Genomic DNA, 140,890 nt, shown 5'->3' with positions numbered 1-140,890 from the left:
CTCTCCCCCACGCATCGCATTGCGAGCAACTACCTCGCGCTGGACTGGCGGCAGTGCGGGAACGAGCGGCGGCGCGGAAGGGCAAGATCTAGCTTGTTGGTGCGGCGAGGAATCGGGGATCGACGGCCGACCGTTCGTCGGCAGCGGCGGAGCTTCAAGGTAAAATCACCCGTCGTCATTTGCTTGGGCTATCGAATCCTAGAGCGCCTCCCCCTCTCACTGTATTGTAGGTTGAGTGCATGAACTAGATGGATCTGGCCTCTACCTGTGCTCTCCCACTATTTCTGGATCTATGTTCTTTGGATCGACGGTTATTTCGATTTCATGTAGTTTTTTTTTCTTCGGGAACATCGTTCTAGATCTGGCAAGTCACGATTCCAACTCATTTTTAGACCCACGTAAGTATTGCTCAGCAATATGTGCTCATTGCAAATGAGCAGCTTCGAGATGACCAAGCATCTTTGACTAGTGCGATGAGAGTTAATGTCATTTTATTAGTAGTACGTACCAAAACAAGCAGCTCTATAAACTGTTTGTTTTAGAATGCAATGGACCAAATATTGTATTGTATTTGCACTGAATCTATATATGTATGCAGCTATGGTATGGTTGTGGTTCATGAATGACAACGTATATTCATTATATGTCTATGTGTGGGCAAGTACTGTTATATGATCTCTGTTAATTATGCCATTTTTCTCCTTCACTAGGATGGACATCAATGCCACAGGTTCAGCAAGCGCAAGGCAGGGGCACCACAACCAAGAAGGCGATCCAATTGAGCATCACTTCGATCCACAAGGCTATCAGTTTATGTATCCAAACGATCAGTGGCAGTTCATGGTCCATGATAATGTTCATAACTCTGCGACAAATGAGGTAAATTGACATGCAATTCCTAAACTTGGCAGTCCTTCTTATAGCGACATGTTAGTTGATATGCCTAATTGCATTCATATGACATTGATACAGAACCTAGTTGGGGTGGGACAAAGTCAAGAACCAAATGGCCATGCAGATGCTGAGACCCAGATTACAACAGAAGACAATCCTGTAAAAACAAAATCTAAGAAACAAGCAAAGTGCAAGAAGGTTGCCAGAAGGGAGTCAGGCTTCTCAAAGGACGAGGACAAGGTCATATGCTCTGCCTTTTTAAACATCAGCAAAGACCCAATCATAGGAGTGAACCAGAGCAGTGGAAGGTATTACAAAAGGATTCATGAGTATTACAAAGAGCACAAGCCAGAGGGATCTGATAGGAGCCAAATTGCTATTCAACATCGTTGGATTACCATCCAGAAAGGTGTGAACAAATTTTATGGCTGGAAATTGTAGGGGGGGCTGGTGTGAGCAAATTCCATAAAGTCCATGGGAGGGGCCCCCCCGTGTGGATCCGCCACTGCCAACAGCCATTTTGCCTACTCCGTTTTTTGCCTACCCAACAGCACCTGACCCATCCACCGGCCACGAGACCTATACAGCCAAATGGGTCTCTGTTTTTTGCCTATTCGGTTGGAGAAAGCCTTAAGCAGGACTTATCCACCCGCATGCAGGTTTTGACTCTAACCTATGTGCTGAGATCTGCCAGCATGCAGCGCTCCTTCTATAAATACCACGCAAGGCCTTCCCTCCCCCCACCAGCCGAAAGATCCATCCACAAAGATTTTTCTTCTCTGTCCCTCTCCGTCTCTCCCCCTCCTCACAACCCTCTCCCCCTCTCCTCTCCCAGCGACCAACATATAAAGCAGGCACACACACACACACAGCGCATCGAGCAAGAACCAAGACAGGCAGCAGGGCCATCAGTCTGCGGGCAATCGCAGCTGATCTGCTTCTCAGCAAGATCAGTTGGTTGGATGGCCATCTTCTTCGTCCTCGTGTGCAGCCTCATCTTCGTAGCCATCGCCTCGTACGTCCACTACGCTCGCCGGCGGCAGGGTGAGGGCCAAGGCGGCGGCTACGGCGGCGGCCATGCCAAGGCGGCTTCCCCGAAGCTGCCCCCTGGGTCCATGGGCTGGCCTTACCTCGGCGAGACCCTGCAGCTCTACTCCCAGGACCCCAACGTCTTCTTCGCCTCCAGGCAGAAGCGGTACGGCGAGATATTCAAGACGCACCTCCTGGGGTGCCCGTGCGTGATGCTGGCGAGCCCGGAGGCGGCGCGGTTCGTGCTGGTGACGCACGCGCACCTGTTCAAGCCGACGTACCCGCGGAGCAAGGAGCGCATGATCGGGCCGTCGGCGCTCTTCTTCCACCAGGGCGAGTACCACCTCCGCCTCCGCAGGCTCGTGCAGGGCGCGCTCGGCCCCGACGCGCTGCGGGCGCTCGTGCCGGAGGTCGACGCCGCCGTGCGCTCCACGCTCGCCGCCTGGGACGGCCGCGTCATGAGCACGTTCCACGCCATGAAGAGGGTAAGCATCATGTGCCATGCGTGGTAATTAATTAACCCCCCATCGATGCCGGTAATAATGTCGTCGGATTTGGATGCTGATCGAGAATTAATGGAAATCGCTTCTCGCTCTTACGTACGTTTATTTCAGCTGTCGTTCGATGTGGGCATCGTGACGATCTTCGGCGGCCGGCTCGACGAACGGCGCAAGGCGGAGCTGAGGAGGAACTACTCCGTCGTGGAGAAGGGCTACAACTGCTTCCCCAACAGCCTCCCGGGGACGCTGTACCACAAGGCGATGCAGGTACGCGACGGCATTCAATCACAGCTGCTCTATCTATCTAGTACCTTCCGGGCGTTCCCTGCTGTCTCGATCGGCCGGCAGAAAATAAACAGCAGTACGTGACATGCGAAACTGTGTGGTCGGCAGGCGCGGCGGCGGCTGCACGGCGCGCTGAGCGACATCATGCGCGAGCGGCGGGAGCGGGGCGAGCCGGGGTCCGACCTGCTGGGTTGCCTGATGCAGTCCCGGGGCGACGACGGCGCGCCCCTCCTCACCGACGAGCAGGTCGCCGACAACATCATCGGCGTGCTGTTCGCGGCGCAGGACACGACGGCCAGCGTGCTCACCTGGATCATCAAGTTCCTCCGCGACCACCCCAAGCTCCTGGAGGCCGTCCGGGCGGAGCAGGCGGCGGTGCGCGAGGCCACCGGCGGCGGGAGGCGGCCGCTGACGTGGGCGCACGCCAGGAGCATGGCGCTGACGCACAGGGTACGTGTGTTTTGTTCCGGTTACTGATGGCGCGCGCCGTCATCCTCCGCTTATTGTTCCCAACCATCTCGTTCGATTCCCATCCGGTTGTTCAGGTGATTTTGGAGAGCTTAAGGATGGCGAGCATCATCTCCTTCACATTCCGGGAGGCCGTGGCTGACGTGGAGTACAAAGGTACGCACGTGCCCGGCCTGCTGCGGTCGACGTGGAGCTAGCTACGTCACCGAGTGGCACTCCTTTTTTTTTTTCTCTCGAGCCTGCGCGTAGCAGGAGAGCTAGCGGCTTAATTCTGAGGCCGCTCGGATTCCTTGTTTTCCCTTGGCGTGTAGGGTTCCTTATCCCCAAGGGGTGGAAGGTGATGCCGCTCTTCAGGAACATCCATCACAACCCGGACTACTTCCAGGATCCACACAAGTTCGACCCTTGTAGATTCCAGGTACATACGGGTCTCTTCTCCTCAGTCCTCACTACTGTATACTGTTGGTGTGGATGCCAAGAAACAACGGGAAATTGTAGTACAATTTGCTGACGAAACCAACCCCTCTCTCCTCTGGTTGTTTGTGACTTGCAGGTGGCGCCGCGGCCGAACACCTTCCTGCCATTTGGGAGCGGCGTGCACGCCTGCCCGGGGAACGAGCTGGCCAAGCTCGAGATGCTGGTCCTCATCCACCACCTGGTCACCGGCTACAGGTGCGCGCCCCTCCTCGCAGATCTTCCATATATTCCCCCGTGTCCTTGTGGACCAGAACGCCGAGCGCGCCCCCCATGGCTAGCTTGCTTGGTGCCACTCCATTGGCCCCGCACAAAATGGCACAACTCCGCGCACCACGCATGCTCCAAAAACCCCCAATACGCGAGTGCATCGACCATACCATAAAACTGTGGGTCCGTCCGGTGTTGTCACGAGCTCGCGCTATCTGCTTGCACAGCTGACTGACAACTACCCCCGGGCTGCTTGTCTCGTGTGCATGCTCGATTTGCAGGTGGGAGATTGTTGGATCCAGTGACGAGGTCGAGTACAGCCCATTCCCCGTGCCCAAGCATGGCCTGCCTGTCAGGTTATGGAGAGAGAACAGGACCGCGGACCGGAAGGGTGGTTCTGAGAGCGATGATGTTGAGGACATGATAGTTTCACATTCAAATTAGGCATTAATTTAACCTAGCTAGCTAGAGAGTTTTTTTGTTTCTTTCTCGTTTCCTTTTCCTTTTCTTTGCTTGCCCTTCTCCTGATCAAATTAAGTTGGAGGAGAAGAAACGGCAGCTTTCTCTTTCTCTTTTTCTTTACTTGTTCCTGATAATGATGAAAAAGTAAGCTAATGTAGTAAGCTATGTGGATATCAATCTTTCAGTATCGTTGATACATTCACCCATACTAGGGGGCAGTATTTCCCCTTTGTTCCTACAATTTTAGGTTGTCATCTTTCACTATTTTGAACTAAAGAACTTCCTGACATGCTGAAAATAATTTGTGATGCGCAAAACCCACAGCTAAACCCTAGCTAGAAAATGAACTTAAATCAAAACACTATCTGCGCAGCTATCACATTTCTTAAAGATATAAGTTATGCTAGTGAACCAGGGAAGCTCAATTGGTAAGGTATTTGTAGTGGATATCCTTTGGATTCTCGAGTCCTCGACTAGACACTAATACTTGCATTTTTCAGAGAACACTGGCCCTATTTAGTTTGTGCAACGCTAGTAACTGTAGCAATTTTGACCATTAATTAAAGGTATTAAATAAAGGCAGTTTGCAAAACTAACTCCACGACCCCTGTGTTAGGAACTCTGAAGAATCTAATGAAGCCTTTGACCGCATAATTAGAGGATGGTTACTACAGCATCACTGTAGCCGATCATTGATTAATTGCCGTCATTAGATTCGTCGCAAAAAATTGCACCTGTCCGTGAAGAGATTTTGCAAATAGACTTCATTTAGTTGTCCATGCATGGATATTAGCACGAATCATTGTTCATTAGCACAAGTAACCAAACGGGGCCACTATGTGCTATCCACATGGTTGTTGTCAACAGTGTTATTCTTCGCACCATGACTCTTCTTGGGAGTTGACGAATCTAATAACACCAATCATATGTTAACTCTTTTTTGGCGGAAATCACTCATATGTTACTAATAATATACGTACCATTTAATTTATTGATGATTAAAACTGTAAAAGTTTGGTTTAGAATAAAACTAGATTGACTTAAATATTTTTGGAACCGAGAAAGTACCCTTTTGGGCCATTTCCCCTAGGCAGCTTACCCACGTTGCTGCTTGCCTATTGCAAAGGACTACCATACCTACAAGAAATTTGTGATTCTATATATGAAAAAATAACTTTGACAAAAAAAAAATTAGATTATTGTTTCTTCGTTGTGTTGTTATTCACTTTATGCACTAGCTAACTCTAAACTTTCTTGGAAGCTTTTCTTCCACGTTATTGCTACTGAAGCAAAGCCGATGACGAGTGTCCCTAGACCAGTGATAAATGTACTTCGCCTCCAATAAGAAATACAAGTTTCTTTGGACATCAATATGGTCTCTCTAATATCACGCTTTAACTAACAATGCCTATAAAACTGTAGTACGGAGTATTATCTTAAATGAAAAGAGATTTATGTTATCAAAGCATTTCATAATGAATCATGTAATGCCAGTATTGTACAGCCAATCTCTACAAAATCTTACATATGCATGATCAAAGGTAAAAGGATCTCGATTTAGTATAAACCTAAATGAACCTAGCTACATTTCTGATCCGAGAAAGTAATGCTTAATTTGGTGTCAGGCAACAGAAACCAATAAAGTAATAATTCTGAACTTCCGTGAACTAACTGTTTCTACCAAAATAATTTATGAAAACATTTGGGGAAGAAACACCTCACAAAAGATAAACGCCCCACATTAACTATTTCTTACCGCAATCTGATCTATACTCACTCTTTCTCTCATATAGTTCCACATATCTCTCTCCAAAAAAAAAATCATGTCCCATCACCCCACCGCCTCCGGTTGCTATGCCAAACCAAACAAGAGAGAACAGCTTAACCGAACAACACTACAGGAGCCTAATCATCATTTGGTCCACCCCCACCCTCACCGTCACCGCCCCGGCGATGGCAGGCGTGTGAGAGCCCCAGCACCGGCACGCCGTACATGCTGCTGCTGATGAAACCGAATCGACGACGAGCAAATCATGACGGAACCACCGTGCCGAGCTGCCTGATCAGTGCGTGATCACTGATTCACTGGCACCAAACCCCACCTCCGGCCGCCGCTGGAGCCCCTGTCCGGACGGCGCCCGTCGGGTGAGTTGGCGCCCACCGGCCCCCTCGCCGTCTCGCGACAAGAGGCCCGTCGATTGGAGTCCAGCTCACGCTGACAGGGCAGCGGCCGGTACGGTACAGAGGCGCCACAGTGCCCCCCGCCCCTCCCTCCACCGCACACGTCGCCGGGTGCGCCGGAGCGGAGCGGCCGGTTGGTTCGGCGGCCCCTCCCTTTTCAGCCACGCTCCGCGTCGCGACTGGCCGCGCACAAGCAAGCAGGGCTCCCCGGCGGCCCCGGCCGCGCGTGCAGTTCGGCGATTCGATCGTTTTCGGTGGTCGCGGAGGACGGACCCCGGCCGTGCCGGCGCCGCGCTGGGCTCCATGGCCAGCTAGCGAGGACGACGGTGCGCATGATGGGGGCCCAAGCGATCTCCGGCGCACCAGCCGGTCTGCCCGCCACCTGTCTTGCGGCCCTGTAGCGAGCTGATTGGGTACCCCGGGGGGAGGAAGAGGAAATGCTGATGCGCAGCGCCATTCGGACGCGTCTCGTGGTCCGGAACCAGAATTCAGATGGCATGTCACCCGAGCTCATGCGAGTCATGGATCGCGCCTGAGCGCAGGTAGCGTCTGTAGCAAAGTGCCCAGCGGGAAACCATAATGATCCTGTATTTTCCGTATCTGTCAATAAGGTTGAATATTTTTAGGCGACTCCAACGTTTATGCTAAGAAGGTACGAGAATGGGAGACAAGAAGGGAGAAGATTTACCAAAACGATGTATCTGCCATTTGGAACTGAGGACGTAGCTTTTAGGATAAGTTTTAATAATATGTTTCTTGGGCTTAAAAGTTGTAGGCACAGTAAGTGAAGTAGACGGAATAATAGATGAGACCAGGGTTTTGAATTTCGTTTGTCAAAAAATTTCGGGCATGGCCGAAATCACCGAATTTCGCGAAATTTCGGCCGAAATTTATTTTTAGACTATTTTTAAAAATATTTTTAAATATATTTAAATTATTATTTTTGAAATTTTCAAATTTCGGATGGGGCGAAATCACCGAATTTCGCGAAATTTCGCCAAAATTTAATTTTGAACAATGGATGAGACATGCCAACTGTAATGATGAAGAAGGACAGGTGGATGCATGGTATTAGGGGGGCAAATTGGTGACACCCTAGTCGCGGGGTCAGCATATCAAGGGGAGAAATGCAGGAGGTTGGTCGGTGGCACGCGACTGAAGACATCTGGGTGAAATCAGGTGGAAAATGGATGGTGATTTTTTTTACTGGAGTTAATTCCTTCTTTTTACCGTATATCACTATCACCAATATTTTACCTTGTACAAATGACCAAATGAGGAACGATATTGTTCTCACAGAACATACATCATATTAATATTATTCGAACAATGCAAATGCAAATTTGGGACTGTGCGGCGGCTGCATGAAGACACATGGGAACGCTATCCTGTCAGGGTGCCCACTACTGCTACAGTTTTGGTCGTACGAGAGGCTAGCCGTTGGTCGGCCCATAGTCAGCCACGAGCCTTACCACGGGGGCATGTACGGCGACGAGGAGGACGAGAGGCCCACTATGGGAACTATCTGGATCTGGCGTCAGGTACATTAGCAACAAATCTAATTTTGTTATTCATTGTTACATGATGTATTAGCGTACTTTTAATTTTACTTATTCGGAATGCAGAGGTCCTGGGCGCATGCGCAGGTTAGACGCGCATATCCTGAGTTTGTTTCGAAGCTCGACATGCTAACGCCCGAGGACGTTGTCTGGGAGCCTTACAGCCCAGAGAATGTGGCTACCCGTGCACCAGCAGGCCTGTCTTCGCACTGCTCCGCGAATGCGAGCCTGTGGCTTACTACCGCCGTCCTGGTTTATGACATCGCGGTTGAGGCATATTGCCCCTGGAGAGTTAGGAGACAGTTTGGGCAGCGCCAGGAGTTTCCGGTGCCCACCGCGTTGGAGCGTGTCAGTCGCCAGGACCACAGGTAATTATGAATGAACTTGGCTCATACATTCGTGTCGAATATAACGATTCTTCGTGGTCCACTTTTGTAGGTTGTCAAGGAGTGGCTTGCCGTGCTCTGATGATTGGCTCACCAAGATGCAGCCGTGGGTGGACCAATGGGAACAGGCAGACGAGTACTTGGTCCATCCAACAGGACCACACACAGACAGCTCCTTTAGGGCTTACCTCACCTGGTACTTACCCCGGACTCGGGCTCGTCTGTTTTATGTTGACACTCACCCGCAGCCACACCAGGCGAGGCCTCAGGATGGCTATGCCCGGCACCACGTGGAGGCACTAGCTGGCGCGGTGAGTCTCTTGATCATATATATATATATATATATATACATATATATATACATATATATATACATATATATATATACATATATATATACATATATATACATACATATATATATACATACATACATATATACATACATATATATATACATACATATACATACATATATAGATACATACATATATATATATACATACATATATATATATATATACATACATATATATATATACATATTCATATTCGTAAGATAATTCATGTGTTTCTAACTGTACCTTTACTGAATGGATGCAGTTTCGCCTTTGCAATATGATGGAGACTGACTGCTCGACTTACCTGACGAGGGTATGTGCCGGATCCCCAATGACCCAGTTTGAGCAGACAGAGGCATGGTCGAGGCAGCGTGATCAGTTGCGTCAGGTAGTGCACAACTTGGGAAGCCGTGTGCAGTATGAAGACAGCCACGGGTCGTCCCAGGCCTCGTCGTCGTTCTCGTGTCCGTCGACCGTGCACGGGCCGACATCGCAGTTCTTCCCAAGTGCAGGTAACGTACATATCTCTTTAAAATTAGATCAAGTGTTCCTACATATTTACTAATATCACATACAGGATACGATCCAGCTACTGCGTTCGGTCATACTGGAATGTTTAGAGGGACAGCACCAGTTGGCGGACCGTATCCAGGGATGGTACCGGGGCCACAGATACCGGTCTACACATGTTAGTTTATGTTTCGTATTTCGGTTTCTACATGTCATTACGAAATATACGAGCATACGCTAACATCCACATTTTTTGCGTAGGATTCTACCCCGATGCGGGCGCCGGACCTTCTTCTTCCTCCTTTCGACCAGATAACGAGACCTTCACCTTAGACGACTTCGACAGCTTGACTCCAGAAGAGCCTGCCGCGCAAGGTGACCCCGATGTCTTGGGGTATTCACAGCTAGGAGGAGCACCACTTGGGATCTCTCAGCAGCAGACACCGCAGCCCCTTGCGCGTCCTGAGCGACAGGTGAGGTCTCCGGATGTTCTCACCTACTCCGAGGGCCATGTCCGTGCCCAGCAAAGGGCTAAGAGGGTCCGACGCCCTATGGGTGGTTAGATATATCTGATGTTTGTATCTCTGATGTTTATTTATAATGAGATAGCTGTGGACCGCTTATTTATATCCGATGTTTATGATTGTGCTAGTTTACTTGTCCTTTGTTTCTATAGATACTATTGATGTGAACTTGTTATGTTTGTGGGTTCCATAATGCTCGTGAAATAAGGGAAGTTCTTGCGATTTTTTCCCGTGATTTAATGAAGGACAAGTTAGGTGCGGTAGGAGTTAGCGGCCGAGATCCTACCGATGATGATGACGACTACACGCTCGAATAGCTCAAAATAGGAACCATAGTGTATCTAGCTGCGAGTACGAGATCACAGGTTGCCACTGCTCAGCACGGCGATCACGGGTTTCCCAAATGTCGCATTCTTTGCCCAGACATACGTGACATGTTTAGCAGTGCCCTTCCACCATTTCAAAAAGATGTGACAACACGGCAACCACTGCAGCTCACCTTCAAAGCAGTCTCTCTGCCGAGGACGACGAACCTATCATTCTACAGCGCAGGTCTGTGGCGTGTAGTGGGGAAGGCGGCATCTTGGCGTGATCGACCGAGCTGCATCAATGCAGCGCTATGAGTCTGCATGCACAGAGATGCATCGAGTAGTCATTTCGAGAATCGAATCTAGCCTTTTCTGTGTTAGGTCAGCTAGCCTCTGCACTGTGTTGTCATGTAGGCTTTTTAGGTGCATTTATACTCCACACTCCGGGTATCAGACATTTGTGCGCCTATAAATACTTCGAAGTTTGTGAACTCCCAGCAGCACTTAAACACCAAAGCTCATTGTATGCCCAATGTCTGGAGGTGGGTCTAGCGGGAAGAATTACTACGGTTTTGGGAAAGGAAAAGGTGGAAGAAAGGGAGACCCCATAATATGGGAGGGGCCTCTTGGACCTGATTCCTTTCCGGAAGTAGTGTTTGAGTTTCCGCCACAGCACAAGAGTGAATTTACCAATGAAACTCCTCTTCGACAATACGATAACCGTAGAGAACCGTGGCCAAAATGCAGACATGGTGAGGACTGCTTAGTGCAGATGTGCACCGACGGGATGGATGGCGGTCGGCGTTTCTTTAAATGTCCACACGCATGGGTAATACTCGGTTCTTTCATTTCTTTATCTTCAATGAGACACCTTACATGAAATTAATTTTGCAGTCTTCCGATGCTCCAGAAAACTGTGGTTTTACTAGGTGGGTCGATCCTGCACCAATTGATTCTGTTCAGGAGTTCATCGAGTACCTCCAGATAAAGATCTTTGATCTGGAATACAAGGTGAACCATTATGAGGAAGTGAGCGAGGGTAACAAAGACGACGAAGTTGATGATACCAGCAATGCTGCCGGTTTGCAGGATGAACCATGCACTATTCCTTACTGCAACTGCCCTTGTCACAAGAAGAAGGGCCCTGCGCCTCCGGCACCACCGCCTGCACCACCTGCAATGGGTGGATACTGCGGAGAAGACTCAACGCAGTTTGCTACGTGGGGGTACGGCTACTAGGACTACCCTAGTGGTAGTGACATGCTGCATCGTTGTGTTTGTTCTGTTTTTTTTTTTAAATTTACCTAAGGCATGTTAGGTTAGTCCGGAATATGTTTACCGTAAATTGCAACGGGTTCTTCCATGCCACTGCATGTGTGATGTGTGTTTCATTATCGTTGTATTATGATGTAAAATTTGATGGTTCACATTATGTAATGCATTTCTTAATTCTTATTTCTTATCGTTATATTAATTAAATATGTGCTTTTTAGTATTCTAGTGACATGTTTATACTTCGATGCTCCATTACGACTAAGTATGATTCAAACTCGACATTATGTACATGTCCAGTGAATGCAAGTTAGGTACAAGACATACATACAAGCATAATACAACATTAACAATATTAAATGCGAATACATCTTAAACCGATGAACATCATATGTTATAGATCATGGCATGAAATCATCTAGGTCGTCATCCCAGTTGACAGATGGTGGTGCTGCAGGTGGTGTAGTATGCCTCGACGAACCTCTTGGCTTTCTCTTTCTCTCTTTTCTGGATCTACGTTCATGTACAGGGGGGAGGAACATCATGTGTTGGAGGCCATGGTTTGGGGGGCATGGAGTCATCCCAGTTAACACATGTTTGTGCTGCAGGTGGTGCAACATGACTTGACGAACCTCTTGCCTTTCCCTTTGCCTCCTTTCTGATTCTAGGTTCATGTACAGGGGGAGGAACATCATGTGTTGAAGGCCATGGTTTGGGGGCATGAAGTCATCCATGTCGTCATCCCAGTTAACACAAGTTGGTGGTTGAGGTGCTGAAGCATGACTCGACGAACCTCCGGGCATCTGTTCTTGCGTAGGCCAAGCACTATCACCTGAAGATTTTATCCGCCTCCTTCGTCTAGTTTGCGGCATAAGTCCACCGAAGATATATACCAATTTACGGAAATTTGGTATCGTTTTGTTAATCAACTCCGTGTCCTCGGGGTAATCCTAGCATATAATTAAAAAAAACAATGTTACTGTTTTATAAATATGGATTTGAAATGACGGACGAGATTACAACTAAATGAGAGTTACCTTAATGTGCATCTTATACACCTCTGACCGCATCCATATCTTACAAGAACTTTATAAGAATCCAATGATATTAGGATGATTCGCTAGTTCACATACTCTCATGTATATCTTCCGACGTTCTAGCGGGTGTCCCTTTACATCTTGCGTCGTAATACCTCGAAATAATGTGAAATCTTTAAACTCTACTACTTTGGACAACACCATCTCTATCGTACCATCCGCTAACGGATCCAACTTCTTACTGATAACAAGATGGGTCATGATATCAAGTATTATACTAGATTTTTCTTCGGTCCATGAAAATCCTCCACAATTGGAGGCAGCCATTGCCTTATGCTGCAATATCAATAAGGTACTTTCATAATTCTATTCTAATTCATAATTAATTTAAAAACAAGTCTGTAATAGTACTGAAATTGTAATACTAAACGAGTGTTCTAAAGCACAAAATCTAATTCAACTAATCCGCTAATTAAATTAAATTTTTATACAATATCAATGGATTCATACGGAAGTTACCGGTAGATCACAAGTACGCAATTAGGCAGAGTTTCGCCGCTTTTCTTCTCCTCACCCCTCTCTTTTTTTCTGAATTTTTAGGCTCAAATGACAAAGGGGATGGTGGCATATGACGGCCAAGGCTTATATAGGGCAAAGGGGACCCTGTCGCCCCCCCAACGGGCGACAGACCCCTGTTGCCCCTGAGGTGGGCGACAGGCCCCTGTCGCCCGTTGGGGGGGGGCGACAGGCCCCTGTCGCCCGTGGGGGGGGCGACATGCCCTTTTTTTTGTCAGGGACCTCGTTGCGAATTTGAAGAAAAAAATTACACTTAGGGCCTATCGCCCTATGGGGGCGACCGTGGGATATTTTTGAAATATTTCAAAACAGACATATATTTTTGAAATTTTTATTTTTTAAAAATATAAAAAAGAAAAAAGCGCGTTGATTTGGGTCTCCTTCGAAGAGATGCGCGCGCGAGATATAGCTTGTGGGCCTTTTCTCCCTTTCAGCAACTCTTTTTTTTTATATCTCTCTTTCAGCAACTCTGTGGCGGATGTAGTAGGATTTTGTTATTTTGGGTGGGCTTACCGCCCAACCCGGGTCTTCTCTCTCTAGTACTGCTTAGCGAGTCCAGGTTTATCACAAGCACCGGCTCTGTTCGCTTCTCTTTTTCCGGCTTATTTCGACTTATTTTGGCTTATTTCTTCTTACATGGTACTATTAAATCAGCCAAAATCAGCCGGCTTTTAAATCAGCCGAACAGCCCCACCATCTTGTTATGAGTTTGACATGTATGATTTCCAATTCCACTGATATATTCTCAAAAGATAGCATGGTCTAAATACAGCTACTTAAATTGTACCTTGCAATACCACTAACATTTTGTTCGACAAACCAGAAAAATTATGGGAGCAACTATACCGATAAATTAGAGATGCTAATTGAACAAATCAGTAATATGTACTACTCGAGAAGGTCTAGATGTAACATTTTTTTGGAACTTATTTGAACATGTAGGTGAATAGTTGACGGGACTGGTATTTACAATTTCTTCTCCTATCGTGGTCTTGCAAATCCTCGCACACCGCATGAGGTCTTTTGAAACTGTTGTACTACGTCTTATAAATGTTGTTTATAAACAGGTCTTTAATTTGGAGTTGTTTTAGTAGAACTTATGAAATGCTGTTGAAGTCTTTCAAAATAAAATAGAAGGATTAGGAAGGAAATACAAAGTCAAAAGTTTCCTTTCAACCATGATTTGTGCAGTGATGCTGTTGTAAAATTAAATCCGGATATATATATATACTTGAAAAAGGTTCCATTATTTCTCAGATAAGGCTAGTTCAGTTTCTAAAAACCATGCGATTATTTCATCTCGGAATAAAACTTGCTTCATAAAACCTAATACGTTTCAGATGTAATCCGTCTCGTTTTCAATTCTACTCCTACCCTATGTGTGGAGTAGCATTTTTGAAAGTTAGAGGGTGCAGCTATAAGAATCAACCAAACCACTATTAAGTTGTAAACAAGAAATAATGGGTTTCATATAGTTGGAGGAAATGATAATGTACCATTCTGAGCACACGGGGCTCCTTGGTAGCCCTTTTACTCTTTCTATACTACCTTCAATAATCTTCCTACCCCTAATAATAAAGCATTCCATGATTAATTCTTAACACGCGTTATGCGAGTCTCCGGTGTCTTGTGTTCTGCATTTACAGTTTTACCACAGCACTGGCTTTTGTTACTTGGTTCATCGATGGAATTACCCTTACCATCAACCTCAGCTTGCACGATACTTCGCTGTAAAGCTGGCAATGTGACGGCGGCCATGGCGCGCATCAGTTCCAGACGGGCCAGACTTTTAGTTCTCACCGCCGAACCGGCCCGGGCCCGACGACGGCACGCCGACCCACGGCTCACCGACCCTGATCATCTTGATGGGCCGCTCGCTGGCCGCCGCCTCCTCGCACCGGCCCCTCTTCCTCGCGGCGTCCTTGAGGAGCACGCCGAAGAGCTTCACGCTCTTCCCCTCCTCGCCGCCGCGCTCCAGCGGGTCGGCCGCGGCGCGGCGCTGCTGCTGCTGCTGCTGCTGGTGCGCGTCCCCGGCCGCCGCCCGGACGTCCTCCTGCATGAGCAGCCCGAGGTCGAGCTGGCGGACGTCGAGGAACCGGGAGAGGAAGCCCAGCAGCTCCTCGCACTGCCGGCGCGCCTGCGCCAGCTCGGTCGCCAGCGTGCGGTTGTCCTTCTTGAGCTGCTCGTTCTCGCTGGTGAGGTCGGCCCGCGGCGGCGACGACGCCGAGGAGGAGCTGCGCTCGTTGCCGCCGCCGGACGTGATGCCCGACGCGGGGGGCATCGGCGGCGGGAACGCGACGTTCACGCCGGCGCTGCCGCCGGACTTGGAGGGCTGCGGCGTGGTGGACTTGCGGCGACGGATGCCGGACAGGAGGCCTTGCTCGCCGCGCCGGAAGTTGTCGTTGGCGAACTCCCACCGGTCCGGCACCACCTTCCGGAAACCCTGCACGGATGGCCACCATCGATCGTGAGTATCCGATATCAGATCGATGCAGAGTAGGGGGTATGGGGTGATGGATCTCAATGATGTCTGCATCAGTGTCGTCTCGTGCATGCAGACTGAGTATCAGCGAACTAATTAAAACGACCTCACCATTCATCAAGGCTCTCTTGACTGTTCTCTAGCATGTCAATTTCATCGGTATAATAATCCATCGCCTGAAACTCTGTCAGACTACAAGATCCAATATGAGCCATCAGATCCCCCCTCCTCAAACTAACCTCTCTGCAAACTATGAAAACTTCAATTTGAGTTATTGGATCAACATCTAAGGAGTATGGTCCAGATTGAAGTTTCCATAGTTTGCACGGAGAGATTGGTTTGCACCTGATATGTTCCCAATTTTTATTCTATATCTTTAGAGAGACAACTACATCCTAACTCCAAAGACAGTTCAAAATAGGAGTCGCCACTTACTCTGAGCGACTCTAAAATATCCCCAACCACATGACATACGTACGTGTGCTGGTCTACGTTCCCCGCTTTGTTAAACTCTTCTTGTTTGCTAGAGAAATTCTCTTTGTTCAACTCTGACGGCCAAGCTGGTCATATCATCATGCATGGAAGATCAAAAGTGAAGAGAGAGAACCGAGCGCACCAGGAAGCACCAACGGAGAACATTTCTTCTCAGATGTCAAACCAGAAGCATTATCATCACCGTCGCTGCCAGCTGATCGCACCAAACGTGCCGGCTACGGACACCTTTTTTCTTCATAGGACGTAGTAAAATTCCAATCAAACACAAGACGAGGCGCGGAGCGGAAAGTCTCCGAACGGTATGTTCCGCGCTGGCTGGATAAGTTCCGCGCTACTTCACGCCAGGCCCCTATCTACTTTCAGCGCAGCAAACGAAACGTTGCTCGGATGGTCAGAGGTAGAGGTGGCGCCGCCTAGCCTTTCACACTCGCACAAGGATATGGAGCTACCCCTCGGGCCGATCTCATCAGAATAGCTTTTTCAAGGTATGGGTGAGAAGAAACACGCGCCGTCAGTGTGAAGCTTTGACTGTGTTTAAATTAGTGGGCAAGTCATCGGCCCTGTTTGTTTCCGATTATAATCAACTTATCGGTGGAAATAAACGATAATCCCACCAAACGCCTCGATTATTTTTGCTTCTCTGGTAATCCACTTCAAAGATTTGAACTACGAGAAGCGAGAATCGAGAAGCGAGAAAATCTTCGCTTCTCTCGGCCACGCTTAGATTATAAGCTAAGCGAAAACAAACAGGGCCATCATCATCTCTCTCGCGCACCAAAATTCTTGCGATATTATCTAACACAAGAATACAATCAATCAACCACCACCCCCAAAATGTCAAGGCAAATCTCTCCGCACGCGCATGTTCGGTTTCAGTTTACTCAGAAAAAAAATCCCAATCTAACACTAACGTTCAAAAAAAAATTGAGAGAGATTTCCGAGATCAACAACCAAAAATGAAAGGCAGCAGAATTTAGTATGTTTGTTAGGTGGTTTCTGGAACGAATGATTGTTAATTTGTTTGCTGAGTTTAATTGCGTATATATGCACCCAGAGCTAGCCCAGTTGCTCGCTAAATTAGCCTTGTGGTAGGTGGCCACGGAACGGAAGGGCCCAGGATTGAAAAGCTCATCCATCCGAAGCTTCCTTAAGATTCCTACGCCACATAGGTAATGGGCCCGGTAAACGATAACCGCAAGGCGGGCCCGGCCGGGGCGCACTAGCTAGAATACCCACCCGTGTGGCGTGTCAAGCGACCTGATCAAGACATGTGTAGCAGTATGCCTTTGCTTTCTTGGAAGAACAGCATGCCCGCTCCCAAGTCCCAACTCGTTGCTTGTGGCTGCGTGTCTTGCGGGTGTGGTTATTTTACGGTCAACCGTATGGAGGAGTTTCGTACGGTCGATTTTCCGACCGTTCGTTTTTTTTCCTATTTTAATAAGTTTTTTGTCGTTTTCTGATTTCAAGAAATTTTTTCAGCGAAATTTTTTTTGAGAAAAAAAACAGAAAATTTGAGAAAAAAATTTAATATGGAAAATCAAAGAAAAAAATTGGAGAGCAGAAAATTTTTTGAAAAAAAATTAGGAAACAGGGAACCTTCAAAAGAAAAAAATCGGGAAAAAATTGTATGAACTAATTAAAAAATTTCAAAAGAAAAAATTTTCCATAAAAAATGTTTTGAATAAAAAAAGAAAAAAGAAAAAAAAGAAAAAACAAAAAAATACCCTACCGATCGGCGGCGGACCTCCCCGCCGCCCCACCGCCGCGCCACCCGGCCGCCCCGCCGCCGCGTCGTTGTGCCTCCCCGCCCTGTGTGCCGCACAGACATGCGCGGTGGCTCCAAGCCACCTGGGGCTTGCTCTACCTGACGCCCCTGCCCGTGCGGCGGCCGGCCCCGAGGAGGAGGAGCAGAGGACCGAGGGGCGGAGGGCAGCAGATGGCAGGCGGCGGCAGCTGACCCCAAGCAGGACGGGTGGAGGGACGTACACAGTGCCGGAGCGGGGGAGGCCGGAGCGACGAGATCTAATTTGAAAAAAAAAATTGGAGAGCTCCTAGGAGGTGGATCCAGAGAAGAAAAGAGAAGAGGAAGAGGATAAGGCGGAAAGGAAACGGATGGACAGAGCAGGTCGGGGAGAAGAGGAGATAAAATCACGTGGTGTGGGATCCACCACGTTGGTTGGTCGACCGGGACTTGAGCTGGGTGCGGTCAACCATAGACTCATCATTCCGGTGTCTTGCGAGGCCAAATGAAGCAACCACCCCCTAACTAGTCACCAGCTGGCAACCGGAATACTATACCACAGCACAGAAAAGCAAGGGAAAAAAAAGGGTGGATAGACAACCTCAACGAATGTCAGATATCTTCGGCTAGCTCTGAATTCTGCAAGGTATTCTTTGAACGAGACCCATCACACCATCAACAACCAAGAGTTCTAGAAAAAGGGACACAAGAAAAATGAGGCGACCATCAGCAGGAGGTTCGGCCACCACCCTTTTCTTGTTTTCCCTCTTAAGCATCGATCTTTTCCCTGTTTGTCTCTCTCCCTTTTCCCCTTTTATCATTTTCATATAGTGCTAGATAAAGCAAATTCCTGGCGCCCCGTCATTAATTGATTTAATAGATTTGGAACCGAGATAAGCATGCGTGCTTTGCGTGTGCAAAGGGAATTAAAAAGAGGCCGGGGTTGAGGTAGAGGTTGACTTCCGCACGCACGCACGGCACATACTCCGACCGTCCCCATCGACGACGACACGTAATCTGGTTGACGGCCTGTACTCTCTCGAAGCTCAGGCCAGGTCAGGTCAGGGGAGGGCAGGCCACAACGTGCTGCTGCTGCGTGTACACACACGGCCACACGGGCAAGGGGCTATACGACGACGCTCCTGCGGGCTACGGCCGCGCAACGCGACAAGGAAACGCTAGCTCTTTGCTCGGCTCCAATGAATACGTTTCTCCGATCCGCTGCCTTGCCAGTCGACCGATAGCCCCTGTGTTGCAGGTGGGCGAGATCCCGTCGAGTGTCGATCCCGTTGTCGAGACGCTTCTCCGCTCGTCGATCGGTTCACTCGCTCAGAAAAGCAGCTGCCCCCACGGCCTGAGCAGTTCTGGCTACAGCGAAACATGTGCGGCGGCCGGGAGGAGATCCGACAGGTGGATATGGATGGGTCGCCTAGATTCTAGTACTAGAAACAACGGGAGCTGAGCTGCCGGATCACTAGGCAAGCGGCGGACTTTCCGCAATCCCACCCAGGCATCAAGCAATAGCCGCCGCTCGACCAAGGTCGATCGAACACAGACAAAGACAAGGTGCTAGCTAGAGATCAGAACCAGAAGTAGCCTGGCCGCGACAACGATGGCGCGCCGGCCCAGAGTTAGCTAGCTGGGCAAGAGTAATTATCAGAGTGTATAGCTAACCTAATACACGGAAAAAGGAATACCTAGCTAGTCGAAGAAAATTAACAAGTAACATGCTACGATGATGCAACACATACAGTAGATGGATGGATGGGAATGTAAACTGTGAAAACTCACGTAGGTGTTGAGCTGGCGGACGAAGGAGGAGAAGTTGCAGTGCTTGAAGTGGAGCGGGAGGAGGTCGCGCGCCAGCTCCACGGGCTTCCACACCACGAAGGATCGCCCCTGCTCCGCCCACGAGATCACCTCGTCCGTCGACGCCTCCTCCACCATCTGGTGCGTCTTGGTCAGGAACGGCGCGGGCCCGCCGGCCGCCCTCGTCGGCTTCGACGACGCCGGCGGCTGCCCCGCCGCCGCCACGGCCTCCGCTTCCAGTTCCATCCCTGCTTGCTGCTGCTGGTGGTCACGCGAATCTCGCTCGGCTATATTTGTATTGTATCCTCCCCCTGCTGCCTGCTGCTAACTAGTAACCGATCACTACTTGTGTGCACGGTTTGCCTATCTATGGAAAGAAGAAGCTAAAGGTTGCTGGTGGCCGGGAGCTGCTGGCGCGCTCTAGCAGGAGGAGGCGGCGGCGGCGGCGGCCGAGAAGAGCAGGAGGGCGGTGAGGAACTCCCAGCCCCAGACGTAGAACCCGGTGACGACCGCCCTCCGCCCGCACCCGCCCGCCTCTACTCCCATGTAAGCGCCTCCTGCGCCGCCGCCTGCCGCCGGCGTACGGTCCTGTGTGGTTCCCTCTCCCTCTCTCTCCGGCCCCGGCGTCGCTCGTCTGGGGGGGGGGGGGGGGACGGCCGTGCTTCGCCTGGGGCGGTTTTAAAGGACGGGCCAAGACACGGGAGGACGGGGCTTTGTGCGCGGGTGGTCGTCACGCCGTCGCGCGCGCGCGGTTGCTTTCGGCGACGGGGCTCCTTCGCTTTCCTGGGAACTGGACGGACGGGCCTGGCCGCGCTACCAGCGTGCGCCGCGCCGATCTGTTCCAGCCGGTCCAAATAAGAAGCTTCCTCCGCGCTGTCCGGAGCCGTGGGCGCCGCGCTCTCCCACCGTGTCCCCGCTCCCGTCCCGTGCGCCCCTCCCACCGTGCACCGGGTCAAACCCGTCGCGCCAGACCGGGGCCCTGTGCCGTGCCGCCCGAGGGAGGCTCCGCCTCCCACCGCAGTGGAAGTGTGGAACGGGTGCAGGAGGCAGAAGGACGGGAAGGACGGAGCATCCGGCGGTCGGCGCGGCCCGAGGGCCGAGGACACGAACGGGATGTCCTTTTGGTTGGTCCGTTCCAGAAACCCCACGACCGGAATTCCTCGTCACCCTCACCTGTCTGCTGCTGGCTGCGCGTGGAAAAGCAAGCGCGGACTTGTGGCCGTGCCGATGGCTTGCGCGCTCGCTCCGCTCCCAACTCCACGCCCACGCGATTCGTCCACATCTCGCTTCCACGGACGTCACACCCCAACTTGGGCACCACCGCCCCCCACCCCAACCCCCCCCCCCCTCGCGGTGCGTGCCAGACGCCCGTTTAGACTCTGGTGCTTGGATCCGAACCTGATTACGAGCACCTGAGGTAAGAACAGGAAACTGGCTTTGGTTGACTGGCCGAGCGCCCCCGGGCGCGGTTGGTTTTTTCTTGAAACCACCGACAGTACCGGGGAATCATGTAAGAACTCAATTGAGCATCCTCATTAACCACACACTCAATGCAGATGGGCTGCCGGGAAGTACGAGAATACGTCTGCTGGGGCTTACACACGCGCACACACCACACACCTATACATGCACACACACGCACGCACTCCAATACCCCTCTGAGAATAAATCCCGATGCGACACCAGCGTCCGCACCCGACAGGAGTCGAACGTGGATGGGTAGCGCTCCACCCGAGCGTTCTACCATTGAGCCATCTGCTCGTTCGCTGATATAGCGCGGTTGGTTTCACAGACGCTGATCACTTCTCCGTGAAAAAAAATCTCCGGAAGGTAGGTGCGAAACAAGGTGTCTTGCTCGATCATTAAAAGCTCGGACGTTTCATATCGTGTGCCACGAATCGGCGCGCGCGCGAGAGAGGTGCAATGGGAGGGCGGACGACGGACGGAGCCAGCAGCGATCGTTATGGGCGCGCAAGCAAAAAACCTGACGTGGACGTGCGGCAGCCGAGCCAGCGGTGCCGCATAGTGAGGTCATGTTTAGCGCTTTTGATGAAGTCCTACCCAACGGGTGAAAAGAAAATAGATCCACGGAAGAAATCCCTACCAAACTCTAAACAGCTTACGCTAAAACGGTGGAACTTGAAAAAATTGGCTCCACCAGCCTCTTCTCCCTCCCAAATATTAATTTTCTATAAAATTACCTAATTTTCCACTGAGTAATCATTTTGCCAAACCTTATGAGAAATAGCTTTAGCTCCACCGAAAAAGCTACTTCATCGAGATGAAGCTATTTTAGAAGGAGGTGGAACTCTAACAAACAAGCTCTGATACGAATCGTAGGCAATAATATTTTATAGTCGTCTAGTCGAACCTAATCGTCATGGCACCGATAAGGTGATTAGTCGAGATTAGTCGTCGATCAGGCCAATTAGTCGAGCCTAGTCGTCTGTATAGTCGTCCTATCATACCAGGACCAATATGATATGTGTTCTATACATTATATAGTATATAGCAAGCATGGACACCACAAGGATCAGGTCAGAACCCAAATTTCCATCCAAGGTCAGAAGATCTTGCTTTCCTCTTAGGATCTCGAGCCATCTATGTAAGATCTGGTAGCAGTTCAACAATAGTCTTCTCTACGCCTATGAATACATACCTAAAATCTAATGGGCCTAAGGCCAGCCCAATAGCCTACCGCACAGTGACCGTGACCTATTAATACAAATTTGATCGTTTTTCTATCTAGTTGGACGACTAATCGCGGTTAATCGATGACTAATCGAATGACTAGAATTCTAGTCGTCCAGACCTAATTGCTGCTCCTTATCGGTGCTAAGGGAATGATAAGCAAAACATTAGGTGGACTGACGCTGGATGCATAGTGCTTCCCTCCTCGCTGTGCTAGCTAGTTAACAAGATACTCCTGCTCAAAATCACCTTACTCGTGGTGTCACGGAAAATTGGTCGAGAATAACGGCTCAGGAATAAACGGAATTGAAAAGAACCCTAGTAATCCGCCGGAGTCTCATGGATGTCTGCTCGCCCCCATCATTTTTTGGTTTTGAAAACAAAGTTCGCCCCCATCATTGTCGTCGTCGTAGTACCTTGTCTTTACTCTTCAGTCAGGGTGTGTTTAGTTCGCGAAAAAGTTTGCGAAAAAGTTGTTGTAGCACGTTTTGGTTTTATTTGGCAACTATTGTCCAACTATGGAGTAATTAGTCTCAAAAGATTCGTCTCGTCATTTACAACCAAACTGTACAATTAGTTATATTTTTTTAACTATATTTAATACTTCATATATGTATCGTAAAATTCGATGTGATGTACGTCAGTGAAAAAATTTAAAAACTTTTCACGGAACTAAACACAGCCGGTACAACAAGGACTATTCCACCAACCCCCGCACCCCAACTGTTCCCGTCGATCTTCGACACAGACTCTGCAGCCTCGTTTTCCCAGCTGATCCGTTCCAAAATCGGGTCTCCTGGGGTGGGTCCCGCCCGGCCATGCTGCCCAGCTGGCTTTGGCTCCAAACCGCGAAAGGCAGGCAGGCCGGCAGGCAGAAACACATGACGCGGGTAGCTTGGACAACGGGCATGGCTAGCGTGCGGTGCAGCAGGGGCCGAGGGGTTGGTTTGGTTTGGTTGCTTGTCCAACTCGGTGATCCCCCAAGTAAACGCCTCACCAACCGGAGACAAAGGCTTTGTTTGATTTGCAATAGAGTTCTTAGTGCACACAAATCGAGAAAGAAATCTCACATGTATAGAGTGCTAAATGAAGTCTATGTGCAAAATTTTTTTAGAGACGAATATAACTTTTCGCGACGAATCTAATGACGATAATTAATCGATGATTGGCTACGGTGATGCTACAGTAACCATTCTATATTTACGCGGTCAAAGGTCTCATTAGATTTTTCAGAGTTCCTAGCGTAGGGTTTTTGAAGTTGGTTTTGTAAATTAGTTTTATCAAAGTTTTCTAGTGGCCAAAAGCGGGGGGCGGAGAAAACGAGCGCCGGCCCCGGGAAAAGCTGCCCTGCTCTCCCTCTCTCGCTGACTGATGACGCGCGACGAGATGCTGACTTTTTTGGGCCAGCCGCGCGCGCGCGCGCCCATCCGATCCGCTTCCCTTCACATGACATCATCTGGCCATGCCGGTTCCAGAGGCTGGTGGCGGCCGGACGGACCCGGGCCAGGAAAAGCCTGCCGAGCAAGCACTCTTGGCTCCTGCTGATCTCACGCCGAGGTGCTACTGCTGGCTAACCGCTGCAGAAGGTTCTGCTAGGAGTTTCGTTTGACTGCAAACATGTGTCTTGAATATCACGGTCATTTTAGCTTCCACTGATCTGTTCAAAAAATTTAGCTTTCCGCTGAACCTGAACGGTTCAAAACGGCGACTTTCCGGAGGTCCAGTCCAGGGTCCGGAATTCTCTTGGGACTGTCGCGAATTCCAGCGGTGCTGTCCTTTTCCTGTTTTCTTCCTCGTATATCCATCCATCGGGCTGTATCTTCGTTACAGCTTTCCAGGATAAGGTACACACACAGCCATAGAGCGAGTGGCCTGGGGGAAAATGTCGTCAGAATTCCAGGGTTCGCTACAGTGTGTGAACTGAACAAGCAGTATCAGGCAAAGAAACAGAACCCGGCCATTAGCTTGTACTAAACAGGCTAACAGCGGGAAACGCCCAGGCCAAAGCCCACGACAGTACTCTCCCGCCCGGGCCGGGCCGCAGGCCCTAAAAGTTCCAAGGAAACAGGCCGAAAGGAAGTAGTGCTTCATTTGCAGCCCATTTATTTTTTTTACGGCAGGTATTGGAATCAGGCTTGTAAAAAGCTAGGCCCAATCACTTGTATTGGAATCAGGCCCAATTACTTCGTTTGCGAGAAAATTGCGCTAACGTGTTAGATTTTTACGTTTCTTCTTTATTTGCTTCCGCGAGAAGCTAGCTAAATGACGATGAGTCGCAGGTGGTACGGAGTTTTGCAGCTTGCATACGACTCGCTCGCAACAAAAATAGAAAAAGAAACTCTACAGTGATGTAGTACGCAATGGCTCGTCCGTGGGGAGTGCGGAGACGTGACTCTTGGACTCCCAACTTTCAACCCCAGACCACCCGTACAAAACGAGGCCCCGCCTAACACGCACATGATCGCACGTGCGCGGTCCACCTGCCCGGGTTGACGAACTCACCCGCACGAACCAGGAGTCGAGTCAGTCGCCTCGCCGGCAAAGTCTATTTATCGCGCGCTACCAGTGCCATGCCATCGCAGAAGCTTGTTGTCTCGTGCGACCTGTGCCTTTTGTATTCCGTTTCTTTTTTTAGGCCCACTAAATCTTTTTCCGGCCCATATTAAGACTGCCCTCTCATCTTCCATTGTTTCTTCGCCGCCGACTCCATTCCCCGTTGTCGGATTTCTTCATCGCCTCGCTTTAATGCTGTTTGCTGATTCCTTCCTAGCATCTTCGAAAGTTTCTTTTCCTCTTATCTCAGTTGTTTTTCCTTCTCATAGTTCTTTTCTGTCAGCTGTTTATTCATTTTCTTTTTTTCTCTCTCTGTCCCCTCGTGTCGAGGTGAATGGTTAGATAGGATTATTCAAAATATAGTACGGAGTATGCATGAATTAGTTTCACTTTTTTGTCCTATGTCTTTAATGAACTCTACTCATTTTCACGGAATCTCATTAGATTGTTTGCCGTGGATGTTAATTCTACAAGATTGGTTGATTAGCATGTCTGTGTTCATCTCGATGGCTTTATAGTTTTCTTGTGCTAAATTAGCAACAGTTAGATAGTTTCTTAAACTTTATTCATTTAATTAATATTTTAATCACTCAAAACATTATGAAATGTTTTGAACTTTTCAAAATGTTCTAATGTTCCAGTAGAAATCTGAAATATTTGCCCAAACATATCTGAAATGTTTTGGAACAAATTGAAATATTTTCCAAACAAACCTCAATCAGAACATTCTAAAGTGTTCAATAGCATTTTTTGGGAACTTTTCATGAACATTTTTCCAGCACAATTTGAGTTGTTCCCAAAACTAATCTAAATGTTTTTGGAACACTTTGAAATGTTCCCAAACTAACCTAATTTTTTTAATCATTTCAAAATTTATTTAGAAATTTTTGAAATGTTCTAATGTTCCAGTACAATTCTGATTTTTTTTCTAAACATGTCCGAAATGTTTTGGAACAATCTGAAATGTTTCCAAATAAACCTAAAATATTTTTAATCGTTCAGAACATTATGAAGTGTTTAACAACATTTATTGGAAACTTTTCATATAAACATTTTTCCAGCACACTCTGAGATGTTCCCAAACTAATCTAATTGTTTCCAAACACTCAAAATGTTTCTGAACAAACCTGAATTCTTTTTAATCATTAAGAACATCATGAAGTGTTCATAACTTTTCTGGTGTTCATTTTTTACTTCAGATTACCTATTCTATATTCTTAACTTTATTGCTTATATAGAATGTAGGGTTCTTCTAGAATCGGCGGATGTCAACAAGCAAATCTACATCAGCAATAATGGTCGGAACATTTACAATGTTCCAAAACATTTGTCAAAAATATTTAAAAATGTTCCATTCATATAAAACAAATTTGACAATTCTTTGGTCGGAACATTTAGAAATGTTCCATTGTTTCCACACAACTAGTAACGTTTCAAACATACAAAAAAGAATATACAAAAATCATTCTAAAGTGTCGCAATAATGGTGGAACGTTCAAAAAAGAATATATATAAAAAAGAATAGTCAAATTCGCAATTATAGGCCTACAATGGGGCCAGTACTTCTTCCGCAACAAAAACATTCTGAAGTGTTGAGCCCCAGCCTCCGCGTCCGCTTCCCACGCGTGCGTTGCGCGGGCGCGCCCGTCTGCTGATGCTTCTGCGATGTAATCGGGTGAAGTCGCTTAGAGCGACAAATAGATGCCCCGCCTCGCCGGCCGCACATGCGGGTGAGACTCGGCGATCCCCGACCCCGAGTCTCCATCCTCCTTCCCCTCTCCCGTTTTCACCTACCCTTTTTACCGCAAAATTGCAAGCGTCGGGTATGGCCACATGGGTTAGGCTCGAGCCCTCGACTGCTGCCAGTTGCAGGACTCGCTTGGTACTGCATGTCTGCATGCTCGGTAGGTGCGCGTGCAACAGCTGCAAACTTGCAGCGAAGGCTGCAGCATTTTTTCTGAGAAGATAGCAGCGCGGCCCGCCGGCGATTTTTTAGTGCTGGAAGGCTGCTGGCTTTGGTTCACAAGCGTTGATTAAAATAGCGGGCTATAGCGCTAATTTAACGGCGCTATAGCGTTTTGGATGGGATAACGCTACGATATAGCACTTACTGCTGATATTGAAGCTAAAGCCGATATCTCGAAATTTAGCGCCGCTAAATTGCATATCGATCTGTAGTGCTTAGCGCCGCTATGGCCGGATGGGTAGCTGCAGACCAAAATACCAAGTTGAGTAAATTTCTAGCCCATCTTCAGCCCAATACCAGACCAAAACAACTACTAGAAGCGTATGTCGTTCCCTGCTACCCTAACCCACGGATATTGGCCTTGTTCGGCTGGTCACTTGTTGGCTGAAATAGGCTGAATGTGTACAGTACCAGATTTCAGCCAACAGTGCACGGCTTGCACATTTGAATTCTGGGCAGATGGTGGCTTCAGCCAATTGTGCACCTCTTGCACATTTCAAATCAGGGACGTCTTATTCAAATAAAAAATGGCAGAACCGCAAGGATTTATACTTTTCAAACTCAAACCGCACAAATAATCAAATGAGCCACTAAGCACAGCAATTCCATCTAATCATAACCACTTATGGCCCCATCCTTAATGTCTCCACAGTTCGGTACATTCTACTTATAGGTGGACATCTATAAAATTTGTAGTCGTCATGAGTCACTAATGACACAGCTACAAGTCTCACAGTTGCATCCATCTCCTAACATATCAGCCATTGCATTAGTCAATAAATTCACCTAATCAACTAATCTGAAGTAGTACACATAGTAAGCCTGCAAATTCATCAAACTCCAAAAGCCATATGCAACCCTCTCCTCATCCAGCCACTCTCTCATCCCCATGCTCGCAGCCCCTTCCATACCTCATTCATCAAAATCCTCATCCTCCATATCCTCCCAGTAACTGCATGTTACAAATGCTTCATTAGTACCAACTTTGGTAGTCAACTAAATATTGATAATTGAAGACATGTATCTCAACTAATCAACAAGTTGCACATACTTGTTCACAAGGAGTCTAAGTCCTAGCGTAATCCACTCTCGGACTTCTTGTATAGGTGCATCAGGCCCCAAAGCCACAGAGGCTAGTTGACTCAATTGGCCAAGTCCAGCACCTACCCTACGCCTCCGTGGATGTGTCGGTCCCTCCAGCTCATGCACAAAGTTGTGAAGTGACAACCCAGCCATTATAAGTTGGGATTGCTTTATTAGCGGATAGTGAGGTACGCCATCCAACATTTGCCACTTCATTTTTGCTGCTCCGAAACTCCGTTCAATAACATTTCGCAACCTCGAATGGTGCTTGTTGAACACCTCCTCTGCATTTTGAGGCTTCCTTTTCTTGAACTCCTTCACATGGTACCTCCTTCCTGGATGTGGCGGCATGTAACCCTCTTGACAAGTATACCCAGAGTCCACCAAATATTAGCGTCCTGCAAACAAATACACACATTTTCATGACATGATACCTACTTAACAGGCTGCCACCATAAATTGTACCTGCAGCAGGGTTTTATGTTGCAAACAAACCTTTTGGTGGGCGCGGGGACTTGCTATCCATGAGAGCCCTCTACTTCAACACCCGCATGTCATGCGCTGAACCCTCCGTGCCAACGCCGACATATGTGAACATCATATTGAAGTTACAAACACAAATGACATTTTGGCTTCTCCACCCATGCCTATTAGTGAAGTCAGCTTGAACTCTTTCAAGAACACTCACCTCAATTAGCGTCCCATCAATGGCTCCTATGCAGCCATCAAACAGAGGTGAGTACTCCACCAACTCCTGAGGCAATTTTGCATAACTGTTGTCTTTCGGCCTAAGCACCGCATCTGCAAAGGGCATCATGGCCGTGAGCACATGTTGAATCAGCATGCTGCAAGTTCCCAGTCCCCTCCGCATTCTCTCATGCATTTGCCTCATTGACTGCTTAGTGCCCATAACCCACAGGAACAAGCCTAAGGCTTCTTCTGTTGACATGTCCCTAGTTCGTTGTAGCCCATAGTAGGTTGTTAAGATGTGATGCAACTTGTAGAAGTTCTCAGACTGCATACGAAAGTTGAGCAAACATCTATTTCGATTACTCATCACGTTGTGAACCCACTGTCGGCCGGTGAGGTCCGGCACAAGGACATGTTTGAATGTTGATGGTACCGGGGCCATCATCCCAGAAATTGCATAACCTACCGCCAGAGCAGCATTTGCCAGTTCATTGAAACTATTCTCACTAGAATTGTCACTATCTTCATCATAAATGTGATTGGTATGGTGTTCCATGATTGTACTGCCTTCACAAAATGTACTTATGATTTTAATTGTACTATACAGGAGAAGTGATGCATCAGACAAAAGCAATTTAATTGTAGTAGACAGGAGAGAATACTCTATTATTGTAATCAAGACAAATTCGTTTTCAGTCCAAATAACAGAACATCACAACCAAACAGCATTTATTCTTCAGAAAAATGTTAAAAAGTATGCATATGCTCAGGTTCTGGATGTAGCAAAATGATACAAAATACGCAATGACAAGTGCAAATGCCAAAATGATACAGAATATCCCATCATCCGCAGTCACTGCTATATACTGTTATGAGATTGAAAGGTAACTTAATATAAAATGATAGTGTCATTAACAAATTAAACATTACCTTTACTTAAATAGATTTCATTGGTATGCAGCAGTTGACTACAAAGAAATGCAAGACCCACAGCTACCAATCTGAATCCTTAGTTCATCCTGAGCACCTACAAGGAAAAAAAATGGAACACTGATCAGCTCCTATTTTGTAAAGATGCATCAATATTCCTGTGCACCACCAATATGCATTGTTACATATATGAAAACATGCTCATGTAATAAGGCAACATAGCAGCACGATTATGTACCAGAACCGCCTAAATTAAACCGGCGTAAGTGCACTATTATTTTAAGTATTAAACAAGCCACCGCGCACTTAAAACGGTGTAATCCGGCAGCCTACTGGGTTAAGGATTGAAAACACCGGAAGTCTCACCCGAAGGCGAGCACAGATGATTACAAGCAGACAAAAATTCTCAAATTTAATTCCTAGAAAACTTAATGCACAATACGTAAATAATAACATTGAATACTGAAAATATAGGTTATGCTCCGGGGCTTGCCTGGGTTTGACACAAAGCCAGTTAGTTAGCTTGTAGTCTTGCACTGGCTTGACATCATCCCAGTCCAAGCATGCACTCCAGTCGGTCCTTCCATCTTCTGGGTCGGTTCATCAATACACCATCTTCTGGATCGACTCCAACATCACCCTTCAGTTCCACGCGTCACACATCTAGCATACCTAAATGAGATGCAACAATGCGGATGTCTGAATGCATGGACAATGCATAGAAAAGGGCAAGTAAGACAAGCACAAGGTCGCTATTGCATGGGCATGAGCATCTAAAGAAGTGAAGGTTAATAAAACATCACACAAGTCTACCGTAGAGATAGCAAGTACAACAAGCATGGTATACAACTAGCAGATGATATAAATAAAGTGTTTCGCTTCCAAAAAGCATTACATAAACTTATTTTGGAAAAGCTAAAACACAGAGTCAAGCAGGAAAGGTTAGACTAGAACTTCATTAACTAGCAAGCAAGTATGAGCAAGAGAACACACTAAGGTTTTCATTTAGCTTAACCAGCCAACATAAGCAAGATGGAAATAACTAGGGACTTCTATTCAACTAAAAAGCACATAGAACCAAGCGATATGAAAGCAACCCATATTCTGATTCTAAACGCAACCACCTGAAATGTAAACTGAACCAAGCCATATAAAGCAAACCACATATGATCTCAAATGAGTTAACACGCAACAAAGCATTTCCTAGTAACCGCATACAAGGAAAACTAACACTAGGAACCAAACAAAAAGTAAAAAATTAACTTGCAATCTTAAACTGGTAACCAAATTTTACCAGCATGATAAGCTACTAAGAAGAAGTGTAAAAACAATTAACCAACATTTATTGATAACATAAAGCATTTATTTTATCCTCAACAAGACAAACTAAACCAAAAATAGATTTACACACATTGACATAGCTTCTGGTTCTGAATTTTTTACAGTGAACTAAACATGCAAAGATTAAGCTATTGGATAAATTTCGTAATTTTTCGACTTTTTGAATCGTAGATATTAAGTAAACAAGCTAAAACAAGAATTACTCATGGTTAAATCAACTGGTTTTACATTTTTACATTTTTCTACTATTTACTATACATTTTCAAAGCTTGCAACCACTTAAACTAACATTTAAACTAGAGCAAAAGCTATTTAGAAACTGAAGTTCGACCTGTAAGGAAATTTGTAGATCTTAGAACAAGGAATCCAACAATTTTTAGTTTGCATTTTTCTGATTTTTCTACAATTTACTATGATTTTTCAAAGTTTGCAGCTAATATTTCAAAAAGGTACAGCGCGACACTATTTATCTGAGTCACAGACTTCGCAGAAAACCCCCTGGAATTGTCCCTATTGCTGCCTGGGGTCCCTAGTTGCGAAAAACAGGGGAGGGGCGGCGCTTGCCGGCCGGATTCCGGTGAGCTCGCTCACCGGCGGTGAGGGCCAGGTGGGGAAGGAGCAAGAGGGGACTCGTGCGCACCTACTGGTGGTCTCAGTTGGGCCAGAGGTGGTCTGTGGCAGGCTGGCCACGGACGCCGCCGGCGGCCCTATGCCGCGGCAGTAGTGCTTCGGCGGCTCTGAGCGGCGGCGAGCAGGCCGGGAAGCTTCACGAGAGCGACGGGAAACCGTTCCCGGTGCTGGTTGGAGTCGAGGAAGGGTGGAAGGGGGTCCTCCACGGCGAGCTGCGGGCGGCGGCGCCGGCCATGGCGTGCGGCGGCGCAGCTGCCCTTACGGAGGCTGGGCTAGGGGCGTCGTGGCGGGGTGACGCAACGGCCAGCGGGGCGGGCTGATCCGACGCGCGCGGTGGTGTGGCGCGGGTGGCTAACGGCGCGCGCGGCGAGCGAGGTGGCCCGCGGCGTGCACGCGGCAGGGGTACGGCGAGCACGCGGCGGCGGCGTTAGCGCGCGAGCAGGGGAGGCCGGCATGGTCTGGACGGCAGCGATGGGCTCAGCTCGTGGCCGCAGCGACCACGGCTCATAGCTCGCGCACGCGAGAAGATAGAGACGAGGAAGCGAGTGAGGGACAGACGGCGCCGTGCACGACTTGGACACGGGAGCGTCCCGAAGCTTCGAGAGAGGAATGGTGAGGAGGATGACAGGTGGAGCCCAGGTGTCAACTCTAAATTTGGATAAAATTTGTTAAAATGTTTGTGAATTTGCAATTCCTTTTGGAATTTGAAAATCATTTCAAAACCAAAATAAATATTTCAAGCTTTTGTTCACTTTTACCAATTCAAAGGAAATTTTTTTAAACCAAACCAAACTTTAGACCTCTATACTTTGAAATTTGAAAAACAAAAATTAAATAACTTCCAATTGCTTGAAAATGTAAAAAACCCCTACATATGAAAAGAAAATTAAGTTTGACCAAATTTTAAACAAATTGGAACTCGTCATTTCATGTATTTAAAAAATGCTAACAATTTTCGTTAGTGGTTTTATTCCTGCATAATTAGTGCTAATGATTACGATAAACACAAGATTAACCCTAATTAGAGACAAGTAACACCTGGGGTGTTACAAATTATTACAATCCAAGTCTGTTAACACAGTCAACATTATTACACACGTAGTTTTGCACAGTACATAACAGAGGCGTAGAAACCAATACGGTCGAACTAAACGATAGCCGAAACAAAGCGCTTGTACTCCAAAGACAGCCGCAAGGACTACTTCTGGTTCTGTTGCATGAGCCAGTTCAGCCAAGGAATACGGACTTCTGGGCCATCCATGTTGAGGAACTCTCTACGGAGCACGGAGCTTTCGAACGACTTCGATGTTGTGAAGTATAGGTCTCAAAGGATTGGCACACCATCGTCTCGTAAGAGTTGCATTGCTGCATCAACCTCTTCCTACTCACGGTTCTGGGCACGATCCCGAGATGAACTCCGCGCAGCAATGCTGTCCGATATCTTCCCCAATATGTCCCCAACTTCTCAGCACTTCTTATGTGGGCTCTGAACCTCTTGGTTACCACAGGCCCTTTTGGATCCAGAGTGATAACTGACAGGGCCACTGTGATCGTGCTGACTCATAACATGAGGAGGTGTTGACGAACCAATGCCACCTCCCGATATGTACGTGCCAGAGTTGGTGACCCGGTCGCCAAAGAGGGCATGCATTTCATTCAAGAAAGCCGGTGGGTGGGCACGATCTGCAGCAGCATTACTTGTTTCCTGCAGTTAACATATATGTTAGTCTGTGCGGGAAATTATGAATCTTAACATAACAGTAGAGAACTGAGTGGTAGCAGTATCAGTACTAGTCAACTTACAACGGGCTGCGTACAGTCATTGGGATCATTAGGCAAGCCGTACTGGGTCTGCCAGTACTCTGGTTCAGCGGCTATGCCCCCTGTGGCCGTGTCCCGTCTGAGACCGGAGCCTGATTGCGTGTCCTTCCATTGTTTGTACTTTTGTTTCAGATAGTCAAATTTGTTGGTGACCTGCTTGTGTGTGTATTGGGAGAAGTGTGGATAAATATTGCGCCAGCCATCCTTAGTCAGACCAAACTGGTTCCAATTGTACTTCTGCTTCTCCTCAATGGCAAGTTTCAGCAGAAGAGCTGTCTCTGAGGGCTCCCAATGTGCCTGATCTCTTGGCATATGAGGGAACGTGTAATGGCTAACTTGGATTATGTTGTTCCGATACAGTAGAGAGGGAAAATAGGAAATGGTACAACGTCGTAACTACAAGAGCAACGAGAATACGAGTTGAGAAACAGATACTTGCTTTGGTTTCCCGCTTCGCTCGTTTGGCACACGAGATGTACAGACTAGCTTCCGGCGGTGACCACGAAGCTGATGACGAAGGTGCCAGTGTAGAGCTGTCAAATACTTGCTTCTAGAATAACAGGATTCATCGCTGATAGATAGTAGAGCACAAAAATTTGCACAATATAGAACTAGAAGCACCATTGCAACCTTAGCCTTTAATGATTAAAGCTATGCAACCACAATCAGTGACCAATATTTTTAGTAAAAAAATGTTGCGGGAACAAAACCTGGATCTTAGTTGTGGGAGTGGAAGTAGGGATGGTGGCGGCGACGGCTGGGGAGGCGGCCGCTTGTCTCATCTAGGTCGCCGGATGGTCTGATGGAGGAACTTGGGAGGGACCCGCGGAGATGTCGAACCTTGTTGGCGTCACTCCAGACGGCCGCCGCCTGTACGCCGGCGACACACTGTGCCGCCTCCCTGGATCTACCGCAGGAGGCCGACCCCGGGTACTCTGGGGGAGGGAACGCCGGTGGTGGTCGTTGGGCGTGTTGGGGCTCCAAGGGACGAGCGCCGGCTACGAACAGCCCTCCCCTACATGGATCTGCAACAGGGGGCCAACAGAGACGACGAGGGACGGCGACACCAGAAAGGAGGTGGAGGGAACGACGGCGATGGTGGGACGGCGCGTGCGTGAGGGAGAGAGGCGACTCTTTTTTTCGTCGGTAAGATGCGGTGGGGGATGCGGCTGATGGAGAGGATATGCGAGGGGAGGGGGCGCTACGTCAGCCAGCCGAATGGCTGGGCTGATAAGCCCATCGGCATTCAGCCCATATCTGCCCAGATGTGACCAGCCGAACAAGGCCATTGCCCTCATCCCTATTAAAAAATATGGTCTAAATACACATAATATCTTATCTTTTTGCAATTCGCCAAATGGGTTTGCGCCGCTAAAGCGGATGCTATAGCACCCATAGCGCTTTTGAAGGGTCTCCGCTAAGTTGTATAGCCCGCAATTTAAAACATTGTTCACAAGTGACAAAAGCTGGTGATCCTGAAGCAACTGCGGTAAAAATTGCCTGTGTACTCGTACACGGGCGCATGGTCTCACCGTCTCCTTGTCTGCACTCAAGAGAGAGTCGCAGTATTGCGTTGCAGCATCTATTAGGCATCATTAAGCAACGTGCCGCAGTGAACAAGAGGCTTTTTTTTTCCTCAAAAAAGAGGCTCTTCTGCCCCAGTGTTTTTTTAATAAGAACGCCACTACTGTTTTTCTGCCAAGAGGACCGAGCCTGCATGCAGTTTTCACTTCCACATGAAATTAGTAGTGGACGCCTGTCTCTCAAGACTAACGATGGGGGTGGGGCGGATCGACCCGTCGGGTCGCCGAACCAGCCCACCAAACTAAACCTAATGGGCCCCTTATAGAAACCATCAAACTGATATGGGTTGGTGGATCGGACTTACTCGCACCCTAGGGTCGAGCGGTTCGACCCACCCTGCAGCCGCCGCCACCGCGGGGGCACAACTGAGCATGCACCGTTGCGCGACATTCGGGCCCAGCGGGAGAAAGTGGAGCGCAGGCGAGCTCACGAGAGAGAGGCTGACGAGGAGGCAGGGGAACACCGGCCGGAGCAGAGACGACGCGGCCTGCCAAGCCGTGTTTTGTGGCCGGGCGAGCGGCCAGCCGGTCGCGTGCTGAGGCGGCACAGACCACAGGGCGCAGGTTCACAGGCGGATGCAGGAGAACAGCAGCCGGCCGGAGCAGAGGCGGCGGCGAGCTGTGTTTGGTGGCTGGGCGAGCGGCTGGCCGGCTGCGTGCAGAGGCGGCGTAGGGCGCAGGCCGGCAAGCCACGGGCGGAGGCAAGGGAGCGGCGGTGGGCGGAGGCAGGCTACGTGCGGAGCCAGCGCAGGCCGCAGGCCGGCGAGCCACGACGGAGGCCAGGTGAGCTGCGGGCGGAGGCCGGACGAGCGGCGGCACTTGCTCACCCGTCGCTAGCCGAGGATGGAGTCGTCGAAATCCGGGGAGACGGCCGTGCGGATGGCGGGGAGCGGCTAGCTCTTGGACGGGGAGCGGGCCAAGCAGAGATGCAGAGGATGAGGTCGAGGATGGTTTGACCCACGTGACCCTTTGGATCACAGGTCCTATTCTTGCCAAACTGAACGGATCGATCCATTAACCTGCAAAACACGATTGGATCGCTGTGGATCGAGCCGGAGCCCCTTAGGTGCATCCACGCCCATGCATACTCAAGACGGTACTTCTGGCTTCAATTTGTCTGTGGATTAGACCAAGGTTTCGTGCGGCATGTCGCTATTACTAGGTCGCTCGGCCTAGACGCTAGCTGCTCATTCCCTAGCGAAATGAGAGGGAGACTTCACCTCCATCACTGAGAAAGCCCGACGAGTCTCTCCTGTGACCCAGGGGAAAAAAAAGCAGTGTGTGCTTACGTGCGTGTGCGGCCATTATAAGGGGGAAAAAACATGATTGTTATCAGGACGCTGATTTTTCTTGCTAGCGTTTATCACTCAGCTTTGTCGTAATCACTCCAACGTAACCCCCCGACAGCGACGACAGACCACGCGACAAGAAGAACGAGAACAAATGGTAGCTCGGAGATTGCCCAATAGTCCAAGACAGCAATCCGTTCCAATAATAGTTTCTAAACCCAATCGCAGCAAGTAATCCCCATACCATTCGCCCAGAAATGCCAGCAGCCCCCGATCACTCACCAGTCACCGGCGCACCGCACCGGTACTGTCTCTCTACTGTGAGTCAGTGAGTCTGTGACAGCGGCCAGACGGCGGCCGTCGGAAAATCAGGCGGCGGCACCAGATCCCCGGATCACGTCGACTTTACACGGCCGATCGAGAGATTACTTGGCCCCCCTCCACCGCGTCAGGATGCCAAAGACGACTTGCGACGGGGAGCTGTGACAAGGCTGCGGATAGATACGGACAATCCCCGGCCTGTCTCATCTCGGAACGGCCGCGATGCAACTTCCCGGCAGCCTGCAGGCGTGCGGTGAGCCGGTGAACGGAGACGATGATGATGATGCCCGGCGTCGCTTTGGTGGCTTGATGGATGAGGTGACCGCGGCAGGTGAGCCAGCAATGGCATCCCGATCCCGTCCACGCCAAGCCAGCAGCACCGGCGCCCCAGCGGCCTGCCTGTCATCCAGGCTCCAGAGTCCAGAGCGCGGCGCCGCCTCGTCTCCGTGTCAGCACCAGCGTTCCGCGTCTATACGATGCACACAACGCGGTCTAGATAGAGAAGAGAGAAAAACCGCGAGCACCAACTCGCCGCGCGAGGTTTGTCAGAAGTCAGATCACGGCACGCGAGCCCGCCCGTACGCCGGGTACCGGACGGAAGGAGGCCGGATGGTGCGGCGCGGCACGCCGGGACCTACTCCTCGTCGGAGGACCTATGGAGGGGTGCACGGTTCCCGGGGGACCGAAATCATGGCCGCCCGGTGGGTTTTCTGTTTCTCCGACGGGCATTATTGGGGTTGCATGATGAGAGATGAGCAGCGCGGCCAACTAAGCAAGCATCCCCCCCTTCGCTTCCCCCTGGGGGCTGGGGGGACATCTGATCCGAGTGCTCCCAAGCGAGTCATGGCCTCGAGCTCTGGCAAGGGAGATGATGCCCTATCCACATGTACTTGTGCTTCCCGGGGTTATGATTTAATTATGAAAACAGGTGTCCTTGGCCCATCCGGGCACCGAATAATGGCCCGCATATCATTCCGTAGGCTGTAGCTCGACAGCTGCTGCGTTTGATTTGAGCATTTCTGGTGTTTATACAGTTTTTTTTTTCTGAATGAACAAGAGGAGCAAGCTCCCGCTAAGCTAATATAGTATATCAACAAGATAGAAGGTCCAAAAGATGTATCACTATCACAAGAAAAGAGGAAGTAAATAAAAGGCCAATAAAAAAAATCAAGATTACAAAGATGTATCGGTGAGAAGTACTATCACCCCCATCGCAGAATCATGCTTGAAGTGTAATTTTAGACACCGTTAAATCAAAACTTTTCTGTCGAAGCATAAGTTCATTTGTTTTCATCCCATATGCATGAAAAAAAGGGTACAGCTAAGCTTGTCACGATGTTTTTTCAGTGTTTGAAATCGGTACTGATCTGGTTCCTGCAAGTTAATTTAATTACAATCTTTGGTGGAGGAGCAAGATGCAGAAACAGAGCTTATGCCATTTCATTTGTCTGGTTGGAGCACAGGACACAGTAGTGGTAGGAAGAAGATCCATGTTCTTTCACCATAAGAGGTGTTTATGCTGTATTGCCAGTTTGCCGGCCACTGCTAAAAAGAACAAATACTTTTCTCTCTTCATTTCAACTAGCAATAATTAAGCACGCGTGGCGCACATGCAAAAGCTTTAATGGGGGGAAGGAAACACCGCTTAGAAATAAAAAAGTTTCCCCCGTGTATTTAATTGTATGAAATTAATTGTCTTAAAAAATGATTGTTTAAATCTTGATTAATTGTCTTACAAATCAAGCGTATGGTTTCTAAATATAACGCACCGACCTCTAAAAAAACCGTGGGACGTTTCATTAGTTTGTGGATACCTGAGATCAAAAGTATCTTACAAAAAAACACTCTCCACATGCCTTTATACTTCATAGTAGAGGTATACTAGTATAGAGAAAGGAATATTGTACACCATTGATCATCTTAAACCGTAAGCGTTAGCGATTCGCCCTAGTAACTGACGCGAAAGTCGTCTCGTACCATACGTGATGCAAGTACATCGGTTTATTGCTGCCTCACCCGGCCGTTCATCAGGACCCGAGAGCTTTGCGTTTCCACAAGCTGCTGATGTTTACGTCCCCGCGCGACGGCATCGCTTTCTCGCCCCACGCTCAGCCCAGATCTCCGCAGGGCCCGCTGCCCACGGCCGTAGGCCCCACCCTTGTCTTACGCCCGACTCCCCCCTATATAACCCGTCCCCATCTCATCTCCTCCCGCATCGAGATCGAGATCGAGCAAACCGTTTTCCTCGGCATCTCAAGGACACTCCCCCGGCATCCGGAGGAGGCATTCAAGGCAGCCAGCCCAGGAGGAAGCTCGCGCACCAGTTGAGGAATATGGTGGACGTGGACCACCGGATGGCCGGGCTGGCCCCGGCGGCGGCGGCGCACGCGGCGGGGCTCCGCCGCCTGTCCACGCGCGCCGCCGCGTCGGCGTCCGCGTCGCCGCGCCACGGGCTGCACTCCTTCCACGCCGTGGCGGCGGGGGTGCTCGCCCACCTCCGCGCGGCCGGGGTGGCCGTCCTCCCGGGCCTCACCGACGCGGAGCTCGCCCGCGCGGAGGCCGAGTTCGGCTTCGCGTTCCCGCCCGACCTCCGCGCCGTCCTCGCCCTCGGCGTGCCCTCGGGCCCCGGGTTCCCGGACTGGCGGGGCCGCGCGGGCCTCCGCGCCGCGTTCGACCTCCCCGCCGCCGCGGCGTCGCTGCAGACCGCGCGGGGCGCGCTGTGGCCGCGCTGCTGGGGCCGGCGGCCCGCCGACCCGGACCGCGCCCTGCGCCTCGCGCGCGCCGCCATCCGCCGCGCGCCGCCGCTCGTGCCGCTCTTCGACCGCTGCTACCTGCCCTGCCGCCCCGGCCTCGCCGGGAACCCGGTCTTCTTCGTCGCCGACGACCGCGTGATCTGCTGCGGCCTCGACCTGCTCCACTTCTTCACCCAAGACCACGAGTCGTCGTTCCAGCCGATGACGGATCACGTCGCCGCCTCCCCGCTGGCATCCCCGCTCTCCGCCGGCGCGAGCACGGCGTCGTGCACGCGCCGGAGCCTCGACGCCGTCCAGGCCCCGCGCTGGATCGAGTTCTGGAGCGACGCCGCGTCGGACCGCCGCCGCCGCGACTCCTCGTCCTCGGAAGCCTCCACCGCCTCGTCATCCTCCTCGTCGTCCTCGTCCGGCTGCCCGTCGCCGCCCCGGCGGTCGACCCCGCGGTGGGTCGACAACTACCTCGACGAGCTCGGGTCGATGCTGAAGAAGGGCGGCTGGAGGGACAGGGAAGTGGACGAGATGGTCGAGGTCACCGCCTCCGGCCTCTTCGACGGCGAGGAGGCTCCCGCGCCGGACACCGAGGCCGTCCTCGACGCGCTGGTCCTGAAGACGGACCGGTGCTCGGACTCGCTCCGGCGCGCCGGGTGGACCTCCGAGGACGTGTCGGACGCGCTGGGCCTCGACTCCCGGCGCGGCAAGGGCCGCTCCCGGGCGGCCGTGCGCATCCCGCCGGAGATCGCCGCCAGGGTCCAGCGCCTCGCGCAGGCGCTGGTGGGGCCCTGACCCCGATTGATCTCTCCCCCGCTCTCGCCGGACCTGGCGGTGGCGGCTGACGCTTCTGATTCTTTGTTACCTCGGGCACGAATCAAACTACACTTGTATAAGTGAGAAAGTAAACTCGCCCATGTTCGTGCGCATGAGCCCGCGAGTAAACTATGCCGTGCTGGTCATGTGCCCGAAGCGCCGTTCATCACTTCATTGTAAGATACCGTGCACCCCCTTAAACGAGAGATAAATTCGACCAGGCAAAAAAAAAATTGTACAGTAACTTTTTTTGGGAAGAAAATGCCCAGTAAATTTATGTTCCTGCCAAGGACCGATGGCCATTTTTGAAGGGTTTCTTTTGCGCGATGTACTGTTGGATACCGTTAGCATGTCGACGCTTTAACAGTCACGGTGGGTGGGCACCCTCCAAACCTACTACCGCCCGGTTTCTTTATTTGTCGAAACCAACGGATCATGCGAACCTTCCTCCAAATAGCTAGCTCGATCCGACAACGCTTAGCACGAATAGCATGGCCTCGCTCGCTCCTCGCATCAGCGGACAAAAAGGGCCATGAGTTGCAGCCACGCTTCCCACAGGCTGTAGCACGAGAGCATGTTTTGCTTGCAACGGGTGTGGGTGCGTACGTGCGGTTGCCTCCCGGTCGCGACATCCCCTGCTGTTCCTTGCGCCTTTTTCTTCCTCCTCCGCGAACCAAAGCTTCTGCGATCATGACCGGCATCTTTGCGGTACAAGCCACGGGGATTAACAATGCCTAACCACGCATCCCTTCCCCGTAACCGAAAGGAAACGGGGCACCGTGGAGGCGGTTAGCCCGCCCGAGCACGGACCAACGCGCCATGGCTCTTTCCGTGCGCCGCGGTGTACCCGCCCCAAAAGAAAGGCTTTTGTTTCCTCCTCGCTTTCGCTGGGTGCACGGCGCGGGCGCGGGAGACCCGTGGTGGCGTACGTACGTGAGCGAGGCTGGCGGCTGGCGCCATGGCGCGCGGTCTCGGGTTGCCTGTGACGGAGCGGTGGCGCGCCAGCCACTGGCCCATTAAATGCACCGGCGCGGCCGCCGCCGGGAACTGGAGGTGAAGCCCGCGGCGTCGGGTTGCGGTTGGCGCCTGCCCACTCCCGTGTGTCCGGCTCCGACATGCGCGTGGATGCGGTCATGGTCCTCGTGGACGACACGGACAGTGCCCATGCCCAGTTCTGAAAAGGGTGGGGTGCTGTGACGCAGCTGGCTCTACAGTCTACACAGCTGACGCCTGACGAACTGGCACTGTGACAGATGACTTGTGCTAGTATTAAAACTCAGGAGACACTATCAGCGACTGTTTATACTAGTGTTTTGTTTCCTCCTCGACAAGACGAGTACTCCTACTTCTTTTTTTGCGCGGTCTTTTTTCGGGACTGGTACGGTGTTGCCATCATGTTACATCCGTCCTTCACTCTCGCGGATACGCCGCCTATCAGTCAGATCTTCAGGCAAGCAGATGGACTACCGTTGGGAAAAAAAAAATGCACCTCATCTGACCTGACGGGCCAATGTTTTCTACTGCTACCTTCGAGGGCAAGATCTATGAAACATTAGCAAGGTGGGGTGACAAGTCAAACAAGTTGATCGCGTCTCATACTCTCATCTACTCCCAAGGACAGTTGAACACACCCAGAAAAGAACCTCGGCGCAATTTCAGGCAAGTTGATATTGGATGGGGATAGATATCTGAGGGGTTGTTTGGTTCCAGGGACTTTTTTTTAAGTCTCTGGAACTTTTTAATATTTAGAAGTATTAAATAAATATTAATTATAAAACTAAGTGCAGAACTCTGTGGCTAAATTGCGAGACGAATCGAATGAGGTATATTAATCTACGATTAGCGGATGGTTACTGTAACATCACTGTAGCAAATTATGATTTAATTAGGCTCATTAGATTCGTCTCGCGAAAAAACACTCAGCTGTCAAAAACATTTATAAACAGATTTTATTTAATACTATAAAATAGTAAGATTCCTTTTAATGTGATAGGGACTCTTAAAAAAAGTTTGGTTCCAAACAGAGCCTGATGTTCTGAACCCGCGAGGGTAAAGTAAAGTTTGCGTCCCTCTCCGCGGACAAATCCAGGACCCTATTACCCTGTCGCTGGCGCAGGGTAAAGTAAAGTTTGCGTCCCTCTCCGCGGACAAATCCAGGACCCTATTACCCTGTCGCTGGCGCTACTGAACGCTGCTTGGAAGTGAGCTCCTGGCTTTATTGTGCGTAGAAACGCACGAAAAGTCTACCTGTAACCATCTTTTCAAAAAAAAGTCTACCTGCAACCACCGGTGCAACGAGCGCGCACGGATTTTAAACATTACCTTGTGCACCTAGTACAGTATAATGCAACCTACAAGTAACCTTGCAGGCTACTGTCTCGAAGTCCACCGGGGACACATATTCTGCTGCGGTCCTCCAGGACTCCGTTCTTCGGCTCGATTCGGCAAAAGTCCTGCTCGGACAGTTCATGCCTCACTCAGTGATGACTAAAACAGTGGCTCATTTGCTCCGCGAGCTAGGGAACACACGCCCGAACAGAGCACAGTTGATTATCACACCGGACAGCGCAGCGTCTCAAGCTGGCAGTACGTAACCTCGATCAATTCGTTCAGGACTTCAGGTTCAGGGTGTGGCGCGCGTGCGGATGCTGCACCGGGCGGACGCGAAATTGGCCTTCGCGCTACAATTATAGCGCGCTAGTAACAGTAACAATTTTGATTACTAATTACGGTGTCAAACAAGATCAGTTTACAAAACTAACTTCAGAATCCGCGCTAGTGACCTTGAAGAATCTAATAAGGTCTTTGGCCGCGCGATTACGCGAAGGTTACTGTAGCATCACTGTAGCTAATCCTCGATTAATTACCGTCATTAGATTCGTCGCGAAAAGTTACACACATCCCTAAAAAGATTTTGCAAATAGACTTCAATTAGTACTTCATGCATGCGAGATTCTCTTCTCGAAAAACGTGTATGCTAGTTTTGTTGCAAAACCAAACGTCCATCGTAGCTGCCCCGGTAGCTAGCTTTCCTGTGCACTGGCCGCCCGGCCCTGGACGTACGGATCAGGACCACCACTCCCGCCGAGCAGAGGCGCATCTGCGACGCTAATAAAAATGTGGCGATAGTACATGCCAACCCGAGCACGTCGAGCATGACCATATACAGTACGTACTCGTAATAAAGTACCCGTCAGGAGGGGGGGTGCATGCCTGCACGCAACAACCAACATGTCCGTACAGCGCGCCATCGTGCATCCTTCTTCTTCGTTGGTACGTACCCGCACGGGCTTATCTGCTCCCCACGGGGCACGCCGCGCTGCCCGCTGGGGCCATTTGTTTGCTGCGGCTAAGCGCGATCCCGTCGCAATGATGGCCGCGCGCCTAATCCTCTCTGGCCGCCATTGGCCGAGGTAGTGAGCGAAGCGTCGGCCTGGAGCCGCCGGACATTGCCGGATCGGCGGACAACCCGTGCCGGCCCCGGCCAAAATATTCCTGCGGCGAGCGGCTGGGCTAGGCTGGGCCTGCCTACCATGCTCTCCCCCCAACGAACGACCGTGATCCGCCGTACGGACGGTACAATATTCCAGCGAGCCGCGGCGGCACGTACGCCTCCCAGGCCGCGGGCCGGCCGGGCGATCCGATCGAGCTGGGGGAATCCTGCGGCCACCCGCACGCGGCCACGCCTCGTCGGCGTCGCCGCTCGCACGGCGGCAGCGCCCGAGAGCGAACCGCCGATCCGATCTCGATCCGGGCTGCTGCCCTGCCTGCCTGGGAGCGATGGCGACGCCGCGCAGCGCTGTAAAGAAAGTGCGGCCCGGGCGGTCTCGCGGCTGGCACGCACGCACGGTTTGCTCCCGCGCCCCGCCGCCGGGCGCGTCGCGCCACCGGGACGGCCGGGACACGAACACGATCTATCGATCTCGCCGCGGGCTCCGCGACACGGCGCCAGCCCGTGCCTGCCGCCGTGCCGCTGCCTTTTGGAACCGCCTAGCCTGCCGCCCCCGCACCGGAAAAGGGGGGCAGGGACCGCCTTCGCTGCTCTGCCGCGGTGAGACGTGCGGTGCCGGTGGTGCCGCTGCCGCTCGTCCTTTTTTCGTGCCCCGTGCACGTGCAGCGGGAGGACATGCCAGGCGTTCCGGCCGGGGGAGCTGGGCCGGGGCTGGGCGTGCTTGCCAATAATGAACGGCGTCGTGGCCGCGCGCGGATGCCGCCCGGTTGGCGCGCCCCGGGATCGAGGGAAGAAGCAGCGAGCGGAGAGCATAACAACCACTGAGGCAGGACGACGCACGGCAGGAGCGGCGGCGGCAGGTGTGATTTGATTCCGTCACAGCGCGGCTCTGTCCGGGCTTTTGGGGGCGGGTCGATCTGGTTTCTTATTCTTTTGGTCTCCATTGTCCATGCAAAGGCAGGTTTTCTGATATGACGGTTTTCTTAGAAATTTCATTCATTGCCATCGATCGGAACTTTTTTTTTTTGTGAAACTGCCATCGATCGGAACTAGGCAGGAGGATTAGCTCTTTGCTGAGTTTGCTCTATTGTGTCATGCCATATACTGTAAACATGAAGCAATGAGTTATGGCCTTCTTTAGATTTCATTGGATGTATTGATATAATAACAATTCAACGGCCGGGACACACGAAAAATGGAGGCCCAGAATCCAATACGGTGCTGCTGCAGAAACGCAAACAAGTCCGATGGGAGAAGCGAGGCATGGCTTGCCATTTACTGCCCTACTCTCAGGAAACATCATTTGAAACTTTCAAAACGGTTGCTTCACCTCCGGGGGCAATCGTAAGTTCCTTCAGAGAGGCAGCCGGATTGTTGCACGGTTGCAGGAATCCCTTGGAAGGTGTAAACAAGCTAGTGGTATCCCTTGTAGACTCGGAGTGCGTGGTTTGGGTGATGAGTAGCAAGCTCACCCTGCCAGCTGCTAGCTGACAACTACATGAGATGTCTCCCCCTCGCCATCCGGGTCAGATCCGAGGGAGATGCCGGTGTCGCATCAAGCCAGGCAGGCATGCCGGGCCACTGTGAATACCTCGCCATCTTGCAGGGTGGAAGAGTTACACATACTCTACTGACATGAGCTGCCCCGCTGAGTCAATGACCAGCTCCATCCTGCATGAAGCCACGTACGGTAGCGCGTAGGCCGGCCGGCCGTCCACGTCAAGTCCTCAACATCGATCAGACGGCTCGCCGGAAAACTCCAATTGCGGTGCCTGGCGACGGCCGCGCCGAGCCGACAAGCCTCAATGTATCAAACGTATTTGTGTGACTGTACACCCACTACCGAAGCTAATCGTGATGTGATCCTTTTTTTAAAACGATGCCCACGCCTAAGCTAATCATCATCTGCTCGTAGGTCGATGATGGCACGAAGCGCGCATGAAGCATACATGCATCAACCAGGCCGAGACCAGATCAGATCACACGTGGCCGGGGCCAATATGTATTCCTGCTAGGGGTGGTAAAGGGCCCAATATTTTGAACTAGAAAATCTAAGGAACGGGTTCTAAACGGGCCGGGCTCTAATCGTATGTAATTTTGAACTAAAAATTTTAAGAGTTTTATTGGGCTGTGAAGAAGCCACTAGGGCCATGGCCCATTACCGCCCCTAATTGCAGGCTGCAGCTTGGCTTGATCTGCTAGCTGTACTTTCCTGACAAACGGCGGTGGTACGTAATACGGCTAGGGGTGGTAATGGGCCATGGCCCTAATGGCCTCTTCACAGCCCAATAAAGCCCTTAAAATTTTTAGTTCAAAAATACATATATTTAGAATCCGGCCCTTTTAGGGTCCGATCCTTAGATTTTCTAGTTCAAAATGTTGGGCCCTTTACCACCCCTAAGTACGGCCCCCCGACACAATAATATTTATCGATCGGGAGAGACACCGGCCGGGCGGCCGGGCAGGGTGATCGGAGCTCCGGGATCGGTTTCGTCGCTCGCACGCACGGCGGCGGCGGAGCTCTACCTCCCGACGATCCCGCCACCCTCTCGATGAGTTGGAGCCTCCGGGGTTGCTTCCGCCGGGATAGACATCACCGCCAAACGGCCAAAATGGAGCAGCGCGTGCGGAGACGAGATCGGCACGATCTCGGCTCGGCGTCGCGTCTCGCATGGCGCTGATCCGCCGCCAGCTCGGCTTCTGTAACCGCTAGCCTGCCGCTCGTACCGGAAAGGCAGCTGGGACCGCCTGCGCAGCGCAGCTCTTGGTCTGCGCGGTGCGATGCCTGTGTTGCTTTGCTTGTCCGTTCCGTGGCCGTGCCCGCGCACGTGCAGGTGCAGCAGAAGGACGACACGTCGCAGCGTGGCTCTGTCCGAGCTTTTGGTGGCGGATCGATCTGGTTTCGTTTCTCTTTTTGTTGTCGTGGCCTCCGCGGCAACGGCGCCGTGCAAGGCCGCTCTGCTGCCGATGCGGGCGTTCTCCGAAATTTCATTGGTCGCATCCCATGAGAGCACTATTATGTGACGATGCAATCATTCTATGGTCCGTTTGTAACAACCCAAATATAATTATCATGTTAAGCATCGCATAATGAGCATCTTTGTTTAGCTTTAAGAAAAAATTGTGCTTGATTTGAATGCATTTGAATTTAATTTTGAATTGTTGATACCTTTGAAACTCATACTTTGTGAAGCAACTTACATTTTTATTATATGACTTATGTTGGGAGTTATTTTTATAAATTACTATTTTCAAAATCTAGAATTAAGGTGATTTTTACCGGATTTTAGGAATCCATCTTGAAGACAAACAGCTCAGCCGAAAAATCCAAAAATAGCATTCCAGGAAGAATTTTCATTTCAAATCTGCAATAGCTTTTCTACCAATTCCAAGCAAAATGGGTTGCTCTTGATTTCTAGTATCAACACAAAAATTGGCGTGATTTTTGAAGGCTTGGAAGATCAGTTCTGAAGACTGAAGCAAAGAGAGAAATTTCTATACAGAATCAGGATGCTACATGATTTTCTTCGTTGGACTGTCCGCTCCTCTACCGCGGACTGTTCGCGAGAAGCATCTGCATGCGTGTCGCCTGTGCAGAGAAGCTGCACCACGTACCCCACCACGCGTCCACGCCCCAACCCGACTTCCCACATCACCCACGCCTGCTTCCCTCCCTGTTGCTTCTCTCCACACAGAAACTAACAGTCCCTCTTCTCTTGCTCGTCCCCAACCAAGCCATGGAGGAAGAACCCACCTCTCCTCACTAAATCCACCACATCCTCGCCGAAGTTCGACGGAGGACCAGCGGAGGATGACGTCGACGAGCTTCTCCACCACCTCGTCCATCTCTTCCTCACTGGAGACCTAGGAGAAGGCCACCCCAAGCTTCTTCTTCTTCACCAAGCCCTCGAGGATGAACTCGAGCCAATCTACACCGACGCTACTCTACTCCAACAAGTGGCCTCTTGCTCGTGCTCTACTCATCGCCGGTGAGCTCCCCTCGCCGTTTCCCTTCCTCTTGTGCCCTCACATTCAAGCTCTCTAACCCATCCATGGTCTTTCATCACTTTTCACCATTGATGACTTAGAGCTTCGTAGACTTCATGCATGTCAAATCTACTAGCCAAAACAAGTTCCCTATGTCTTTAGGAACCCATAGAAACAAACAACACTCGAAACCGTTGCCGGAACCTCCGCCAGCGACCTCACCAGTGAGCCTCGGCCGACAAGCGGACGGTCCGCGACCTACGGTCGGACAGTCCGCAAGTCGTGACCTCCAAAATCGAGCCTCTGCACAAAACACGTCCCTAGAATTTTCTACGGCGGACAGTCTGCGATTCACCCCCGGACTGTCCGCCGTTCACTTTCAAATTTTACACAGAACCGATGCGTTTTAACTTATCCCGAGCTTGTACTGCGGATAGTCTGCCCTTCCGGACCGGACGGTCTATGGGTACTGTAGCAGGGGAAAATACAGTTTTTGGTTTAAGTGTATAAGCATGCATCATTTTATATAATTTCTATAAAATTGAATATAGCTCCGATTGATGTGAAACAAATTTTGTTAGTTTTGTCTTATTATTATCCACCTGTTAAAAATATGTTTGCTCCCAAAATAGTTATATTATTTTTCTCAGTTTATTTAAGGTTTGTTAATCATATTAATTACATAATTAATTCTCTATTAGTCCAAAAATTATGAAACCAATTTTGCTAGCTTCCTTATGATGTGTACTATCCATTAGACATGTTGTTTGTCATGAATTGTTTGTAGATTGATACAGTTTAATCCATATTTGCTTAAACCTAATTAGCTATTAAATTGCACAATAAATACATATGTGCTTCTAAAATCATGGATCCAATTTTGCTTACTTTGTTGAACCTTTATCTACTGTCTAAAAATTGATAACACATTTTAACTAGTTATATAATCATATAGTTCTTAATTTGTTAATTAAGAGCTTTGCTACCTAGTTGAATGCACGCATGGTTAATTATTTTCGCTGCTCCTAAATTCATGGAATGAACCTTGTTAGTTAGCAATGCTCATGATATGTTGTTGATAAATGCTATCTTTAATTAAATGTTCTTAGAAGGATGTTAATTTATATATGCGTGTTCTAAGACTAGTTTACTTGTACAGCACCTAGTGAATCAATTGAGCTCATGTGAGCTATCAACCTTCTTGTTAATTAGAGATAAATATGATATGCTTTTATGGTTAGGAACCTCCATGAAATAATTTATAATAACAATGCTTTTCTTAATTAAGTATAACATAATTTGCTAGCTTTTCTTTTACATAATGATGATTGTATCTTAACTAAGATGTGATGTTGCTAGACATCCTTTAATTCTTGAGTTGTCTAAAATTGGGTATGCTAGTGTATCAACTTGAATGAGCATGCTCTAATCCTTTATGTTGATAATAATCACGAACTAACTCACATGGTTGATGTTTGATGTTGTGATGAGTTACTTATTCTTAATTTATATGACAACTAATAGTACCACAACTAGTTTTGATGACATCTTTTTGCTACAACTTATTTTGTAGAGTGTGTGCAAAAATATTATTATTGTTTTGCATCTCTTTTTGTAATTTTGGTGTGCCTTATTTTAGTTGCTTGCTTTATGATCTTGAATCATGTTAGCCTTTACTTCTCATGAGTCATTGCATCTCATATGCATAACATTCATGGCATCTCTTCTAATTCATGCATTTATCTCCTTTCCTAGAGGATGACGTTTCGGAGTGTCGCGGTTGCGGAGTACCAAGGCAGGCACCTATGTATCTCAAACCCTACTTTTGAATCTTAATTTGCTATTATAAAGTATTGTTTGTGCATGAGCTTAACCCTACCTAGTTCATGTGATGTGAGTAGAATCCATTTGGCATATTTTCCCTTCTAGCTCTAGAATCACTCATACTAGGCAAAGTATGTTTGTTTAGACTTATCGACTTAATTTGCTTAGCCATGCTTAGCTTACGGTAGAAGTCGCGATATGGCAAGGTCACCATCACTCGCGAGTTATAGGGTGTTTGCCTAAATATACTTGAGTAGATGAGAGAGACTAAAACATGAGCAAGATAAGAATGATGGATCGAGACTTGAGCAAGTGTCATAGGGTCATGTTGGGAGTGGAATCCAAGTGGCTTAGACTTGCTTGAGTTGGTTAAGGACCGACGCGTCATCGCTTTGATACTTGAGCACTTTTTCGTACAAACCACATACTTAATAATGGGACGGTAAGCCAACTAGCATGAGTCACACCTTGCCTTGATCGGATTCGGTGCGAGTTTTGATGGAGTGTGATCGGCGGTTCCGGTGCACTTGTCCTTCCCGGCCGTTCGATCATAGCCGGTTGTATTTGTGTGAAAGGTTGAGGTATGAATCAACACTTATCCTTGGCCGTGGGTATGGTCGTTGGTCTTGTTCTCGTGTGGGAAAAATTGTACACCCCTGCAGGGTTTTTGATCTATTGCAATAGCCGCGCTATCGGTCATTGAGCACGCTCTTGTACTTTGACTTTAACGTAGAGTTCTCGTGAAGGGCTTATGGAAGATTGAGCTCATGATTACATGATCACTTTACTCATGCAATTGTATTGGTGCTTGATACAGAAATATTAGATGCCATGTCTTTGCTTATTCACTTGATAAATTATGCTCGCATTTTTATTTATAAATGTTAAAATTTGACAAGCCTCATGCATCCACCAAATGTATAGTATTATGGATAAGCCCTGCAAGTACGAAATGTACTTACGGTGTTGCCGTTAAGTTGTTTTGCAGGTTTTCTTCTAAGGAGCGATGGCCACGTTCATCCCGCCGGAGCCGGCAATGTGGATGGATGGTGGAAGTTGCTCAAAGCTTATGCAAGTGGTGTCTTGGGCAAGGACATCATTATTGCTACTTATTACTTTCTAATTTTCCGCTGCGTTTTACCTCTGACTATAGGAAAACATGATAGGATATCCACCTAATTTTAGAATACATTTTAGTTTGTAAAGAAAGTTTAATGGCTGAAAACACTTATGTATAGTTGCTCATGTTATAGTTAAATTCATGAGTTTTGTAAATTAATAATTAAGACTTGTAATCACAACTTTAGATTTCTGCTCTTATATATCCTTGTGATGGTTGTCATGATGTGAACAAACGGTATGCGAGTGGTTCCTGGGCGATGCTCGAGGCGCATACCGGGGACTACCGGGATTATTTCGCTTAAGCTGGGTTGATCAATGGATGATAACCCGGTTTAGTCGATATAATTTGGGCGGTTCCTCACACCGTTGATGATGATCGTTCCATAGAGTCATAGTGCTATAAGATTAGCTTCCCTACCGGCTACCACGTATATATGCAATCATAGGCTGCCCAGAATGATCTCAACTTCGCTTTTATCAGGGCACTATATCATGCACATCTTCAACATTCCCAACATTTACAATTTTTTCTGATTAAATACACCCGGCTAAAAATATTAGGGTAACATCTGGTTTTGCATGCTGAAAACGGCTAACTTTAGGCCTAAATAAAATGATTTTGCATGGTGCAACTTTGGATGACAAGTGCTCAAATGGAAACTCGGATGTTCAGGCTTTAGTTCTGTTCGCCTAAACGGCCGTTTAGTCCGTTTAAACAATGTTTAAATAGTAAACAGAGGTCACCCGTGTTGTTTAGGCCCTAAACGGTGAATTAAACAGTTGGCCCGTTAAAAACCGTCTAAATAGAGTCGAGTTAAACGTGATTAAATGAGCTAAATGACCATTTAATTCATAATTTAATCAATAGGAGGATTACAACTACCATAATCAATACCGAATTAACTAGCATCGTAAGTATATGAAGTGTTGTGGGATTTATATTTCTTTCAAAAAGATTATTTGGTAGAATACTTACCTTTTATATGTGCAAATATATAGACTTTCTAGCATATTTGACATTTACCTACATAAATATGTATATTTTAATGCTACTGTGTTAAACTGTTTAGGCCGTTTAACTCAGTCTAAACACCATTTAAATAGACTAATCCCTAAACAAAGCGTAACCGACTGTTTACCGTTTAGCGTTTAGGATAACATTGCTTCACAGATGTGCCATTTGTTCTCATATGAAAAGGTAGCAACTAAGATGTACTCCCTCTATGACCAAAATAATTAACGTTTTGGACAAGGTTTGAGTCGAACCTTGAGAATATAAATCATGAATAACTCTCAAATTATTGAGTTTGAAAATGTAAAAATTATGTGAATAGATTTGTCTTGAAAAATACTTTTATGAAAGTATACATATATAACTTTTTGATAAATATTTTTAGAGAAATAATAAGTCAAAGTTGTGTTTCGGAGACGTGTCGCTGTCTTAAACGTCAATTATTTTGAGTATGGAGGCAGTACAAAATTTGAATTGGATATGTTAGAAGCCAAATGTTAAGGCACTGTTTGGTTTCAAATAAGTCACCTACTTATAAGTCAGGTGACTTAAAACCAGTGACTTATAAGTCAGGGGTGTTTGGTTATTAAGTGACTTAAAAGGTGTAGACCCCACGTGAAAAGGGGGGACTTATAAGTTTTAAATTAGGGTGGAGCTGCTTAAAACTTATAAGTTAGAGTTGTTTGGTAAATTAAATCACTTTTTAACTTATAAGTAGGTGACTTATTTGAGATCAAACAGGACATAAGAGGTGGATCGGAGGGGGGAGGGGGGGTGGGAGTTCTGTAGCCCCCTAGCCTAATGGTCACGGATCCCCCCTAAGCCTTCCAGCAGAAGATTCTGCTACGTTAAAAAAAACAGTGAAAATGACCAACTATAAGTTTAAATAAAATAATTTTGCATGATGAAACTTTGGATGACAAATAGTCAAATGGAAAGTTGGATGGTTAGCACACGACTAAAGAGCGGGAGAGGACAAAGCGATCTGTCGAATCGGCTTATCCGCCCATGTGTGCATGAGGCCGTTGCTTCCCGAACAGGCAGCTGGCTGGACTCGTTGCACTTAGGGGTGGTAAAGGGCTTAACATTTTGAACTAGAAAATCTAAGGATCGGGCCCTAAAAGAATCGGGCTATAAACATATATATTTTTGAACTAAAAATTTTAAGAGCTTTATTGGACTGTGAAGAGACTATTAGGGTCATGGCCCATTACCACCCCTAGTTGCACTCAACCCACCTCGACTATGGGCTCTCAGCAGCTTGCGGTCCGAGAGGCTCCGACTTGGAGGGCCGAAGTCGCCAGGACGGACGCGTGCCTGTCAGATTGGTCCAGTTCATCGCCGGCCCATACCCATGAGTTTTCCAACATGGCTAACAGCTTGCGGCCCATACATTCTCGGCTAACAGGAGGATATAACATTTCCAGAAACAGATCACGGTGTGGAGAGGCTGTTATTACTGATACAATTACGCACCTCCTAGACTTCAACTATTCTCACTCGACATGCAATCGACACCGGCAACAAGAAAGAGGATTAGGATCGGAGGTGAGCGACTGAGCGTTTGGGATCAGGAATTGTTGCTGGGTTTGGGGAGGTGGCCGGACCGGACCGCTGGAGGCGCCAGTACGTGGAGCGCCGGCGCCGGCGAGGTCGGTTCGTCGAGGCGAAATACAGACGACTGTACAGCAGGCATCACCAATACAATTAACACCGTCTGATTCTGTCATACACGCGCAAGCAGCAACAGATAGACAGATATTTCATACTAAATCCATCAGATGTACATACAGATAATCATCGAGACGGCTGCTCTCCCTAGTTGGATCCCATTAACCTACTTCTACTTGCATCGATCTTCTGAAATCATCCGCATCTCTTCTATACGACGAACCGGCAAGACGCAAACCTAGGCAACTCTACACAAGCTCTCAAGGATGGCTGCAGCCGTCGGTTCCTACAGCCGGCTTCACTCCACTTGCTTCTCGATCTACCAAATAGTACCACATTAATCTACACTAGTCTATCAACCGGTGCTCCTGCACGGACTAGTTAGAGATATCTAATAATGATTTATCTCACGCTCTCTTTAACTAATTAAATATTTTAATCCAGTAGTGTAAAGATACATATTTATCATTATATAATTGTAAAAAACACAATAGGCTTAGTTACTAAATTTTTTTTCTCACTTTGCATCACACATCCATGTATGTTTGATATGTATTTAATTGAACATTTTGTTTGAGTCATGTGAACAACATGAAAATTCGTATTCTTATCTCTTATCTCATACATGAATATATGATGACACACACATTATGATTAGTATTTTTATATAAATAATAACATAAATAATAAATTAATAATGATAGAAGTTAGAATTTTATATTGATGCGCTTTAAAATTTTAATATAATCATATAATTTTGATATAGGTTTTGGATTTATTTTAAATTTTTATTGTGTTATCATTGGATTATATATATATATGTATATATATAGTAGTACTATATTGTACCCTGGGTACTGAATATATAGGGGGTTATTCGATACTATTTTATAATGGCATAAGTGGGTAATTTACATGAAGATTAGGGGGCTACTTTATATTATTTTTTTATAATGGTAGAGGTGGATAATTTAGATACATATTTAGGGGGTTAATTTAGTCTATTTTCATAATGGCAAAAGTGGATAATTTATAAGAAAAATATAACAGATCCAATGACTATTATGATTAGAGTTGCCGAATTAATGGCCGGATGTTTCTAATTTTTGTGAGAATGTATTGGATTTCTTTATTTTTTTAGATTGTCCACCTAGGATTCTAGGTGGTTTCATCTGGAGGCTTTAAAAGAGCCTCCAATTAGTAATAGTAAAAAAATGTGAGTTTGCAATGCCACCGCTACAGGGAGCTAGCAGCACAATCGATTCTGACTATGTTCATCGCTAGCTACTCTATTGACTATTGGAGAGAGAGATTATGTACAGATCGCAAGCACCACTGCCGGTATGCAGCTAGTCATCATCTACCGTTCGAGGAGAGGCAATCATCACCAGGGGCCTGTCAGTGTTCTTCGCAAGCACACCCGTTTCTTCTGTCCGAATGGATCCCTCAACATTTCCGGTACCTGTCAGCAGGATTTGCGACCACCATTAGCAAATACCAATATGGGTCATTCGAATTCTTAGCAGAACTTGCGTCGTCATTCGTATTATACAATAATACAGGTGGTTAATTTATGAAATTAAAATTGTATTTGTAAGCTGCTCCAAATATCTGACAGTTAAACGTTAAGAGAGGAAATAAAGGGAGACTCCAAAAACCAAATAGTAAGGTTAATCTAACTGATCAGTTGGTTACTCGAGCTAGCCAATTGTCATGGAGCCCTAATAATAGTGCGATGAAATATGAAATATCATGCATTAGAATATTAGATTTACACATATTGATGCGCATGCATGTACCAAAGCCAGCTGATGTTCAAAATCGTAATGCTTTTATTTAGACTACGGAAAGTGTAATTTGGTGAGTAATGAACAATCCTCATAATCAATATGAATTCACAGGCTGAGCAGCCTAGAAGGACAATGCCATAATGGAGCGTATTTCAAGTTATGTTGGTGCTGGAAAGAAAGAAACTCTGCAGGAGTAAAAGGTTCGAGTCCCTAACTAAATCCTACAACCAATTCAGCAACTGGTTGATCAACTAGCCACACTCATAAGGTGACAAAGTAATAGAATGATTGTAGGCTGAATAATGTCGATATCTCTTGCGAAGTTTTAACAAATCAGAAAGAACACCAAGATAATATATATGCCAAATGTAGAAAAGTTTGGCTTCACAATTGACAAAAGAAATTACCTCGTTCATCTGAATTTCCATAATCTCTGCCTGCATGATAAAGAAATGAATTATCAGTACACTGAGCACATCAAAGAAGTAAGATGCATGCATGTGTGCCTATTCTTTAAAATGTTTAGCATAACCCATCAATATGGTATCACTAGAACTACAAGAAATGTGATTCGGATGTCAAGCATGTTTACACGCTGACATACTGTTCCGTCTTTGGCAATGTTCACTTAAAAATTGGTCCATGATAGACAGACACATGCTCAGATTAGTGATATCCAGAAATACACAGGCTGCAACTTTCTGTTTTTGGAGAAGCAAAGGTTAGTACGCTATAACACTAACACATGAATACTGTGTCCTTGTCGCACCCTGCAGAGTAGATGGTCATTCACCTGAACTATAAAGATGCCAGCAACATAGACATGAAACTAGTGGCCTCGTTTGGTTTTTAAGTAGCTGTCACTTCGAATATTCGGATGCCAATTTAATATAAAACTAATTGCTCCTCAAGAGTCAATGCACTAAAGTAGCACATCTAACTCCTGCAGTTGTAGCGTTTAGAGAACTAGAGAAGACACCTGTTTCCTTTCCAGTTCCTGATTTAGCTCCTTGAGTTTCTGAACTTCAGCTTCCAACTCCATTGTATAAGCCTGTGCAATAAATAAGAAACTTTTAACGAAACAGGAAAGTCCAAAAACCGTCCGCTTTAAAGAAAAATTAAGTAGCAAGGAAGATCAGGTTGCACTGGACAATGACTCTGATTACACTCACAATTGTCAAAATTCACCATGTCATGAGTCATGACTCAAGAACATAGCCACCAGTACATTGAGTCATTACTACCGTGGAGAAAATTTCGAATATTTATTTTATTTTCAGCTCAATAACAATAAGATTGCAGTCTTGCACGCAAATGGATTGATTGGTGAGACATGCATGAATTCAGTACAATGATTCTGTTTGCACGCAAATGGGATGAGAAAATTGAAATGATATGAAATAATGGATATACAATATAATTTGGGGGAGAAATGATCTTGAAAGTTTCATACTTTTAGTTCAACATCATGAAAACCAGGACAAAAAATAGTTACCCAAATCTGTATTTATTGACCACCAAAAGCCATACAGCTATTCAGTGGAGAAATATGAACCTAACTGCCTGTGACATAGCTTGTGATAAGCTCCTGTGATACTCTATGCATCTGCTTATATTATCATTAATATGGGAACAATTGAAGGATCTATCTTAAGTATTGTTTGAGAACACAGACTTTTGCCAACTCAGATTATATATCTGCACATTGGAGGGGTGGTTATTTCAATATGTTACAACAACCACATTTTCCACCTTCGCAACTGATTGCTGAAAATTTTCATTTTGTTGGAGCTTCAAACAATTTCAGCCCACCATCGCTAGCACCTGCACCATATGCCAATGAAAGGGTCAGCATTGACATTGATGGACGATGAACCCTCAGGTTAGTGATCTTGCTTCATCCTAGAGAAGTTGTTCTGTGAAACTAGCCTGCTCTCAGTTAGATTGCTTATTTTATAATCTGAATATCAGTTCCTAGTGCTTATTTTATAACCCTGAGGTTAGTGATTTTCTTACCTTGTGCTTTTCTCAAGAAACATGTGTTCCACTACTAGTACCAGGAGCATCTGTGCAAGGATATCAATTGGGAGGCTTGCGCTTTTGATCAGTTATTTTGGAAGGCTGCAATGTAGTGGAAACTTACGTACTATTTTGTCAATTATGTTAAAGGCTGCAATGTAGTGGAAACTTATGTATTATTTTCTCAGTTATTTTGATGTGAAACTGCTCCATTAGGAATGTGAACTGCTTCTTTCTTATGTGAATGTGAACTGCTGCTCCTTTCATATAATCCTTTTCATATATGAGCTCAGTTAAGATCATGTGGATATTGAAGTGAATCAAAACATTCTTTTTGATGTAAAAATGTTCATTTACCATGTTCTACTAGACTAAATACATAGTTTACAAATAATTGCAAAAAGGCTACAGAGTTCTCATGGTACATTTGATCACAACACAATGCACATATTAAATATTGTATCCTGTCTATGAAACTGAGCAATGAAATTGTGCAATGAGAGTGGTAGTTTTATGGGAGTTTCATTTCACAGAAAAGCTGACATGGCAGTCTAGGTAACAGTGCCTTGAAACCCCCACTGAGACTGGCCTTAAGGTTTCGCGCGCACCGGGTTGTTAGTGTTGGTTGACGCAATGCCTCGTGTTGCAGTCATGGTGGTTGTTGATTGCATGACATCACTGTTGGGGCCCTTTGTGTTTTTCATGTGAAACCAAATCTCAATCGCATATTTGCATCCTATTCTGATGTATATGGCTACGGATGATTGGGCCTACGCAATACAGTAAAAATGACAACCCTTACACCCACCTCCTCTTAATGAAATGAAAAACATGCTCAGGCGCGATCGCGAAAAAATGACAACCCTTACACCCACACCTTCAATTTTAAGTGTATAGATTGATCGCCAAAAAATATAATCCTAAAAGTAATAAATTATGCAAGAAGACAATAAAGTGTAGCTCAATTTTATTCAATTGAACCAATGTTTCAGGTAGGAAGGATGCAATTTTAACTATTCTTAATAATTCACTTCTCTACTTGAATTCCCATAAAAGTTTCAATTGTTTTGCTCCCCGTAACTAATTTTTTTTGCGGGTATCCCCCTAACTAATTAAACTAGCCAAATTCACCCGTCATGAAAATTACTATGTTTTGTTTCTCTCCGTACCAATTGGATTTTAGGTTTAAATTTTGTGGGTGATAAATGACAACATAATCTATGATAGCAAAACCTTTAAGAATTTTTTCATGATCATTATTCATGCTTCTAATATCTTTAAGGTGAAATTAGTATTAAGGGGTGAATAGACCAGTCTAATGATTGATTAAGTAAAACGAGTTGAATAGTTTGTATTCAGCCAAGCCGACAAAAGTAAATTGTCTCGTCCTTCCATATACTAACAAAAAATTCCATTGCCTTAAAATATTATATTGTTCAAATCTTAAATTTTTAGTGCATCTCAAACACAACGTTGACCATAATGCATCATCAAAATAGCTGAAAACTGACATATGTTTCCAAATATAACTTCTTTTAGTTTTATCCAAGTCAAAACTTTGTTTAGGTTTAAATCCTCCATGGTATATCTTAGTGTATTTATTTAGTATTATAAATCTATACTATAAGAATCCATGACAATTGAAACAATCCTCACCAAGACTAACCTCCATACCCACATCACAAATCCCACTTTTGGATCCACCTGGAAGCACCAAGGGGGTGTTTAGTTGGTGAAAAAGTTTGGGTTTGGGTAGTGTAGCACGTTTCGTTGTTACTTGATAATTAATGTCCAGTCATAGATTAATTAACATCATTAGATTCATCTCGTAGGAATCAGTAAGACTATATAATTAGTTATTTTTTCCAACTATATTTAATGCTTCATGCATGTGTTTGAAAACTTGATGTGACGGATACTGTAGGAAAAAGTTGGGGGAACTAAACGTCGCCCAAATGTTTGACAGGCACCTGGCAGGCCGAAATCGTCCCCCCCCCCCCGTGCAATCCCCGCGCTCCCTCCCCCGTTTTTTTTCACCGTGCCTACCCACTCCGTCAATCACCTGCTGCTCCCCTCTCTTCCCCTCCCCACCCTGGCGCCGCTCCTCTCTCCTTCCTCGGTTCCCTTCCCCAGTTCCCTTCCCCTCCACGGCACTCCTACTCTCTCTTTCCCTAGTTCCCCTTCCCTCCCCGGCGTGGGTCCCCAGTCCCCTCCCCTTCCCCGCAATTGCTCCCCTCCCCGGGCGCTCCTCCCCCGCCGGCGCCGCCGCAGCAGCGCGAAGGCCCGCGACGGGCGGTGAGTGGACCCGCGCATCGCGCGGAGATGGCGTCGGCCGGGGACGGCGGCGGCCGCAGGCGGCGCTGGGAGACAGGCAAGCTGCGGGCGCTGCGCACCCCGTGCACCGACCTCCTACGTATGCGCAGATCCTCCTCCCCCTCCTCCGCCGGCGACGACTGGTTCCTCGGCATGCTCGACGACCTCCCGGCCGCGAGCTGCGGGGCCTTCCCGCGGGAAGCATCCCGGTCATCCTCCAACCCTAGGTCAGACCGATGGTCCATCGATTCCTCCCTTCCCACACCACCAGGTCACTAGATTGGACGCTGGCGGCGACGGTCTCCCTCTGGGGAAGCCAGGGAAGATGGGGCTGCGGGCCCTACTGCCCGGCCGCCCAGGGAATCAGAGCGCGTCGGCGTCCGATGTGCCTGACGCACCCGTTTACCTCGCTGCTTCAGATGGCCGCGCCGCCAACATGACGGCAGCAGCCACGGCAAGCACAACAGCTATGCAGCTCGACATAGATGGCACTGCAAGGAAAATGTATGGATCGACTGATGATGATGAACAACCTGTGCTCACTGCTCGATGATCTAATATCCCGCTTTATTACTTCCTTTCGTGATTGTCATTACTAATTTTCAATGGCCGCCCGAAAGGCCGTGGTTCTTCCATCTTGAGATTCCTATCACTCATGACTGTGTGCAGCTTTTAGATAATAGTAACATAGAAATTTCTAGGTTTAATTTGGGGTAATTTAGCTAATACTGTTTTTCTGTCCTTTCTGCCAAAAGGAGGTCACTGCATGTGGGGAGTGATATGTGACTTACATGTTGCTAAATTTTTCTGATTAATTTTGTGAATGATTTTGTTTGTCTGGTTGAAACAAGGTAGTGGGAAGTTTTCCCCATGGAGATCCAGAATTTATAATCATTTCTCCGCTTGTTTTAACAGTGTGGAAGTTGGCAGCTATGTAATAACCGGTGATATTTTCAAGGAAGTGGGTAGTAATAAATGGTTAGGCTTTTATTTCACCTCGCAAGTTAGGTGCATATTGCATTATTGTATCCAGTCATCAGTTCTGTAATTACTATTGCAATTTGCAGTTTAAGGTCAGGATCTTCTGGTAGGCCAATATCTAAAGCTTGTAGGAAAAAAAATGAGAAGGGCCAAGCTTAGTGACAGGTAAATGATAAACTACGAGATGGATTACCATGTAGGATGCTTATATGTACACACCTGCATCCCATGCATGTTGTGCTATAGAGGCTGCTTGATTTCAGTTTAAATGATTGCCTCAAAGAGTACTGCAATGTGATTGATAGATGCAAGTAAGGAGCACATCCAGAAAGGACATGCTAGGATTATTGCATTTCGTTATATGGGCAACGTTAATTTTTGTTCTCATAAATTGCAGCCATATCATATAAGCGTATATACTAAATTATTTTATTTGAACAGCTTGATCCAAATTGGATCAAATGTTGCATACATGTTTGTTATTTTGATAAAAAAATTCCATGGGTCTGACAGCTGCACTAGAAGTTCCAGTAAAATTGGCTGGAACGTAAATTCAGGAGCCCTTTTCATTTTGGCTGTCATATTTGCTTCCAAAGTCACAGCAATATGTCTCTCTATTAGAAGCAACAACGAGGTAAATGATCACCACACCCTTTTGTGCTCTGCAAATTGACCAAAATCAGCAGGAGATTTCTTATACCGAGAATTTGTTACAACTGGTGTCTTTGTTGTTTTTCAGGTTAGCATGACGCTGAACATCTCGACGGACCTTTCATCTCTGTTCACGTGGAACACAAAACAAGTAATGTGTATTTGGAGTTCTTAATTCCCTTGCCCCTCGGTGTTCACTGTTTCCGTTCAATTTCAAAATTTTAGTCTACTAGAAAGTATGGTATCAGCTTATACAAGGTCTACTAAAACATAGGATTTACTGGAAACTGTAAAGTAACGGGAATAAAAATCATCGGGCATAGGAAGTACTTGTCTCTTTAGTGTCTAAGATCATGTGTGAATCTTTGCCTTTGAATTCTGGGGTAACTGTAATTTATATTACTTTTCTATTCTCATGCAATGATACTGTGGAAAACATAATGGAAATTATCCAAAAAGAACATAAGAATGCTCTCCTGCTTCTGTTGCTTAACTTCTTTCATTAGATGATTGTAGGTGTTTGTCTTTGTGGTGGCTGAGTATGAAACTCCCCAAATTTCTTTGAATCAAGTAAGTCCCGTCGATGAGTTGATACTCATTCTTGTGGGGCATTACTTATGCTTATACTAATATTAATTACTGTTAGCCTGCAACAACTGCCCACAAAGGCATGAGTTTTCTGCTGCGGCCAGTAGTGCAATTTCATCCAGTTAACATTTGCTTCTGATTGCAGTAATGATGTTATAAATTACTTCTTAGTCTATTCCTCAGCATACCTAGGGAGTTGTGGCATACGCATGAGTTTTTCGCCAGTATATGTAAATCTAGATGAACTGAAAGTTTATACTATGAGGAAACGCATGACTGTTAGGTTAATCAATGCATGTCCTTCTGAAGCCAGCTGAGCTAAACATGGTCAAAAACTCAAAACAAACATCAATAATTGACTTTACAATTGCTAGCTTAATGGCAATTGGCCCAAGTTATCGCAATACTTCTAGATCGATAGTGTACTTGATGTTAGCTTGATCATTTGCATAATTAATGATGTTCCCCAAACTTTCTGTGATACAATCTACGATGTTCATTCCTACCCTATCGAATCATTTTATTGCCTGCCTGCTGATATTCTATTATATTTAAGATTTTTCCTCTTATGCAGTCTTGTAACTAATTGTATTTGGTTTATGGCTTTATGCAACAGGTTTCCCTTTGGATGGAATTATACCTGCAAAAAGCATACCAAGTTTTTATCCATACCACAAACAGGTACATTTCTAAAAACTACTTGTATAAATACATGTATTTTTTTGTCCAAAACAAGCTAAAAGTGTGTCTTTTCAGCCGGATAAAACTGATTATGTGTTGTATTTGTTGACGTTTGATGCCACAAACACTTGAAAAGAGGGATGACGATGAACGGAAAAAAGGAAGATTGGCCATCAGTTTTCGGATGGAAATTTTTTGTAGTCTTATTTGCTCTTTCTCAAATTGGCTTGGTTTGGGAGTATAGAAGTCGGGAAAGGTGCATAGCCGTCAATAATAAGGTCTTGATGTTCCTCCTGGATTCAGATAACCATGAAAATGGTGAATACGTTGGATGTTGTTCGAGTATGAAGCTTGGTAATTTAGGAGATACTAATAATGTTGAGATGTACATTTTTGAAAATTGCTTGTATAAGTACATGTATTTTTTTGTCTAATGGAAGTTAAAAGTCCTTATGGTGCATACATCTTTATCATAAATATAAAATTATTGTTTGTTAAATTTTTGAACATAAGATGCTGCATGTGGACTTATGCTAGAAATCTCTTAATTTTAAAACATGTGCGTGCCGCACATGGGCACTACTAGTGTTATATATTTTTCTACGTACTTGTTACAGTTAGAGAAATTTACTTAAAAAATTATAAGTCCTACGTTTTAGAACAAAGAGGGTAATTTAGTTAAGACGGATATTACTGGGCTATTTACTGCTCCGGGTTTCTTAGTTAAGACAAAGCTGGCTCGGGTTTCTAAAGCCGTATTTCCTCGGTATCTATGTTTTTTTTTCAGACTGCCACATCTCTTTCAGGCCAGTAAGTTTCCATCCGAAGTCTGTCAATGTTGACTATGAGACTTGCGTCCGGTCTAGATGCATCAGGTATTCAGGTGACATGGATTGTTGCGATCATATCACAGTCCGGCAGCAATGAACAGAAGAAAACACACATTAATAATCAAAGGCCTATTTAGTTCGCGAAAAAGTTTGAATTTTGGTACTGTAGAATATTTCGTTGTTACTTGACAAATAATGTCTAATCATGGACTAATTAAGTTTAAAAAATTCATCTCGTGCTAATCAGTTAGACTGTATAATTAATTATTTTTTTAATTCTATTTAATGCTCCATGTATGTGTTCGAACATTTGATGTGACGGATACTGTAGAAATTTTTTTTAAGAACTAAACATGTGCGGGAAGCCGGGAACACCAGCAGACAACCACGGACTGACGGACAGGTGCACGCACCACAAGCGAACAAGTGCACACCAAACTAGCCTTGTCAAAAGTTATCTTATCCTGTCCGACCAAATGGCCCACTGAGAGATAACGTAAAATATGCCACCCAAGCGTGTGAAGAATATGGTGAAGAAACCACTATCATTCCAGACGAATGTAGTGCTGCTTGTAAAATGACACCCACAACAAATCAGCATACAAGAAAATGCTGTGACGCGAAGGCATACATGTACATATGCAAAGACATTCCATAGTATATTAGGCTAAACCACTAAACCAGTATCTCATATTCCCAAAAGAGGATACACACCGACGCTGCTGAAAGCAGGTGCAAGTAGTCACCACCATTCGCATGCTCGTAAAGCACTGTACCAAACAAAAGCAGCTTTTGTTCCCGTTCCAACACCCAGCAGGGCACTCTACTCGCCAGCACAAGCAGGCCGTGCTTTCTCCTCACCTGAAGATTCTGTTGCCTGTTGATCTGGAATTGCACTTCGTATGATCCATATCGGCTTTGGCAAGCACATTCTAAATCACAGGCTCACAGTAACTAGCTACAGCATACAAGGCTGGCTAGGTAATGGAACAATGATAAAGGAGGCCTTTATCGTTATGCCGAGGCATCCGCCAGGCACATGGAGTGTTTGCAGAACCTGTTCCCCTTTTCGTTCGTGGCAGCATTTTCTTTTGTCCCCTTGGCAGAATAGAAACTAACACAGAACAGAACTGTAGATACTGCATGGTCCCTATCATAGCAGCTGCAGCTATTATGTACTGAAATGTGATGGACCTACGAACTTCACCCTGATTTTGATGTTGAGAATATGAAGGAATTCCTCAGGTTCCAACTCCTGAGCATAGCAAGTCCTGAAGTTAAAAGGCATACATTTGTAGTTGTAGGAAAAGGAAATTGGTGCTGAAAATACTGCATCTGACCAGATGATCATAGCAGACTTAAGAATCTGTCCTTGTATCTATGGAGAAATTACTATAATAAATAAAACTCCGAAAGTGTTATTTGAGGCGGTTTTACAGCCTGAAGAACTGAACTAGCCTCAATACTATTAACCTCAAGACTTGCATTACAAAGACTCTAAACAATGTATATGTATATCCTTAAACGAACCTATAAATCTGAAGGAGCTGATCAATGGAATGTCTCGCCCCTCCTGTTTTCCTAAAAAAATTTGAGGAAGTTCTGTGAATGTAAAATTTAGGGTGATTTATTTGGGTAACCTAATATTAGTATGGCTCTTTTAGCACAATCTGCCAGAGATGTGAAAGCAACTATGATGATTTGGCTGGTACAATTTTGAATACTATGCAAACATAAAGTCAACTAAAGTGGTTCATACTATAGGCACACGGTTGGTTAACAATTTCCTTGTTGTCAACAAACTACTGTCTTGCTTGATGCAACAGAAAGTTCAGAACAGATGCTGCTGCAAGGGCAGCTAATACTCTTCACTGAGAAATGGAGCATCAAGCTACTTGAAAATTCAATACCCAAAAAGGATGCACAGTAATAGTCTGAATGCAACTTACTCTATTGTGGAGTGGAAGCACATGTATCAGAAAGCATGGCAAGTGAAGCAGCCACTCAGTGAACTGATTTGGCCATTCTTACTAAGCTGTGCTGTCTTTTTTCCCTTCCTAGAGCCTTTTTCATCTTGGTTTGCTGTTGCTGCATCACGCTCACGCATCACCTGTGCTTTCCTTTGAGCAGACTTGAGGGTGTTCAGAATCTTGTCCAGCGAAGATGACCTTTTCTTCTCGAGCTTAATCTGATATTATTATAGAAGTGTGGGTACAAAGAAGGGTCAACTAGATAGCATTAGAAAATAGATCAAATGCAAATAATACTAGCATCAATTCAGTTAAAAATAGCGTAATTTTTTTCTCGAACACGCAGGAGAGCTGCGTATCATTGTATTGATAGAAGAGGAGTCTTACATAGACACGTTAAAAATAGTGTAATACAATTAGAAATAGAGCAAAGAACATACCACTAACTTCTGCATTGCTGCCTCAGCTTTTGCTTTTTGAATATTCTCCCATGCGGTAATTTTTGCATCCTCTCTCTCAATCCTTATAATATTATAGGGACTTATCAGCTTTCATGATTTGTGGGCATAAATATACATTGAAAAAAAAAGGTATTGAGAAATGGTAAAGACTTGGACACATATTATAACAGATAAGCAGAACAGGAGACTTCAGGACACATAATAATATCTGAAAATTAGGCTTCATGTACTATGTTATTAAACTAGTGACTCAAAAGAATGCATATGTGCCCAACAAAAATGATCATCAAGCAGCAAAACAGTTGAATATGTAATGATCCCTTACTTAGATATGCACTTTGCTTCGGCAAAGCCCCAGGACGAAGATTTTGATTCAACTGTCTTCTCCTTCCACTCTATTATGTTTGTTGAATTCTTGTTAGATGATCGTGTTACATTTTTCTTTGACCACCTAGTTAGAGTCACTCGATCATCCATCTGAACATCCCTGATCTCAAGATCTGAGAAACAGCTCTCGCTCTCTTTGACTTGTTGCGTCGACTGTGAACGGGTAAATGTTGGTCTAGTGTTGGGGGAAGAGGACCCACTTAGCTCTGGGCTAGTTTGAGTTGCAGCATCTTTCCTGGAAATCATCGAGGCAAATGTAGTAGCCGAATCTTCTGTGATTTCAACCTGCTCACCTGAAAAGAAATTGAACAAAAAGGTAGCAGATGAAGATTTACCCTCTTTTCAGTATACAACACACGCATGTAACTTTCTATGAAGATAAGCTGTGTAAAATAGGATAAAAGAGCCCTCAACATATTATTGACAAAAGCCAATTTTTTATCATGCAATTCACGCGGGATTTCACATTGCCTTCAGCAAACTTGAAGGTAACTCAATCTACGTGTTTTTTTGGGTCAACTTACTACCAAAACCATATTTCGACACTGAACAACAAGTAAAATGGAATTAAAAAACAATGATACATATGTACTCTGCGCACAGGAAATAATTTCTAAATACCTTGGATAGATTCTCGGGTGCTAGGCAGTGAAGAAGATGACTCGATGGCAGCATCTAATCGACGACGAACTCTGGAAGATCGAATAGCATGAGATCCACCATTTGGTGGACAAAACCTGAGATTGCTTCCAACAGTGGTTTCATCACCAGCTGGTCTACCCGAATACGTTCCATTTGCATTTTTTCCTCCACAAACATGTTCTGGCATTAGTACTCCTGCCACGAAAGGTGAATTTGATGTAATAGGTCCAGCTCTCCCACTGTCAAGTAGTGACACTGAAGAAACAGATGAATACTGTCCGCCAAGTCTTCCCGGAGGTCCCAAGGGGCCACTTTTAGACTTTGGTCGCCGAGCATGAGCAACTGTGTTTCTTCCGAGAGCTTCACTGGAATTAGGACTGAAGATCCACCTCTCTGCGTCCTCCCATTTTGAGGGCAATGTCCTCCCATTGCTGTAAGGAAATGCCATGCTGCTCCCAGGGTACCTCCTGCTTCCTTTGGAAGGATGCGGCACTCTCTCAGAGCACCACCCTTTCTGGAACCCCAACACTGATGCACGGTGCCGCGGATAGTTTGGTGTTCCAGGACTATGAAACACGTCTGACCTGATGTGTGATGCTACAAATCCCTTGTTCATCAAACCCACACCACCAACCACAAAATTCGGTGAAAATGTGGCTCCATGAAACCCAGGGCTACCGAAGTCAAGCGAGGCTGGTCGCTGTTTCGACCCCTTCCTACCGTGCAAAAGAACAGTAGCCTCCGTTCCATGCCGCTGGTTGTGGCATTCTGTCGAACAGCATACAAGCATACAAAAAAATGACAACTTCGCACAACCCAACCAATTGAGGACTGAAAACTAGTAACACAGTACCTGGGGTGGAACGGCCTGCCGGATTTTTGGCCTGTTCTTGTATCTTCGCCCACTCCTCTTCCTTCACCCCGCACAGCACCTCCTCGTCGTCCTGCCGCTCCGTGAAGGCTGCAGAAGCTTATGAACACAACTCATTTTAAAGGGCTATCAGGTTGCTTTCTGGCCGATTGAGACACTAGTAAGAATCCAAAGTGTGAGCTGGTTACAGCGTTGTGCTTACCACTGGAGGAGGAAGTGGCCAACCCATCTGTCTCCAGATCTGTGTCTGGGTCACCATCTGGGCGCACGAACCCAGCCAAAGGCTGCAGCCAACCATCATTATAACTTCCGTGATTAAAAGTAAATCTCAAGAAAAAGGGTAAAAGGGTGAAGAGAATCCAGTGGCGCCCATTTTATCATGTCAGAAAAGGCACCGCAACTTTTTTTTGGTTGCTAAACAGACTATTGCTAAGGATCCAGGATGGTGATGATGATGTCTATCGCTCAAGTCAAAAATATTAGGGTCCTCCTGCTTTGTCGATTCCGCTGCTAATCTATTCGTTAATACCAGTTGCTCCTTGCACATCCCATCAAACTGCTCTCTTTCTGAAAGGGTTGCGGTCACCTGAGACAGGCTATGGGCGACCTAGATCCGCATGGCGCCATGATGCCACACTGCCACAAGCCACCGGCTAGTTAAAGAACTAAAGCTTCCCATTGGTGATCACATCTAAGTGTTGAAGATTTAGCATTTTCATTCTAAAAGGTGAATGCCAGCTCAGAATTTGTGAACCTGTATCTTGCCCATGGCGCTCAGCGCAAGCATCATTTTGGCACGATAAAAAAAGAAGAATTGTCCACGGTACGAGAAAAGGAAAGAACCAGAAAGGCAAGGCTTAGCAAAGAAGAACCAGGACCGACCGAGTCGCAGCCGAAGGAGTCGCAGCAGCTGCTCCCGCCGCCGCCCGTGGAGCTCGGCGAGTAGCCGTCGTCCACCTCCACACCCCACCGCCGGCGCCGGCGCCGCATTGGCCTCTCCGGCGCCGAGGTCACCTCCTCCCCTTCCTCCTCCACCAGCACGCCGCGAAACCCAAGCCCGGAACCGCCGCCGCCCCGCATTCTCTCCGGAAACAAAACAAATCCACCTTCTAGCCGCTGATCTCGCTCAACCGCCGTCGGCAGCGCATTGATACGCGGCGGGTGTGGCAGCGGGGGCAGCGTGAGGTGTCGCCGTTTAATAGAGGTCGCGGGGGCGGACCGCGACGTGGAGGCAGGAACGGCATCCCGAGGAGGGAGGGCTTCAAGAATGTCGCGTGACGACGCCGTTTTCCGCAGTAATTTTCGGGGGGTGGGTACGCTCGGATCGGCGCCCACGGTGCCTGTGCAGCGTCGTGGCAACGGCGCTGGACGGTTGCCTGGGCTCGCGGCGCGGGTACAGCTGCAACGGCGAACTGTACAGCGGGTGTAGTAGCAGTTAGCTTAACGACAGTCCTGGATCTGGTACAGAATGTGACAATGTCCCTCGCCCTCTAGGCCATCTTCACTACCCTGCTCAGCCGGTGTACAAATTAAGGCAACCATATTCGTAGTTGACAGTTTGTTTCTGGTAAAACTTTGTGTCGAATCCGACGGTAGCAGTTGGTACGAGCACAAGAAAAATTCAGGCATCAGATTTTGACATTTCAGTGCTTTACGAAGTCAATCCCTAACCGTCAGTCCATCACCATCGAGCGTTTAATCGCCGCGACTTCGATGACACGATAGCCCTTATCCCGGACGGTTGGGGCTGGGGGGTGGGGGCTACCCTGCAACTGCATCGGCAAAGCGATGGGCGCAATACTCCGATGACAGTGCAGCAAGACGACGACGGCCAAGCGGTGGAGTCGGTGGCGGTCCTGGCGGAGGCGGACGTGCGCGCGGTCCCCCTTGCCGCTGCAGCTGGCCGCGCCCTGGCGGGCCGCCTCCTGACCTCCTGAGCCATCGCTATCAGCTCGCACATGGAACGGACACGCGAGGTGAACGGTGATCGGAGAACACCTCGCCTCCCGGCCGGTTACCCGCGGCGTCGGCTGCTAAGCACCGGCAGATTCGGAACAGATGGCAATCCTGTTTTCTGTTTTCTGAAGGGTGCTGTGTGCAAGGGCATCATGTGCCTGCTGTCAGGCTCACAGGGCAACACGGTGATTGGGCAATGGCTACTGATCCTCAGGGCAACCTGCCGACAGATGCCGAGGATTTGTGAGTTGATGTAATGATGTGGTTCATCGAACAATGCCGTGGAACTTGGGTATATCGATGCAGATGCAGGGAAGACGAAGGTTCCTGAGATTTTGTATAGAACAGGGGAGGTTGCAGCGTTGCGCGCTGCCAAAGCGCCAAGCGCCCAAGCCAAGGCAACCCAATCATTTAGAAAGAAAAAGATCGTAGCGATCACCAACCATAGAATAAGCTAGAGCTTTTTTTTTACGTCCTTTATTTTAGGACTGTGGGCAAACGACAGGGCTCGGGTTTTTAAAAGAATCTTCGGAGATTTGGAATTTCGCGGCTTTACCAAATGGGCTTCGTGCTTTTAACACTCCGGCTCAAGTGGCATTGACTGACTCGGATGGTCTCACGACTCACGTATCATTTGACTCGGGTGCCACTGTCAAGTGTTAAACATAATCAAAGAGGTAACAAACACAGTGGCAAAAATCTCCCTTTTTATAGTTAGAAGGATTCAAGGGCAATGTATTCTTTTCTCATTTATTGCCGGTATAGTATCACCTTTTTCTTCTTGAAATTGGATCGGGCACCGTATCACTAGTATCAACTTTATGTTGTCAATCTTTATAGTTTCTTACCATTTACTTTTAAAGTTTAAAAGATTTGACTCGGATAAAATCTAAAATAGCTATATTCTAAGACGGAGGTAGTAATATTTTACATATAAATGGAGTGATTTGGCTCTAGTCTCCGAGCCTATTTGTTTGAGCTTATGGGTAGCTTTTTAACGTGAAAAGTCAGAAGCCTGAAACAAACAGTAAACCTTCCGAGCAACTTCTGAAAAGCAGAGTTTATATGGGAAGCTGCAAAGCTCAAGTTTCTAAGCTTTTTGCAGTTTTTTGAACTTAAAAAGTTAAAACATCGTATAAAAAACTGTTATTAGCTTTTCATCGTAAGAAGAAGGCACCAGTGGTTTTTCAAAAAAGCTCTAAAAACTACAGCTCAAACAAACATATTCTCATAGTGGGGCCTCGCTTCATCCTGGCTCCGCCCTTCCTATTATGTTGTCTTTTTTTTTTTTGCCGTCGGTGGGTTGATTTCCACAACTCTTAGATCACATAGTGCCTGTTGCTTTGTCGTTGGGAGACAGTGGTCTGTTCCTTGCTTGTAGGCTCTCTCTTCGTGCGGACTCGTCTTCAAGCTTGGTTAGTGTCTCGTCTCTCGAATAGGATTGGACTTGTTTTGGATGGTCTTACGCTCGATCAAGCCTCATCAAGCATATAGTTTCTTGTTTTCGGTGATAGGTTTGGTGGTCGTGCTTGGTTCTTGTGTATTGTCAAACTCTTCTCGAAATGTTTGCTCAGGGAAGTTTTTTTTTTCTTAAAAAAAAAGATACACACAAATCATGTGGCTACTGATTTTCGGATATATTGTAGTCACTTTTCCTCAACAGCTCACATGCTATTTCTATTTCCGTCCAGAATAACTTGGGACTCTCGTCTGAGCCAAGAAATAGTTCAGAACTTGGGCAGCGACAACCCAGCGCCAGGACCACGGTTGCGAGCAAAGCCTGCAGCACCCTCCCGTGAACGAATCACTCAACGCGCCCTCTCGTGAATGAGTAGGCGAACTCGTCAGCGCCATGGTGAACCTACCGCGCGACAGGGTGTCGAGACGAGAGGGTGCTCCCGGCACGCGCGTGTGGACCGAGCTACCGGCCTCGGCGCTGTATCTGTATGGTGTCGACACGCGCGTGATTGCGCGCAAGGACATGCAACCAGCCAGAGTCCCACAGTGCCCCTGATGCTCAGTCCCATCTGCCCACCGGCCCCGTCTCGTCCCCCTCGCAGCCCTCGACGGCTCGACCCGATCTGCGCGGCAAAGCCATCAGCCATGGCCTGTGGAGGAAAGATGATCTCGTCACGGAGACGCGGCCCCAACGCGTGGAGGTTACGATCTGCGACTATAATTGCCTTGTAATCTGATCGCACTTGGCAGAACAATGGGCAATTTCTGAACGGCATGCAGCACAGTGCGGCTGCCCAGGATAGATGACCCCGTCGAGCCACCTGCCCATCACAACCTCACACACGTCTGCGCAGTGCGCGGCGCGGTTTGCTCCGCGTTCTGATCTCGGGCGGTGCTTGCCAGCAGCGCGCGGCGCGATGGACTCCGTCGGCGGCGGCGGCGGCGGCGCCGAGGACGTCTACAGCTGCGGCTACTTCCGGCTGTACAGGGACGGCCGCGCCGAGCGCGCCCGCGCCGCGTGCCACACGGCGCCCGCCGGCTTCGACGCCGAGACAGGCGTCACCTCCAAGGACGTCGTCATCGACGCCGCCACGGGCGTCGCCGCGCGGCTCTACCTACCGAGCGTCCGGCAGGTTGCGGCCACGGTGAAGCTCCCGGTCCTCGTCTTCTACCACGGCGGCTACTTCGTCGTCGGCTCGCCCTCGCACCCCCTCTTCCACCGCTACGTCAACTCGCTGGCCGCTGCCGCCCGCGTCGTCGCCGTCTCCGTCCGCTACCGCCTCGCGCCGGAGCACCCGCTCCCGGCGGCCTACGACGACTCCTGGGCCGCGCTCACCTGGGTGGCGTCCGGCGCGGACCCATGGCTGACGGACCACGGCGACCTCGGCCGGCTCTTCCTGTCCGGTGTCAGCGCCGGCGCGAACATCGCCCACAACATGGCCGGCGCGCGTCCAAGGCGTGATCCTGCTCCACCCGTCGTTTGCCGGCGAGCAGAAGGGGGAAGAAGAGGACGGGGAGTTCTGGCGAGCGAACAAGGACAGGTGGGCGGTGATCTTCCCCGGCGCGAGCGGCGGGCTCGACGACCTGAGGATCAACCCGATGGCGGCCGGCGCGCCGAGCCTGGCCAAGCTGGCTGGCGAGAGGCTGCTGGGAGGGATGAAAACGGATCAGATACGGACATATATCATTAATATTATATTTATTTTCATATTTGTATTCGAATACAGAGTTAAATATGGATAATGTTAGTTTTTGTCGGATAAAATTGTAATAGATATCGATATTATAAAAATATAACTTTTGAGCATTCGAATACGGATCGGTTACAGATATTGGATACTCGAAATCGGATACGGACGGATAAAAAATCTTTTCAGATCGAATAAAACTCAAATACGAACGGGAAATATCCGTACCATTTACATCCCCATCTGCTGGTCTCCACGGCGTCTGCGGACGCGAGGGCGCCCAGGGGGTGGGCGTACTGCGACGCCGTCCGGGCCAGCGGGTGGCGCGGCGAGCTGGAGTGCTTCGAGTCGGAAGGCGAGCACGGCTTCTTCGTCCCCGAACACGGCAGCCGCGAGGCGGCTAAGCTGATGGATCGAGTGGCTCATTTCCTTGCGGGCCATTGATTGGGTTTGGATATTTGGACCTCGAGGGATTTAAAATCACAGAAGTAAAACTCATTTGATTTGTGCAAAGAAAACAGTGGACCCCAATGCAATGCAAAATCGTTTGAATTGCCATCAATTGGATTATTTGAGTTGTTCGATCAAGCACTTATCGGCCGGAATCGGCCGGAAATTGTCTTCTTCAGTTCAAAATATATGTCCACCTATCTTTTCCTCATCTGAACCAACATCACTGCATTCTTCAACTGTTACACCGTTTTATGACACGTATCAAGGAAGGTGGCTTTGTGAAGAGAAGGTTGCCGATTTGCAAGAAACCAAAGGATGCACAGAATCAGAATCGGCAGATGAAGTATAGCCGATGGGCCAGAAGGAATATTCTGCAAAGATACTGATCCACGTGTTTTGGTGATTGGCCGATAAGAGTTGCCGATGAGTCAGAAAGAAGAGGAAGTCGAATTCTACAAGGATTCTGATGATTCGGTTGTAATTTTTAAGTAGTTTATTTTTAGAAAGTATTTACTTTTAGGTCAAGTAATATATTTGACGTGATCGGCTAGAACTTGTTAGAGTAGACTATAAATATCAGTTGTACGGGACTGAAAAAACTTGATACACATCCAATACAACAAACACTTTACAATTCCCTTTGCACTTTTTCGGCGACTTCGCATTTTCTCTTCTTTTTCGACGAGTTTTTTCAAGTTGATCAAAGATGCCTCATATTCGAGCAACTTGATTTGCTGGTGAGTTTTCGTTTTACCGAGTATATTTGAGCTTTACCTACTGGGAGTATCGTTGTGGCTTCGTTCAAATCTATTCAAAAGTTATCGAGTTTATCTAGGCTTTGATCTCGAGCGCATCACTGTTTTCTCGTCTAGATTTATTCACAATTTATCGATATCGGCTAGATTTGTAAGTTTTTTCTATGTTTTTTGGCCATTATCATACTTATTTGCTAGAAGCATATTAGATCGGTTTTAGGTTTTGGATTAACACTTTGTTATCTTAAAAGCCGGTTTAGATCTATTTCGAGCATTACATCATCTGAGTTACACATTTGTAACTTAGATCTTGTTATACACATGAAATCAGCCACATTGAGCTGATTTTGTCATTATCAGTATCGGCTGATCCTGCCGACACGCTCATTTACTACGCAACCGCATTCAATATTCTTTTGTCGTCTTCTGTATCGGCAGAGCCTACCGATACACTTGTGTGAGAGATATTCGAAATATCAGCCGATACACTCTCGAATTTGACTTTGTTTTATCCCTTGTCAATTACAGGTCAAATTGACTGGCACGTTTGGTTGATTTTTCGGAGCTTGGCGAACACTTGTCCTCAGATTCCAATATATTGATTTTTGCGTCAACATCAATGTACCTCTAATTGGATCATTGTTGGTATTTTCTTCGGGAGCTGTTGGGAAGTTACTGGAGAAGCTGAGCCCTCACCTCTTGAACCACCAACTACAAAAATAGTTGTCGAACCAACTGGTGATGATGGATTGCCAGCCATTTCACCCATGGAAAAGGAAGGTCATGGTGATAGTTTGAAGCACCAAAATATTGGTAATCAGGTTGGACTCCAAAAGGATTGGATTTTGTGTGTAGTAGTGAGGTGGATTGAACCTGTGCTCATATTGGTGCGTTGAGAAAATTAAAGGAAGATGGGGATGAAAACCATGTTGCTTTGTGTTTGTGTTTCAAGGATCTGAGCTTGAAATTGAGAAGTATATCAGATTTGTGAAACGAGATAAATATGCACATGCTCTATTGTGGATATGTATGAGTTTGAATGTTTGGCATGCGTGAACTTCACGTATATAGATGGAGGCAAGGAAGCTGGTCGCGGTCAACGGTATATGTGCTATATTATATCATTTTATTTGAATTATAATATTATTTTATTTGAAGTGGTGGTGGAGAGCTAACAGCGTTGGGGCCAGCTCAATATTTAATCGAGCACCAGCAGCTAACGAGTCGGCACACTTTTGAATTTTTTAAATCTGCTGCAATGGTGACGGTTCGATTGGAATAGCATCTCACCCGTCTCTTCACTCAGTTTGGTGCGAGTATGTGTCGAACCAACCACCCCTCCACAAACCAATGCAGATAAAAGGTAATCAGTTCTGCAGCAACAGCAACGAGAGTTTGGGCGCAACAGTTTTATAGTAGGTTGGTGTTTTGTCAGGTCACAATTGTAGCTTGCCATAGTTTTAGCCCACTCACACTCACACTCCGAGATCCCAAGCTATTACCGCGGGTTTCTTCAGGTGACCGACGTGCCACGAGGATCGTGTTGTTAAGTGTTAACTACTCTTTTTGCTATTTGGCCGAAGGTGAACACACAATTACCGACCAATTTTCACCGATCGTATTCATATACCAGCTAGTGGGATAAAATACCACAACTAACTTTATTTTTTAGCAACAACTAGTCTTGGCCGTATTGGCACAGTACATGACACTATGCCAGCCACACTGAGGGTTTGTTTGGTTGCACACGATTTCATTCCGAGCCCGTAATAATAGAAATAATAAGAGATATAACAAGTGATCCGGATTTATTCCAGATTGAAAACTACTTACAATAAAATAAGTTCAAAATAGATACAATTCCTGATCCGAAATGAACCCGTATGCAACAAAACAAACCCTGACTGTGACTGCTCAGTCGCAAGCTCTTTGTACCGGCCTGCTTCTCTCCACGTTGTCATCTCGTGGCCACAGTGGCACAAACCACAACAGCACGCAAACACCGCGAGCAATAAAATCAGATTAGACGCGAGCCCAATGAGGAATATCGTCCTTGGCCTGTGAAAGCGCAGGGGCCTGAAAGGTTGAAAGTACGATTAGATGCCTGCAAAATGGAATCGTGCGGTTGCTCGTCCCATCAAATTCATGTTGAGGCGGAGAAGAGAGAGAGGAGAGGGAAGCGACCGCAAGCTTGCGGTGTTGTGGTTAGCCGAGATACATGATATCTTGTGAGGGAATAAGGTAGGCTATATATTAATAATGTTGTACTGTTTATATTTTAATATTTTTTATGAAAAAATTTTACATTTAGATTCATGGAGCAAAAATTGTGTTCTCGAACCTAGAGGGTCGGCGCCACGACCCATGGCGCCGAGGTCGTGGCGCCAAGCTATGAGCACCCTATTCGAGGTGGCGCCTACGTGGCAGCCAGTTCGGAGCCCGAGGCTGGCGCCGAGCTGGCTGCCACATAGGACCCGTGCCGCACTCTTCATCCTCTCTTTTAGTAGCATCGGTTGAGCCGGTTCAACTGGTGCTATTGGGCTTCTTCCACTTGAACTACATTTACACTGTCCAATGCAACAGCTCGTTGATTCTTGATTGTGTCGGTTCAGTCGGTACCCTAGTTTATGCTGAACTTATTCAATTCGACATTTCTTTGAGTTATTTCTATGTTTTTTTTGCTTTGCTAGGCTTTGTATTTTATCTTTGGGACTTATGATCATTCACTTGACGCACTCTTTAATTTCATGATCATTTTGTCACTCAATCACTAGAATCATGAACATACTTTGAGCTATAGAAAATCCTTTTTTAAAACTGATCTATACAGCTTTGGTTCCAGTGTACAAAAGTATTATGCGAATTCAAGCTGACTTGCTTACTCAGATGCGACACACAAAACGTACTTTGAGCTATATGGTATAATCAATGAGAGATTTCTCATAGATATATCAATACATGTACAAAAATATGAACTGCAGTGACACTTGGTGGATTTGTACACTTAAAAATAGTTGGCGCCAAAATCACACATCTTGGCGCCGAGCTCGGTGCCACCCCCTACTTGCTTCATCATGAACCATCAATGCCTTTTTTTTTTCTTTTGAAGCTGCTGGTAACTAAATGGTGATAAGTGATTTCGTTAAATAGATAAAAACTGTTAAGGAACAGAGAATGAACTAATATTCATTGTTTGAGGAATGAGTATCCTAGGATAATAGATTCATATTTTTATACTAGTTTTATTGAGATGACTATGTGAGTATCCTAATCTAAAGATTTCATACTTCTATTATCTTCATTAAGCCGATCTGGTGTGTGTAATAGCTTTTGCAATAAATTTACTCCTATTTTGATTCAGCTATGCTTTTCTTGGCATGATGGCTACATTTCACCAGACATGAAGCCGCCTCCTATCAGCGATGGTACTCCTAATGAGAGTGTGGCAGATGTATTTTTTCGGGTAATTCATCTTTACTTTGCACAAGAGTTGTCACTGGTAATTGATAAATACAGTGCGCTCCTTTGTGGAAGAAGTCCAATAGCAGTGGTTGAACCGACGCTACTTTGCGTGGCAGCCAGCTCAGCACCTGGAGAAGCCCAATAGCAGTGGTTGAACCGTTGCGTGGCAGCCAGCTCGGCACCTGGGCCGTGGCGGCGAGCAGGCTGCCACGTAGGCACCACCTCGGGCAAGGAGCTCATAGATCGGTGTAATGATCCATGCCGTCGAGACGTGTGACTTAGGTGATATGAATTTGGTGCTGCTCTCTATCTAAAAACGCAATTTGTTTCTCTATAGCTGTAGATGTGAAAGTTTTTCGTAAAAATGTTAAAATGTAAAAAGTGCGGATTAATAATGGAGTCGTGCACTGTGAGTGATTGACACTGGTATGTAAGGAGCAGGTTAAATTATTGACCTTGCTCCAATCAACGCCAATTCTGAAGGAGAGGGCAAGCGGCCAACCAGTTCTTCTAGCCCCGCCTCCCGCCGCCCGCCGCCGTGCAGTTTGCTACGCCCATTGAGTACTTGCTTGACGCTTGTCAATGGATTCCGCAAGCGCGGAGGTCGCTTTCGAGTGCGGCTGCTTCGTGCTATACGGCGACGGTCGCGTCGAGCGCACCAGCGGCATGGACACCGTGCCCGACGGATTCGACGCCGACACGGGCGTCACCTCCAAGGACGTCGTCGTCGACGCTGCCACCGGCGTCGCCGCGCGGCTGTACCTGCCAGCCATCCAGACGGCGGCCCCGTTGGCGTCCGAGCCCGACGGCGGCGGAGCCACGACGAAGCTCCCCGTCCTCGTCATCTTCCATGGCGGCTTCTTCGTCGTCGGCTCGCCCGGCTGCCCCGACTTCCACCGCTACGTGAACTCGCTGGTAGCCGCCGCCCGCGTCGTCGCCGTCTCCGTCGACTACCGACTGGCCCCCGAGCACCCGCTCCCCGCTGCCTACGACGACTCCTGGGCCGCGCTCAGCTGGGCGGCGTCCGGCGCGGACCCGTGGCTGTCTGACCACGGCGACCTCGGCCGCGTCTTCGTGGCCGGCGCCAGTGCCGGCGCGAACATCGCCCACAACGTGGCCGTGGCCGCGGTCGCGCGCGCCGTGCACGCCGTGGCGCCTGCTTTGGCGCGCATCGAAGGCGTGATCCTTCTCCACCCTTCGTTCTGCGGCGAACAGAAATTGGAGGGCGAAGCAGAAGAGTTCTGGCGACCTAACAAGAGGAGGTGGGCGGTCATCTTCCCCGGCGCCAGGGACGGATCCGACGACCCGAGGATTAATCCGCTGGCTGCCGGTGAGCCGGGCCTGGCGAAGCTGGCAGGCAAGAGGCTGTTCGTCTCGACGGCGTCGGAGGATCCGAGGGCGCCACGGGGCCGAGCGTACTGCGAGGCCGTGAGGGCCAGCGGTTGGCCGGGGAAGGTGGAGTGGTTCGAGTCCAAAGGCGAGGGACACGCCTTCTTCGTCTCCGATCACGGCAGCCACGAGGCGGTTGCGCTGATGGATCGAGTGGTGGCTTTCGTAGCGGGCCACTGATTGGCCTCTAGGGCAATTAAGGTAGCAGTGAAGTGCTACTCGTGAATCATATGTATGGAACTGGTTTCAAAAACTCAAAATGGCATCCAGATTTTATCAAAAAAAATTCCAAGTTGGGTCTATTTGAAATATATGCAAATTCTGCCAGGTTTATTTTGGTGCCAAAATTATTTTGAAATATGTCAAAATGCGTGATATCGAAATAGACATAAAAGCTTAAGTTATGATGACAGTAGAACAGGGGAAAATTCGCAAGCAAATAGCTTGCCCTTTTCCCCATCTAATTTACACTGTTAAATGCACTTATAACAGAATAGGGTCAACTAAACCATCAATTTCAAAAAATAGGGGCAAAATCATAAATTTAAAAAATTACAGGTGAACTCATAATTTGAGTTAGGAACGAGGGCAAGAATGGAAATGCCCTAAAAGTTAATATAGTATACATATTCTTAATAAAAATATAAAGAGAGGGCTTAGATAAGAGGACAACAAGTGCTAAGGTTTTAACTTAACATGGAGGCAAAAAGAAAAACTTACTAATAAATCGCAGAAGGTAAGGTTAACTTGGGCTGGTAAAATATGAGTCCATAAAGCCATCCGTGATAGATGCGGTGCAACAAAGAGCTAACAGAGAATAACTGGTAAGATCAAAATTTAGAAGACAAAATTAGATTCACGAAGTTATGATACGTAGCTCAAACTAAAGTTTCAGTTAAACACATAATGATATACTCTAAAGATTATGGGAATTGCAATAAAAATTTAGAGAGAGAGAGAGAATTTTATTAGCTCTAGGTACTAAATTATTTACAGACTTATCATATTTATGTCTCTCTTATAAAATACTAACCTGCGCTATACGGACTAATCGATAGAATCAAAGGCCTCGGCGACCCCAAGTTTATGCACCATGGGGTCAACTTGCACTTGCAGCAGCACTGCACACACCGCATAGATAAAGTTTTCTAAGGTAAGCGCGCTAGTACGAATGTTAAATTAACTCACCTCGAATTTTCATAAATTAACTCACCTCGGATCGGTAAGGTTCAGAATCTTTCAAACAAAAAAACTCACCTCGGATCCCGCCTTCCAGTTCCGACCCGGTAACCTGTAAGAACGGCTAGAGGGCTACAGAGACTTTTTTGCGAACCATTTTTTGCAAAGGAATGAGCGCCGTTCTGGACAGTCCGATAATAAATCCTGAGTGAGAAGCCAAGCCCAAGTAACCACGCCAGTAAACCGCGCCAAACGCCATGGATAAGTATGAGCGGCACAGAGGATTTGCGGCATCCACCACCACCAGTGCGCTCTCTGGTCTGGATCGAGCTGCCACTGCAGGTAGCCAACTACCCGGCTACCGGACGAACGGCATATGATCGAGCAGAGAACATGTCAGCAACAGACACTGGTGACAGCTCAGTTCTGCGCGACCTGATGTGCCGGAGTATACTATAGAACACATCACGAGAGTGACGTAGTCCGAGAGCGCGAGGGGCGTTTGATCAAATACTCTACCGCTGCAGCTGCAGAGGAAGAGGGGGAATTTTTAGCCCGTACAGTAGCGGCCCTTCTTCCAGTCTTGCACGCCGCCGCGCAGTTCGCCGTAGTCGCCGGGCGATGGATTCCGGCAGCAGAGAGGTCGCCTTCGACTGCAGCTCCTTCCGGCTGTACATGGACGGCCGCGTCGACCGTGTCCCCCGCCGCATGGAAACCACGCCCGCCGGTTTCGACGCCGCCACGGGCGTCGACTCCAAGGACGTCGTCATCGACGCCGCCACGGGCGCCACCGCGCGGCTCTACCTGCCGCCGCCTCTCGAGGGGGGCGCGACGACGACCAAGCTCCCGGTCCTCGTCTTCTTCCACGGCGGCTACTTCATCGTCGGGTCGGCCGCGGAGCCCATGTACCACCGCTACGTCAACTCCCTGGTCGCCAGGGCACGCGTCGTCGCCGTCTCCGTCGAGTACCGCCTCGCGCCCGAGCACCCGCTCCCGGCCGCCTACGACGACTCCTGGGCCGCGCTCGGGTGGGCGGTGTCCCGCGCGGACCCGTGGCTCTCCGACCACGGCGACCTCGGCCGCGTCTTCCTGGTTGGCGTCAGCGCCGGCGGCAACATCGTCCACAACATGGCCCTCGCCGTGGGCGCGAGCGGCCTGCCGGCCGCCGAACCAGCGCGCGTAGAGGGCGTGATCGAGCTCCACCCTTCCTTCTCCGGTGAGCAGAAGACGGAGGTAGAGGACGAAGTGTTCTTTCAAGCTAACAATAACAGGTGGAAGATCATCTTCCCCGGCGCGAGGAACGGCGTGGAAGATCCAAGGATTAACCCGACGGCGGACGGCGCGCCGAGCCTGACGAAGCTGGCTGGCCAGAGGCTGCTCGTGTGCACGGCGTCGGAGGACCCGAGGGCGCCGAGGGCACGGGACTACTGCGACGCGGTGCGGGCCAGCGGCTGGCGCGGGGAGGCGGAGTGGTTCGAGTCGGAAGGCGAGGGCCACGGCTTCTTCGTCCTCAACCCCCGCACCAGCACGGCGGCTGCTCTGATGGATCGAGTGGTTGGTTTCCTTGCTGGCCATTGACCGACCAGCGACCTCAACCTCAAGTGTTTGTCGCTGCTTGCTACTACCTACAGTATGTGTGTGTTGTTGGAATATCATCGTCGCCATCGATGCAGAAACGAATGGAGCGAAACCTGCTTCCATTTAGAAGGACGAAGCAACCATTGTTAGGGGCCGTTTAGTTCCCAAAAATTTTCACCCAAAAATTTTCACATCCCCTTTAAACACATGTATGAAGCACTAAATGTAATTAAATAACAAAACTAATTACACAGTTTGGATGTACACGACGAGACGAATCTTTTAAGCCTAATTATTGCATGATTAGCCATAAGTGCTATAGTAACCCACATGTTCTAATGATGCGGTCAAAGGTCTCAAAAGATTCGTCTCGCGGTTTTCAAGTGAGTTCTGAAATTAGTTTTTTAATTAGTGTCCGAAAAACCCTCCCGACATCTGGTCAAACAGTCGATTTGACATCCAAAAATTTTCACCCAGGAAACTAAACGCCCCCTTAGGCCTCCCACTCCGGCTTGTGATGCTAAGTTCAAGTGATGCTTAAAAAACTAGGAGGGGAAGAGCATGTATGTACATGCACCGGAGCTCCATTTAATAGTTTTTCTACTTTGGTTGTTGCAACTTGCAAGTTGAACTCGCTGCCGCCTGATGTATGGGAGCAAGATAGCAATATTTTATTTCCTGCTGGTCTCGAGCTTCTACGTTTACGATGCCAAACTTTTCACACGCTCAAGCGCCTGATGTTCAGATTTTATTAATTTACCCATCAACTGCGTGTACCAAGGACTATAGTTAATTTAATGGGCACCACGAGCAACCAAGTGTGACAATAAACACGCTGCGAAATGACAATGAACATCAGAACATGACAATACAGACATACAGCAGAGAGGAAACACCTAGACAAGGACATCCGTCCTTGTGCTGAATGCAGCTTTTCTGTGGCAACAATAGTTGTTCCAAGAAAATTCAAAAAAAAAAAGTTGTTCCAAGAAAAAAAAACTAACAATTTTATCAGGTAAAATGCATCAGATCAAAATAAGGAGAAACTCCAAGAGACTCTATATCCATCCCAATTGTTAGGAATAGAGATTTTGATGGAAAAATATCATCAGGAGCTTCTCTAAATAGTTATCCAAATATAGCCATTTTATCTATTCCGGATTTCTCGCTAGCCAAAGATAGAAAGTAAAAATAGCTCTCTAGAGTGTAAACAAACGATTTTTATGTAGATGATTCTCCAAATGATGATTTAGACAATGAAATTTAGAGACAACATGATCGATTTTTGGTGCTGAGTAAGAAGTGTGCTGATCAATAAGTCACGCATAGGGGACTTGTTTATGCCCATAATTGATTGAATTAGCCCATCATGTTGTATGCCTAAAACAAACTATCAACTCACGACAGTTAAAAAACTATCAGTGAAATAGGCACAAGATCACGGACTAAGGAGTACGAGACTATGAGCTTATATGTGTCTGCATATGAAAATTATCTCTAAGTTCATAACCACCAGTGTGGAAAATAAAAGTGAGAAATCAACTTCCAGTCTGAGAAATCAAGATTGAAAACTTAAAGCTACATGAATATCAGGAAGTGCAAGATCAGTCGCTAAATGAAGCTGAAGCAATTTACAATGCCAGCAATTGGATTTCATACGAAAGTACTGATTCACAAGTAATTATCATGGGATGGTATTTCAAACATTTCGAACCAGATTCCATAATGATAATGGTTTGAATTAATGGGAAGACTGATAGTGTTGATTTTCATGGTTTGTTTCAAAATAAAAACTAAAAATCCAAAGTTGCATACAGCAATACAGGTTACTAACAATCCAAGGTAGGCCTATATGCTAATCCTATGCATACTCCAAGGGATCATGTTACAAACAAAGCATAGCACGTGAAAGGATAGAAACCATATAACAACATAGAGCCAATACAAGCTAACAATAAGCTCTTTTCTTACTAAGGTTCCATGAGTAATATCCACATAAGAGTACTGCAGCATAGCTAGGGAAGTGACTATTTCATCACTACTTACAACGCAGGCAAGGAATCACAAACAGGTAAAGCATGCCTAACAACACAGGTGACCATTTTAATTGTAGAAGATCGGGAAATCATTACTCAGCTATCAGTAGTGGCAAACGGATCATGTGAAGGCCCCACATCATTGCCAATGGTTCTCTGCACCAAGCGCTGCAAGTCAGCCATAACCTTATGTTCCCGCTTCGCCTTCTCCTCATAGTTAAACATAGCCAGCGCCCTCTTATCCTCAGCACTGTAAACTTGGTTTTCCTTCCTGATACGGATAGCATTCATCCTCTGGTGTCTACTTCCACTCATCACATACCCCAAATCCTCAAACTTCTGAATCTCCTCTGCAGACAGACCGACCTCACCACGTCGTGGAATACGCTTGCCTTGCTGAACATACTGTGCAATAGCATCACCTTCACCAGGCCTTAGTGCACCACCATAGCTAATGTGCCCTTCTGCACGCGGAAGAGGCATCGGCCCAACAGGCATATCATTCTCCAAGGCAGCTTTCTTCTGGGCCTCAAGCATTTCCTTGAACTTGATCGCTTCCGGATCAATTTCTGGCTCCTTTATTTCTTCATCTTCCTTGACATCAGGATTGGCATCAGAAGGTAACGATTCTTCAGAGTCTGACCGCTTGCTCCTCTTCCACTTTGAGCTCTTACTCTTTTTGTTACTGTCCCTGGCGCTATGGACAGAAAGCTCCGCCTCCTCGGAGCTTTGCTCAGATGTTGTAACCTGGATCTTCTTCTTCCTCCTGGAGCTCCTACCCCTCCTAGATTTCTTGTGCTTCCGCGACCTCTTCTTGCTCCTCCTATCCCTAGAATCCTCAGAATCAAACGAGCCCTCTGAATCATCGTTGCTCTCGCTTTCCTCGTCACTCTCAGAATTGTATGAGCGACGGCGATTGCAGCGCTGACTCCGCTTGCTACTACGGCGACTGCTCTTTCTCCCTTTCCGCTTCCTCCTAGAAGCCTCGGATTCGCTGGATTCGGACAGGCTATCAGACTCACCAGACTCGGACTCCGAGGCATCCTTGCTGTCCTCCTCGCTGGCCTCCGGCGAGCCCTTCTTCTTCGGGGACTCCTTCTCCTCCTCCTCCACGTCGCTGTAACCGTAGCTTTCATCGTCGCCCTCGGCACGAGGCGGGCTGGGCGTAATGGTCCAGATGCACCGCTTCTTGCTCTTGCGGAGCTTCTGGCGCTTGATGCGGCGGTACTCGAAGTAGCTGAGGCCCTGGAGTTCCGCATCGTTGTCGTCGTCGGAGGCGGACCAGGCGCCCCCGCCCCCGCCCCCGCCGCCGCGGACGGGGGGAACCCGGTCGCGGTCCCGGCCGCGGTCGTTGTGGTACGGCGACCACTGGCGTCGGCGATCGCGGTAGGGGCTGGGGGAGCGGTCGTCGCGGCGGCGGTCGCGGTTCGGGCCGGGGGAGCGGTCGTCGCGGCGGCGGTCCCGGTACGGGCCGGGGGAGCGGTCGTCGCGGCGGCGGTCCCGGTACGGGCCGGGGGAGCGGTCGCGGCGGCGGTCGCGGCGCGGGGAGGGGGACGGGGAGCGGCGGCGAGGGGACGGGGAGGCGGAGACCCTGGAGCGGCCGGGGAGGCGCACCACGGCGGAAGCGAGGCGCCGCTCCGAGCGGGACATGGCGGCGGCGGATCGCCGGATCGGAGTGGCGGGGGATGGGGGATTTGTGTGGCGACGCGAGGGTTGCGTCGGCGATCTGTGGCGGCGAAGGGTGGAGAGATTTTCTCGGAGGGTTAATGAGATGTGTGCCATTATAATTTCTATATTTTTGAAAGATGCTATTACTATTCGAATTACTATGTCATTATAATTTTTCAGTTGTTTGAAGCATATTATTTTGTACGCCTGACGCCGTCTGTGGCCCACCTGCAAGCGTACTGGAGGCCCTCGTATATTCGTATGGATGCTTATACCCTCCCCTCAAAAGGATAAGGCCGCTGACACCTTATCTTCCCGTCCATTCGTCCTCTCCGTTCCCCACTCTCACCCGCTCTCACCGACTCGTCGGAACCCTAATCCCCGTCGGCAGTGGCGCCTCTCTTCTTCACCAACGACATCGAGGTTGTCGCTGGCGGTGCTCTTGTTGTCCTGCTTGTCGGGATCTGCGAAATATGAAGGTCTGCACCTCTGCGGCGGGAGTGGATTAGGGTTGCAGCGGCCATGAAGAGCGGCGACATCCCGGTTGCGGCAGCGGCCGCGGCGCATGAAAACACCGACGACTCCAAGTATGTTCACTGGTAGAGGAACACTAAGACGTGGTTGACTTGCTCATTGTGGTCTTACTTGTTGTATATCCATATGAGCACCCTGACTAGTTAGGTCTCTGCATTGTTATGGTTGAAATTAGAAAATTAATCTTATTGTTGTGATGGTGTTTCAGTTCAGTTTTCACTGTTTTCATTTTCATTTGTTTTGTGCTAGGATTTCTATGTTTTCCTTAGAGGTCAAAGTTCCGGCTTTTATGACAAAGACTGATGGAAAAAAACTTACTGTAAGAGCAATGTTGTTAATTTTTCTTGGGAGGTAGGCACCATTACATATGATTTATTGCATTCTAACCTGTCCAGTGTGGTCAGTTGGAGCTCTAACTAGAAGGCCACAATTTGGTTCTTTGACAAGATTCTGGGTGAGGATGTTATGTTTGTAGATGAAGTATAGTTCCAAAATTTGTTTGAAATGTATAAGTCAGAGATGCATTGCGAACTCCTCTTAATTGTGGTGAATGAATCTGTGTGGGAAGAGCATGAGTTTGATAACTTATAACTCTTGTGTATCGTTCCACCCGACATAGATTTTGTGGCTTGCAAATCAAAGATTTTGTGCATAAATACTACTCTGTTGACAAGTTCAGAGCTGCATATGCAGACATAGTTCCTCCAATGCCTGACAGGACTGATTGGCCTCAAGTGGAACTTGAATACAAACTTTTGCCACCTAAGCAGAAGAGGGCAGCAGGCAGACCTAGAGTGATCAGGATCAGAGGGAGCGCAGAACAAAGGGCAAACAGAAAGAAAGTTAGATGCAGAAGGTGCAAAGGCTTTGGGCACTTTGTCAAGACCTGTAAGCTAGCTGAACCAACTAAAGATGATGATAGTGTTGATGAGGCATCTACAGAAGCATAACTGAAAAGGTGCATTTCTTACTCTATATTTGCCTCTATATTTGCATCACTTGGTCAAGTAACATGAACTAACAACCATCTGTTGCAGGGTGAGAGAAGAAGATGAAGAGCCAAGAGAGACACCAAAGAAGAAGCAGAAGAAAGCTTCAAGTGCAAAGAAGCAGGCGCAAAAAAAGAAGAAAAAGACTTCTTTGAAGAAGAAGTTAAAGAAGGCTGCAAGTGCTCCCGAAGCAAGGGTGGTGAGAAGCCTCAAGAACTGGCTCGGCGTGGAGTAGATGATGTGATGTCTCCACTTTTGATGGTCTCAGTGACCTGATGGGTTATCTGTGCAATGTGCTTTTGCTACTCTTAAGTCCTGGTGTGTGTGAATTTGTTAGGAATAATGTACTCTTAAGTGCTGGTTTGTTATGAGTCATGGTGTGTGAAGTACTTTAAGTGACCTGATGTTGCATCAGACTATGCATTTGAAAATGTCCTGAAAATGGTTGGTTCAAGTTCAAACGTTGCTATGTTTACTTCTCTGCACGGCATACTTCTGAAATTATTGGTTCAAATGTGCACTGAATTGCACTGAAATGAACTGAAATGCACTGAAATGAACTAAAATGCTACTGAAATAACACATCTTGTTATAACACTGGTTTCATTCACTTCCATTCTGCTAACACAGGTTCAGTACATGCTGATAACAGACACTTTCCTAGACCTAACTAATCTGACAACTAAACACTAGTGCAGCCTTGTTTCCTTTAGCAATCTCTTCCTTGATCTTGTTCTTTGCTTCCTTCATCTCCTTCTTTGTTTCCTGGATCTCCTGCACCACTTCACCAAGCTTGCCCTTCATCTCATTCAACTCGAGCTTCAACTGATACATCTGGAGGTTCAGGTCGCCATTGACCTCTTCTGCAACGATTTCTGCAGCTATTCCACTTCTTCTGCACCAGCCGGATTCAACAACTCAGGATGATTGGAGCGCAAATACTCTAGATAGGGTTGCTCATATTAGTAGTATGGGCAAGTGCTTTTGTTCTGCTTTAAGCCAACAACAAATTAACCCAATAATGAATACAACACGAATCTAAACCACAGCAAGCAACATACCATCGTGAAATGATTAAGGCACTTGTAGTACACATCATCCTTTCTGCTCTTGGTTCTAATCACCTTGATGTGGCACCTGGGGCACTCGATCCTTGAGAGGTCACCAATCTGGGTCGACCTTGAGGATGCAGCGCTCTTCATCTCCTGCGGGCGCCGGCGATGGGCAAGGAAGAAGAGCTGCCGGCGTTCGTCGACGGTTGGGAGAGAAGTGAGGAACAGGAGGACTGAGCAAGACGACGACGGGAGGGCGTCGACGGCCTTATCCTTTCGAGGGGAGGACATAAGCGTCCATACAAATATACGAGGGCCTCCAGTACGTCTGCAGGTGGGCCACGGACGACGTGAGGAGTACAAAATGGCATGCTTCAAATAAGTGGAAAATTATAATAGTACTGGCATAGTAAGTCGAATAGTAATGGCATCTTTCAAAAATGTGAAAATTATAATGGCACAGATCTAATTAACCCTTCTTCTCGGAAGGAGGGGAGTGGGGAGTGGGGAGGAGTCGGTTCGATCTGGTCGGCGTCAGGGATTTGGGCTTTCTGGGCCTTTCGAAGGCCTAGTGAGGCCAGAAAAACTCGTGCTTGTAGTCAGGTGCTGATGAGCTTGGATTCTTTTCTTTTAGGAAGATGGGCTTAGGTCCGAAAACACAAAGTTGGCACATGGGCTTTGGGTAATAGGATATTTTGAACGGGCTGCTATTTAGCCCATGAACTGATGAACGTCCCCTCTCAAAAAAAAAACTGATGAACATCCAAGTTTTTTTAGGGGTATGTACACCACCCAAGTTTCCGCAGAGGAACTATGAAAGTTTATCGCCTAATAATTTCCTCCTGTAGAAAGGCATGTGCATGCTTTTCTTCAGTTCAACAGGTTCATGCTCTCGTTGCCTGATTGTGTAAGCTCAACTCTAATCTTGAAACAGCTTGAAACCGGAACTGAACCATCGAGATTTATTTCAGTGCTGCTCTGCATCCATGCGAGAGAGCCCTGATTACTTGAGCAGCGTAATTCCGCACGCGCGAACTCCTGGACCAGCTTCCCGTGGGAGTCTACCAAAAGGCAAGAATCCAGGGTCAAACCGCCGCCCAGCGGCCGGACCACTCTCGCTCGCCGCCGCGCTTTCAACTGTTGAAGCACCGTCCGGTGACCAACCGTCGGTACGTCCGTCCATCAGTTAGCCCTCACCGGCGGGCGCGCGGGCGGGCGGCGCGGCGGCACCACCCCACACCCCACGCACTGATCGGCGGCGTCGCCATTCATTCAATGCCGCGCACCTAGAAATTCCAACGACCGCGTACGCGATCCCGCGCGCTGCCGGCCCTGCGGTACCGCCGCTCTGCCGCCTTCGATGGCTGTCTGCCGGTCGCCGTCGCCGGGCGCGCCTAGATGGGGGCCAACCGGCGGAGTAGCCGCCCATGCTAGCGCGGCCAGAGCCGGCCCATGTGGCCCTTCGCTTGGTCGGGCAGCAACACTATGCTACTGCCCCGGTGGCGGCTCCTTGCACACTTGTCCTGAGCCGCAGAGACCGGGAGCTGAGTAGTAGCTGACACGGAGGGATCGGGCCATGAACTGAAATCCTGAATGGTGGTGGGTGTTCTTGCGCAAAACACACCGGGAATTAAACTTGCAACTTGCAAGATACTCCGAGTGGAATTGATTTTTCCAGGAAAATCTTGTTAATGATTGGTCATGGTGGTCACGTGACTGCAGGAATTGTTGGATCGGATTGTGTTTAGATTTCAATTTTCAACTCGATCTGAAATGGATGTGCATTACTACTGCACTAACTCTAACTGCAACTGGATTGGCTGTGTAAACAGCTTGCGGGAATGATGGCGCACCGTGCGTGTTGGCCCGAAATCCTGTGGCCCGTCGCTGGTAAAATAGTGACTGCTCATTGAATTCGCAGAGGGGACACAGAATGTTGGTGTAATTGGGAGTGGAAAAAATCAGTACTAGCTAGTAATAAGGGCTGTGTTTAGTTCCTCCAAAGTTTCCAAACTTTTCGTCACATCGAAATCACATCGAAATATTAAATATAGCAAATGATGCATACATGGAACACTAAATGTGGGTAAACAAAACAACTTATTGCACAGTTTTGGATGTACGTTGCGAGATGAATCTTTTGAGCCTAGTTAGTCCATGGTAGGACAATATTTACCACATACAAACGAAAAGTGCTACAATGCTTTTCAGCTTCACTTTTCACATCTAAACACAGCCAAGGATGAAATGAATGTCGTCAAGTCACTGATCTTCTGAACTCTCAAGAGGCAGGTGCATCATGGTGAAGTGCTCATGGGCAGAGAGACAGCACAGCACAGCACAGCACACAAGATTATCATGGAGGACCAGACCTTCAGAGAAAGGCTTTACAGTCCTTCTGTTTTGGCGACCGAGAATCTCTCATGCACTATTTGTAGTCGTAGATGCTGTCTTCATAATCTGCAAAGTTACATCTTGCTGTGGCCTACATTGCGCCATTTTTCTCCTCTAGTCTTCCCCCCAAGTATTATTCAAAGGGACATACACTGATGTACCCATCAAGGTGGCCCATTTGGTTCTCCACTGGTCGTTCAGGTGCATGCATCCTGCCCTGCACGTCCTTTCGCGAGGGCAGCATCCACCAGCCTTCGCCCCAGGCAACTCCAACGAGGGTTAGTTGGTGCACAGCACAGGCCCAGATCAGGGCCGGCCCCCACACGATGATCTCGATAGATAGAGGCCTTAAAGCAAGCCATTATTTGGATGATGAGAAAGCTACGTGTGCAAGCGCCCACATGTCATCCCTCTCGATATCCGAATCCAAACCAAATGTTCCGGAATCAGGCAGCCATCGCGAAGCCCGGATGTGACATGTTTGTTCCTCCTCATCCGTTTTCATTTCTCTGGACGCGGATCGGATGCAATTGTACATGTACCTACGTACACTGGATCGCATGCAGATGGCTCGTACAGACGCACTTGCGACCATTTTCTTACCCTGTTCATCTCAAGAACAGCAATTCTTCCTTAGTGTGAACCAGCAGAAAGATCGTGCCTCAGGAACAGTAAAAAAGACTGCTTCGATTTTTACAGACGGCGCGACCTCATTGGCTCCGCAGAAAGTGCGTTCAACAAAACCTAAAACAAAACAAAAGGTCGGGCGTCAAAGGATCGAGCAGCAGCTGAAAGAAAAGATCGCGGCGACCGAAGGAGCGGGGGCCGAGATCAGGTTGGTCGCGGAGGCGAGATACGGCGCCGCCCGCGCCCGACCTGGTGGTGCTGGTGGCGCGCTGCCGCTGACGGTGCCCTTCCGAGCCCGTGTTCCAACGCTGCCTCCCCCCGCGCGGTCGCCTCGTGCTCTCGCGCAATCTCGCTAGTCTTGGCGAGGAGGGGATGCACCTGCGCGGCTGCAAGATCTCCCGCGAATCCTGTTCCGAGCCCGACCCCGGGGCCGCGCCGGCTCCCGGCCTGACGCGTGTCCCGCCACGACGGCGACCGGGCGCCGGAGCCGACCGGGCCGCTTTCGCGGCGGCGGCCACGCGCCGCGCATCCGGCGTGGGTTCCCTCCAGGTGGCAGCGATCCGGCAGTCGCGGGGGTCGCCGTCCCCCTGCTCCTCTCGATCAGCAGCGCAGACCGTCCGTGCGCGGCGGCGGCTGCTGATTTGCCGTTCCGGTTGCCGACAGCCGATAGCTGACGACGAACTACTAGCTATAGCCTAGGAATATTCCAGCCGCGTGAGCCACATTTTACAATGTAGAGAACCGGATCGATTTTTAGGGGTCGGTCGTAGACTGGTAGCTAGAGGATCGGAGTTTCGAGGAGACCTCATCCGGGCCGCGAATTGATCGCCATGGGACGGTCGAAAAGACGTGAATGTGTTCTAGTAGTAGTGGATTTTGTAGCATCTCTTGGACGTCGATCGATCAGTAAAGCCAGTAGCGCTCCGTTCATCGTACCTACGTGAAGCCCTTCTTTCTCTGGGAGAATCATCTAGCTGCTGCTAGCTTCTTGTGGGCAGTAAACCACTGCACGTTTCTCTGCTCCGATCGCGTGGCACCCACCCGCGCCGTCTTCGCCGCGGCGGATCTCAGCGCCATCGGTCGGTTTGCTACTTTGCTTGCATGCCCATGCGTCATAACTCATAGCTTGGGGCCCAGTGCGTACGTTGACACGCCCACCGGCCGTCGTTTTCGTGTGGATAAAAACTGCAGCATGTGCCGTGGAAAAAGATGCGTGCATACCGTCGGGGAAACGGCGACCGGCCCGGGCGGGGCAAAATTCATGCAGGGCGGGGATCGCAGCTCTCGTGGTCCAGGAACGGAAAAAAAATCCCGTGAGCGCCGCGCGCACAGGGCGCTGGGTGCGCACCCCTCGTGGCGTGCAACGATTGGACGTCGCCGGACGTGTGGGTCCCGAGCGCGGAAGCGCGGCTCGCCATCGCGCGCGCTGCCCGCCTGCCCCATCGCGCGGCTCAGCTCCCTCGCAGGTTTCGAGCCCGCTCGCGCACGAACGCAGGCTCGCATCGCATCGGCTCCGCTTCCTGGGCGAACTACAGCCATTCATACAAAGCAAATTTCTCACAAAATAATTCCAAACTTCCTTAAGCATCACTGTGGTCAGGCAGCCCAGACTTAGAATTTTCTTTTTAAGTCTGGCGCCTAGGATGTGCAGTGCTGAAATCAATTTTTGGAGCTCTCTTAAAATTACTTAATTCCAACATCTAGCTCAACAAATGAGAGTACAAGTTCACCAATATTCATAGATCCCATTTTGCTACTGTGGAGCCAAAGTTTAGATGCAAAGTTGCTCAGAAATAATTTTCAAAAACAGCTAAATGATGTTGTTTCATACTTTACTCCTGTCCCCCTAAGTCTGGCGCCCAGTGCTGAAATGGATTTTTGGAGCTCTCTTAAAATTACTTAACTCCAATTTCTAGCTCAACAAATGAGAGTACATGTTCACCAATGTTCATAGATCCCATTTTGCTACTGTGGAGCCACAATTTAGATGCAATGTTGCTCAGAAATAATTTTCAAAAATAGCTAAATGATGCTGTTTCAGACTTTACTATTCTCTGAATTTTCTAATTGTGAATAGTAACCTCTACTCATCAACTTTGAAGATTTAATTGAGGTGCTTAGGGTCTGAGTTTACAAAACAATATGGTTCATTTCATGAGAACATGTCTACATAGATTCATCAAAATGTAACTTCCTAACATCTTGCGTTGTAGCATCTTGATCAACTCCCATTAAGAGACTTGTGTACCCTCCTGGTATGTATGGAGGAGCCATTGCAGAAGGATTGGCAAATAAATTGAACGGGGGCATTGCGACATTAGTATATCCACCTTGGACGAAAGGAGCATTCATGGTTGAAGATGCCCCAACATTACAATCCTGTATTTACGACAAGAAAGTGTTCATAAATCATGCATGTAATGGAATAAATTTTGAAAATAGGTATTGTCTTACAATTATTTGGTTTGTCTCAGCACATTCGTCTCTTGCTTCAATATCATCATGTTCCAGATCGTCACCTACAATGCAAAATATATGATAAACAAATATTTAGAAAAAAATTTACACTAGAACAAAAGGCATTTAACAGTTGGATACCTTTCTTCTGGGCACCCTTCTTCTTCTTCTTCTTTCCTGGGTTCTTCTCAAGAACATTTTTAAAACGTGTCTCCTTTGGACCTTTTATGACTGGAGGGATTCTGAATGATATTACACCATTTAGTGGATCTCGGACACATTCATTTGGAGTAGGGGAATCTCATTGGATTTATCATGCATCTCACTTAGATAAGTATCCGCTTCCAAGTTCAAGTCATGCATGGCTTTCTGGATTTTATCAAGTAGTTATTTTGATGACGAACACTTCAATGCAAGAGATGTGGCCTGTCGAGATATAAGTGTTGCCTGTGCATTCAAATCTCCCTCCTCGGATCCTTGTTTTGTTTCAATATAAAATCCACTTTTAGCATATTTTGTCCATCTAGGCAGTATATATTGTGATGGCAAATTATATACCCCATTCATATTGTAGACTCTAAGAGCATGTTTGCATAATAAACCTGAAACATATAGTTCCAAATTTAAACAAACAATATTTCAGGATACAAGATGGAATTTAAACAGCTTGGAAGATAATACTTAACATACCTATGCATTCAAACATCCGGCAAGAGCATGTAATAGTCGAATCTTCTTTGTTCAATACTACTGTTGCTCCATGTTCAGATTGCATATACTTAACAAAGAATGTGGAGTTTGTCCCATTACCTTCCAACAATTCACAAGACAACGTAAATTGTTTTTTAAACTCTTCCTCAAAATCTGAATACATTCTCCTCGTATATGTTTCAGCTGCAGTTTTCAACATTGGCAGATTTGGAATGTAGCAAACTGGGATCTTTCGACATGACTGAAAATCAGCATCCTTCTCATTTGACCTTAGAGTGACTATAACATTTTCACATTCTACAAGGAGTTCTGAAAGACCAAGTTTCCTACGAAATGTTTTCTTGAAGACATTGTTCATACCTTCGCTCCTCTGGGTCGAGTGCATGTCTACTGTAAATGAGTCACGGTATACCGTAGCCCACTTTGCCCTCAAAGCATATAGGTTTGACATCCATGTGTTATCCTCAAGGTTGTATTTAGCCAACAATTCATCCCATTTCTCTGTGAAGTAAATCTCTGCTCTGTCTTCGTAGATACAACTTTTGAAATCCGCCCAGAACTTGTTGAACTTGTTACCTGACTTGTCCTCTGCCTCGTCCTCTGTCTTGTCCTCTGCCGCTTTAATTATAGGACCAAGATGTTTGACAGCATTTTGGCCAATATGCCACAAACATAGGCGGTGGGCTGTGTTTGGGAATACATGAGCAATTGCTGCTGCCATTGCCGCGTCTTGATCTGTGAAAATTGTGCTTGGGTGCTTTCCAAACATTGCTTGAAGAAAGGACTCAAATAGTCAAACAAATGATGGAATAGTCTCGTTGAACATGAGTGCACACCCAAAAATTATTGTTTGCTTGTGATGGTTGGTGCCAAGAATCGGAGCAAAAGGCATTTCAAACTTATTTGTTTGAAATGTGGTGTCAAAGGACACAGCATCACCAAAGCATTTGTAATCCATGATAGACTGACCATCTGCCCAAAAGAAATTTGCTATATGACCAGTATCCTTGTCCACCTCAACTGCATAAAAAAATGTTGGGTCCTGGGCTTGTTTATTTCTCATATATTCAGATAATGTTTGTGCATCATTGCCTTCTAAGTACTATCTGCGCTCGCGACCAATCTCATTATAGAAATCCATCTTAGTAAATGGTACTTTGTCTTCCCCTCCATAATGCTCCTTCATAAAATTGAAAACTTGGGATGGCTTCATTCCAGACCGCCGTGCCTGCCCAATTAATTTTCTATCTGCCTCTATAATCTCTCGTTGGGACCTCAACTTATGTATCTTATTTGGACTGGCAAGATAATGGTTGTGCTCTACTACGATCTTTTGCACAGTCCATACATTCTCCTTGCTGATACTAAACTGGACACGAGCATCACAACAGGTCCTTGTAATATCTTTTTGTGATGCCTCATTTTTCCGAAGTCCTTGGCCACTGCAAACAAAATATTTCTGAGATAAACTATCATCTGATTTGCGGCGCTTCGTCCTGCTCTTTCTAACACTGAAGCCAACAAGTCCAGCATAGGTATTGTACATCTCATAAGCTTTTTTCTCACAGCCAAAAGTCATTCCAACTTTAGGTGCCATCTCAGCATATTTATCAACCACATCCTGTACAAATAATTATCAATTAAAGGTCTAACATAACAAAAAAATATTAGATATCGTTTGTGAAGTTTGTTACTTTTCTTTTACCTCATTTGGTACTTCAATCTCCACTGCTCCAACATGTGGTATTTGTTGTTCCACTTCTCCACGATCACAAGCAACATCATGATTCGCAGAAGGAGCATTTAATCTACATTTGGAAAATTGATAGTGAGGTGTAATAATAAACCCTAACGATCATGAGGGATCGCAGGAGCTTCCTCAGGGAGTAACAACATGGATCAATAACCAAGACATGGATGGGGATCATGATGAAGCGAGGAGCAGCCACACAAGTTACCTGAGGATCAACGACGACAGAATAGCTTGCTCGCGATCGCCCAGGGACGTCGCGGGCACGCCGCCTTCTGCCCCGTCGGTGGCGTGGCCGTCGCCGCCTGCTGTTCCGTCGACGGCGTGGCCGTCCCTGCCTTCTGCTCCGTCCGCGGCGTGGCCGTCGCCGGGTAGGGCTTCGCAGCGCAACCCTTCTTCCATAGCTGAGATGGCACCTATTCCGGCGCCACTGTTCCGCCGTGGGCAGTAGTGCGGGGAAGACGAATCGACGGCGGACGCCTGGAAACCTAGGTCACGATAGCCTCCCGCTAGCAGGCGGAGCCGAGCGCTACGAGACGATTCAATTCGCAACAATACGATTCGCAGGCGGAGCCGAGCGCTACGAGCCGCGTGAGGGGCCGAGCCGGGAGCGATCAATCGCAGGGACGCGAGGGGGCGAGCCGCGCGAGACCCCCGTGCACTCCGTCCAATCCCGACGCGCCACGAGGGGGGCGCACCCGTCGCTGGTGCGCGCGGCGCCCATGCAATTTTTTTACCCAGGAACGGAGCAGGATGACACGAAACAGAGCGGCTGCCACTCGGAAGCTTTTCCTCTCGATCAGCGGCAGCTCTATTTCAGTTTCAGCAAACCAAACGTGCCCTGTTCCTGCAGAGCGCGCGGATGATCAAGCTCGGAGGAGCCTAGTAGCTAAAGCTTCTTTAGGTCCTAAACTACTTCGTTAGTGCTGATGGTACTAGTACAAAAGGGGAGATGCACAATGATTGAGCATCAAGAACCCCACTATAGCTACAAGATCATCGGCGGATCTCCGAAACGCTTCTATATTTCCGCGCCCGCGGCCATGTGACGCTTAAAATTTTCGCAGTGCCGCGCGGTCCACGGCCGATCCCGGCGCTGGTACAGTACACACCCGCTGCGAGCCCAGCATTACCGAACAAACACTATCCGCAGTTGGGGCCCCTGCCCAGGGTCTTAATTCCGCAACGGCTTCGGAACAACGGCAACTACCTCGCCGGGCACCACTGGAACCGCTGGCCCGGAGCATTCAAGGCCGGCCCGGCCGGCCGGCGGACACCGCCACATGCGGCGGCGGATCGGAGCCGCGCCCGACACAAACGGTCGCGCCACCTGCTGCACCTGCATGCACGCCGCCAGGGGCCAGGGCAGGCCCGGCGCGGCGGTTCGCGATTTGTAACAGCAGAAGATGATTGCAAAAGTGGTGGGCCGGTGGGGCGAAGGCTTGTACGGGCTGACGTGACGAGAGGGAGGTAGAGAGGCCGGACCGGGCGCCGGCAGCTAGCGGAGACGGAGGCATATCCGGTGCAATCACCGAACTGGTGAAAGCACCGTGAAAGCAAACTAAAAAGGTCTTCAAAAAATTCTGAAAAAAATCATGAATGTACATCTCGGTCTACTCCATCTACATATAAAATTTCATGATCAAATTCATCTTACTCTAACAGTTACAAAAAAGACAAATTTGGGCTGCATTTGAATGTTAATGATTGTCAGAAAATTTGTCTTTTTTGTAACTGCGAGTGCAAGATGAATTTGATCGTGAAAATTTATATGTAGATGGGGTAGACCGAGATGTACATTCATGATTTTTTTCAGAATTTTTTAAAGACCTTTTTAGTTTGCTTTCACGGTGCTTTCACCAGTTCGGTGATTGCACCGGATATGCCTCCAGCGGAGACCGGCCGGAGACACGGCCACCGCCTCCATTAATTGATGGACGGTCAACTCTGCTTGTCTTGTGTCATCGTCAGGTCGCTTGCATGCACCGATGGAGGAGGTAGAGGACGAGCGGTTTCTTGCCCTCGGGGGCGCATGCCAACGAAATTTAAGGATCAGAGACACTGTGTGTGGTGCAGACTGCGAATTGAAGCGTGTGCGAAAACGAAGCAACGAACTGACGGATAGATAGAAGAAGAAAAAATGGTACAAGGAAATGTACAGCCTACTACGTAGGGTAGGGCACGTACGCGCGCGCATGCACGGCTACGGCTCCAACAAAAAATTGGAGCAGCCACGTCGTATGCGGCTACAACAATAATACTAGAATGTACCGAAGGCTCTCCTACATCTCTATACACGCGCATGTGATCATGTACAGATCGACGATGCACACACAACACTACAGCAGAAGAATCGGCGGCGGCAGATGGAGAGGCCGTCGTCGTCGTCGCCCGATCGGGAAGACGCCAGCGGCGAACCGACGCGCGCGCTCGACGGTAACTGTGTCACATGTCGCCGTGGGGGAGCGCGAACTGCCACTGCGCGTGGAGGGCGGCGGGGTGGAAGGCGGCGCGGTGGTGGGTGGCGGCGGCGGCGCGCTCGAGGGACTGCACCTGGGACTTGAGGAACTTGACGTAGTGGATGGCCTCGTCCAGCATCGACGCCGTGTCCATCTTGGTGCCGCCCGGGACGAGCCGCTGCAGCGTGCGGATGCGCTCGCTGATGCGCTCCCGCCGCAGCCGCGCCGCCACGCTCTGCGGGTCCTTGGAGATGCGCACGTTGCGCCGCTTCGGGGGCCGCACCGCCTCCGGGTCGATCTCCACCGGCTGCAGCGCCGCGATGTGGAAGATCGCCTCCCGCATCGCGTCCGCCGACGACGTCGGCGACGGCGACCCCGCCGGCTGCGGCGCGGCGCGGCCGCCGTCGGCGCACGGGGACAGCGCGTAGTCCACCTGGAGATGCTCGAGGGCGCCGGTCCTGCCGGCGTACACGGCCGGCGGTGTGTACTGGTCCTGGTAGGCGGCGGTCGCCGACACGTGGGGCGGAGGCGAGAAGCAGTGGGCTGTTGCATGGGTTTGCACTGGGGATGCCGGCGGCGAGACGGGCGCCGCCATCAGCGACTGATGGCCGCCGTCGAGCTTGGTGAGCTGCTCCAGCTGGAGCATCGTGTTCATCAGCTCCAGCTGCGCTTCCGGGCTGTAATTCAGCAGGTCAAAGTCCATCAGTTAATGGGACTGGTAGCTTGCAACCTTTATGGATCGCGAGGAAGGCTGAGCCCGAGAGCGAGAGTGATCAGAGAACCCGGCGAGCAGCTAAAGCTAGTGGCTATTTCAGGAAGGTGTGGAGGTTTTGCGAGCTCTGCTGTCGATGGGGAGCTGCAAGTGAAGAGCCCTGCTATTTATAAGCAAAGACTCTCCTACGGACTGTGGGGTCGTCGTTGCATTGTTTGGCAGCGGACTGGGCGACGCACTCAACCGCTGCTTCCTAGCTCCTGGCATCGCCGAGCACTGCCAGTTTTTTTTTCTCCCTCTCTTTTTTTACAATTTCCCTCTGTTCCTTTGCCCTTTCCGCTCCTTCCGCGAATTACACCTCACTGAAAACATCCAGGAAAGGTTTCGCTTTCTTTATTTGCCTTTGAAAACGACGTCACGAAAGATGCCTCTCAAGGAACACGGATCAGCCGATCTTGCAACATATCTGCTAGAATGCCGACTACTACAATATATGGGTATGGCCCGGCCTTTCGAGCAGAAAACGCCCTCAACGACCCAGTTTCTTATCGAGATTTGTTGGGGGCGTCGCCGTCGGCCTGATACTCCGGACCCTCTGCTGCATCCCCTCCTCCCCTTTCTGCAGAGCGCGCGGCACCTCGCAGCGGCGGGCGACTGGCGAACCGTTCGCCGGTGCACGAGAGGGCGACACGTGGAGTTCGCCGGTGCACGAGAGGGCGACACGTGGATGGCCTGGTGTAGGCGACGGGCTTTTCACACGTTGCGATCCACGTACTGGCGGTGGAGCCTACCTGGCGTCGGAAAGGAGCTAGCTAGAGCGGGTGGGGCAGAGGCTGCTCGTCCGAGTCGGACTGATGGGGTTCTGGGTTCCGCTATGTGCAATGAATCGTGCGCCTTTCCTTTCGATACGAGCACGCGTGTAGATCGATCGAGATTCGAGATCGACCATTGTGTGGATAGGTTTGCTGGTTCTTGGCTTTGTTGTACTGTAGTACTGGTACATGTTCTTTTTACTAATATAGAGGCCAAGTGATGGCCCAAGGGACGAGGCACTCATATACCTCGCTCCAACTCAAAAGTATACTCCCTCCGGTCATCGATAGATGACGTTCCGACAAGATTTTTTAGTTCATTTTAGTTCAAAGTTCTGGTCTGAAACGACATGTATTTGAGTATGGAGGGAGTGTGTTGCTATGATATGAATACGTCTGATGAACACCAATGGATCAAAAAAAAGATTTTTTTATTGGCTACACCAATAATATATTGCGTTATCAAAGGACACCTTTTTCCCCATTTTGTTGATATTGGTAACTACATATCATGACCTCAACATTTCACTTCTTCGAATATATTCTACTGACGATTGCCACATAAGCGAAAGGAGCAGGTCAGAAGGGGACGACGTGTTCTGAGGGAACTCCTTTTCTGCAAATCTAAGTTTTGATGGCACGAGCAGCATAACAACAAAATAGTTTTTTTAAATGACCTTTTTAATTATTAGCATGTCTTAAATAACAGATGATGAGTATCAAAGAGTGCACATGTTAAAAATCTGCCCCATTCCGTTTCATTCCCGTTCTACACTTTTGAGACACTTCCACTTTTATCTTTTTTGTAAGATCCTTACTCCACTTTTGAGGCTGCTAATCACAGTTACCAAGTTTCAAGTTTTGGTAACTATGCAATAATACTTCCCATTGAGACTGGTCTTAGTGACGCACTGATTTACTCCTCTCCAATGTCTACCTTTTTTTAGCAGCCCTACAATGTCTACCTTCTTTAGTATATTTTGAAAAGGATCTACCTTCTTTAGTATCAAGTGGCCAGTTTTTAAATTTGTTGCCCGTTTGCCGCCAGCCGCTAGAGTAGACCCTCTTACTCAATTTTGATGGGGCAACTCTAACCGAGCTCTCAAATTTAAGCTCATATTCCTCTATATGAGGATCTCTCATCCAGATTCTAGCTCCTTACTTTGCTTTGTACTCCAACCGAACTCTCATATGCCTCTATATCTTATCTTTCTCTTTCTTTATTGATATCATGTAATCAACAATCTAAGCATTATTTATGCAAACGTTTTCGATTGATAAACTAAATTGGTCAATGCACACCCCCTGGATTGCCAGTCCAAATTGGTCGACTGCTTGCAACAATGTTCTCCACCAAATCCAAAGAGCTTTGCATTTCGACCTCCTGCAGTTGAGAATGAACAATGAAGTACACAACATCACGATTATTTCTATTCAGCTGGCAGCCAAGCAGCAGCAAGCAGAGCAGAGCACAACGCAGCGCAGCGCACAGCAACCAGAGCAGATAGACCTCGCGTGCGACCTCTCCGCAGCCGCGCAAGGCGCCGCTGGTGCCCCTGGGGCGTAGGCATTTGGTGGGCCCAGCCCCAGCGCGCGGAGTCGACGCACTCACGGAGGGCACCGCCAGTCCCCTGGGGTGCAGGTGCGGGGCTCCCCAGCCTCCTTGCGCGCTGCAGCGGGATCTGCAGCAAGTAGGTTTCCCCTCCCCCCTAGAATCCATGGCCGCCGGAGATGAAAATCGACATACCTAGGGTGGAGAAAGCTCAGTGGAGGCGCGGGAGGGCCGGCCGTCGCTGGATGAGAGCTCGGTAGAGTAGCTCCTGCAAATGAGAGTTCCGGGGGCAAAATGAGGCCGCCTCATCCGTGGGGGGTGGGATGAGAGACTTGGTTGGAGTTGCCCTTAGTTTTCTTAGACCTTCCGCCCTGACACTGCTTGTCCTTCCATCGTTCTCCTACTATATGCTTCAGGGGCGAAGCTGCCTTATGCTGTTGGGGTCGCCGGACCCGATGGAATTTGTCAAATTCAGTGGAAAAATATTGTTTAACATTGTTCATCTATGCATTAGACCCCAGTAATTGATAGAGCCGACCCCGGTGGTTTCATTTTCTGGCTTCGCCCCTGATATGCTTAACAACACATATTTACCCCTATCGCTAGGCCAGCCGTCCACCTGTGGTGTCCCTTTTAAGTTCTAACATGGAACAGAAAACCCCTTCAAACTTATGCATTGAAATTCAAAGGTCCAAAAATTTCACTAAATTCAGCCATTCGATATCGATCGAGTAGGTGTGTCCGTGCGAGTTAAAAAAAACATCAGGTTTGCTAAATTATTTTTCGTTTCTAGACACTTGCAGCTGTTTACAAATTGGGGACTGAATCGAAAACACGTGACGAGAAAACTGACATCGCTGCGCTCCGGACACGGTCAACGCCCAAAGGTGCTTTGCTCTGTTTGATTTGGACTAGAAAAGTATGAACTAGGAAATTTATCAACTTTGACCACTAATTAAAGTGTCAAACAAAGTCAATTCACAAAACCAACTTCAGAACCCTGCGTTAGGAATCCTGAACAATCTAATGAGGTCTTTGACCGCGTGATTAGAAGATCATTATTGTAGCATCACTGTAGTCAATCATCAATTAATTACCGTCATTAGATTCGTCACGAAAAATTACACTCATTCCTAAAAAAATTTCACAGATAAACTTCATTTAGTACTCCATACATACGAGATTCGTCTATAAAAAAACATGCGCGAACTGTTCCTAAAATCTACGAGACCGATCCAAACACGGCTGTTGGTCAGTTTGGTCGGTTCGCGGCGGGTACTCGCGTAAATGGCCCGGACCCGCCGTGCACGATCCGACCGCGCTAGGCAGCCCACGTGGCAAGGATCGGCGGAGTACAGACACGATCCGTTCGCCTGCCGGTTTGCCTGGCCCCTACTCCGTACGCCGCTCGCGTCGACGCCGCCCCCGTGCACGGCCGCAAAACCGCCGATAGATTACGGCCACCAGCAGTCTACAGCCTTATTTTACAGAGCTACTCAGCTGTCTAGTTGTGTACTGGTAGCTTAGCCCGACAAATGGATTTTGTACTGTTTGGCTGGTACTGTCTACAATACGGCCGGTTAGCTCCATTTGAAAACAGAAGAGTTCAGCAACGTTGTTGTAGTTGCAGCTAGAGTAGTAGAATTCTACAACTTTTTCCTCAAAAAAAAAAGAAGAAGAAGAAGTTCCAGATGGGCATGATGAGTAAGTTTCCTAAATGGGGACGCATGAACCTGATGTTAATTGTTAACCAACCAGAACCCGTCAAAGAAGCCCAAAATCCAGCATCACCCTTGGCGCGTGTTTGATGGCATTTCACTAGCTTTTGTTTCACTGCATAATCATCCAGTCCCTATCAACTTATCAAGTGCTAGCTGTGCGTGACCGGTTCCGCATTACGCCTACTTTTACTTTTGGGTTCAGATGAAGCTTGGGCAGTCGAGGTGCATTAGCGCGTGATGCTAAAATAAAGCTTGCCTTGGAAATGTGGCATCCACATCACTACATCGGCTTTCTTTTCATTCACTTCGGCAACAGCTCGCAACGTTTCTCTCATTGTAACCTTGCTTGCAGCTTGGAGCTGAAGGATTACACCCTCCAGACCAAAACTATTGAGCCACCCTCATCACCTGACGGATTATGTATCTTACTATTATTAATTGGAGGTTTTTTTTGAAGTCTCCATGTGAAGCCACCTAAGATCCTATGTAGACAGTTTAAAAAAATAGAGAAATCCTACAAATTCTCACAAAAATAAAAAGCATTCGGCAACTCTAATCATAATAGTCATTGGATCTGTTATTTTTTTCTAATAAATTACCCACCTTTGGCATTATGAAAATAGACTACAATAACCCCCTAAACGTATATCTCTGCCATTATAAAAAATAATTTAAAGTAACCCTCTAATTTTCATGTAAATTACTCACTTATACTATTATAAAATTGTCGTGGGCTTTTTTGGGGTACCCACAGCCGGGTGGCGGAACGCACCCGCCTATTTCCCGAGGGGGAGAACTCGGGGAAGTGCTAAGCTATTAGGCCGATCTAGCTTCGGGGCAAGAACGCAAGAACACAAGGATTTAGAGTGGTTCGGGCCACCGGAGCGTAATACCCTACATCCACTGTGTGGTGAATTGCTCTCGGTATGAATGAGTCTATCCTCTGCCCAGCCCGGGCTTCTCTCGGGCCTGAGCCTTTCACTAGCGGGCGTTCCCCTTTTATAGCGCAAGGAGGACGCGTACATAGGCGTTGGACCCCGACAGGTGGGCCCAACGAGGATGTATACTAACATAAATAGACACTAATGGTGCTACAGTGATGGAGAATCTCTTGCCGGATACACTTCATCGTCCTGTAGACTCTCTAACGGAGGGGGGGTCTTCTCCCGTCCCATCGGTGAGGCGCCCGTTGAGGTGGTGTAGGTTGCGGCGTAGACTGTTGGGTCTACTGCGCAGGCGTTATGATTCTCCGTCGCCGAGCTGTCGTGTCTAACTGACATGCGTGGCGTGGGCTGTGCCAGAGGCTGCACCGTACGGTTAACAGTATACAGCCTGGCAAAAGTCGCCTCGGGCTCTGTTGTAGCAGAGCGCACTTACGTCTACCGTAATGAATGCGGTAGGTGAGCGTGTCTTCCCGGGGAAGCGCACTTACGACACGTGGTGGCTCCGGACCCCTCCAGGCAGGGTGTCTGTTCTCCCCCCCGCTAGGGGTCCGGATAGTATTTGGGGGTCCGGGACCTGGTGGGAGGTCCGAAACCTGGTGGGAGGTCCGGGCCCCCTAGCTGAGCGCTCCCTTCTCCGGGACGCGTGGCATCACCGGACCCTCCCCAAGCAGGGAGCGGGTCCAGGGCCGTTTGCCGGGAGAGTAGGGCTCCGGACTACAGGGGTACCGACAAAAATAATATCAAATAACTCTCTAAATTTTTACATATATTATCCAATGAAAACATAATAAAAAGTTAAAATAAACCCAAAATCTGAATTATCGTGTGACCCAAAAAAGCATCTCTAAAGAGACCCATGACAAATTGGACCGGGCTGCGGTCTTCGTTTCATGCGAAGCTTCACAGCCCCCCCAACGGCCCAACAAATTAATCTGCTGGCAGTGGTTCTTTCTTTTTTATATTTTTTAAAAATAAAAATTTCAAAAATATATGTGCGTTTTGGAATATTTCAAAAATACCCCCTGGTCGCACCCCCATAGGGCGACTGGCCTTAAGTGTAAATTTTTTTGTTCAAATTCGCAATGAGGTCCCTGGAAAAAAAAGGCCTGTCGCCCCCCCCGGGCGACAGGGGCCTGTCGCCCAGCCCACGGGCGACCGCCACTGGACCCAGCCTGCGGGCGACAGGGGGGGCCTGTCGCCCCCCCCCCCCTCGGGCGACCGGGGTATCCCCCCTATAAAAGCTCCAGCCCTCCTTTTCCCTCCTCATTTGAGTCCGAAAATTCCACCAAAAATCCAGAAAAAAATAGAGGAGTGAGGAGAAGGAAAGCGGCGAAGCCCTGCCGGATTCAGCACTTGTGATCTGCAGGTTAGTACATTTAGTTTATATATTGTTATATTTAAGTACTACATATTTAAATATGAGTAATTTAAGTAGGGGTGAGTAATTTAATTTAATTAGTGCTATAGTAGAACCATTTAAGTAGGAGTTCAATGATACTTTAGTTTGTAGTTACGTAGTAGTAAATTAATTTAGAAAATTAGTTCTACGCATTTATTATTACAATTGCAGTACTATTAGAGACGTGTTTATAAATTAATTATGATTTAGAATAGAATTTGGCATATGCAGTATAGAATTTGAGTGTCATCACGTAGTTATGAATACTTATACGTTGTAGTTGAATTTCATACTTAGTTTTTACGGATTATTGAATAAGGTAGTGAAGTAAAGAGTATAACTCGATAAGTATTATGTGATATACAGATATGTCGAGCAAGATGCAGTTTCAAGTATTCCTACATATTTACTAATATCACATACAGGATACGATCCAGCTACTGCGTTCGGCCATACTGGAATGTTTAGAGGGACAGCACCAGTTGGCGGACCGTATCCAGGGATGGTACCGGGGCCACAGATACCGGCCTACACAGGTTAGTTTATGTTTCGTATTTCGGTTTCTACATGGCATGACTAAATATACGAGCGTACGCTAACATCCACATTTTTTGCGTAGGATTCTACCCCCATGCGGGCGCCGGCCCTTCTTCTTCCTCCTTTCGACCAGATAACGAGACCTTCACCTTAGACGACTTCGACAGCTTGAGTCCAGAAGAGTCTGCCGCGCAAGGTGACCCCGATGTCTTGGGGTATTCACAGCTAGGAGGAGCACCACTTGGGATCTCTCAGCAGCAGACACCGCAGCCCCTTGCGCGTCCTGAGCGACAGGTGAGGTCTCCGGATGTTCTCACCTACTCCGAGGGCCATGTCCGTCCCAGCAGAGGGCTAAGAGGGTCCGACGCCCTAGGGGTGGTTAGATGTATCTGATGTTTGTATCTCTAATGTTTATTTGTAATGAGATAGTTGTGGACCTCTTATTTGTATCCGATGTTTATGATTGTGGTAGGTTACTTGTCATTTGTTTCTATAGATACTATTGATGTGAACTTATTATGTTTGTGGGTTCCATAATGCTCGTGAAATAAGGGAAGTTCTTGCGATTTTTTCCCGTGATTTAATGAATGACAAGTTAGGTGCGGTAGGAGTTAGCGGACGAGATCCTGCCGACGATGATGACGACTATACGCTCGAATAGCTCAAAATAGGTCCCTGGAAAAAAAAGGCCATGTCGCCCGCCCAACGGGCGACAGGCCCCTGTCGCCCGTTGGGGGGGCGACAGGGCCTTTTTTTTCCAAAGACCTCATTGCGAATTTGAAAAAAAAATTAACACTTAAGGCCTGTCGCCCTATGGGGGGCGACCGGGGGGTATTTTTGAAATATTCCAAAACGGACATATATTTTTGAAATTTTTATTTTTAAAAAATATAAAAAGAAAAAACCGCCTGCTGGCATAGGAAGAATTGGAGAAACCGCTAGGCCCACATTGAGTTTGAGGCTTTGAGGTTTTCTGCTGCTTCCCTCTAGTGCTGCTATTACAATTTACAGGCGTGTACTCCCTCCGTTCGAAATTAATAATTCGGTTAACTACTCATCTTATTCAAAAAAATACAAATATAGTTGAGTTTAAATTATTATTGAAGAACTTTTATCAATAAAGCAAGTCACAACAAAAAAGTGATATTTTGTATGAATTTTTGAATAAAACAAGTGATCAAAAGAGGTTAAAGAAGTTAAACAAATTATAATTTGAAATGTAGGGAGTTGCAGAGAGCTGCTGCTTTCGTGCGTGAAATGCCGCCGCCGGTCAGTAGGGTGGGCTGAGAACTGGAGTTGGGCCATGTGGTTGGTTTCAGCTTTCATGGGCTGCGGTATTATCTATTGGGCTGTGATCACAAATGAGGATTTGTTTGTTTAGCTAGCGGATGTCCATCCTCTCAAAAAAAAAACAAAAAAAAACAAAACTAGCGGATGTCCATACTGCAAAGCGCGGCCTGCGTGAACCACCACCATGTTGCTCGTCCTCATCTCTTCTCTATTGCTGATTTTTTGAACCAAGACCGCCAATCCATCCATCGTAAGCTTCACTCTCTGCAATGAAGGTGATGGAATCGAGCGAGGCCAATAGGAACAGATAAGGTTAGACAGGTGATGAGTGGTAGGCAGGCAGAAAAGTGTGCCTACAGTCCTCAGAAAAGGGTGCGTCTTTCCCTCCCCGTTCCCCGTTCGAAGTTACAGGCAGGCAGCACGGGCGACGGGCCGGGCCCCCTCACGTGTGGTAAGTGGTAACCCCGCGCTACCTATCATGGTAGGGATGATGAGCAGCAGCATTGCAGCAAGCTGGGCGCCCAGCGCCTGCCCCAGCCAGAGACAGGGAGATCTCGCCGCCCGACCCTGTGCTGTGACTGTGATTGAACCATTAAAATCTCCCGTGTTGCACTTGCGGCAGGCTTTAGGGGCGCGGTGGGGGCAAAGCCCCGGCGCAAAAGATGGCTTCTTTTGATGGAGCAGAATGAAAAGAAGAGAAGCGAACAAAAGGAAGCCCTGGCCCCTCTCCCAGTCTTCCTCATCCTCATGTGTGCGCGCGCAGGCAGAGGCGGATGGACGGAATGGACATGGACGCGGGCGGTGGTGAGTGGCATGTGATGGGCGACAGCTTTTGCCCCGCCGCGCCCCCACGGACAGGGCAGGCGACCTGACCCTACCGGCGTGCGCTCAAGCTGTCTGCTGAAAGGAGCTGCAAGGGACTGGGGCCGCCTCGGCTTCGCTCGTTCAAAGTTGCACACGTCGTCGCCGTCGATCGTCGCCGTCGGTTCTCCCCCTCCATTCTTTTTGTGAAAAGAATTTCAAGGCCCTAACCAAACATGGCCTGAACATGCAACCGCCCACCGCAGGCCAGGCCACACCTCAGCAGCCAAAGCAGCAGGGGAGCTTTGAGGCGGCAGTCAGGACAGGCAGAAGAATCGTGGGTGATCTTGGTGCAGGGACAAGAGTAAAGAGATGCTCTCGCCGGAATTCAAACGAGGGGGCCAGGCTTCAGCTGCACCAGCTCAGACGTTCAGCTCGCGTCGCAAAGATCGATCTCTGAATTCGTGGAGTCATGCTCGGGCCCGTGGTCAGTAGCTGAAGCCTGGTCAAGACTGAAGAATACGCGGGACACGAAGTCGTAGTCCTTTGTATCCCTGCTGTAGCTGCACTGATTTGGTACCGATCGCCTGAACAGTTCAGCTGTTCAGCTGCCCCCCTCCTACTTGCGTTCAAGATCTGAAACTAACTGAGGTCTTGTTTAGATGCGAAAATTTTTGGGTGTAAAATACTATAGCACTTTCGTTTGTATTTGGTAATTATTATCCCGTCATGGATTAATTAGACTCAAAAGATTCGTCTCGTAAATTATAAACAAACTGTGTAATTAGTTATTTTGTTTAGCCACATTTAATACTTCATGCATACGTCGAAAGATTTGATATGATAGGGAATCTCGTAAAGTTTTGAAATTTTGAAAGCAACTAAATAGGGCCTGAGATAAAAGCATTCTGTTAGCAAAGGTGCAGCTAGATCTGCATTCTCGCTTTTTTTTCCTTGGCCATGTTTGGTTCATAACGTGAAAAAAAATTCACAAAAAGTCAAATGCATGCATGGAGTACTAAACAAAGTTTATTTGTGAAACCTTTTCACGGATGGGTGTAACTTTTCAAGACGAAACTAATGAGTCAAGTTCCACCATGACTGTTTACAGTGATGCTACAGTAACCACACCTAATCATTCTCTAATCATGCGGTCAAAGGTCGTATTAGCTACAGCATATGCTACAATACCATAATTGTGGAGATTGTTTTGTAATTAGACTTCATTTAATACCTCTAATTAGTGGTCAAAGGGGCGAAAAGTTTTCACGAAAACTTTTTCACCCCCTAACCAAACACGGCCATCGAGGATAGAAGGTGCACTTTCTACCTAAAATAACAGGTTGCTTGATTTCAGGAGCTAAACTTTACTCTATATTACATCAAAGAGAATCTTAATATTTAAAAATATTAAATAAAGATTTCTTAGTTGTCAAAAATTAATTAGGCTTATTAGATACGTCTTGCGAATTAGCACTTAGTTGTCAAAAATAATTTATAAATAAATTTTATTTGATACTCTAAAATAGTAAGATTTCTTTTGACGTGGGACTTAAAAAAAATTCATGGAAACAAACAAGATCTAAAGAAAGAGCTGAAAGTCCTGCTCTCGGCTGTTGGCCTGTTGCCTCTAGGATCCCTGATCCGCTGGCGTTCTTCTTCCGTGACAAGGAATCTTCGGACTAGTGCCGTCGCCAGTTTTGCTCTGACAGAATAAGCATTCCTGTCTGTCTCCTTCCATGTACTACTGCTAGTCGGTTGCAGATCGGATGGTACTGGCAGTGTCAAATGAGACGGTCACCTCCGGCGATCGGTGACAGCTACCGTTAAACCTTTGGTAGTGCGCATCGTCTGGGAAGTTGGTATTTAACTCTGGAATTAGCACTAGACAATGCAGTCACAAACAGGGGAAGCGAGGACATTACTGTCCAAAGTTTCAGAAAAAAATAACTTTACTGTCCAAAAGTTTGTGCAAAAGAGAGAATGGGGGTGAAGCAGGGGAAGTTTCTGTTTACTTGAGGGCCTAACGCAAGATCTCGAGCACCTTTGAGATACGTTCTCCTTTTCACTTTCGCCAAGACCGAAGCAATGATACCACATGGACACACGGTAACAAGCCGTCGCTTTTTTTTTAGAACAAGAGCAAGTCAATTCTCCTATCATTTTCAGCATCTGTTTCCCCAAGCAAAAGCAGCGAGCACCTGGGCCCGGGGGACATATTAGAAGAAGCAAGGCTCTCGTCTCCTCCTTTGCATGCGCGCGTAGGGCTACCACCTACACTAACACCGCTGCACTGCGATGCACTTCACATCTTGCTCGCTTCTAATCGCGCGAGGAAAGTAGAGCCCTGTCCAGGCTTTTCCCCGTCCCCTGCTCATGCGTTCCAGCCAGCCATTTTACTTGCCCTTTGGTGGTGGTAGTACTGGTAGTACCGTTCCCCTCGAGATCTGTGCCGGGCTAAATAAGCAGCAGCATGCTTCCTTTACAGTAATGTCAATGGCCAAGTACCCCCTAAGCTTTGCCTTGGTCATTAGTACCAGGGGCAGGCACCAGTACCTGTACTAAACACTTGCCTTGCGAATTTCCAATGGCACAGGAATCTCTTGTCAGAGCCGGACGCTGTGTGAGTGAGTGGGGGACTGTTGTCTCTGGCGCGGAGTCTGAGACTGTTATCCGGAGTGATTGGCCCTGCAGATTTCTCTTGATGGCACTCGCTCTGAGAAGAAATAATTCCCAGCTTCCAGCAAAGGTAGATTATGCCTTGTTCGGCTGGCGGATTCAGCCGGATTCAGCCAGCCACAACAGTATTTTTCTCTCACGCAAAATCAGCCCAGCCACCAACCAGCCAGCCAACAGTATTTTCCTCTCACGCGAAATCAGCCAGCCATCCAGCCAGCCAGCCAGCCAGCCAGCCGAACAAGGCGAGATTTGCTGCCCCACGCAGCGGTTGGGCCTCATTGATTTGTTCATTCAATGTGCGCGTATGAGTATGTGGTGGTGTCTTCAGGCAGGAGGCGCGGCCGGGGGTAACTTGGTAAAAAAAAAGATAAAGAAAGAGAGAGGGAGTAGGGAACCGGCCATCTGGGTGTTTTGTTTTGTTGCAAATAATAGTACTGCTGCCACGGGCGAAGGGTTTGATTCCTGAAAGAAAGACAGGCTGAGCTTGAATGGCGGGATGAAATCCGTAGTACGAGTGCAGAGCGCAACGGCACTGTATTTATTTGCGAGGGAGTTCTTGGAGCGAGGAAGCGTGAGCTTGGATAGACCGGTCTAGGAACTAGGAAATCCTACTAGGTTATTAGGCCAGGACTTCACCAATCAAGCTGTAACCGAAAAGATAACTTCTACTGCGTCCAAACGAAAACAAGGCAGCAGGGCGCTAGCCCGATGGCTACCTTTTGCTCCACGATCGAGCTCGTTGCGTTGTCCGATCTGGCGAAAGGATGGGGTCGTATTCATCCCAACGCGCAACACTGCTCGTACGTACGTACCAGGTAAGCAAAGCTAGTAATTTCGAAGAATCATCTCGTGGACGCCCCGACCGTACGCGTAGGTAAAAGCCCGGGAGCGTCCAGTAGCATTCGGGCGTGAGTCCTGGCGACGGACCAATCCTGACCCGTCGCGGCATCGCATCGGCACATTGCCCTGCCGCCGCCTGCCCCGCGATCGAGCTCCCCAACAGCGGAAGCGCCGGGCGCGCGGTGGTCCTCGCGGTCAGCCCGTGGCCGTGGCCGCCCCCGGGCGAGCACCCCCGGGAGCGGCCAGATCCGACCAGACCCCGGTCCACGGCGCACAGAGACGGGGATGCATCGGCGCAGGAGGCAGGGGCAGAAGCGCATGCCGGGCGCCGGATACATCGTGGACCACCCGTCCCGGGTCCCGGATGGACGGGCTGACCCCCGTACGCTTTCTGCGTGCGTGGCCACGCGCGTACAGACCCCCGTCAGGTACAGATACGGCCCGTATACGGATCCGGTAGCGGTGTAAACCTACTCGTGCCGCCTTTGTAGCGACGTGCTTTCGCTTCTGGATCCATCCTTGGGAATTGTGAGCACTCGGGTGGGCGCGGGGTGGGGGACGGCGCAGCAGGAAGTGGACAAGGGAAGGAACTTTTCATGGATCGGGCGAGGCGATTCCTCCTCCTCCTCCTGCGCAGCGCATGCATGCAGATGTATCCCTACTAGGAGTTCCACTGGCCAAACAGCTAGCCGCGGCCCGCGCTAGGCCGCCGAGACGCATGCGTCCGCCCGTGTGCCGACGCCGGAGGCCGAGGGGTGCCACCGCGGTGGCCACTTCTGCTGCGATTCCACGCCCAGGCCAAGGCCGGCGCCCGGCGGCGCAGCGGTGGCACAGTATCGCATTGCTGCCCGGGCAGCTTCTTTTTTTCCCCCTTTCCCCGGCCTTGCCTTGGCACGCTCACGCACACGGCCACCCCGCCAGGGCCAGTCAGGCAGTCCCCCGCCACGACGCCGCCGGCCGGACGACGGATCTTTGCCGCCCGGTGCGTGCCCATCTCCTTCCCCGTCCCTGGATCCGGCATAGAAAACCCGGCGCTTTGCAGAAGTTTCTCGCATTCTTTTTGTTTCTTCTCGGTCTCCGCGAAGCTTTCCATGCGTATTTTAAAACCAGCCAGGACGCGGGGATCGATGGATATATTCCTTCCTCCGGGCAGGCAGCTAAAACAAACTTGTACGCAGGCAAAGATTCGTCTCGTCTCCGCGGCTGCACGTTAACCGTCGTCGCTTTTCTTTGTACAGTACCTTGCTGTCTACTAGCTCTAGTAGCTGCTACGTGCATGTGCGATCTACTGCAGATGCTTCTTCGGGGCGCTACCAACTGGAGTACGCCGTGCCGGGAGGAAAGAGAATACTTACAAAATTCAGGCGACTAGACGACGAGCATCGTCCTGGGCCGTGCGTGCTTAGTCACCAGCTGATCTGATTGTTCGTAAACAATAATTCATTTAATACTATATTACTACTACTACTAAGCAGTAGTACTAGTATGCAGATCAAAATGGCACGTGGCATCCCAAGCAAGTGCACAGTAGCGAGGAGCTGGGCGCAAGATTTTCTGCTGGAAACTCCAGGTCCAGGGGCTGAAAAAAAAAACTTCTAGCGATTCAAAAGAAAAATCTGAACTTTCGCTGCTGCCCTGAAGTTGTACAATTGATGTCCAACTGTTGGCCATTGACGGTTCTCAGCAGTCAGCACATTCATGGAGCCCAGCGATTTACAGGGTGCGGGGCGGGCGCGGCCGTGTGAACACGGAGTTCCAGGCGTCGCGGTGCTTATAAAACCGCCACCAGGCGTTGATAATGTCGAGTGTCAGTCGCCTCAGCGGCCGTTGTTTGCTGCTGGGTCCGTTGTTCGAATGCGTGCGTGGTTTTGCCGGCGCCGCGAGAGAGATCAGTCTCAGGCGCTGTTTGGGACCGCGAGGCTGATAAGCGCGAGTGGAATAAGCGCAACGCAGCTACCGACCCGCTTCTGCGATTATGGGCCACGCAGTTCAATGTTCGCGATTTTCAGTGGCCGGCGGCTACCCAACGCGCGTTCAACGCGAGTAGTTTGGCGGACTTATTCCGCTTATTTGGCTCATAAGCTAAGCGAACGCGGAAACAAACAGGCCCTCAGAAACCAGGCGCGGCGCGGCGAGGGAAGAGGACATCCCCGGCTGCCGCCGCTCCTGAATCCCACGCATGACTGCAAAGAGGACCGCGCGCGGCAGCGATCGCAGCTATAGCCCAGGGCAGGCACGCCGCGTGCGAGAGCAGCGCAGGCCATAAACGCCCCCCCCTCTCCCCCGCGCGCTGCCACACCCGCTGCCTGCCTCGATCACCATCCCCGCGAGCATAAGATCGCGTCGAGACCCAGGCGTGCTGCGCTGCCTGCGAGCAGCGAGCGCGGGGAGGCAGGCCGCTGCAACACCGCACCGCACCGCACCACCCCCCGTATTGATGGCCCGGCTGCTGCGGCGCCTGCGCGCCGCGCCCGTACGCGCTCCAGGCACGCCCAGCCCGCGGGTCCGTCGGCCCGAGCTAGGGATGAAAACGGTTGGGAACGGTCGGGAAAACCCCTCAACTGTTCCCGCAACTGTATTTTTTGGTCGGGAACGAAAACGGGAACGGGAAAATCGGACGGGAAAACGAAATCGGTATTACGGGATATCGGGAACAGAATCAATCGGTCGGGAGCATGCCGATTACGATCGGGAATCGATAACTCAAAACGGGAAAATACATACAACCACTTCAAACATTTAACTCGATAAAATAATTACAACTATGCATAAATAACATGGAAACAAGACTCGTATAACTAAGAAACACAGATAAAGTGAATCACGAATTCACAATTCACGTTGGAACACATGCAAACAACAATTCACGTTTCCAACACAGGTAACACAGCCGACTACGACAAATACGGGAATTCCCGCGGGAATTTTGCCGGCTGAAAACGGGAACCGTGAAAACGGTCGGGAAAACACCCCAACCGTTCCCGTTCCCATTCCCGCCCGTTTTCCCGTTTTGTTTTTCCCATTTTCCTATTTTTTTTCGCGGAAACGGTTTGCGGTCGGTTTAAACGGTAAACGGAGCCGGTCGGGACGGGATTTTCCCGTCCCATTTTCAACCCTAGCCCGAGCAGTGCAAGTTTTTTCAAATACGATAGCTCGAGCTCCAGGCTGCTTGCCGTTCCGGTTCCGGGCGCGTCCGCGCCTGTGCCGCGCGCCCTCGTGGGACGTGTGACCGGGACGCGCGGAGCGTTGACACACTTTTGCCGTTCACGTCCTGAAGGACTGTTGGGGCTGTTGTCTTTGACGTCAAGTCAGCGAGCACACTAGCACAGACCTGACTGCTGAGGGCTTGGTCCTGCCACAGCAGGGCAATAATCAGGCAAACTTGGAAACGCACACCATAAAATTACGCGATCATCCCACTTTTAAGTTTAAGTGCACATTGATTTCCGATAATGCGAAGGAGCGCTAGCTCGGCTGGTGGAAGTGCGGCAGCGAAAACCACCAGGTTGGGGGTTCGATCCCCGGCTCGCACATGGAAAAAAAACTACTTCGCTTGTCCCATGTCCAAAGCACTGTGGAGCCCGGCCTAACTCACAAGGCGACGGGCCTCGTGTACGGGTGGGACAGGGGTTCGCGGGTTTTCTTGATTTGCTGTGAGAAGGTCATTCTACCTCTCAAAATAATGCCGTGGGGGCGGTCTTACCCCCCGCAGGTCAAGTTTTTTTTAATTTCCGATAATGTTAATCTCACAAGTAATATGGGTCGCCCAAAGACCAACGTTCATTCTCCTCCATCATTCATCTTTCCTCCCCAGATCTTCTTTCTCAACTTGCTCATGCTCATTGTCTACGCCGATGCACTGGCTCTAGGAAAGCGGCCGAAGGGGGCAGATAGAGAGAGAGCCGACTGCTCAGACCACATCTACACCGTAATGATGAATAGTATGTAGACAATGTCCGTTTAATCGTATTATTTATGTTATAAAATAAGTACCATTAGATTAGTCAAGTAATATATATTCATTTTAAATTTATTTGGAAATTTTTTATATAAATTTGGAACTGTTTGACTTCTTGGAAAGCGTGAGTTGCATTTTTTTCGGACGGAGGAAGTACTTCTTAGAAACAAGCTCGATCTAAACTATTTAATCCTCCATATTCAAATGTTCACGTTTGAAGATAAAGTAGACTCTTTAAGATTAACAACCATAGAGGTTGAAGGGTAAAGGATTTATGCAATGCAGATAGGGACCGGCTAGGTGGGGTGGAGTCATCAATGAAGTTAGTCTTAAAGAAATATTGTGCTAGGTATTGCCCTCCGGCCACTATACGCAATATTGTGCTAGGTATTGAGTTATGATTAGGGTTCACCATACCCACACCATTATAAGGTCAAGAGCAATGTAATGACAATTTTAATGAAATGGTTATAGTTCAAGGTCACTTGGAAACTGATTTAGTCTTTCGGAAATGGTAAAGTATGGTCCTTGAAGCCACAAAAGTTATTAAATTTCAAAACCACGAATGGAGACTTCTACATATGTTGCCTTTTGTTGCACTTAAGAGCAAGTTATGATTTTCCAAGCACTTTTTAAAATCGTACTCACATATAATTTTTCCAAATTTTTATGGATAGAATAAAGTCCACTGCATATGCAAATTCTATGTGATAATGAATAAAAACGAATTTGTAATATCAATGTAAAAGATATGTGGAAAATTTACAATGCTGGCTCTTGAATTGGCAAATAATTTCATTTTTTATTCGGTGATATACGTGCGTACATTGTTTGTCGCTGTTTATTCTTGATCCGATCCGTATCCGTCCGAGTATAGAGATGGAAACCCATCCAGCTACCACCGGTCGCTACGTACGCGGTACAGTATGAAGTAGTACTACCTTTCTAACCAGAACGCAGGTACATGGACAATTTGTTTGGGCTTGCAACCCAGCGGCAGCACGTGACACGCACTGGGCACTGCTCGGGCCACATGCACGGTGCTCTGATCCAAGGAAGCTCTGCCCGTACTGTACCGACGGTAAAACCACCTTCCCATCCTATCCCTGCAGGTTGACGACGACACGTACGACAACGTAAACCCAGCCCTCCCAAATTTTAATTTCCGACGAGTGGCCCGTCGGCGTAGCATTGACCTGCCAATCGGAATGGCTTCCGCTTCCGCTTCACCTATCCCTTCCTTTTTCCTGCAGCCGAGAAAAAAGAAATTCAGGGCCGGGAGATGCTTCCAAAACTGTAGCAGTGCTTGTCCGTCCGGGGAGACTTTTTCAGAAATGCACGAGGACGACCCGGCGCCGGGGACGGGAAAGACGCGAGTGGACTTCGACCTCGACCCTGTTCCCGTGCGCGTAGGAAAGCTCGCTTTGCAGGGAAGGGGAGAAAAAAATGGCGGACGGGTTAAAAGTTAAAACAAGGGAGAAAGAGGGCGCAAAAGATCCTGAAAAAAGAGAGCCCAGAAAACGAACGGCCGGATGGATGTCCGGGCCACGGGGGAGGGAGAGATCGGAGACGCCGACGCTGGCGGTCGGATGCGTCACGGGTCTACCTTGAAAGCTGCATCTCCAAACTTCCAATCCCTCTCTCCAAAACACCCAGACAGACAGAGCGACACATATTCCCCCCCACCACCCCCACCACCCACACGCTCCCCGAGGCAGGAGCACACACCACACTCGCCCTCACTTGCTCAGCTTGGCCCCGCCCCGTGGGCCATGGCCCCCCTCCCTCCGTATTCACCACCGGAGCCCCGGTTAAAATAGCATCCCCCGGCCCGGTCACCCGCTCGCCTCGTATCGTCCACCTCCCAAGAAACCTTCGTTGCCGGCCGCTCTTCGTCGACTCCTGTAGCTGTGGGAGGGTACCGAGAGACCGGGAGAGAGGGAGATGGAGAGGTGCGGGAGCTGGGAGTGCGACGCGGCGGCGCAGGCCGCGGCGCAGAAGGCGGTGCCGGCGCCGTTCCTGACCAAGACGTACCAGCTGGTGGACGACCCGGCCACGGACCACATCGTCTCCTGGGGGGACGACCGGGTCTCCACCTTCGTCGTCTGGCGCCCGCCGGAGTTCGCGCGGGACATCCTCCCCAACTACTTCAAGCACAACAACTTCTCCTCCTTCGTCCGCCAGCTCAACACCTACGTGAGTCGCCTTGATCTTGCTCTCAGCTCGTGCCCGTGTGTCAGTGTGTGCCACGACGTGTTCGGGCTGGTTCTTGTTGTTGCATGGACGGGTGGTTGACGGCAAGGCAATGTATCCGTTGCAATGCAGGGCTTCCGGAAGGTCGTGCCGGAGCGGTGGGAGTTCGCCAACGAGTTCTTCAGGAAGGGGGAGAAGCAGCTGCTCTGCGAGATCCACCGGCGCAAGACGTCGGCGTCCGCGGCGTCGCCGTCGCCCCCGCCCTTCTTCGGCCCGCCGCACTTCCCCCTCTTCCACCCGGGCGCCTCACACCCCCACCAGTTCGTGGGCGGCGACGACGGGGTAGCGATGGCGGCGGCCGCGCACGGCATGGGCGTCGCGTTCCCGCACCCGCACTGGCGGGACCCGCACGCCGCCGCGCCGGTGGCCACGCGGCTCCTCGCCCTTGGCGCTCCCCCGGCGCCGTCGCCGCTGCCGCCCGCCGAGGGAGCCGGCGCGGGCGGGGCCGGCGCGGGGCGCGCGGCCACCGCGGCCGTGCTGATGGAGGAGAACGAGCGGCTGCGGCGCAGCAACACGGCGCTGCTGCAGGAGCTGGCGCACATGCGCAAGCTCTACAACGACATCATCTACTTCGTGCAGAACCACGTGCGCCCCGTGGCGCCCAGCCCGGCGGCCGCGGCGTTCCTGCAGGGCCTCGGCCTGCAGGCGCGCAAGAAGCCGCCGGCCACCACCCCCGTCGCGGCCGCGGCCGGGCTCAACAACTCCGGCGGGAGCACCACTTCCAGCAGCTCGCTCACCATCGCCGAGGAGCCCTCGCCCCCGCCGCAGCAGCAGGCCGACAAGAGCGGCGGCGCCGGGGAGGCCGGCAGCTGCGGCACCGCGCGCTCCGCCGCCGCGCCCACGATGCTCTTCGGCGTGCACCTCAGCGCCGCCCCGGGCGCCAAGAGGCCGGCCTCCCCGGAGGAGGACGAGCACGAGCCGGCCACGTCGCCTGCCAGGAAGCCGCGGCTGGCGCTGGACGCAGGCGCCGACCTAAGCCTTTCCGTGGCGGCGCCGCCGTCCGCCGCCTCGTCCCCAGCTAGCACTAGCTAGTCGGCGGCTAGCTCTCGCGCCTAGGCAAAGTGCATGCTGGGGCAGCATGCAACCGCGGATGGGGGCGGCTGTTTTGTTGTTCTAGCTCTAGTTCGATCGACGTGTTCCGTTTCAAGTGGTAGATGAGAAGATCGCTTCTTTTCCCTGATGCCCCTCGGTTAGGGTTCCACTCACCGCTAATTGCACAATGCTGTGCCTAGCTCACGCAACCTGGTGCGCGTGCCAATCGATCCGATCCTCCGGAGTCCGGAGATCTAATCCAGCCACGCAATGCAATCTTTTGTACAGTAGTAACTCGTGATGATGAACAAGCAGCAGTTCAGGTTCAGGTAGCCATTGATTCTGATGAATCCAGGGCGCGATGCAATCTTTCGGGCGACGAGTCCGGAAAGAGATCTCTCTTTCATTTAAATCCGCGCCTTTTTCCCTAGCCGGTCTCGCCCTGACGCCCTCTCTCCCCGTCTCTCGTTACCTTTTGCGGGCGGCCATGGGACGGGAGTCAAAGATGTGAAAGGCAGTTACAGCTGAGCCTGCGCAGGGGCTTTTGGTTTCGTCGCAGTCGCCGCTCACATGCTGTCGCGAGTGACGCGTCGATCGATCGGACTGCCGATTGCGGGATAGCGGGACGGGGAGTACGTAGAGCGCGTGCGTACAGTCTCGTTCCCGGGAGCCAGACGGCCGCAGCGGCTAGCAAAGCAGCACAGTGCACTCCGGGTACAAGCCAGTCGGCTAGTGGTAGCCCTAGCTAGTAGTAGCTGCAGGGGACTGTCCGTGCGGGAGAATCGAGAGAAGCGGCAGCGCCATGATTATAGGCGACTGGCGCCGGATCTTCAGAGCGAGGGGTCTAATCCGGAGCCGGAAGCATAGAGACCGGGCAAAGAGATCACGGCTGGGCAGCTGGCGGCAACGGCGCAGCAACTCGCTTCTCTCCGGATGGGTGGCGCCTGCGAGGGGGCGAGATGAGATGGGAAGGAATGGCTTGAATGCAGCCGCTCCCAGCCCTGTTTTGTTGTGTGTAGCACAAGTAACACAAAAATTTTGACTAATAATTAGAGGTACTAAATAAAGTTAATTTACAAAACTAACTCTACAACACTGCGCTAATTTGCGAGACGAACCTAATGAGGCCTTTGACCGCACGATCAGAGGATGGTTACTGTAGCATCACTTTAGCCAATCATCAATTAATTACTGTCATTAAATTCGTCGTGAAAATTTACACCCATTCGTGAAAAAATTTTACAAATAAATTTCATTTAGTACTCCATACATGTGAGATTCTTTTTTCGAGAATCGTGTGCACTACTCGTGCTGCTCAATCCAAACAGGGCCAGCTGCGGTCATGTGGTGTGGGTGTGGGCTGGCATTGGGCTCTGTTTCTTCTACTGGCTTCTGCCGCTGCGGCTGCTGCTGTGCTGCGCATGACTGCAGGGCCAGCACGAGCAGGCACGCAGAGGCTGGGGCAGGCCCCCCGCCGCGGGGTTCCCACGGTATTCCGAAAATCCAAAAGGGACTCTGACCGCTTCCGTTCCCTCGGAACGTGATAGTTCTGCCAGATTCCCCCGGTCCGCAGAATGCAGGGCCGAGACCCCACTTGTGTCCAAGCCAAGCCAGCCACTTCTTCCTCCTATCCTCCTCAGTCGCATCAATTTCCCTACGTCCACCGCCGTGAGCTAACGCGATTGTGGCTGTGTACCCAGCTGCCATGGCCCTCTCCATTGAGCACCCTAGCTATATGTGCATTTCGAATACTTGGTTTGGTGAATTAGGGACTGTTGTTATGTTGTCTTCATTATATCTTGGTGAAACAATAAAAGAATACTGATGATGAAAACTAATATAAAACCATATTACCATAAAAAGACAACTCCTGTCTTGATACAGTATGTTCTGCTTCTGAAATTTTTTCCTATCAATAACCACATTCTACAAATAAAATACGGGCAAAACATTATCCTACATATTTGTCATATTCCTTATAGATGATAACCGGCAGGCAACGCTAACACTAGTACACGCAAAATTTTCTAAAGTACCCGTCACATCGAATATTCGGACACATGCATGGAACATTAAATGCTGTTGAAAAAATAACTAATTATACAGTCTAACTGATTAGCACGAGATGATTTTTTAATTTTAATTAGTCTATAATCGAACATTATTTATTAAGTAACAACGAAATGTGCTACAGTAACAAAACCAACCATTTTCACCAACTAAACAACTAAACATGGCCTGCCACCAGATCTGGAAACACTCGGTCACGTAATACAATGTCTGGCACGACAGTCTGGCACGACAGTCGAGAGGATATACTACCATTTATGTATGTTGTGGGAATAATAATATTTTTATGCTTTTAGATATATAGGGTGAATCCCCTCTCAATTTATTGTAGAATCTAACTATAGGCCCATTTCTTCTATATATCCTCCATTGTGTGCTCTCAAGCAAACAGAGTACCATCTCTCTTTCTTTCTCCATTCCTTATATGCCATTGTGATTAGGTCTATTTCCTTAATTTAGTACCTTAAATACAATATGTGGATATAGTTTTACTCTATTTTAGCACCGTTAAATGATCTTGGGCAAAATTTTATCTCAACATTATAAGAGGTAGTTACATGAATTTCAGATAGTAGGAGGTCTGGCCAACTACTTCCCAAAATTGTAGCTAGAAAGCATTCCCAATCTCAACTAATATTTTCTTGTTAAGAATATTTCCATACACGTTCTAAACTAAATTAATTCTTTAGATAATTTTTAGGAATAATTATGATTTCAACATTTCTTTCGAAGCTTTAGATAAACTCAGATTCCAAGAAATATGTTGTGCATAAATCCAGTAGAGGTCTATGGAACCACCAAGTCCTGTTTGGAACAAAGGATTGCAAAATGTAGGAATAGGAGGTTTTGACAAAACAGAGGAATTAAAAACATGAGAAATTATTAAAAGGAGATGTTTGGAAGTTAGGAATTAAAACACAGGAACTATTAAATATTATTTACTTATAACATACATTGTTACAGCTAAACTCTAAGCTTATGACCATTGATATCATAGCCCAATAATAGGTCTCAATAGTCATAGAGCAGATTTTCTCTCTATTTTTTACTTGAACCGATTACTCTCAAACACTTATTCACCTTCCTTATCCCTTCCATATTCATCCTCCTCTTCATTGTTCGCTCTATCTTATGCACCACCACCCCATCTGCCATGGCACTGGCAGCAGCATCCTCTGCCATGTCAGCTACTTCAGGAGCACGCTTGCCCTCAGGTCGTCGGAGTTGTGCATGCTGTGGCATTGGTGACACACTTACCGTGTGTTTGGTTGCGGGATCAGTGAGTTGGGTTGGCTCCAAACCTCATTTTGAGAACGGAGCCAGCCATTCATTGTTTGATTGCAGATCTGATTTTAGGGATGGAGTTAACCCATCACATGTTTGGTTGTGGGAATTGGAATACGGGTTGGATGGCAACACTAACTCCGTTAGTGGGCCCCACATGTCAGACTCCTCTCTCTCCATCTCCTCTCTCTCCACCCGGCGCACCCCATCTCGCCGCCGCCGGCGCACCCCGTCCCGCCGCCGCCGGCCACCTCGGCCCCCCGGCGGTGCCTCCTCACCCCGTCGCCCTGACCTCGCCACCGCCGCCGGATCCACGCCCGAGCTCGCCGCCGCCGCTGGATCCGCGCACGGCCGAGCTCGGGGCCGCCGGATCCACACGCGGCACCGGTCCTCCACCGCCGCGGGTGAGCTCCGCCGCCGCCGACCTCGGCCACCACGGATGCGCTCCGCCCGCGGGCGAGCTCCGCCGCCGCCGCCGGCCTCGGCCGACACGGACGCGCTCCGCCCGCGGGTGCGAGCAACCGCGGGCGAGCTCGGCCGCCACGGACGCACTCCGCCGGCGGGCGCGAGCCGCCGCGGGCGATGAGGACGGGCGGCGCGGGTCGGAGGCGATTCGGCGGCGGGCGGGGCGGCAGGAGGCGGTGGAGGCGGCGGGTGCTCACGGAGCTGACAGAAGAAGCACGGACGGGAGTGGGTTGGCTCCGTCCGCCATTTTCTGAGGGACGGGGTGAACCCGCATCTGGAGGGAATATTCCCCTCTGGAGCCAACCCAACCCTCTACTCTTCCATCCAAACAACTGCGGGGACGGGTCCGCTCTGACCTGTCTCGTCCCGCTCTTCAACCAAACATATGATTAGGGCTTGTTTAGATAGGGGCCTCACCTAGGCAGCTGCTGCCAGGCAACTATCTTAACCCCAGGCGTACGAAGTCGAGGGCCTAGATGAGCTGCCTGGCACAAGCAGCTTTTCTCAGGGTGCAATCCAAACAAAACCTTAATCACTACATTGTGAGGTCACAATAAGTAGCATTCTCTTTTTATCGGTGCTATTCATAAACCACATGCTTCTTTTGATGCTGATTCATCACCTCCAAGGGTTCACGTCAAAATTTTTCTAGGCGATGCAATTAAATCTGCGACTGGCAAGAGAAGAGAGAAGAAACGAGAGGGAGTATCAAGATGGCAAGAGCGAGCACATGATCTTTCGATCCCAGATCGGAGTGGACATTTTATTTCCTGTGAAATGTACATTCTCCAAATCCTTTCCTCTGGAACGGAGCCTAGCATTCCTTTATTCCAAATACTTCAGCACCATTCCTTAACTTTGCATTGTAATTCTCCAAAATTCCCGTGACTTTCCTTTGATCCAAACTGGACCTAAAATGGTTTGAGGCCGGGAGTTCTGTCATCCTTCGGTGTACCCTCGGTGCCGTGCGCCCACCAGTTCCCGGTTCCATCTACAAGGACCCTGGCCGGAGACAGCGGTCCAAGACAAAATTATTTAATGCGTAAACAAATCTGGATCACCCCAGGCCGGTCCCACGCAGCCTCCTAGCTCCACCAGTCAGCCTGCCTGCTGCCTGCCTCGGAGAAGATGCGCTCTGGCACACGGGGGTGAGCTGGTGGCGGGGCCCCCGCCTTCTGAGAAGCTGAAGAGGACGGAACAATCAACGGCCGCGATTCCAAGGCCGTTGCCATGAGGCCCGTATCCGTGAAAGGGCAAGAAAAGGCAGCGCGCTCTGCCCTGTGGCAACCACTTCTCATAGAGTAATAATCCTACTACCACTGACTAGCCCCAGAGCCCCTCCGGTGGCCAATAATAAAGGCTTGAGTGCACGTCTTCCGAGGCCGTGTCGACCAACCCTTTTTATTTTGTTTTGTGCGTGTTTTTTTTCTTTTTTCGCTAGTCCATGTTGTTCGCCTTGTACCTCTGGCCGCCTCGGCACCCTTTTGGCCATAGCTGGCCCTGCTGGGCTGCTGGTGGGAGGAGGAGCAGTGGAGCACGTAGGTAGGGTGGCTCAGCGATCTTTGACCAGCCAGGCTTGGCCGGAGCCGGAGCTTGCTACAGTGGCTGCAGCGGCCAGGCTGCCGATGAATGCGTAGGCGCAGCGGCAGGCACTGTTGCTGGAGCGGCCCTGGCCGCAGCAGTCCAAGGGATGGATGGATCCGATCAGGCTTTCTGGACAAAGATCGTGCGGGGAAAGCTGCCGCCAAGGCCGGCCGTGCAGCCGGGTATAGCATACAGCTCGGGGTAGCTGTTTGGTCTAGTCGGAGGCCTGTTTTCCTGACCGATGGTAGAGGAGGCGGCATCGCCGCCGAGAGGCTGCCGGCCGGTGCAGGGCACGCGGCTCCTCAAGTACACTGATTCCACTGCTCTTCGGGTGTGGTCCGGCGAGAAGCGGCGATCAGATTGCTGGTGGTCGCGAGACCAGACCATGCGCCAATTGGGCGGGTGTGTGTGTGTCGCTCTGTAGTCTGTACTACGGAGTCTACAATACACGATTCCGTCTGTTAGTTAGAGCTATAGCTGGATTCATGCTGCATCCACGATCACCTCATTCACCTGTTGCTTGCATTGTTCTACAACTAGTAGGAAAAAAAAACTGCTTCAAAAAAAATTGCTGTCAGTTCGGTGACAATACAGGCCAGTCCCCCGACCGTCTGGCAGATCCTCTCGCATACAGATACAGTAGGGTGTTTAGATGTTTTGCAAAAAAAAAATTGCGATGGAATCTTACTAATTTGAAGAATAAATCAAGTCTATTTACAAAACTTTTTGCACAGATGTGTTGTAAATCGTGAGACGAATCTAATGATGTTAATTAATCCATAATCAATCAATATTTAGCGGATGATTACTATAGCATCACTGTTGCAAATCATAGATTAAGTAGGCTCATTAGATTCGTCTCGCGATTTACAGCCCATCCATGCAAAAAGTTTTATAAATAAACTTCATTTAGTACTCCTTACATGTGTCGAAATATTTAATGTGATGTTTTTTTTGCATTTCCAGAGTTTATGGAGTGAGAACTAAACAGGGGCTAGGTCTTTTCTACAGACTGCTAGGCTGTCACTACATGGATTTAGTGGATCTCATGTATGCTATACACACCTAGTAGAATCTTGCGCTGCCCACATCGTATCTTACGCTTGCAGCTTGCCCTAGAGCTAGTACATCTACACGCGTTCTGGCCAGAGATCCCGGTGTGCAACGCCCAGCAGCAGCCCAGTGCAATGCAGTCGTGAAGAGGATCGTTGCCCATCCAGGTTAGCTTTTGCAGTTAGCAATAGACCTAGGGCCCGGCGCTTTGCTTTGCCGGCTTTGTAAATGGGGCTCCGCTCTCACGGTTTGACAAGCGAGGGGCTGCGCAAGACGGCAGGAGGACTATACTTTCGGCGAATCCCATCCGCAGAGTGCCTAAAAACCGCTTTAACCTGACCGCGCACGGTGTCAAAAGCGTCGCGGAATACTTACTGTATTGATTATTAGGCTTTGACCGCGACCGAGTTCACTGCCCGTGAAAGAGCGCGCGGGAGTGGGCGTGTCAGTCCCTTTCCTCGTGCGTTGCTGCGTGCCTTTCCTACGCCTCCCAGCCCTAGCGCCATGCCTTCCGAGTCTTTTTGAGCAATCTTTCTTTCTCCTCCACACTTTTGCCAGAGAGAGAGAGGGAGGGGGGGGGGGGGGGGGGGGGGGCTCGTTCGTTCAATGGCGAAAGCTGCTCAGAAGGTTGCTATAAAAATGAAAAGTCAATTGGAGCGCAGGGGAAAGCCGGAAAGCAAAGCATCGAGCCATCCATCCGGCGCCAGAACGGAATTTCTCTGCAAGCACAGTTGCAATGCGGTTGCTGTGCATGGCTTTTCTTTCTAAAGGGCCAAGCGCAAGCGTCCACGCCCTCACCGATCACATTTCTTCGTCAGCGCAACAATTTTCGCTTCAAAAACTGAAGTTGCCATCCGCTAGCTGGTACTAATAACGTGTGCGACGAGATCGTTTCGATCGCCCGCAGTTACTGCTATCGCAACGCCCTCATCGTCTGGGGCGGGCTCCTGCACCAGATTGATGCGACGCGCAATGGCCCCCGCTGCCCTTCCGGCACTGTGGCGAAGGCACCGCGCAGGCGTTGTGTAGCGGGGCAGCGGGGCAGGCAGGGAATAGTCGCCGCACCATCGCGGAACAGTGCGGCGGCAGTCGCTTGGCTGCCGCAGCCGCTGTTGGCACGGCGCGGATGCTCTGCCTTCTGCGCCTGCAACCTCCTGCGGGCTGCAACAACAAGGCGATGATGATGATGAGAGGTGATAAGACGCGACTCGCGACTGCTGCCGGACCGGACCCGGAGTCCGGAGATGCCACCTTGAACCTTGAATGGCCGCGGGGGCCGCGGCGCCGCTGGTCCGCGCGATCGGCCGGCCCAGGCGGCGCGCGGCGCAGCTCAGGTGGCGCGACTCGCGACAACTGGCCACAGCCGTGTATTTGTGGGCCGGGTGCCGTGCGTGAGTTCAGCGAGCGGCCAAAGATCCAGCCTCGGCCCGACAACGCGTCGGTACAAAAACCAGTCTGGGCTTGGCTTGCGAATCGAAAGGATCGAGCCCGCCTGCGCGCGCGGCCCGCTTGCCCGAACCAAAAACCGTATCCTACTCCTGCTCGAATCGAATCTACCAGAATCCAAGAAAATCCCCGTCCCTCGATCCGAAGCGGTTACGCTTCCGCCTTGGCAGGGGGGCTGCCTGAGTCGGCCCCACTGTATAAAGGCGCCGCGAGGCGTCGTCGCCGTGTCCAACTCAAACAGATACACGTAGACGTAGCGCGCACGCCACCGCCGGCATCGTCAGCGCCGGAGCTCCCGCCGACGTCGATCGGGATCGGCTCGCCGGCGGCATGGAGGGCGGCGGCGGGTACCCGATCGGGTTCCGGTTCAAGCCCAAGGAGGACGAGCTCGTCGACTACTACCTCCTCCCCAGGCTGCAGGGCCGCCCGGCCGTGCCCAACGGCTCCGTCGTCGAGGCCAACGTGTACGCGTGCCACCCGGAGACGCTGATCAACGGTATGGCCGCCGAGCACGACTCCCCCGTCCTTCATTTTCTGCCTGATTTCCATGGCGTCGCGGTGACCGCCCGTTTGTGTCCGTCCGGCCATCGCAGAGCACAGGGGCGCGGGGCGGCAGGACGAGTGGTACTTCGTGTCGCCGAGGGCTCGCATGTACGGCAACGGCGTGCGGCCGGCGCGGAAGACGCGGGACGGCCGCGGGCGGTGGAAGGCGTCCACGGCCACCAAGGAGGTGGCCCAGGTGGTGGTCCGCAACGGCGTCAAGTTCTGCAAGAGCGTGCTCAACTACTTCGAGGGCAACCCCAAGAAGGAGACCAGAACCAAGTGGATCATGCTCGAGATCACCGTCCCCGAGTACGAGGTCAAGCTCGACAGGCCCGGCGCAAGGAACATTGTACGTTTCAAGTCGCCACGATTTCTTTCCTTTTTTTCCCCTTTCCGGTTTGATTCTGTCGGCACCTCTGCTCGCACCATTGGCATTGCTACGTGACGTCTGATCCCCGTGCGATTGGCCGCAGTTGGACGAGTACGTCATGTGCAAGATTTACGTGTCCCCGCAGCACAAAAAGAAAAGCGACGACGACGACGATGACGACGTGGAAGGCACCAGCTCGGCGTGCGAGGAGGGGGAAGAAGCCTGCTCCTCCACGCAGCACGGCCAGGTCACGGCGGAGCCCGACTTGTCAGATAAGCAAGCCGGCAAGCGGCCCATGGTCGAGCAGCCGCTGCAGCCCGCCCGGAAGCAGGCCCGCCGAGGGAGCCTAAGCATTGGGTCCACGCAATCGAGCTGCTCCACCAGCAACGCCGCCGCCCCGACGGGACTGTGCTACGGTGGTGGACCGGGCGCACAGTATGGCCTGCAGCTGCAGCCCCCAGCGACGATGCAGCGCCCGGCAGGCGCACACAGCGGCCAGGCGCCAGCGACGCCGCCGGCCGGCGCGTGCGGTGGCCGGGGACTTGGAGGGCAGATGCCAGCGCTAAGGCCGGTGATATATCAGCCGTTCTCGGACCTGACCGGTGCCCCCTTGGGCCAGATGGAGATGGCGACGGTGACGCGGCCTCCGAACCCGGCGGCCAGGCGGCCGAGCTTCCCGGGGAGCCCGCCGCCGCGGAGCCCGGGGGCGGCCTCCATCTTCAGGCCGCAGGTGTCCCTGAAGTGCTTCTACGACCAGAACTACCGAGCCGTGCCGCAACCGCCGGCCCACGCGTTCTCGGCGCAGCTGCAGAGGCAGGACGCGTTCCTGCCGCCGCAGCAGATGCAGCCTTTCTTCATCGGCGACGCCAGCCGTCGCGCGGGGGCCGCCGCGATCCCTCGCGGCCCGCCTTACAACGGACACCCTTATTACCAGCCGCGCGGGTCGTTGACGCCGGCGGCGGACGGTCGCGGTGGAGCAGCGATCGCGGGGACCGGCGCGCCGCGCCTCAACGTCAATGCAGAGCAATATTTTGTGGATCTGGCCACGATCAATCCGTTCCTCGCCGAAGGGTGTACGCAGCGGGCGCCGGCGCCGGCCCGCCTGGTCGACTCATCCTCGCCCACGCCCGTGCCGGCCGGTGCTGCGGAAGTGGAAACCGAGACGGGGGCAACGTCAGGCTTGAACACGCACGACGCCGCCGCTTAGACTCTAGTTGTGCTCATTTTTTTTCGAAAAGTCATTTTGTGTCATTTTCCTGATGGTAAATCTGTTTTACTTGTAGTAACATGTTCAGGTTGCAACGCACAGCGCAGTTACCTGAAGACGTCTGCTACTCCGCGTTTTCTTTTTCAGAGCACATTCGCCCGGCCAATCGAGAACGTCAACGAAACATCCGTCTCAACCACTTCGAGCAGTACTAATCTTCACGCAACATGGGTGCAACTGCAATGTATCCCAAAATTTAGCTCCACTTGCACGTTTGCCCATAAACACCGCCTCGATTCTGAGCGCTTATAAGATCCAGCGTGGACTCTATCTGCGTATTAATTCTGCTGAGCTAGACATGAGCAGCGAAGTTGACTTCCACCGCTCTGACGAACGAACCAGCTTGTATGATCGCAGAAGTCAAATCACAACAGCAGCCGCCTAGGCCAGGGCAAGTGCAGCTACAACGCCAACTCGGTTTGACAAGTTCGCGCAGGACGCACCTGTGCTCATCCAATAACAAAAATCTTGTTGAATTTTATAAGAAACTACGTAACTTTGCTTTCAGCTGGTCGTCGTGCAGCTCGACCCTCCGCGTTGTTTACCCAAGCCAGCACAAAATTCCAGACAGTGCCTCGCCGGAGCCGCAGATTCCATGCCGCCGCAACCGAGCTTTCTGAACTCTCTCAGTCTGAACCCAACGACTCTGCCGCCGCTCAAGACAGACGCCGGTTTGTTCCCGCCAACCAGAGCGCGCGCGGCATATAGCGCGGGGCGGCTCAGCCCAGGTCAACGCTCCCCGTTCGTCTCCGCCTCCGCCTCACCCGCGTGGCGTGCGCACCCACGCTTCATGGGCGCATCCGCTCGCGCCCCACTCCGTCGCCCCACAAATGCCTCCTCTCCCGCCGCCCGCGCTCGCGTTCCTGGGCTTGGTTCTCGCCGCCGCCGCCGCCCTCTCCGCCCGCGTCGCGGAGGCGGGGCCGCTGGCGACGGAGCTCGTGCGGCCCAGCTTCGTCGCCTCTAACATCCTGTACGTCGACACCGGCGGCGCGTTCCTCGAGTCCAGGAGCGGCGCGTTCAGGGCCGCCGTGGTTAACCCCGGGAAGCAGCAGGGCAGGTTCTACCTCGCCGTCCTGCACGCCCCGTCCGCCACGCTGGTCTGGTCGGCCAACCGCGGCGCGCCGACGACGTCGTCGGGCCAGGTCCAGCTCACCCCGCAGGGGCTCACCGTGTCGGACCCCAACGGAACGGTGCTGTGGTCCACGCCGTCGCGGCTGGGGTCGCCCGTCGCGGCGCTGCGGCTGCAGGACAGCGGCAACCTGCAGCTGCTGGCCGCCGGGAACGCCACGCTGTGGCAGTCGTTCGACGCCGCCACCGACACGCTGCTCCCGGGGCAGCAGCTGCGCGCCGGCGCGTACCTGGCGGCGGCGGCGGGCGCCACCGACCTCGCGGAGGGGGACTACCGGCTCGCCGCGACGGCCGCGGACGTGGTGCTCACCTGGCAGGGCTCCACGTACTGGCGGCTGTCCAACGACCTTCGGTCCTTCAAGGACCGCAACGTCGCGGTGGCGTCCGTGTCGGTGAACGCGTCGGGGCTGTTCGCGGTTGCCGCCGACGGCGGCCTCGTGTTCCGCGTGGACCTCGCGCCCGGTGCGTCGTTCCCCGTGCTGAAGCTGGGATACGACGGCCGGCTGCGCATCACGGGCTACCCGCTGGTGAACTCCTCGGCGCCGCTCGGAGGCGACTTCGTGGCGCCGGCCAACGACTGCGACCTGCCGCTGCAGTGCCCGCCCCTGGGGCTCTGCTCGCCGGCCGGCAACAGCTCGACCTGCACATGCCCGCCACTCTTCGCGGCCTCCGCGTCGACCCCCGGCGCGTGCGTACCGGGGGACGGCTCGGCGCTCGCGTCGCCGGCTTCGTGCCAGAGCAGCAACAGCACCGCGCCCGTTTCGTACCTCGCCCTCAAGTCTCAGACTGCCTACTTCGCCACCAAGTTCGATCCCCCGACCATGGCCGGCGTCAACTACACGGCGTGCCGCGGCCTCTGCACCGGGATCTGCGCCTGCCTCGGCTACTTCTACGACAGCTCCTCCCGGAGCTGCTACCTGGTCCGAGACAAGCAGCTCGGCTCGCTGTACCTGAGCTCGTCTGCTTCAGCCTTGGGATACATCAAGACGGTCCCTTCGCCGCAAAATGGTACAAGAAGCAGTTCAAAATCGTCGGCGAACCGCACCGTCCCAATCGTCTTGCCGTCCATCGCGGCGTTCCTTCTAGTCGTCCTAATCGCGTCGTACGCGTGTTGGAGGAGGATGAGGAAGAACGGCAAGAAAAAGAAGGCCAAGAGCTCCGGCGCGAAGCAGATGTACACGGGCCGGAAAAAGCCACCGTCGTGGGAAACGGGTAATGCCGACGCCGACGAGGACGACGACGACGTCGTCGTTCTGGGCATGCCGACGCGGTTTAGCTACGCGGAGATTGCGACGATGACCGGCAACTTCGAGACCAAAATCGGCTCCGGCGGGTTCGGCTCCGTGTACAAAGGGGAACTCCCTGGCGGCGAGGGGCTCGTCGCTGTGAAGAAGCTCGAGGCCGCCGGCGTGCAGGCCAAGCGGGAGTTCTGCACCGAGATCACGGTCATCGCCAGCATCCGGCACGTCAACCTCGTCCGCCTCCGCGGCTTCTGCGCCGAGGGCTCGCGCCGGCTGCTCGTCTACGAGTACATGAACCGGGGCTCCCTTGACCGGTCGCTGTTCGGCCGCACGGGGCCAGTGCTGGAGTGGGGGGAGCGCATGGAGGTGGCGCTCGGCGCGGCCCGCGGCCTCGCGTACCTGCACACGGGATGCGACCAGAAGATCGTCCACTGCGACGTCAAACCGGAGAACATCCTGCTGGCCGGCGGCGGGCAAGTCAAGATCGCCGACTTCGGCCTCGCCAAGCTGATGTCACCGGAGCAGTCGGCGCTGTTCACCACCATGCGCGGCACCCGCGGGTACCTCGCGCCGGAGTGGATCAGCAGCGCCGCCATCTCGGACCGCGCCGACGTGTACAGCTTCGGCATGGTGCTGCTCGAGCTGATACACGGGAGGAAGAACCGGGGCGAGCAGACCGGCAACAACAACAATGTTGCCGTCGTCGGCAGCGGCGAGGAGCTGTCGGACTGGCCGTCCGGATGGAGCAGCGCGGCGGCGGCGGCGTCGACGCCGAGCGGCGGCAGCGGCAGCGGCGACGACTACTTCCCGATGGTGGCGCTGGAGCTGCACGAGCAGGGGCGGCACCTGGACATCGTCGACGCGAGGCTGGAAGGCCGCGTGGACGAGGCCGAGGCCGCGCGCGCCGTGCGCATCGCGCTGTGCTGCCTGCACGAGGACCCCGCCCGGCGGCCGAGCATGGCCGCCGTGGTGCGGATGCTGGAAGGCACCGTGTCCCCGCCGGAGCCGCGCGTCGAGGCGCTCGGGTTCCTCCGCCTCTACGGGAGGGGCTACGCCGCCCGGACCACCTCCCTGCTCGCCGTGGCCGGAACGTCGGGCTCAGCGGGCACGCCGTCGTCGACGGCGGGCGGCGCGTCGCAGTTGACCGAGTCGCTGCAGGACGTGTCAGCGCCAAGATAGCAGCACAAGATTCAAATTCAGCTCCTGCGTCGTGGCACTGGCACGGATCAGAGGCTGCATCGGCCGACGTGGCACCGGAATAGTGTGCTTGGTCACGGCGATGACATACTATACCAGCTGATTTTGTTTAGAAGGGAGGGATGCGACAGGTACAACAGCACAGAAGAATGGTCGTAACAGAGAATAAACTAGTTGACAGTGGGATTAAACAAGATTGGGTATGCTGTTGGTGGCTTGCGGTGCCGACCTCCGATTATTGTATGCTTTGCTTGCATTTGCTTAGTACACTTGTTTGGCGAGATGGAGAAGGTAGGTCGATGTAGTCATGTAGAGATGTAGATAATCGGTGGAAAAAAAAACAAAGAAACAAGCGGAAAAGAAAACCATGGGAGCTTGTGCATCGTCGATCACAGGATACGACTGCTCAGGCTCTGCTGCGACGGCGTGGTATGAGACATGCTTTGTCAGCTTTGGACAATGGGCGCTCAGCTCTGAAGACCTCTGTGTTGATGACGTGGTATGGGACACATCTTATCGGCTCCGGCTGTCCGCACTTATCATACTTCATTTTTATCCTTTAAAAAAATATTTTATCCTAATCATTAAGATATCTTCTCTATACTAATTTTTTCTGCATCTATCATACTCTATATCTCATCCTCTACACCAACTACTAGTTGGTGAGGTCCACGCGTCAGATTTTTTTCTCCCTCCCTCCCCGGTCACTCTCTTTCCTGCCTCTCTCTCCCATCTCCCACCCATGCCGCCCCCTCCCCTTGTCGCTCCGCCGCCTCCCACCCACGTCGTCCTTGCTCCCTCCGCCATCTCCCACCCGCGCCGTCCCTGTCAGATCTGAGGCAGCGGGACTGCTCACCCACATCGCCGTCTCCTAATCCCTCCGCCGGCGAGCCACGGGGCCGCACTGTCCCTCCCTTGCTCCCTCCGCCCGTCCCCCCTCTCCCTGGCGACTCCTCTCCGGCGGTGGCGCCCCTGCCTCCCTCCCCGGCCTCTTTCTCCTGCGTTTGCTGGGCCCCGTGTGACGGAACCGCCAAATTAAAACTATAATTAAGCGTAATGGCCGTCATTTGAACACATCGGGCGTATTAGCTTAACGGCTTAATTTGGCGATCCTTTCTCAACCCACGGCCCGATCGAAACAACACTGGTAGTCTCACACGAAGGTGAGCGCAGATGGTACGAGCACCACACAATACTAAAAAAAATACAAACACCACATGCTAAGAAATATTTAAATTACAAACCGAGTTTGAAATACATAATAATATACAAGTGCGTCTGCTATTTATACAAAGTTTAGTTTGATAAACATGGAATCTGCCACTACAATATATAAATACGGAAATGAATTACACACTCAGCCCACGAGTGTGCAATTCCATACACTCCAAAGCTACGCGCCTGGGTCCTCAACGTTCCACCCATCCGCGTCCAGTCGAACGAACTTGGCTCACCACGGACAGAAGTCTACGTGTGCGGGTCCTGAAAACATTTTTCCAACAAAACCCTGAGTATACTAATACTTAGCAAGACTTACCCGACCAGTGGGTATAACTTAGCCCACGTATCTAGACATGCAAGGCTTTTGGCTGGTGGTTATTTTGCAGAAAAACGACTAATGTAATTCCTTACTTTCAGTATTTTAGCCCCAGATTCTGTACAAATTAACTCTATTCTAATATTTGCATGAACCAACTATAGCAAACATGGTGGTGAAATCAACAATAATTCAAGGTGTTCATCCTCATATGTATATGAATATACTCATCATCTCGTCATAACACTACGATGCGACGCAGTGATCAAGGTACTCATATCCGAGAGCGACTGACGGCGAATCGATCCGATTTAACCTTACAAGGTGGACCTAACCAACACGGCACGTAATTGCCCCGTCGGGCTATACATGCCAACAATTCCCCTCCCCGCCTCGAACTACAGAACCGTCCCACCTACATATAGTCAGCCGAGCTCAACGAGAGACCACCAAAAGTAAACATATGCATCCTGTTTCTCCGCGACTACTCGACTCGCCCTAAGGGGTGGTGATGAAGTTCTGTACTTTCGAAGCGAGGCAGTACTAGACTTACCAGTTTCGACTACCTCCTACTCCCGGCATGCGGTTAGTACAGTTCAAACATGATCAGCAGGGCCAACAACGGTACGGTCCTTAACCGATTCAGACGGGACTAAGACACCCAGGAACCCTGTCCTGCTGCCATACCTATACATCATCATCAATTCCCGTCCGGTCTCAAATTTGCATGCATTCTATATCCATTCAACAACTCATGTGTCGAAATATAAATAATTCTCATATCTCGCGAGTAACCCGAAGTTACGCGACTTCTAAACATCCTATATCTCGCAAGTGACAAGAAATCACTCGACTTCTACCGAGAACTCTTAAGCATAGCATTACTATCGTCCTAACATACTAGTATAAACTCAAGGAAAACTAGGGATCATGCAACTAGGGTTCCAATCAAATCCTGAAACGTAATGCACAAGTAATAAATACATATATAAGTGTCATAATTTCAAATAATAGGATGTGCACCGGGGCTGGCCTTTGAGCTGCTGCTCGACACTGGGCTCAGCTGGGCCTTGGGCCGGGTGCTCACAATTCTCTTGCTGAACTTGCCCCCGCTGCTCCTGTGGCCCGGCGATCACCTCGTACATGGCTCCTTCGGCTGCGGCGTCTACACGTATGCATATGACATGAGAATGCATGCAGTATGATTTATAACTTTGAAACACGCCTAAACCGTATACACGCACCACTACCCGAGCCAACCCGACGCCCACACTTCTGCAAAACCCGGAATATCCGGACTTCAATCCGGAATTTCCGGAGTATCTGGATTAATACCCGGAGTTTTTCCCCGGAGTGTTCTAAATCCAGAGTATCCGGGCTTATACCTGGAGTTTCCGGGTTTTACACAGTTTTCGCTCCCAAAAACTGAAATTTTGATTGAGACAAAACCAACCCACAAAAATCGAAACCCTCCTAGACCCTAGTAGAGTGATTCATAAGAAGATGATTGACCCAAAAGAAATCACTTAAAACATCCTAGAACGATCAATCCATTTAGCCCTAGCTTTTGGTACCTTGAGTAAGCTTCCCTTGCAAGAAAACTCGAAAACGAAACCACCCCAAGGTGGAATACTTGGAGGAGAGGATCCCCCACGCCGATTGGAGCTCCCTAAGGCCTTGGAATGGATTTGGAAGGAAGGATTTAGGGTTTAGGGCCAAGGGGAAAGGGAGAGCTCGTGAGGGAGAGAGGAAAGGAGAGAAAACGGTGTAATAACATTTGGGAACAGCAAAAAGGATCAAAACGTGTGATATAGACTTCCAGATCCGGAGTATCCGGGTGAAATACCGGAGTATCCGGATATTTCCGAATGTTCCGGGTCCAAATCCAGAGGTTCCGGTTTTTCCCCGACTCCCGAGTTCGAAACTGAGCTTGGAACGATTTCTGACTTGATTCGTAACCGAAGAATTAGGTCACTCATTAGCTGGTTAATTCCTAGGTTTAACACTCGGGTGTTACACCCCGTCAACGCTGGGGGACCTTTACGGCCACTGGATCAGGCCTCCTCCATGAACTTTCGAGCACGGGCGCAAGGGCAGTCCTCGAGCTCCGCGGAGGCTCGGCGGTGACGACGAGCTGCTTCTACTCGAGCTCTGCCACACCCGGGTGGCAAGGCGAGCAGGGCCTACGCCGCTCCCTCCCCTTTTCCCTCTCCCTCGCCTCTCGCGATGGCCGGGGCGCTCGTCCTGCCCACTGCTATACTTTACAAAGAGATAGTTTCATTTTATTGTTGAATAATTGTTATGTGGACAGACATCCACGAGGTCCGATATTGCTCAGCCCATTTTTGTGCTCATAACAATAGCATAACCCAAAGATAATCCTTAAGTATAGCTTGTCCATATCTAATATCTTAACAACTAAAGAGGAAAACAATTTACATAAATGCGTTATGGGTCACTTGCAGTGGCAGATGCATAGAATGATGATACCCCTCCTTCATCCCTTCATGTTTTTTCTTCCTTCTCTCTCTTCTTCAACTTTGGAGCTCTCCATTCTTCTTCCATGGTGCATAAAAATTTGAGTGGGGGATACAAGAGTTTGTAGATGTGTGTGGGTGGGTGGGGGGTGGGGGGGGGGCTAGAGCTCCCCTCCCCATATAGATCCACCCCTGATCTCTTGGTTATTCATTCAAGAGTGTAAGTTTAACTATACTAGGTATTCAACTGTCATTGGTATGTTTAAAATTGTCGGTACCCTGTAGCAGGGGTACCCACTTCTACTGCAACAAGGCAAGGCTTATGTTGTAATCCATAACTACGTGGTAAGGGGCGGAGCAGCCGGGCCCCACGGGTCAGGCCCTTACCTCAATGGGCCAACGGCCCCGGACCCGCTCCCCGCTTAGGGAAGGGTCCGGAGACGCCACATGTCCCTGAGGAAGGGAGGCTCCAAGCCAGCCACCGAGATCTCGGACCCCCCATAGGGGTCCGGGACCTCCCCGCACCCGTCCGGACCTCCCTCGCGCTTGGATCTAACATACCGCCGGGGGGGGGGTCCGGAGCCGCCACGTGTTCCGTGGCGCGGGCGCGGGCGCGAGTCCTCCACTGGAAGACTCGCCCACCCACCACATTCAATGCGGTGGATGAGGCGTGCTCTGCCACCACGGCACGCGGGCCAGCCTTTGTCAGGCCTCGCTGTAGACCGCATGTTACCAAGGTACACAGTGAGCCGCCTGCGCCGCTCCCGCGCAGAGCCGTCTACTGCATTAATAGGATACGACGGCACGTCACTTTTCCATCATGCCGCCTACGCCGCAAGGTACACGGCCCGTTCAGCTACGTGGCAGGCGACGCCGCTAGCTACGCCTGGCGCCGTTTCGACAAGACAACGCCTGGTCATGCTGAACGGGGGATTCAAGGAGCAGGCAAGAAAATCCATGGCGAGATCTTCTCCGCCTGTAACGCCATAATGTATGAACAATTCGTTACTTTATGCTACATCGTTGGGCCCACCTGTCGGGGACCCAACGACCATGTACGCGCCCCCTTTGAGATATAAAAGGGAGGCACTCGCTGTACACGGTAGACGGACTGGAGGCAATCCAGAGCTCACACGGACGCTGGACTTGAGCTCCAACTCTTCACACTCAAGCAATACAACACACAGTGGACGTCGGGTATTACGCTCCGGCGGCCCGAACCACTCTAAATCGCTGTGTTCATCGTTTTCTTGAGCGAGATCGAACTAGGACTAGCTAACCCCCGAGTACTCACCCTCTGGGCTTAGGTGAGTGCATTCCGCCACCCGGCTGTGGTCGGTCACACCACGACATTTGGCGCGCCAGGTAGGGGAATTTTAGCTGATCGCAGTTCATCTCTTCCTCGTCTCCATGGTTCGTGTGGACGACGTGGAGATGACAGAGGGTGTGGCATCATCCACGCCACACGCCTCTCGCCTTCTTGCTCCAGGGGCAACCGTGCCTGTGGAGCAGCCACCGTCGGCGGCGGCGCGCGCTGCTCGCCGGCAAGAGTCAGGGCGCCCATCAAGGTGCATAGTTTTAATTATTTGAGTGTGGTTTGAATTCAAATTTGTATTTGAATTCAAACTTTGTTTGAATTAGAAATAGAAAAGAGGAAAGAAATAGAATAGAAAAGGAAGACCAGACCCAGCCCAAAACCAAACTCCACTAACCCAACCCAGTGACCAGCTGCACCCAGCGGCCCAGCCTTCGCCCGGCCCAGCAAACCCCGCGCCGGCCTAGTCCGCTCAGCCCGAGCGCCCGCGCAGCGCTCCCCTCCGCTCGGCCCGCTCACCCCTCCGCTCTCCTCAGCTCTCGCGCGCTCCCTGCCACCTGGGCCCAAGGCGTCAGCGCCCACCTGCCAGCCTGCCCATCGCCCGCGTCCCTCCCTTCCCGCTGCCAGCACGGCCCCACGCGTCAGGGTCGTCCCCTTCCTCGCGCAACGGCCGCGCCCGGCACGCCGAGATTCCCGGCGGGCTTTCCTTCCCAGGCACGCACGCCTAGGCCTTAGCCGCCCTATAAACGGGATCCCCGGCCTCTCCCGTACCCCATCCTCCACTCCCTAGCCACCCAAACCCTAGCACGCCGCGCCGCACCCTGCTCCGCTGCACCGGGCCTCTGCGCCTCCGTGAAGCCGCCGCCCTGCCGCTCCCTAGCCCCCGAGATCCACCGTACGAGCTCCGCCCGGAGGCCAGGAACACCTCCGAGCCCACCGTCGCCCGGCCCCGACTCTGCAGCACAAGGATTTGCCCCGTGCAGCGCCGCCGGTGAGTCCTTGCGCCGCCGAAATTCTCCCTCCTCAGTGAGCCCTGGACCTCCCTAATCTCTGGCTCACCTTCGCAGCACCTCCCGGAGTCAGCCCGTGGGTCCAGGACGCAGGAAACATCACGTTTTCGACCGCGCCACCACCTCCGACCGGCCGTCTCCGCTCGACCTCGCCGGCGACCCCCTTCCGCGACACGCCCCGCCCGTTCCAAGACTCGGTGAGGACATCCTCTGCCCGCGCTCCCTTTTTGGCGTGTTAGCGTAGTCCGTAGCCCACTCTCGCGGCCCGAACACCCTGCGCCGGGGAGTCTCCGGTGTCCCGAGCCGCCGCCACCGTTGCATCCCCCATCCTGAGCCACCACGAGTCCAGCTAATGCCACCAGTGAACCACGCATGACGCGTGCGCCAGTCCGGGCCAAGATTCAAGTCGAATCAGGCCCCGGGACACTGTTAGCGGTGTTCTCCGGCCGAGCGCCGCCGCGGGAGCTCTGCTCCGGCGAGCCGCGCCGCCCCACGCACACCCCTTCGTCCGTGGCCGCCAGATCTAGAAATAGCGGCCCAGATTAGAACGTGGTCCGATCCAATCTAATCCGCCAGATCGTGATCCAATGGCCCACATCCGGAGATATCGGTTCGGCTTGGTCTTTTTGCTAAAGAGCCCTCAGTCTTTTGCTGAATCAACCCGCCGTCCAGTCACATTCAAAAATATTTCCAGATAGGTCCGGTTTTTAACGAATAGGACCCTGAGCTTTTCCCTATTGGAACCCGCAGTCCAGTTAAGGTTGTTTTGCGCGTTAGCCCCTGGATCTAACCTTTATTTATGTTTTAGTCCTCGGTTTTTGCAGAAAACCCCTGGAACCTTAGTTTTTATCGCAGATAAGCCCCTAGAACTTGTTTTTGGCCTAGAATATGCGTTTTAGCTCCGTTTTAGGTGTTCTTTATATCCACGCGATCGTTGTAACGCGTAGAATAGTTTTAGACTAGTTTAGTGTGCTGTTTTTATGTATTGGTGTTTTGTTTCTTAGTTTTTGTTAGTGTTTGCTTGTATGCTTATTATTGTGCATTGTTTTGGCCATGTGTTCGTGAGTAGACGTTGAGTTACCGGAGGAGCCCCAGTACCAGTACCCGGAGCAGCCGTCTTCCGAGCACTTTGAGCAGTAGCAGGAGCAGTACGAGGAAGGCAAGTATAACATGAACAACCTATCACTTTTAATTACAATTTCATACTGCATTTTAATACTGTATGCCTATAAGGACTTTCCTAGCCAATTTATAGTCTTTATATATATCCCTTGGGTTGCATTTTGGTTAGTTGTGCTAGGTGCCGCGCTATAACACAAATGGTCCTTGTTAATTAATTTGATTAAATGTATATGCAACTTAATTCTGAGAGTGACCCTCTGTGTGGCTTGAGTGGCTCACGTCTCGTTAAAATTGGTTTTTTGTTAGAAACATGGTTTAGGGGGCCAGCACGGTGCTTACTGCTGGGTTGGCCACTCTCCATAAGGACCGGTTCATCGAGCGACAACCTGGGACAACAGCGCTACCACAAGACTGGAATGGGACGGTCTTGGCGTAATAATTAGGTCTTTTTGGTTTGGAGTAACTTACCTGCGGGGCAAGGGTGGTAAGCTTCTATGTCCCTCGTACTGAGTGGCCTCGTCTGTGGTATTCTTGACGCCCACAAGACCTGCTCCATAGTCGCCGATCCAACCCTTGCGGTTATTCCTTACCAACGAGATTCTTTGTAAAGGCCTCGTAGTGAGTCGCTAGCCATCTCACCTAAGGAAGTGTGATGAACAACTGGCGTAGCTCACGACTTGTGGGTAAAGATGTGCAACCTCTGCAGAGTGTAAAACTGGTATACTAGCCGTGCTCACGGTTATGAGCGGCCCAGATCCTCCTTTTGATTAGTGGGGTTGTCTCCTTCCGACGAGGGAGGTGCCTCTCGGGGTTACCTTGGTGGTTTCGGTTTGGTTCTCAGTAGTAACATGATTAATTTTGATTAATTACTATGTAACTGGGATAATGGTAATTCATCAACTTGTAGTAAATAGCTTTAATAAAATTTTGCCAAGACTTAAAAGCTAATGCAGTCAGTCAGCCAACCTAGAGCCTCATAGTTTGTGTTATACTTGTTGAGTACAAGTTGTGTACTCACTCTTGCCTCTTCTCTACTTTTTCCTCCTGGATACTCTACTGCTGCTCAGTTCCTGCCGACGCGAGGGAGTTCGCTCAGCGCTACCAGGACTACGAGGACTTCTAGGCGTTCGTCTCCCAGTCGACGTCCCTGTGGCGCCCTGCTCAGCTTCGGAGAGTTTTATCGTATTTGTACTTCGCTTCCGCTGTATCAGACATTTTTGTCATTAATGTAATAAATAACATTCGTATTCGCTTTATTATATCTTTTTACGTGATATGTGCTATGATATACTGTTCATTCTATTGTATATACGTGTGACTTGATCCTGGCACGTATATGATTGCTCGGTTTATGACCTTTTATAAACCGGGTGTTACAGAGTGGTATCAGAGCCGTATCGACTGTAG

At 49.6% G+C, this 140,890-nt stretch overlaps 11 protein-coding genes, 3 long non-coding RNA genes and 1 pseudogene across 18 annotated transcripts; 11 read left to right on the top strand and 4 right to left on the bottom strand.

The window, feature by feature from the left end:
• The first annotated feature begins 1,634 nt into the window (after positions 1 to 1,634).
• Positions 1,635 to 4,528, top strand: LOC120681104 (abscisic acid 8'-hydroxylase 3-like). Its single transcript, XM_039962645.1, has 7 exons — positions 1,635 to 2,408; positions 2,538 to 2,690; positions 2,817 to 3,158; positions 3,254 to 3,332; positions 3,488 to 3,594; positions 3,730 to 3,848; positions 4,142 to 4,528. The coding sequence occupies exons 1-7, from the start codon at positions 1,857 to 1,859 to the stop codon at positions 4,302 to 4,304; spliced, it is 1,515 nt and encodes a 504-aa protein (XP_039818579.1). The 5' UTR covers positions 1,635 to 1,856; the 3' UTR covers positions 4,305 to 4,528.
• A 9,912-nt stretch (positions 4,529 to 14,440) lies between these two features.
• Positions 14,441 to 20,176, bottom strand: LOC120681094 (heat stress transcription factor B-1-like). The gene is made up of 2 exons (XM_039962639.1): positions 19,526 to 20,176; positions 14,441 to 15,459 (listed from the first exon to the last, which is right to left on the bottom strand). The coding sequence occupies exons 1-2, from the start codon at positions 19,787 to 19,789 to the stop codon at positions 14,806 to 14,808; spliced, it is 918 nt and encodes a 305-aa protein (XP_039818573.1). The 5' UTR covers positions 19,790 to 20,176; the 3' UTR covers positions 14,441 to 14,805.
• An 18,472-nt stretch (positions 20,177 to 38,648) lies between these two features.
• Positions 38,649 to 40,111, top strand: LOC120681085. Its single transcript, XM_039962631.1, has one exon. The coding sequence runs from the start codon at positions 38,775 to 38,777 to the stop codon at positions 39,975 to 39,977; it is 1,203 nt and encodes a 400-aa protein (XP_039818565.1). The 5' UTR covers positions 38,649 to 38,774; the 3' UTR covers positions 39,978 to 40,111.
• Positions 40,112 to 47,128: 7,017 nt separating this feature from the next.
• LOC120696085 lies at positions 47,129 to 50,605 on the top strand. The gene is made up of 2 exons (XR_005684004.1): positions 47,129 to 47,438; positions 49,192 to 50,605. It is a non-coding gene; the product is annotated as an uncharacterized LOC120696085 (long non-coding RNA).
• A 5,616-nt stretch (positions 50,606 to 56,221) lies between these two features.
• LOC120696084 lies at positions 56,222 to 57,158 on the top strand. Its single transcript, XR_005684003.1, has 2 exons — positions 56,222 to 56,737; positions 56,889 to 57,158. It is a non-coding gene; the product is annotated as an uncharacterized LOC120696084 (long non-coding RNA).
• A 3,633-nt stretch (positions 57,159 to 60,791) lies between these two features.
• Positions 60,792 to 62,096, top strand: LOC120696083. The gene is made up of 4 exons (XR_005684002.1): positions 60,792 to 60,802; positions 60,908 to 60,970; positions 61,336 to 61,389; positions 62,024 to 62,096. It is a non-coding gene; the product is annotated as an uncharacterized LOC120696083 (long non-coding RNA).
• Positions 62,097 to 63,449: 1,353 nt separating this feature from the next.
• Positions 63,450 to 68,418, bottom strand: LOC120681064. 5 transcript variants are annotated; one of them, XR_005677832.1, is made up of 9 exons: positions 68,132 to 68,418; positions 67,452 to 67,533; positions 67,232 to 67,348; positions 66,358 to 67,146; positions 65,675 to 66,029; positions 65,329 to 65,410; positions 64,868 to 65,106; positions 64,449 to 64,499; positions 63,450 to 64,189 (listed from the first exon to the last, which is right to left on the bottom strand). XR_005677832.1 is itself a non-coding variant. In XM_039962611.1 (8 exons), exons 1-7 carry the CDS (start codon positions 68,327 to 68,329, stop codon positions 64,894 to 64,896), a joined length of 1,836 nt encoding a protein of 611 aa, XP_039818545.1. In that variant the 5' UTR covers positions 68,330 to 68,418; the 3' UTR covers positions 63,450 to 64,189; positions 64,868 to 64,893. The 5 variants fall into 5 exon arrangements, 2 of the variants coding, with proteins under 2 accessions (XP_039818545.1, XP_039818555.1); XR_005677833.1 differs by having other exon boundaries at positions 63,450 to 64,173; XR_005677834.1 differs by having other exon boundaries at positions 63,450 to 64,173; positions 67,232 to 67,339.
• A 2,782-nt stretch (positions 68,419 to 71,200) lies between these two features.
• LOC120681053 lies at positions 71,201 to 72,478 on the top strand (annotated as a pseudogene).
• Positions 72,479 to 77,343: 4,865 nt separating this feature from the next.
• On the top strand, positions 77,344 to 78,743 carry LOC120681023 (tuliposide A-converting enzyme b1, amyloplastic-like). The gene has a single exon (XM_039962584.1). It carries the CDS (start codon positions 77,604 to 77,606, stop codon positions 78,588 to 78,590), a length of 987 nt encoding a protein of 328 aa, XP_039818518.1. The 5' UTR covers positions 77,344 to 77,603; the 3' UTR covers positions 78,591 to 78,743.
• A 1,105-nt stretch (positions 78,744 to 79,848) lies between these two features.
• LOC120681032 (2-hydroxyisoflavanone dehydratase-like) lies at positions 79,849 to 81,296 on the top strand. The gene has a single exon (XM_039962594.1). It carries the CDS (start codon positions 80,211 to 80,213, stop codon positions 81,165 to 81,167), a length of 957 nt encoding a protein of 318 aa, XP_039818528.1. The 5' UTR covers positions 79,849 to 80,210; the 3' UTR covers positions 81,168 to 81,296.
• Positions 81,297 to 82,929: 1,633 nt separating this feature from the next.
• LOC120681043 (NF-kappa-B-activating protein-like) lies at positions 82,930 to 84,854 on the bottom strand. Its single transcript, XM_039962599.1, has one exon. The coding sequence runs from the start codon at positions 84,851 to 84,853 to the stop codon at positions 83,300 to 83,302; it is 1,554 nt and encodes a 517-aa protein (XP_039818533.1). The 5' UTR covers position 84,854; the 3' UTR covers positions 82,930 to 83,299.
• Positions 84,855 to 97,483: 12,629 nt separating this feature from the next.
• On the bottom strand, positions 97,484 to 98,738 carry LOC120681012 (transcription factor HEC2-like). The gene has a single exon (XM_039962574.1). It carries the CDS (start codon positions 98,545 to 98,547, stop codon positions 97,831 to 97,833), a length of 717 nt encoding a protein of 238 aa, XP_039818508.1. The 5' UTR covers positions 98,548 to 98,738; the 3' UTR covers positions 97,484 to 97,830.
• An 18,069-nt stretch (positions 98,739 to 116,807) lies between these two features.
• LOC120681001 (heat stress transcription factor B-4c-like) lies at positions 116,808 to 118,712 on the top strand. Its single transcript, XM_039962564.1, has 2 exons — positions 116,808 to 117,285; positions 117,415 to 118,712. The coding sequence occupies exons 1-2, from the start codon at positions 117,034 to 117,036 to the stop codon at positions 118,372 to 118,374; spliced, it is 1,212 nt and encodes a 403-aa protein (XP_039818498.1). The 5' UTR covers positions 116,808 to 117,033; the 3' UTR covers positions 118,375 to 118,712.
• Positions 118,713 to 126,606: 7,894 nt separating this feature from the next.
• On the top strand, positions 126,607 to 128,396 carry LOC120695377 (NAC domain-containing protein 2-like). The gene is made up of 3 exons (XM_039978646.1): positions 126,607 to 126,772; positions 126,870 to 127,168; positions 127,293 to 128,396. Exons 1-3 carry the CDS (start codon positions 126,607 to 126,609, stop codon positions 128,394 to 128,396), a joined length of 1,569 nt encoding a protein of 522 aa, XP_039834580.1.
• Positions 128,397 to 129,093: 697 nt separating this feature from the next.
• On the top strand, positions 129,094 to 132,390 carry LOC120680992 (G-type lectin S-receptor-like serine/threonine-protein kinase At5g35370). Its single transcript, XM_039962556.1, has one exon. It carries the CDS (start codon positions 129,287 to 129,289, stop codon positions 132,002 to 132,004), a length of 2,718 nt encoding a protein of 905 aa, XP_039818490.1. The 5' UTR covers positions 129,094 to 129,286; the 3' UTR covers positions 132,005 to 132,390.
• The last annotated feature ends 8,500 nt before the right edge of the window (positions 132,391 to 140,890 follow it).

Source organism: Panicum virgatum, chromosome 2K (assembly GCF_016808335.1).
Source record: "Panicum virgatum strain AP13 chromosome 2K, P.virgatum_v5, whole genome shotgun sequence".
NCBI lineage: Eukaryota > Viridiplantae > Streptophyta > Magnoliopsida > Poales > Poaceae > Panicum > Panicum virgatum.
The sequence above is the reverse complement of the archived record's forward strand: the minus strand, read 5'-3'. Positions and strand labels throughout refer to the sequence as shown.

Excerpts from the sequence above, each read along its gene's own strand:
- LOC120681104 (XM_039962645.1), top strand. The coding sequence starts at position 1,857 with ATGGCCATCTTCTTCGTCCTCGTGTGCAGCCTCATCTTCGTAGCCATC. Across the intron at positions 2,409-2,537 it reads CGTTCCACGCCATGAAGAGG|CTGTCGTTCGATGTGGGCAT; the intron begins GTAAGCATCATG and ends CGTTTATTTCAG. Across the intron at positions 3,333-3,487 it reads GGCTGACGTGGAGTACAAAG|GGTTCCTTATCCCCAAGGGG; the intron begins GTACGCACGTGC and ends CTTGGCGTGTAG.
- LOC120681094 (XM_039962639.1), bottom strand. The coding sequence starts at position 19,789 with ATGGAACTGGAAGCGGAGGCCGTGGCGGCGGCGGGGCAGCCGCCGGCG. Across the intron at positions 15,460-19,525 it reads TCCGCCAGCTCAACACCTAC|GGTTTCCGGAAGGTGGTGCC; the intron begins GTGAGTTTTCAC and ends CCATCCGTGCAG.
- LOC120681085 (XM_039962631.1), top strand. The coding sequence starts at position 38,775 with ATGGTGGACGTGGACCACCGGATGGCCGGGCTGGCCCCGGCGGCGGCG.
- LOC120681064 (XM_039962611.1), bottom strand. The coding sequence starts at position 68,329 with ATGCGGGGCGGCGGCGGTTCCGGGCTTGGGTTTCGCGGCGTGCTGGTG. Across the intron at positions 67,147-67,231 it reads GGCAGGCCGTTCCACCCCAG|AATGCCACAACCAGCGGCAT; the intron begins GTACTGTGTTAC and ends GCTGTTCGACAG. Across the intron at positions 65,107-65,328 it reads CAGCAATGCAGAAGTTAGTG|ATTAAGCTCGAGAAGAAAAG; the intron begins GTATGTTCTTTG and ends TAATAATATCAG.
- LOC120681023 (XM_039962584.1), top strand. The coding sequence starts at position 77,604 with ATGGATTCCGCAAGCGCGGAGGTCGCTTTCGAGTGCGGCTGCTTCGTG.
- LOC120681032 (XM_039962594.1), top strand. The coding sequence starts at position 80,211 with ATGGATTCCGGCAGCAGAGAGGTCGCCTTCGACTGCAGCTCCTTCCGG.
- LOC120681043 (XM_039962599.1), bottom strand. The coding sequence starts at position 84,853 with ATGTCCCGCTCGGAGCGGCGCCTCGCTTCCGCCGTGGTGCGCCTCCCC.
- LOC120681012 (XM_039962574.1), bottom strand. The coding sequence starts at position 98,547 with ATGGACTTTGACCTGCTGAATTACAGCCCGGAAGCGCAGCTGGAGCTG.
- LOC120681001 (XM_039962564.1), top strand. The coding sequence starts at position 117,034 with ATGGAGAGGTGCGGGAGCTGGGAGTGCGACGCGGCGGCGCAGGCCGCG. Across the intron at positions 117,286-117,414 it reads TCCGCCAGCTCAACACCTAC|GGCTTCCGGAAGGTCGTGCC; the intron begins GTGAGTCGCCTT and ends GTTGCAATGCAG.
- LOC120695377 (XM_039978646.1), top strand. The coding sequence starts at position 126,607 with ATGGAGGGCGGCGGCGGGTACCCGATCGGGTTCCGGTTCAAGCCCAAG. Across the intron at positions 126,773-126,869 it reads CCCGGAGACGCTGATCAACG|AGCACAGGGGCGCGGGGCGG; the intron begins GTATGGCCGCCG and ends CGGCCATCGCAG. Across the intron at positions 127,169-127,292 it reads GGCCCGGCGCAAGGAACATT|TTGGACGAGTACGTCATGTG; the intron begins GTACGTTTCAAG and ends GATTGGCCGCAG.
- LOC120680992 (XM_039962556.1), top strand. The coding sequence starts at position 129,287 with ATGCCTCCTCTCCCGCCGCCCGCGCTCGCGTTCCTGGGCTTGGTTCTC.